This window comes from Molothrus aeneus, unplaced genomic scaffold (genome assembly GCF_037042795.1).
Source record: "Molothrus aeneus isolate 106 unplaced genomic scaffold, BPBGC_Maene_1.0 scaffold_198, whole genome shotgun sequence".
Lineage (NCBI taxonomy): Eukaryota > Metazoa > Chordata > Aves > Passeriformes > Icteridae > Molothrus > Molothrus aeneus.
The window spans coordinates 58,650-183,584 of NW_027098861.1; the positions used below are offsets into that span (position 1 = coordinate 58,650).

The following is a 124,935-nucleotide window of genomic DNA, read 5'->3' on the forward strand; positions in this document are numbered from 1 at the left end:
GGGGGATTTTATTCCCCTAGGATAAAAATTTGGGGGGGAATTTGATTTTTGGGGGGAAAAAATGAGAATTTTGGGGGGTTTTTGGTGGTTTTTAATGGGGAAAAAAAGAGAATTTTGGACAAATCTGAGGGAAAAAATTTGAATTTGGGGGGGGAATTTTGGGTCCTTGTGAGGGGGAAAAAATGGAGAATTTTAGGGGAAAAAAAGGAGAAATTTGGGTCTTTCTGAGGGGAAAAAAAGGAAAATTTGGGGGGGATTTTGGGCTTTTCTGGAAGAAAAAAAAATTGAGAATTTTGGGAGGAAAAATGAAGAATTTTAGGGGCAAAATCTGAGAATTTTGAAGGATTTCTGGGTTGAAATTTTCACCCCGAGGCTTTTCCAACCCTTTTTTTCCTCAGAAGGACCCAAAAAATGCCCCCAAAATTCTCCTTTTTCTCCCCCCAAAATTCTCCTTTTTTTCCCTCAGAAGGGCCCAAAATCCCCCAAAATTTCTCTTTTTTTTCCCTCAGAAGGGCCCAAAATCCCCCAAAAATTCTCTTTCTTTCCCCTCCAGAAACATCCAAAATTCTCCTTTTTTGCCCCCAAAAATTCTCTTTTTTTTCCCTCAGAAGGGCCCAAAATCCCTCAAAAATTCTCTTTTTTCTTCCCTTAGAAGAGCCAAAAATCCTCAAAAATTCTCTTTTTTTTTCTCAGAAGAGCCAAAATTCCTCCAAAAATTCTTTTATTTCCTCAGAAAGGCCCAAAATCCCCCAAAAATTCTCTTTTTTTCCCTCAGAAAGGCCCAAAATCCCCCAAAAATTCTCTTTTTTTCCCCCAGAAATAGCCAAAATTCTCCTTTCTTTCTCCTAAAATTCTCCTTTCTTTCCACCAAAATTCTCCTTTTTTGCCCCCCCAAAATTCTCTTTTTTTCCCTCAGAAAGGCCCAAAATCCTCCAAAAATTCTCCTTTTTTTCCTTCAAAAGGGCCCAAAATCCCTCAAATATTCTCTTTTTTTTTCTCAGAAGAGCCAAAAATCCTCCAAAAATTCTTTTTTTTCCTCAGAAAGGCCCAAAATCCCCCCAAAATTCTCTTTTTTTTTCCTCAGAAAGGCCCAAAATCCCCCAAAAATTCTCTTTTTTTCCCCTCAGAAAGGCCCAAAATCCCCCAAAAATTCTCTTTCCCCCCCAGAAACAGCCAAAATTCTCCTTCCATTCCCCCAAAATTCTCCTTTTTTGCCCCCCAAAAGTCTCTTTTTTTTCCCTCAGAAAGGCCCAAAATCCCCCAAAAATTCTCTTTCCCCCCCAGAAATAGCCAAAATTCTCCTTTCTTTCCCCCAAAATTCTCCTTTTTTTCCCCTCAGTGAGGGGATTTTGAGTTCCTGTGAGGGGTCTGAGGGTCAGAAAGCCCCAAAATAAAAATTTAAACAATCCTGAGGGGATTTTGAGCTTCTGTGAGGGGTTTGAGGTTCAGAAAGGCCCAAAGTAAAAATTTTAACACTCGTCAGGGGATTTTGAGTTCCTGTGAGGGGATTGAGGGATTAAAAAGCCTCAAAATAAAAATTTCAACACTCGTGAGGGGATTTTGAGCTCCTGTGAGGGGTTTGAGGATTGAAAAGCCCCAAAATAAAAATTTAAACAATCGTGAGGGGATTTCGAGCTTCTGTGAGGGGTTTGAGGGATTAAAAAGCCCCAAAATAAAAATTTCAACAATCGTGAGGGGATTTCGAGCTTCTGTGAGGGGTTTGAGGATTGAAAAGCCCCAAAATAAAAATTAAAACAATCATGAGGGGATTTTGAGTTCCTGTGAGGGGTTTGAGGGATTGAAAAGCCTCAAAATAAAAATTTAAACAATCATTAAAGGATTTTGAGCTTCTGTGAGGGGTTTGAGTTTTAGAAAGGCCCAAAGTAAAAAATTTAACACTCGTCAGGGGATTTTGAGTTCCTGTGAGGGGATTGAAGGATTAAAAAGCTCCAAAATAAAAATTTCAACACTCGTGAGGGGATTTTGAGCTCCTGTGAGGGGTTTGAGGGATTAAAAAGCTCCAAAATAAAAATTAAAACAATCCTGAGGGGATTTTGAGCTCCTGTGAGGGGTCTGAGGGTCAGAAAAGCCCCAAAATAAAAATTAAAACAATCACGAGGGGATTTTGAGCTTCTATGAGGGGTTTGAGGGATTGAAAAGCCCCAAAATAAAAATTTAAACAACCGTGAGGGGATTTTGAGTTCCTGTGAGGGGTTTGAGGGATTAAAAAGCCCCAAAATAAAAATTTCAACAATCGTGAGGGGATTTTGAGTTCCTGAGAGGGGTCTGAGGGTCAGAAAGGCCCAAAATAAAAATTTAAACATTCCTGAAGGGATTTTGAGCTTCTGTGAGGGGTTTGAGGGACAGAAAGGCCCCAAAATAAAAATTAAAACAATCATGAGGGGATTTTGAGTTCCTGTGAGGGATTTGAGGATTGAAAAGCCTCAAAATAAAAACTAAAACAATCACGAGGGGATTTTGAGCTTCTGTGAGGGGTTTGATGTTCAGAAAGGCCCAAAGTAAAAATTTTAACACTCGTCAGGGGATTTTGAGTTCCTGTGAGGGGATTGAGGGATTAAAAAGCCTCAAAATAAAAATTTAAACACTCGTGAAGGGATTTTGAGTTCCTGTGAGGGGTTTGAGGATTAAAAAGCCCCAAAATAAAAATTTCAACAATCGTGAGGGGATTTTGAGTTCCTGTGAGGGGATTGAGGGATTGAAAAGCCCCAAAATAAAAATTTCAACAATCGTGAGGGGATTTTGAGTTCCTGTGAGGGGATTGAGGGATTGAAAAGCCCCAAAATATAAATTTAAACACTTCTGAAGGGATTTCAAGCTTCTGTGAGGGGTTTGAGGGTTAGAAAAGCCCCAAAATAAAAATTTAAACACTTCTGAAGGGATTTCAAGCTTCTGTGAGGGGTTTGAGGGTTAGAAAAGCCCCAAAATAAAAATTCAAACACTCGTGAGGGGATTTTTAGCTTCTGTGAGGGGTTTGAGGTTCAGAAAGGCCCAAAGTAAAAATTTAAAAACTCGTGACAGGATTTGAAGCTCCTGTGAGGGGGTTGATGTGGTGAAAAGCCCCAAAATAAAAATTTAAACACTTGTGAGGGGAACTGAGCTCCTGCTAGGGGTTTGAATGATTGAGAAGCCCAAAAGTAAAAATTTTAAACTCTCCTGAGCACCTGTGAGGGGTTTGAGGGATTGAAAAGCTCCGAGGTGAAGGTTTGAACCCCGTGAGGGGATTTTGAGCTCCTGTGAGGAGTTTGAGGGTTAGAAAAGCCCCAAAATAAAAATTAAAACCCCTGTGAGGGGTTTGGAGCTCCTGTGAGGGGTTTGAGGGATTAAAAAGCCTCAAAATAAAAATTTAAACCCCCGTAAGGGGATTTGGAGGTCACGGCGGCCTGAGGGGGGGAATCCTGAGGAGACCGCGGGGCCGCCCGAGGAGGCTCCGGCTCGGGAGTCACTGAGGGTGCCCGTGCCCCCTTCCAGCCCTCCTTAGAGTCCTTTCAGTGCCATTTAAACCGCGTTCAGCGCCATGAAAACCCCAACTCACGGCGGATCTCCCGCGCCGCCTCAGCGCTCAGCTCGCCCGCCATTCCCGCCGCTCGCCGAGACCACGCCTCCCTCGCGTTCTGATTGGCTGAGCGCCGCCGTTTTGACCAATCAAAGCCAAGCGAGGCGGGAACGGGCGCTCCTATTGGTCCGTAGAGGCCAAGTCCCGCCCCTTCTGTGAGGCGGGAAAAGGCGCTTCCGCCCGGCCCTCAGCGGCGGCTTGGGTGGGGGGGGGCGCCCCCGGTGGTTCCCAGTAACTCCCAGTAACTCCCAGTAACTCCCAGTAACTCCCAGTGACTCCCGGTGAATCCCAGTGAATCCCAGTAACTCCCAGTTCACCCCCAGTAACTCCCAGTGAATCCCAGTTCCCTCCCAGTTTGCTCCCAGAATTCCCAGTATCCCCAGTATCCCCATCCCACTTAATCCCAGTAACTCCCAGTTTGCTTCCAGTGCTCCCAGTACCCCCATTCCAGTAACTCCCAGTTCATTCCCAGTAACCCCTCCCAGTACTGCCCAGTTATTCCCAGTAAACCCCAGTTTGCTCCCAGTAACTCCCAGTTTGCTCCCAGTATTCCCAGTATTCCCATCCCAGTAGCTCCCAGTAGCTCCCAGCTCATTCCCAGTGTCTCCCAGTACCTCCCAGTACCTCCCAGTAACTCCCAGTTCACTCCCAGTGCTCCCAGTATCCCCAGTATCGCCTCCCAGTGCTCCCAGTATTCCCAGTAGCCCCATCCCAGTAACTCCCAAGGCTCCCAGTAGCTTCCAGTAGCTCCCAGTTCACTCCCAGTAACTCCCAGTTCACTCCCAGTTCATTTCTAGTTCACTCCCAGTATCCCCATCCCAGTAGCTCCCAGTATATCCCAGTTCACTCCCAGTCACTCCCAGTTCACTCCCAGTATCCCCAGTTTCTGCCTCCCAGTGCTCCCAGTATTCCCAGTATCTCCATCCCAGTAACTCCCAGGGCTCCCAGTAACTTCCAGTAGCTCCCAGTTCACTTCCAGTAACTCCCAGTGCATTCCCAGTGACTCCCAGCAAATCCCAGTTCACTCCCAGCATCTCCCAGTATATCCCAGTGCCTTCCCAGTAGCTCCCAGTAACTCCCAATTCACTCCCAGTAAATCCCAGTTCACTCCCAGTTCGCTCCCAGTTTGCTCCCAGTACCTCCCAGTTATTCCCAGTACCTCCCAGTTCGCTCCCAGTATCCCCAGTAACTCCCAGTTCACTCCCAGTTTGCTCCCAGTATATCCCAGTGCATTCCCAGTCACTCCCAGTTCGCTCCCAGCCAATCCCAGTTCGCTCCCAGTTCGCTCCCAGTTCACTCCCAGTATCCCCAGTTTCTGCCTCCCAGTGCTCCCAGTATCCCCAGTATCTCCATCCCAGTGCTCCCAGTGGCTCCAAGTTCATTCCCAGTCAATCCCAGTGCTCCCAGTTCACTCCCAATAATTCCCAGTGCTCCCAGTAACTCCCAATATATCCCAGTGCATTCCCAGTCAATCCCAGTTCACTCCCAGTGCTCCCAGTATCCCTGTCCCAGTTCGCTCCCAGTGCTCCCAGTGCCTCCCAGTTCACTCCCAGTTCCCTCCCAGTAACTCCCAGTTCGCTCCCACCATTCCCAGTCTCCCCAGTAGCTCCCAGTTCCCTCCCAGTAACTCCCAGTATCCCCAGTGTCCCCATCCCAGTTCATTCCCAGTAACTCCCAGTTTGCTCCCAGTAACCGCAGGGTCACTCCCAGTGTGTCCCAGTAACTCCCAGTTCGCTCCCAGTATCCCCAGTAACTCCCAGTTCACTCCCGGTGCTCCCAGTGCTCCCAGTAACTCCCAGTTCACTCCCAGTTCATTTCTCGTTCACTCCCAGTAACTCCCAGTATCCCCATCCCAGTGCTCCCAGTGACTCCCAGTAACCCCCAGTTCACCCCCAGTAACACCCAGTTCGCCCCCAGTTCACTCCCAGTAGATCCCAGTAACTCCCAGTGCTCCCAGTATCCCATCCCAGTGCTCCCAGTGCTCCCAGTGCTTCCATCCCAGTAACTCCCAGCAACCTCCAGTTCGCTCCAGTGCTCCCAGTGGCTCCCAGTTCACTCCCAGTAACTCCCAGTAACTCCCAGTTCACTCCCAGTAACTCCCAGTAACTCCCAGTGCATTCCCAGTCAATCCCAGTGCATTCCCAGTCAATCCCAGTAGCTCCCAGTTCACTCCCAGTCACTCCCAGTTCACTCCCAGTATCCCGTTTCTGCCTCCCAGTGCTCCCAGTATTCCCAGTATCTCCATCCCAGTGCTCCCAATGGCTCCCAGTTCATTCCCAGTCAATCCCAGTGCTCCCAGTATCCTCATCCCAGTGCTCCCAGTCAATCCCAGTTCACTCCCAGTTCACTCCCAGTTCACTCCCAGTTTCCTCCCAGTAACTCCCAGTTCACTCCCACTATTCCCAGTCTCCCCAGTAGCTCCCAGTGTCCCCATCCCAACAACTCCCAGTTCACTCCCAGTGCTCCCAGTAACTCCCAGTGGCTCCCAATTCACTCCCAGTTAATTTCTCGTTCACTCCCAGTGACTCCCAGTTCACTCCCAGTGCTCCCAGTATCCCCAGTTTCTGCCTCCCAGTGCTCCCAGTATCCCCAGTATCTCCATCCCAGTGCTCCCAGTTATTCCCAGTTCACTCCCAGTTCACTCCCAGTGCTCCCAGTGTCCCCATCCCAGTTCACTCCCAGTCAATCCCAGTTCACTCCCAGTCAATCCCAGTTCACTCCCAGTTCACTCCCAGTGCATTCCCAGTAACTCCCAGTTCGCTCCCACTATTCCCAGTCTCCCCAGTAGCTCCCAGTGTCCCCATCCCAACAACTCCCAGTTCACTCCCAGTTCACTCCCAGTAACTCCCAGTGGCTCCCAGTTGACTCCCAGTAAATCCCAGTTATTCCCAGTCACTCCCAGTTCACTCCCAGTTCATTTCTCGTTCACTCCCAGTGACTCCCAGTATCCCCATCCCAGTGCTCCCAGTGACTCCCAGTAACTCCCAGTGCATTCCCAGTAACACCCAGTTCGCTCCCAGTAACTCCCAGTTCACTCCCAGTGTCTCCCAGTTCACTCCCAGTTCATTTCTCGTTCACTCCCAGTAACTCCCAGTATCCCCATCCCAGTTCACTCCCAGTTCGCCCCCAGTGACTCCCAGTGCTCCCAGTATCCCATCCCAGTGCTCCCAGTGCTCCCAGTGCCCCCATCCCAGTAACTCCCAGTAACCTCCTGTTCGCTCCCAGTGCTCCCAGTGGCTCCCAGTTCATTCCCAGTAACTCCCAGTAACTCCCAGTTCACTCCCAGTGCATTCCAGTCAATCCCAGTAGCTCCCAGTTCACTCCCAGTTCATTCCCAGTTCACTCCCAGTTATTCCCAGTTCACTCCCAGTTCATTCCCAGTAGCTCCCAGTCAATCCCAGTTCAATCCCAGTTCACTCCCAGTGGCTCCCAGTAAATCCCAGTTCACTCCCAGTTCACTCCCAGTCACTCCCAGTCTCCCCATCCCAGTCATTCTCCCTTCTCTATTTTGGCCAAACGCTGCAAATTTGGGTCAAAATCGGCAAATTTTGGTCAAATTCACCCCGAGAACCTCAAACTTCCATCAGAACTGACCCAAAACCACCCCGAGAATCCCAAAATTTGGTCAAAACCACCCCAGATTCTACAGTTTTGGACAAACGCAGCAAATTCGGGTCAAAATCAGCAAATTTTGGTCAAATTCACCCCCAGAACCTCAAATTTTCATCAAAACCAACCCAAAACTTCCAATTTTGGTCCAAAGAACTCCAAAACCTTCAAATTTTCACCAAAACTCCCCAAATTTTCACCCAAACCACCCCAAACCTCTCCAATTTTGGGTCAAACCTCAACAATTTCCATCAAAACCACCCAAAATCTTCAAATTTGGACCTAAACCACCCCAAATCCTCAAATTTTGGTAAAACTTAGCAAATTTGGGTCAAAATCACCAAATTTTGGTCCAAACCACCCCAAGAACCTCAAACTTTCACCAAAACCACCCCAAAGCATCAAAAAATTTGAAATTTGGGTCAAAACTTCCCAAATCCCTCAAAATTTGGGGCAAAATCAGCAAATTTTGGTCAAAACCACCCCAAGAATCTCAAATTTTCATCAAAACCACCCAAAACTCCTAAATTTTGGTCAAAACCACCCAAAATTTCCAATTTTGGCCCAAAAAACTCCAAGAACTTCAAATTTTCACCAAAATCCCCAAATTTTCACCCAAACCACCCCAAGCCTCTCCAATTCTGGGTCAAATCTCAACAATTTCCATCAAAACCACCCAAAATCTTCAAATTTGAACCTAAACCACCCCAAATCCCCAAATTTGGTAAAAATCGGCAAATTTTGGTCCAAACCACTCCAAAATTTCCGATTTTGGTCCAAACCATCCCAAATTCTCAAATTTTGGTTAAAACACAGTCAATTTTATCAAAACCAGCCCAAATCCCAAAAATTTGCACCAAAATGAGCAAGATTGGGTCAAAATCAGCAAATTTTGCTCAAATTCACCCCAAGAACCTCAAATCTTTATCAAAACCAACCCAAAACTCCTAAATTTTGGCCAAAACCCCAAATTTTGACCAAATACACCCCAAACCTCCCCAATTTTAGGTCAAAATCCTCTGATTTTGTTGAAACCGCCCCCGAAAATTGGAAAACTCCCCAAATTTTTATTCTCGAACAAAACGAGGGCGGCCGCGCCGCCCCTGACCCCAAAATCCGCCCCAAAACCCCCAAAATTCCCCAAAATTGCCCAAAATTGCCCCAAATCCTCTCGGGAGCCGCCGGCGCCGCCGATTCTGCCGAATTTCCGTCGTTTCCGGGATTTTTTCCGTCGTTTCCGGGATTTTTTCCGTCGTTCCCGAGGTTTCGCCGTCGATTTTTGGGGATTTGGGGTTGGGGTGGGGGTCGGGACCTTTCGGGTGGGTTTGGAGCCGTTTTGGGTGGGATTCGCTCATTTTTGGTGGTTTCAACCCATTTTTGGTGGGTTTGGGTCAATTTTTGGTGGTTTCAAGACCTCTCTGTGGAGTTTTGACCGATTTTGGATGCTTTCAAACCATTTTTGGTGATTTCAAGCGATTATGGATGGTTTCAGGACCTTTCCATTGAGTTTTGACCGATTTTTGATGGTTTCAAACCATTTTTGGTGGTTTCAACCAATTTTCGATGGTTTCAAGCCCTTTCTGTTGGGTTTTGACCAAATTTTGGGGGTTTCAAACCATTTTTGGTGGGTTTAGGTCAGTTTTCGATGGTTTCAAGCCCTTTCCGTTGAGTTTTGACCATTTTTGGTGGTTTCAACCAATTTTTGATGCTTTCAAGACCTTTCCACCAGGTTTACACCAATTGTTGCCATTTTCAAACCATTTTGGGTGGTTTCGACCAATTTTTAACGTTTCAAGACCTTTCTGTTGGGTTTTGACCAAATTTTGGTGGTTTCAAACCATTTTTGGTGGGTTTGGGTCAATTTTTTGTGGTTTCAAGCCCTTTCCATTGAGTTTTGACCATTTTTGGTGGTTTCAACCCATTTTTGGTGGTTCCAAGACCTGTCCACCAGGTTTACACCAATTGTTGCCATTTTCAAACCATTTTTGGTGATTTCAACCCATTTTTGATGTTTCCAGACTTTTCTGTTGGGTTTGGACCAAATATTGATGGTTTCAAACCAATTTTTGGTGGTTTCAAGACCTTTCCATTGAGTTTTGACCGATTTTGGATGGTTTCAAACCATTTTTGGTGGTTTGCACGATCTGTCTGTTGAGTTTTGACCAATTCTTGATGGTTTCAAACCATTTTTGGTGATTTCAACCAATTTTTGGTGGTTTCAAGACCTTTCTGTTGGGTTTGGACCAAATTTTGGTGGTTTCAAACCATTTTTGGTGGGTTTGGGTCAATTTTTGATGCTTTCAACTCCATTCCATTGAGTTTGACCATTTCTTGATGGTTTCAAACCATTTTTGGTGGTTTCAAGACCTCTCTGTTGAGTTTTGACCAATTTTTGGTGGTTTCAGGACCTTTCTGTTGGGTTTTGACCAAATTTTGGTGGTTTCAAACCATTTTTGGTGGATTTGGGTCAATTTTTGATGGTTTCAAGAACTTTCCGTTGAGTTTTGACCATTTTTGATGGTGTCAAACCATTTTTGGTGATTTCAACCAATTTTTGGTGGTTTCCAGACCTTTCTGTTGGGTTTTGACCAAATTTTGATGGTTTCAAACCATTTTTGGTGGTTTTAGGTCAGTTTTCGATGGTTTCAAGCCCTTTCCGTTGAGTTTTGACCATTTTTGGTGGTTTCAACCAATTTTTGATGCTTTCAAGACCTTTCCACCAGGTTTACACCAATTGTTGCCATTTTCAAACCATTTTTGGTGGGTTTCGACCAATTTTTGATGTTTCCAGACTTTTCTGTTGGGTTTGGACCAAATATTGATGGTTTCAAACCAATTTTTGGTGGTTTCAAGACCTTTCCATTGAGTTTTGACTGATTTTGGATGGTTTCAAACCATTTTTGGTGGTTTGCACGATCTGTCTGTTGAGTTTTGACCAATTCTTGATGGTTTCAAACCATTTTTGGTGATTTCAACCAAGTTTTGGTGGTTTCAAGACCTTTCTGTTGGGTTTTGACCAAATTTTGATGGTTTCAAACCATTTTTGGTGGGTTTAGGTCAATTTTTGATGCTTTCAACTCCATTCCATTGAGTTTTGACCAATTTTTGGTGGTTTCAACCAATTTTTGGTGGTTTCAAGACCTTTCCACCAGGTTTACACCAATTGTTGCCATTTTCAAACCATTTTTGGTGGGTTTCGACCAATTTTTGATGTTTCAGGACCTCTCTGTTGGGTTTGGACCAAATTTTGGTGGTTTCAAACCATTTTTGGTGGATTTGGGTCAATTTTTGGTGGTTTCAAGCCCTTTCTGTTGAGTTTTGACCAATTCTTGATGGTTTCAAACCTTTTTGGGTGGTTTCAAGACCTTTCTGTTGGGTTTGGGTCAATTTTTGATGCTTTACACCAATTTTTGACGGTTTCAAGACGTTTCTGTCAGGTTTAGCCCAAATTTTGGTGGTTTCAAACCATTTTTGGTGGTTTACGCCAATTTTTGATGGTTTCAAGACCCTTCTGCTGAGTTTTCACCAATTCTTGACGGTTCCAAACCATTTTTGGTGGCCTCAATCCATTTTTGATGCTTTCCAGACCTTTCCATTGGGTTTACACCAATTTCGGGCGTTTTGAAGCCATTTTTGACAGTTTCAAGCCAATTTTGGTGGCTTTGGTCCCATTTTTACGATTTCCAGGCCTTTCTTTTGGATTTGCACCATTTTTGGATGGTTTTAAACCATTTCTGGTGCTTTCAGACCAATTTTGGATGGGTTTAAGCCCCTTCTCTTGGCTTTTCACCAAGTCTGGGTGGTTTCAACAACTTTCTGTTGGATTTGGGTCAATTTTTGCTGCTTTACACCAATTTTTGATGTTTCAAGACCCTTCTGTTGAGTTTTGACCAAATTTTGCTGGTTTCAAACCAGTTTTCGATGGTTTCAAGACCTTTCCATTGAGTTTGACCATTTCTTGATGATTTCAAACCATTTTTTGTGGGTTTAGGTCAATTTTTGATGTTTCAAGACCTTTCTGTTGAGTTTTGACCAGTTTTTGATGGTTTCAAACCATTTTTGGTGGGTTTTGACCAATTATTGATGTTTTAAGACCTTTCTGCTTTTGATGCTTTCAACTCCATTCCATTGAGTTTTGACCAATTTTTGATGCTTTCAAGACCTGTCCACCCAGTTTACACCAATTGTTGCCATTTTCAAACCATTTTTGGTGGTTTCAAACCAATTTTTGATGCTTCCAGACTTTTCTGTTGGGTTTGGACCAAATATTGATGGTTTCAAACCAGTTTTGGTGGTTTCAAACCAATTTTTGGTGGTTTGCACAACCTCTCTGTTGAGTTTTGACCAATTCTTGATGGTTTCAAACCATTTTTGGTGATTTCAACCAATTTTTGGTGGTTTCAAGACCTTTCTGTTGGGTTTGGACCAAATTTTGGTGGTTTCAAACCATTTTTTGTGGGTTTGGGTCAATTTTTGATGGTTTCAAGACCCTTCCATTGAGTTTGACCATTTCTTGATGGTTTCAAACCATTTTTGATGGTTTCAAGACCTCTCTGTTGAGTTTTGACCATTTTTGGTGGTTTCAGGACCTTTCTGTTGGGTTTGGACCAAATTTTGGTGGTTTCAAACCATTATTGGTGGGTTTGGGTCAATTTTCGATGGTTTCAAGACCTTTCCGTTGAGTTTTGACCGATTTTTGGTGGTTTCAAACCATTTTTGGTGGTTTCAAACCCATTTTGGTGGGTTCAAGGCCTTTCTTTTGGGTTTGGACCAATTTCTGGTGGTTTCAAGACTCTTTTTCCCCCATTCCAACCCATTTTTACCAATTTCAACCCGTTTCTGATGGTTCCAAGGCAATTCCATTCCCTCACCACCAACTTTTATCACTTTTGACCCATTTTCGCCAGTTTCAACCCATTTTCGACGGTTTCAACCCATTTTCGACGGGTTCAACCCAACCTCTGATGACCTCACGACCTTTCTGGGGTGTTTTGACCGATTCCTGAAGGTTTCACCCATTTTTTGATGATTTCAGGACGTTTCTGTTGGGTTTTGAGATATTTTTGGTGGTTTCCCCCCATTTCGGACGATTTCCAAACCTTTTTCTTGAGTTTTGACCGATTTTTGTTGGTTTCACCCATTTTTGGATGATTTCAAAACTTTTCTGTTGAGTTTTGACCAAATTTCAGTGCTTTCAAACCATTTTTGGTGCTTTCAAACCCTTTTGATCGCTTTTCCACCAACTTTTGTCTCTTCCAACCCGTTTTTACCAATTCCAGCCCATTTTTAGCTGTTCCAAGCCAACTCCATTCACTCACCTCCAATTTTTTCCACTTTAAACCAATTTCTGTGACTTCCAACCCATTTTTGACAGTTCCCACCATTTTTTCTCTCTTCCAACCCATTTTTGTCACTTTTCACCAATTCCAACCCATTTTTGTCACTTCCAACCCATTTCCACCATTTTGAACCCATTTTTGATGGTCCCAAGCCAATTCCATTCTCTCACCACCAATTTTTTCCACTTTAAACCAATTTTTGTCACTTCCAACCCATTTTTGATGGTTCCAAACCAATTTCATTTGCTCACCACCAATTTCTGCTGCTTTCCCACCAACTTTTGTCGCTTTCCAACCATTTTTTCTCTCTTCCAACCCATTTTTACCCATTTCCACCCATTTCTGTCTCTTCCAACCCATTTTTACCAATTCCAGCCCATTTTTGGTGGTCCCAAGCCAATTCCATTCGCTCACCACCAACTTTTGTCACTTCCAACCCATTTTTGGATGTTTTAAGGTAATTTCATTCACTCACCACCAAGTTTTGGTGCTTCCAACCCATTTTTGACTCTTCCAACCCATTTTTGATGGTTCCCAGGCAGTTCCATTCACTCAGCACCAATTTTTCTCTTTTCCAACCCATTTTCACCACCTCAGCGCCATTTTTGATGGTCCCAAGCCAACTCCGTTTGCTCAGCAACAATTTTTGACTCTTCCAACCCATTTTCACCAATTTCCACCCATTTTTGTCCTTTCCAACCCATTTTTACCAATTTCAACCCAGTTTTGACGGTCCCAACCCAACTCCATTCTCTCACCACCAATTTTTTCCACTTTAAACCCATTTTTGGCACTTCCAACCCATTTTTGATGGTTCCAAACCAATTTCATTCGCTCACCACCAACTTTTGCCGCTTTAAACCAATTTTTGTCACTTCCAACCCATTTTTTGATGTTTTAAGGCAATTCCATTCACTCACCACCAATTTTTGGTGCTTCCAACCCATTTTTACCAATTTCCACCCATTTTTGATGGTCCCAAGCCAACTCCATTCACTCACCACCAACTTTTGCTGCTTTCCCACCAATTTTTGTCGCTCTCCCGCCATTTTTTCTCCCTTCCAACCCAATTTCACCAATTTCAACCCATTTTTTGGTGGTTCCAACGTTATTCCATTTGCTCACCACCAATTTTTGTCTTTTCCAACCCATTTTTCTCCTTTCCAACCCATTTTTACCAATTCCAACCCATTTTTGACGGTTCCAAGCCAATTCCATTCTCTCACCACCAATTTTTTCCACTTTAAACCAGTTTTTGTCACTTCTCAACCCATTTTTGATGCTTCCAAACCAATTTCATCTGCTCACCACCAACTTTTGTGTTTTCCAACCCATTTTTTGTCTTTTCCAACCCATTTTCACCAATTTCCACCCATTTTTGTCTTTTCCAACCCATTTTTACCAATTTCCACCCATTTTTGATGGTCCCAATCCAATTCCATTCACTCACCACCAATTTTTGCCACTTTAAACCAATTTTGTCGCTTCTCAACCCATTTTTTGATGGTTCCAACGTAATTTCATTCACTCACCAACGATTTTTGGTGCTTCCAACCCATTTTTCCCTCTTCCAACCCATTCTCACCAATTTCAACCCAGTTTTTGATGGTCCCAAGCCAATTTCATTCACTCAGCACCAATTTTTGTCTTTTCCAACCATTTTTGTCACTTCCAACAATTTTTTCTCTCTTCCAACCCATTTTCACCCATTTCCACCAATTTTTGTCACTTTAAACCCATTCCCACCAATTCCAACCCATTTTTGATGGTTCCAACGTAATTCCATTCCCTCACCCCCAACTTTTGTCACTTCCAACCATTTTTTCTCCTTTCCAACCCATCCTCACCAATTTCCACCCATTTTTGTCACTTCCAACCCATTCTTTTGATGTTTTAAGCCAATTTCATTCGCTCACCACCAATTTTTGGTGCTTCCAACCCATTTTCACCACCTCAACGCCATTTTTGACGGTTCCAAGCCGACTCCATTCACTCACCACCAGTTTTTGCCATTTTAAACCAATTTTGTTACTTCCAACCCATTTTTGTTGGTTCCAAGCCAATTTCATTCACTCACCACCAATTTTTGCCACTTTAAACCAATTTTGTCGCTTCCAACCCATTTTTGATGGTTCCAACCTAATTTCATTCACTCACCACCAATTTTTGGTGCTTCCAACCCATTTTTTCTCTCTTCCAACCCAATTTCACCAATTCCAACCCATTTTTGACGGTTCCAAGCCAACTCCATTCACTCACCACCAACTTTTCTCTTTTCCAACCCAATTTCACCACCTCAGCGCCATTTTTGATGGTCCCAAGCCAACTCTGTTTTCTCACCACCAATTTTTGGTGCTTCCAACCCATTTTCACCAATTTCCACCCATTTTTGATGGTCCCAAGCCAATTCCATTCGCTCACCACCAATTTTTGCCTTTTCGAACCCATTTTCACCAATTCCCACCCATTTTTGATGGTTCCAAGCCAATTCCATTTGCTCACCACCAACTTTTGTCTTTTTGAACCCATTTTCACCAATTTCCACCGACTTTTGTCACTTTAAAGCCATTTTCACCAATTTCAACCCATTTTTGATGGTTCCAATGTAATTCCATTCACTCACCCCCAACTTTTGTCACTTCCAACCCATTTTTTCTCTCTCCCAACCCATTTCCACCAATTTCCACCCATTTTTGTCTCTTCCAACCCATTTTTGACGGTCCCAAGCCAACTCCGTTTTCTCACCACCAATTTTTGTTGCTTTAAAGCCACTTTTACCAATTCCAGCCCACTTTTTGCTGTTTCAAGCAAGTTCCATTCCCTCACCACCCATTTTTGTCTCTTCCAACCCATTTCCACCAATTTCCACCCATTTTTGATGGTCCCAAGCCAATTCCATTCGCTCACCACCAACTTTTGCAGCCTTAAAACCATTTTTGTCTTTTCCAACCCACTTTTGATGGTTCCAATGTAATTTCATTCCCTCACCACCAATTTTTGCCTTTTCCAACCCAATTTCACCGATTTCAACCCACTTTTGATGGTTCCAAGCCAATTCCATTCGCTCACCACCAACTTTTGTCTCTTCCAACCCATTTTCATCACTTCCAACCCATTTTTGTCTCTTCCAACCCATTCTTTTGATGTTTTAAGGCCGTTCCATTCGCTCACCACCAATTTTTGCTGCTTCCAACCCATTTTTGTCACTTCCAACCCATTTTTGACGGTTCCAAGGCAATCCCATTCGCTCACCCACCATTTTTTCTCTTTTTCAACCCATTCCCACCCATTTCCAACCCCTTTTTTCCCTCTCCCAACCCACTCTCAACCACGTCAACTCCGCTTCCTTTAATGCTTCCGCCGCCTTCCCCGCCGCGTCCGACGCCATCAACGCCGACAACGCCGACGCCGCAGCCAAAACTCCTCCTCATCATCACCATCATCATCACCATCACCATCACCGCCTCCTCCTCCTCCTCTCCCCGCCCTCACCCCCCCCCCAAAAAAAAAACCCCAAAAAAACCCAAAAAAACCCCCCAAAAAAACAGAAAAAAAACCAAAAACCGAACCCCGCCCGCCCAGTCCCCGGAAAAAAGGCCGAAGTCACGCGGGCGCTTTATTTTTGGATCTGGAATATAAAAAGCCGCAGGTTGATGTTCTTGGCCGCCAGCAGTTTGTTGCACTCCACCGAGTCGACGATGGGCAGCGCCATGTAGTCGGTCTCGTTGCTCTCGTTGCTGAAGACGAAGTGGTAGATGACGGGGCGGATCTTGACGTCGTCGTAGGGCCCCTCGAGGAGCAGGAAGGAGCACTCCATGGGCGAGTTGACCTTGCTCTTGAGGATCAGCTGGAAGCTCAGCGTGCGCTTGCACGACAGGTTGGGGTTGCGCTCCGAGTCGTTGACGCGCGCCTTCAGCACCCACGTCTGGTTGAGCACGGTCAGGCGCGGCGTCTCGTAGTAGAGGCGCGTGATGAAGTCGTCCGTGCGGTACGGGCGGAACTGCACCTCTGGGGGAAAGGGGGAAAAACGGGGATGAATCGGGGAAAAAATCGGGGGAAAATCGGGGAAAAATCGGGGGAAAATCGGGGAAAAATTGGGGAAAAATCGGGGGAAAAATCGGGGAAAAAAATCGGGGAAAAATCGGGGGAAAATCGGGAAAAAATCAGGGAAAATAGGGAAAAAATTGGGGGAAAATCGGGAAAAAATTGGGGGAAAATCGGGGGAAAATCGGGAAAAAATCAAGGAAAAATATCAGGAAAAAAATCGGGGAAAAATCGGGAAAAAATCGGGGAAAATTGGGACAAAATCGGGAAAAAATTGGGGGAAAATCGGGAAAAAATTGGGAAAAAATTGGGGGAAAATCGGGGGGAAATCGGGAAAAAAATCGGGAAAAAATCGGGGAAAAATCGGGAAAAAATCGGGAAAAAATCGGGGAAAATCGGGACAAAATCAGGAAAAAATTGGGGGAAAATCGGGAAAAAATTGGGAAAAAATTGGGGGAAAATCGGGGGAAAATCGGGAAAAAAATCGGGGAAAAATCGGGGAAAAATCAAGGAAAAATATCAGGAAAAAAATCGGGGAAAAATCGGGAAAAAATCGGGGAAAATCGGGACAAAATCGGAAAAAAATTGGGGGAAAAAGGGGAAAAAATTGGGAAAAAATTGGGGGAAAATCGGGGGAAAATTGGGAAAAAAATCGGGAAAAAATAGGGGAAAAATCGGGAAAAAATAGAGGAAAAATATCAGGAAAAAATCGGGAAAAAATCGGGGAAAATCGGGACAAAATCGGGAAAAAATTGGGGGAAAATCGGGAAAAAATTGGGAAAAAATTGGGGGAAAATCGGGGGAAAATCGAGGAAAAATATCAGGAAAAATTGGGAAAAAATCGGAGAAAAAATTGGGGGAAAATCGGGGAAAAATTGGGAAAAAAATCAGGAAAAAATCAGGGGAAAATCGGGGAAAAATCGGGAAAAAATTGGGGAAAAATCGAGGAAAAATCGGGAAAAAATCGGGGAAAAATATCAGGAAAAAAATTGGGAAAAATCGGAGAAAAAATCGGGAAAAAATCGGGGAAAAATCGGGAAAAAATCGGGAAAAAATTGGGGAAAAATAGGGAAAAAATCGGGGAAAAATCAGGGAAAAATTGGGGAAGAATTGGGAAAAAATCGGGAAAAAATTGGGAAAAAATCGGGAAAAAAATCGGGGAAAAAATTGGGGAAAATCGGGGAAAAATCGGGAAAAATCGGGACAAAATTGGGAAAAAAATCAGGAAAAAATCGGGAAAAATCAGGGAAAAATCAGGAAAAAATTGGGGAAAAATAGGGAAAAAATCGGGGAAAAATCAGGGAAAAATTGGGGAAGAATTGGGAAAAAATCGGGAAAAAATTGGGAAAAAATCGGGAAAAAAATCGGGGGAAAAATCGGGAAAAAATTGGGGAAAATCGGGGAAAAATCGGGAAAAATCGGGACAAAATTGGGAAAAAAATCAGGAAAAAATCGGGAAAAATCAGGGAAAAATCAGGAAAAAATCGGGAAAAATCGGGACAAAAACGGGGAAAAATCAGGGAAAAATCGGGAAAAAATCGGGAAAAATTGGGAAAATATCAGGAAAAATCGAGGAAAAATCGAGGAAAAATATCAGGGAAAAAATCAGGAAAAAATCGGAGAAAAAATTGGGGGAAAATCGGGGGGAAATCGGGAAAAAATCAGGAAAAAATAGGGGAAAAATCGAGGAAAAATATCAGGAAAAAAATTGGGAGAAATCGGAGAAAAAATTGCGAAAAATCGAGGAAAAAATTGGGAAAAAGTCGGGAAAAAATTGGGGAAAAATGGGAAAAAATTGGGAAAAAATCGGGGGAAAATATCAGGAAAAAAATCGGGGAAAAATCAAGGAAAAATTGGGCAAAAATCGGGAAAAAATCGGCGAAAAATCGGGAAAAAAATCGGGAAAAAATCGGGGAAAAAATCGGGGAAAAAATCGGGGAAAAATCAGGAAAAAATTGGGGAAAAATTGGGAAAAATCGGGAAAAAATTGGGGGAAAATCGGGAAAAAATTGGGAAAAAAATCGGGAAAAATTGGGAAAAAAAGAGGGGAAAAATTGGAGAAAAATCGGGAAAAAATCGAGGAAAAATCGGGAAAAAACATGGGAAAAATCGGGGAAAAATCAGGAGAAAAATTGGGGGAAAATCGTGAAAAAATTGGGGGAAAATCGGGGGAAAATCGGGAAAAAAATCGGGGAAAAATCAGGGAAAAATCAGGAAAAAATCGGGGAATAATCGGGAAAAATTGGGGAAAAATTGGAAAAAAATCGGGGAGAAATCGGGGAAAAATCGGGGAAAAATGGGGGAAAAATTGGGAAAAAATTGGGGAAAAATCGGGAAAAAATCAGGAAAAAATTAGGGAAAATTGGGAAAAAAAAGGGGAAAAATCGGGGGAAAATCGGGAAAAAATTGGGGAAAAATCGGGAAAATTTTGGGAAAAATTTGGAGAAAAGCGGTGGGAGAAGGAGGGGTTGGGGTCCCAGGGAGAATGGGGTGGGAGGGGTCAGGGAGGGGTCAGGGAGGGGTCAGGGAGGGGTCAGGGAGGGGTCAGGGAGGGGTCAGGGAGGGGTCAGGGAGTGTGTGCGGGGTCACAGGGGCGGGGACGGGTCCAGGAGTTGTCACCGGGGGCTACAGGGATTCACCAGGATCCCACAAAATTCCCAAAATTCCGATCAGATCCTACAAGGATTCCACCAGGATCCTACAAAATTCCCAACATTTTCACCAGATCCTACAAGGATTCAGCGTTATCCCGCAAAATTCCCAGAATGATCCCAGGTTTCCAAGTGGTTCCACCAGGATCCCACAGAATTCCCAAAATTCTGATCAGATCCCAAAAGGGTTCACCGGGATCCTACACAATTCCCGGAATTTTCATTGGATGCCACAAGGATTTGTCAAGATCCTACAAAATTCCTCCTCAGATCCTACAAAATTCCAGGAATTGTCAACGGATCCCAGAAGGATTCACCAGGATCCTACAAAATTCCCAAGATTTTCACCAGATCCTACAAGGATTCATCGTTATCCCACAAAATTCCCCAAAATGATCCCAGGTTTCCAAGTGGTTCCACCAGGATCCTACAAAATTCCCAAAATTCTGATCAGATCCCACAGGGATTCACCAGGATCCTACAAAATTCCCAAAATGATCCCAAGTTTCCAAGGGGCTTCACCAGGATCCCACAAAATTCCCAAAATTCTGATCAGATCCTAAAAGGGTTCACCAGGATCCTACAAAATTCCCGGAATTCTGATCAGATCCCAAAGGGATTCCCCAGGATCCCACAAAATTCCAGAATTTTCATTGGATGCCACAAGGATTTGTCAAGATCCTACAAAATTCCCAAATTTCTCCTCAGATCCCACAAAATTCCCAAAATTCCGATCAGATCCCAAAAGAAACCACCAGGATCCTACAAAATTCCCGGAATCGTCACCAGGATCCCAGAAAATTCCCAAATTTCCTCCCCCAAGCCCGAACTCTCCTGGAATTGCAGCAGAAATCCCCAAATTTCCTTTGCGCGGCCGATGAAAAGTGGGAAAAATTTGGGGGAAATGGTGGAAAATCCACGACCCCGAAAAAGAAAAATTGTCGGGAAATTCTGGAAAATCCTGGAAAAGTCCTTGGAGAACCCATGGAACCTTCTGGAAACCATGGAGAACCCATGGAACCTTCTGGAAACCATGGACAACGCATGGAACCTTCTGGAAACCTTCTTCCATGGAGAACCCCATGGAACCTTCTGGAAACCTTCTAGAAACCCTTGGAGAACCCTTGGAGAACCCATGGAACCTTCTGGAAGCCATGGAGAACCCTTGGAGGACTCCATAGAACCTTCTAGAAACTCCTGGAGAACCCGCAGAACCTTCTGGAAACCATGCAGAACCCTTGGAGAACCCATAGAACCTCCTGAGAACCTCCTGAGAACCCTTGAGGGACTCCATAGAACCTTCTGGAAACCTTCTGGGAACCCTTGGAGACCCCATAGAACCTTCTGGAAACTCATGGAGAACCCTTGAGGGACTCCATAGAACCTTCTGGAAACCTTCTAGGAACCCTTGGAGACCCCATAGGACCTTCTGGAAACCATGGGAAACCCTTGGAGACCCCATAGAACCTTCTGGAAACCATGGAGAACCCTTGGAGAGCCACTAAAAACCTTCTAGGAACCCTTGGAGACCCCTTGGAGACCCCATAGAACCTTCTGGGAACCATGGAAAACCCTTGGAGAACCCCATAAAACCTCCTGGGAACTCTTGGAGAACCCTTGGAGAACCCTTGGAGAACCCACAGAACCTTCTGGAAACCATGGAGAACCCTTGGGGAAACAATAGAACCTTCTGGAAACAATGGGAAAACCCTTGGAGGACTCCATAGAACCTTCTGGAAACCCATGGAGAACTCCATAAAAGTTTCTGGAAACCCATGGAGAACCCTTGGAGAACCCTGAGAACCTTCTAGGAACCTTTGGAGAACTCCATAGAACCTTCTGGAAACCATGGGAAACCCTTGGAGAACCCATAGAACCTCCTGAGAACCTTCTAGGAACCCATGGAGAACCCTTGGAGAACCCATAGAACCTTCTGGAAACCTTCTGAGAACCCTTGGAGAACTCCATAAAACCTTCTGAGAACGTTCTGAGAACCCTTGGAGAACCCATTGAACCTTCTGGAAACCATGGAGAACCCTTGGGCAACCACTAAAAACCTTCTGAGAACCCTTGGAGAACCCATGGAACCTTCTGGAAGCCATGGAGAACCCTTGGAGGACTCCATAGAACCTTCTGGAAACCTTCTGGGAACCCTTGAAGAACTCATAGGACCTTCTGGGAACCATGGGAAACCCTTGGAGAGCCACTAAAAACCTTCTGAGACCCCTTGGAGAACCCACAGAACCTTCTGGAAACCATGGAGAACCCTTGAGGGACTCCATAGAACCTTCTGGAAACCTTCTAGGAACCCTTGGAGAACCCATAGGACCTTCTGGGAACCATGGGAAACCCTTGGGCAACCACTAAAAACCTTCTGGGAACCTTCTAGGAACCCTTGGAGAACCCATAGGACCTTCTGGAAACCCTTGGAGAACCCTTGGAGAAGCAATACAACCTTCTGGAAACAATAGGAAACCCTTGGAGGACTCCATAGAACCTTCTGGAAACCCTTGGAGAACTCCATAAAAGCTTCTGGAAACCCATGGAGAACCCTGAGAACCTTCTAGGAACCTTTGGAGAACTCCATAGAACCTTCTGGAAACCATGGGAAACCCTTGGAGAACCCATAGAACCTCCTGAGAACCTCCTGAGAACCCTTGAGGGACTCCATAGAACCTTCTGGAAACCTTCTGGGAACCCTTGGAGACCCCATAGAACCTTCTGGAAACCATGGGAAACCCTTGGAGAGCCACTAAAAACCTTCTGGGAACCTTCTGGAAACCATTGGAGAACCCATAGAACCTTCTAGAAACCCTTTGAGGACTCCATAAAAGCTTCTGGAAACCATGGAGAACCCTTTGAGGACACCATAAAACCTCCTGAGAACCTTCTGAGAACCCTTGGACAACCCATAGAACCTTCTGGAAACTCTTGGAGAACCCATGGAACCTTCTGAAAACCATGGAGAACCCTTGAGGCACTTCATAAAACCTTCTGGGAACCTTCTGAGAACCCTTGGAGAACCCATAGGACCTTCTGGGAACAATTGGAGAACCCTTGGGAACTCCATAGAACCTTCTGGAAACTCCCAGAGAACCCATAGAACCTTCTGGGAACCCTTGGAGATCCCATAGGACCTTCTAGAAACCATGGAGAACCCTTGGAGAACCACTAAAAACCTTCTGAGAACCCTTGGAGAACGCTTGGAGAACCCATAGAACCTTCTGGAAACCCTTGGACAACCACTAAAGACCTTCTGAGAACCCTTGGAGAACCCATAGAACCTTCTGGAAACCATGGAGAACCCTTGGACAACCACTAAAAACCTTCTGAGAACCCTTGGAGCACCCATAGGACCTTCTGTGAACCTTGTGAGAACCATGGAGAACTCCATAAAACCTTCTGGAAACCTTCTGGGAACCCTTGGAGAACTCCATAGAACCTTCTGGAAACCATGGGAAACCCTTGGAGACCCCATAGAACCTTCTGGCAACCATAGGAAACCATTGAAGAACCCCATAAAACCTTCTGGGAACTCTTGAAGAACCCATAGGACCTTCTGGAAACCACGGAAAACCCTTGGACAACCACTAAAAACCTTCTGAGAACCCTTGGAGACCCCTTGGAGACCCCTTGGAGACCCCATAGAACCTTCTGGAAACCATGGAGAACCCTCTGAGACCCCATAGAACTTTCTGGAAACCACGGAAAACCCTTGGACAACCACTAAAAACCTTCTGAGAACCCTTGGAGAACCCATAGGACCTTCTAGGAACCTTCTGAGAACCATGGAGACCCCTTGGAGAACCCATAGAACCTTCTGGAAACCTTCTGGGAACCCTTGGAGAACCCCATAAAACCTTCTGAGAACGTTCTGAGAACCCTTGGAGAACCCATAGAACCTCCTAAAAACCTTCTAGGAACCCATGGAGAACCCATAGAACCTTCTGGGAACCTTCTGGGACCCTTGGAGAACCCTTGGGCAACCACTAAAAACCTTCTGGGAACCTTCTGAGACCCCTTGGAGACCCCTTGGAGACCCCATAGGACCTTCTGGAAACCATGGAGAACACTTGGAGAAACAATAGAACCTTCTGGAAACAATGGGAAACCCTTAGAGGACTCCATAGAACCTTCTGGAAACCCTTGGAGAACTCCATAAAAGCTTCTGGAAACCCATGGAGAACCCTTGGAGAACCCTGAGAACCTTCTAGGAACCTTTGGAGAACTCCATAGAACCTTCTGGAAACCATGGGAAACCCTTGGAGAACCCATAGAACCTCCTGAGAACCTCCTGAGAACCCTTGAGGGACTCCATAGAACCTTCTGGAAACCTTCTGGGAACCCTTGGAGACCCCATAGAACCTTCTGGGAACTCTTGAAGAACCCATAAAACCTTCTGGAAACCATGGGAAACCCTTGGACAACCACTAAAAACCTTCTAAGAACCCTTGGAGAACCCATAGGACCTTCTGGAAACCACGGAAAACCCTTGGACAACCCCATAAAACTTTCTGAAAACCGTCTGGAAACCCTTGAAGAACCCATAGAACCTTCTGGAAACCACGGAAAACCCTTGGGCAACCACTAAAAACCTTCTGAGAACCCTTGGAGAACCCTTGGAGAAACCATGGAAAACCCTTGGACAACCACTAAAAACCTTCTGAGAACCCTTGGAGAACCCATAGAACCTTCTGGAAACCATGGAGAACCCTTGGAGAACCACTAAAAACCTTCTGAAAACCTTCTGGAAACCCTTGAAGAACCCATAGAACCTTCTGGAAACCACGGAAAACCCTTGGACAACCACTAAAAACCTTCTGAGAACCCTTGGAGAACCCTTGGAGAACCCATAGAACCTTCTGGAAACCATGGAAAACCCTTGGACAACCACTAAAAACCTTCTGAGAACCCTTGGAGAACCCTTGGAGAACCCATAGGACCTTCTGGAAACCTTCTGAGAACCCTTGGAGAACTCCATAAAACCTTCTGGAAACCATGGAGAACCCTTGAGGGACTCCATAGAACCTTCTGGAAACCATGGGAAACCCTTGGAGAACCCATAGAACCTTCTGGAAAGGCCCAGAACGTGTGGACTTTGGTGGACCGCTGGTGGTCCTCCATACCGGTGTAGCCGATCTTCTCGAAGCTGAGCAGGCTGAAGATGCTGTTGTAGAGCTGCATCTCCTTCTTGCGCGTTTGGTCCATCTCGTCCAGGATGTCCATGAGCTCGTTGCCCGTCTTGGTGGGGTGGGAGCACTCGGCCTCGTGCACCGAGAGCTCGTGGAAGGGGCCCTGCCAGGGACACCCGATGCGTTTGTACTTGCACTGGGTCACCCTGGAGAGACGGGGACAAAAATGGGGACAGTTTGGGGACAATTCCAGTTTGGGGACAATTCCAGTTTGGGGACAATTCTGGAGGTTCTGGAGAAATTGAGGAGAAAAATGGCCCAAAAATTCCCATAAATTGGTAAAAATCCCAGCCAGGATCGTGCCCAGGGCTCAGATGTCCTCATGTTTCTTCTGGTGGTGGACCAAGGAAGATCTCGAGAACTTTGAGGTGTCCCACCAGCCCAAAAGCACCAAAAATGAACCCAAAAGCCCCAAAAAATGCCCCAAAAATCCAATAAATCCCCCCAAAAATCACCAACAAATCCCCAACATCCTTCTGGTGCTGCTCCAAGGAAGATCTCAAGAACTTTGAGGTGTCCCACCACCCCAAAACCACCCCAAACCATCTCCAAACCACCCCAAAGCACCAGGAATCCACCAAAACCCCTAAGAAATCCCATAAAATCCTTCACCCATCCTGACACTCGTTCTGCTGTGGATCCAATGAAGATCTCGAGATGTTCCTGCTGTCCCACCACCCAAAACCACCCCAAACCACCTTAAAACCACCCCAAACCACCTGGACTCCACCAAACAACACCTGCAGACTCCATAAAACCTCCAAAAAACCCAATCCCAAATTCCACCGGACCTGTCCTGGCACTCGTCCTTCTGGTGGAGCTCCAAAGATCTCAAGAACTTTGAGGTGTCCCACCAACCCAAAACCACCAAAACCGCCCTGAATAGACCCAAAACCACCCCAGGACCACCAAAAATCCTTCAAAAACCCCAAAAATTCTTTCAGCTTTCCTCACACTCATTCTGCTGCTGATCCAATGAAGATCTCGAGATGTTCCTGCTGTCCCACCACCCAAAACCACCCCAAACCATCTCCAAACCACCCCAAAGAACCAGGAATCCACCAAAACCCTTTAGAAACCCCATAAAATCCTTCACCCATCCTGACACTCGTTCTGCTCTGGACCCAATGAAGATCTCGAGATGTTCTGGGTGTCCCACCACCCAAAACCACCCCAAACCACCTTAAAACCACCCCAAACCACCAGGACTCCACCAAACAACACCTGCAGACTCCATAAAACCTCCAAAAAACCCAATCCCAAATTCCCCCGGACCTGTCCTGGCACTCGTCCTTCTGGTGGCGCTCGAGGAGGGAGCGGGGGAACTGGCGGGTGCAGAAGCCGCACTCGGCCGGCAGCTCGCTGACCGCCTTCTCCACGGCCACATCCCACCAGCACCAAACCGGCCCCAAAATCCCCAAAAATCCCCCCAAAAATGGGAGAATTCCCAGCCAGGACCATTCCCATCCATCGGCCACCTTGATGGTCCTTCTGGTGCTGCTCCAATGAAGATCTCAAGAACTTTGAGGTGTCCCACCACCCCAAACCACCCCAAACCACCCCAGATTCACCCCAAAGCACCAGGAATCCACCAAAACTCCTTAGAAACCCCATAAAATCTTTCGCCTCTCCTCACACTCCTTCTGCGTCTGATCCAATGAAGATCTCGAGATGTTCCTGCTGTCCCACCACCCGGAACCGCCCCAAACCACCACGGAACCACCCCAAACCACCTGGACTCCACCAAACAACACCTGCAGACTCCATAAAACCTCCAAAAAACCCAATCCCAAATTCCCCCGGACCTGTCCTGGCACTCGTCCTTCTGGTGGAGCTCCAAAGATCTCAAGGACTTTGAGGTGTCCCACCACCCAAAACCACCAACACTGCCCTGAATAGACCCAAAACCACCCCAGGACCACCAAAAATCCTTCAAAAACCCCAAAAATTCTTTCAGCTTTCCTCACACTCGTTCTGCTGTGGATCCAATGAAGATCTCGAGATGTTCCTGCTGTCCCACCACCCGAAACCACCCCAAACCACCACGGAACCACCCCAAAGAACCAGGAATCCACCAAAACCCTTTAGAAACCCCATAAAATCCTTCATCCATCCTGACACTGGTTCTGCTGTGGATCCAATGAAGATCTCGAGATGCTCCTGCTGTCCCACCACCCAAAACCACCCCAAACCACCTCGAATAGACCCAAAACCACCTCAGGACCACAAAAAATCCTTCAAAAACCCCAAAAATCTTTCAGCTTTCCTCACACTCCTTCTGCGTCTGACCCAATGAAGATCTCGAGATGTTCTTGGTGTCCCACCACCCCAAACCACCAAAAACCACCTTAAAACCACCCCAAACCACCAGGACTCCACCAAACAACACCTGCAGACTCCATAAAACCTCCAAAAATCCAAATCCCGAAATTCCCAAATTCCCCCGGACCTGTCCTGGCACTCGTCCTTCTGGTGGCGCTCAAGGAGGGAGCGGGGGAACTGGCGGGCGCAGAAGCCGCACTCGGCCGGCAGCTCGCTGACCGCCTTCTCCACGGCCACATCCCACCAGCACCAAACTGGCCCCAAAATCCCCAAAAATCCCCCCAAAAAATGGGAGAATTCCCAGCCAGGACCATTCCCATCCATCAGTCACCTTGATGGTCCTTCTGGTGGAGCTCCAATGAAGATCTCAAGAACTTTGAGGTCTCCCACCACCCCAAACCACCAACACTGCCCTGAATAGACCCAAAACCACCCCAGGACCACCAAAAATCCTTCAAAAACCCCAAAAATTCTTTCAGCTTTCCTCACACTCCTTCTGCTGCTGATCCAATGAAGATCTCGAGATGTTCCTGCTGTCCCACCACCCAAAACCACCCCAAACCACCTCGGAACCGCCCCAAACCACCTGGACTCCACCAAACAACACCTGCAGACTCCATAAAACCTCCAAAAAACCCAATCCCAAATTCCCCCGGACCTGTCCTGGCACTCGTCCTTCTGGTGGCGCTCGAGGAGGGAGCGGGGGAACTGGCGGGCGCAGAAGCCGCACTCGGCCGGCAGCTCGCTGACCGCCTTCTCCACGGCCACATCCCACCAGCACCAAACTGGCCCCAAAATCCCCAAAAATCCCCCCAAAAAATGGGAGAATTCCCAGCCAGGACCATTCCCATCCATCAGCCACCTTGATGGTCCTTCTGGTGCTGCTCCAATGAAGATCTCAAGAACTTTGAGGTGTCCCACCACCCCGAAACCACCCCAAACCACCCCAGATTCACCCCAAACCACCAGGAATCCACCAAAACCCCTTAAAAACCCCAAAAATTCTTTCAGCTTTCCTCACACTCGTTCTGCTGCTGATCCAATGAAGATCTCGAGATGTTCCTGCTGTCCCACCACCCAAAACCACCAAAAACCACCTTGAAACCACCCCAAAGCACCAGGAATCCACCAAAACCCTTTAGAAACCCCATAAAATCCTTCACCCATCCTGACACTCGTTCTGCTCTGGACCCAATGAAGATCTCGAGATGTTCTGGGTGTCCCACCACCCAAAACCACCAAAAACCACCTCAGAACCACCCCAAACCACCTGGACTCCACCAAACAACACCTGGAGACTCCAGAACACCTCCAAAAAAACCCAAAAAAATTTCCCAAAATTCCCAAAATCCCGGACCTGTCCTGGCACTCGTCCTTCTGGTAGAGCTCCAAAGATCTTAAGGACTTTGAGGTGTCCCACCATCCAAAACCACCAAAAACCACCCTAAAACCACCAAAAATCCTTTTAAAAACCCCATAAAATCTTTCCTGTCTCCTGACACTCGTTCTGCTGTGGATCCAATGAAGATCTCAAGAACTTTGAGGTGTCCCAACACCAAAAACCACCCAAAACCATCTCCAAACCACCCCAAACCACCAGGAATCCACCAAAACTCCTTAGAAACCCCATAAAATCTTGTGCCTTTACTGACACTCGTTCTGCTGTGGATCCAATGAAGATCTCGAGATGTTCCTGCTGTCCCACCACCCAAAACCACCCCAAACCACCTCAGAACCACCCCAAACCACCTGGAGTCCACCAAACAACACCTGCAGACTCCATAAAACCTCCAAAAAAATTCCCAAAATTCCCAAAATCCCAGACCTGTCCTGGCACTCGTCCTTCTGGTGGAGCTCCAAAGATCTCAAGAACTTTGAGGTGTCCCACCATCCAAAACCACCAAAAACCACCACGGAACCGCCCCAAACCACCTGGACTCCACCAAACAACACCTGCAGACTCCATAAAACCTCCAAAAATCCAAATCCCAAATTCCCCCGGACCTGTCCTGGCACTCGTCCTTCTGGTGGCGCTCGAGGAGGGACCGGGGGAACTGGCGGGCGCAGAAGCCGCACTCGGCCGGCAGCTCGCTGACCGCCTTCTCCACGGCCACATCCCACCAGCACCAAACCGGCCCCAAAATCCCCAAAAATCCCCCAAAAAAATGGGAGAATTCCCAGCCAGGACCATTCCCATCCATCGGCCACCTTGATGGTCCTTCTGGTGCTGCTCCAATGAAGATCTCAAGAACTTTGAGGTGTCCCACCACCAAAAACCACCCAAAACCACCCCAGATTCACCCCAAAGCACCAGGAATCCACCAAAACCCCTTAAAAACCCCATAAAATCCTTCACCCACCCTCACACTCGTTCTGCTGTGGATCCAATGAAGATCTCGAGATGTTCCTGCTGTCCCACCACCCAAAACCACCCCAAACCACCACGGAACCACCCCAAACCACCTGGACTCCACCAAACAACACCTGCAGACTCCATAAAACCTCCAAAAAACCCAATCCCAAATTCCGCCGGACCTGTCCTGGCACTCGTCCTTCTGGTGGAGCTCCAAAGATCTCAAGGACTTTGAGGTGTCCCACCACCCAAAACCACCAACACTGCCCTGAATAGACCCAAAACCACCCCAGGACCACCAAAAATCCTTCAAAAACCCCATAAAATCCTTCACCCATCCTCACACTCGTTCTGCTGTGGATCCAATGAAGATCTCGAGATGTTCCTGCTGTCCCACCACCCAAAACCACCAAAAACCACCTTAAAACCACCCCAAACCACCTGGACTCCACCAAACAACACCTGCAGACTCCATAAAACCTCCAAAAATCCCAATCCCAAATTCCCCCGGACCTGTCCTGGCACTCGTCCTTCTGGTGGCGCTCGAGGAGGGACCGGGGGAACTGGCGGGCGCAGAAGCCGCACTCGGCCGGCAGCTCGCTGACCGTCTTCTCCACGGCCACATCCCACCAGCACCAAACCGGCCCCAAAATCCCCAAAAATCCCCCCAAAAAATGGGAGAATTCCCAGCCAGGACCATTCCCATCCATCAGCCACCTTGATGGTCCTTCTGGTGCTGCTCCAATGAAGATCTCAAGAACTTTGAGGTCTCCCACCACCCAAAACCGCCCTGAATAGACCCAAAACCACCCCAGGACCACCAAAAATCCTTCAAAAACCCCAAAAATTCTTTCAGCTTTCCTCACAGTCCTGCTGCTGTGGATCCAATGAAGATCTCGAGATGTTCCTGCTGTCCCACCACCCAAAACCACCCCAAACCACCTCGGAACCGCCCCAAACCACCAGGACTCCACCAAACAACACCTGCAGACTCCATAAAACCTCCAAAAATCCCAATCCCAAATTCCCCCGGACCTGTCCTGGCACTCGTCCTTCTGGTGGCGCTCGAGGAGGGAGCGGGGGAACTGGCGGGCGCAGAAGCCGCACTCGGCCGGCAGCTCGCTGACCGCCTTCTCCACGGCCAGGTTGCGGCAGCAGAGGCTCTTGGAGATCTCGCAGCGGCAGTTGGGACACGTGGCCTGCTCCTCCTTGAGGCGCGAGTCGGCCAGCAGGTGGATGAAGCAGCCGGCGCACATCAGGTGCCCGTTGGTGCACTGAGGACGTCCAAAAAAAAATGGAGTTTTTGAGCATTTTAATGGGAATTTTTATCTGGTTGGAAATTTTGGTTTTTTGGTGAGTTTTGGGGTTTTTAAGGGTTTTTCATTTGAATTTTGTCCCATTTTTTATTGGATTTTTTCCCATTTAATTTCGAATTTTTTCCACATTTGAATTGAAATTTTTCCCACTGAATTTCTCATTTTCCCACTTTTTTAATCATAATTTTTTCCTATTTTTGTTCTTATTTTTCTGTACAATTTCTCATTTTTTCACCATTTCAATTCCAATTTTTTCCCATTTTTTTGGTATTTTTCCATTCAATTTTTCATTTTTCCGCCATTTTAATTGCAATTTTTTCCAATTTTTGTCCTATTTTTATTCTCATTTTCCCACCTTTTTAATTGCAATTTTTTCCCATTTTTTGTTGGATTTTTTCCATTTAATTTCTCATTTTCCCGCCATTTTAATTCCAATTTTTTCCAATTTTTGTCCTATTTTTATTCTCATTTTCCCACCTTTTTAATCTCAATTTCTCCCATTTTTTATTCTTATTTTTCTATTTAATTTCTTATTTTTCCACGTTTTTAATTCCATTATTTTCCCATTTTTTGTTGGATTTTTTCCATTTAATTTCTCATTTTTCCGCCATTTTAATTCCAATTTTTTCCCATTTTTGTCCCATTTTTATTCTCCTTTTTTCACATTTTAATTCCAATTTTTCCCCATTTTTATTGAAATTTTTCCCACTGAATTTCTCATTTTTTCGCCATTTTCATTCCAATTTTTTCCCATATTTTATTCTTATTTTTCCACCTTTTTAATTCCAATTTTTTCCTATTTTTAAATTTTGGTTTTCTGGTGAATTTTGGGGTTTTTTAAGGGTTTTTCATTTGAATTTTTCCCCATTTTTATTGGAATTTTTCCCATTCAAATTCTCATTTTTCACCTTTTTTAATTCCAATTTTTTCCCATTTTTTATTGGAATTTTTCCCATTCAAATTCTCATTTTTCACCTTTTTAATTCCAATTTTTTCCCATTTTTGTCCTATTTTTATTCTCATTTTCCCACCTTTTTAATCTCAATTTTTCCCATTTTTTATTCTTATTTTTCCATTTAATTTCTTATTTTTCCACCTTTTTAATTCCAATTTTTTCCCATTTTTTATTTTAATTTTTCCCATTCAAATTCTCATTTTTCACCATTTTAATTCCAATTTTTTCCCATTTTTTATTTTAATTTTTCCCATTCAAATTCTCATTTTTCACCTTTTTAATTCCATTTTTTCCCATTTTTTTTGGATTTTTTCCATTTAATTTCTCATTTTTCCGCCATTTTAATTCCAATTTTTTCCTCTTTTTGTCCTATTTTTATTCTCATTTTCCCACCATTTTAATTCCAATTTTTTCCCATTTTTTATTCTTATTTTTCCATTTAATTTCTCATTTTCCCACCTTTTTAATTCCATTTTTTCCCCATTTTTGTTGGATTTTTTCCATTTAATTTCTCATTTTTCCGCCATTTTAATTCCAATTTTTCCCATTTTTTATTCTTATTTTCCACCTTTTTAATTGCAATTTTTTCCTATTTTTTATTCTTATTTTTCCATTTAATTTCTCATTTTTCCACCTTTTTAATTCCATTTTTCCCATTTTTTATTTTTATTTTTCCATCCTTTTAATTGCAATTTTTTCCCATTTTTTATTCTTATTTTTCCATTTAATTTCTCATTTTTCACCTTTTTAATTCAAATTTTCCCATTTTTTATTCTTATTTTTCCATTCCATTCCGAATTTTTTAAACATTTTTAATTCCAATTTTTTATTCTTATTTTTTCACCTTTTTAATTCCAATTTTTCCCCATTTTTTATTTTTGTTTTTCCATTTAATTTCGAATTTTTCCACCTTTTTAATTCCAATTTTTATCCATTTTTGTTCTTATTTTTCTATTTAATTTCTCATTTTTTAAATATTTTGAATTCCAATTTTTTCCCATTTTTATTGAAATTTTTCCATTTAATTTCTCATTTTTTCACCTTTTTAATTCCAATTTTTTCCTATTTTCAATCCTTATTTTTCCATTTAATTTCAAATATTTTACATGTTTTAATTGCAATTTTTCCCCAATTTTTATTTTTATTTTTCCATTTAATTTCTCATTTTTCCGCCATTTTAATTCCAATTTTTTTCCCATATTTTATTCTTATTTTTCCACCGTTTTAATTCCAATTTTTTCCTATTTTTAAATTTTGTTTTTCTGGTGAATTTGGGGTTTTTTAAGGGTTTTTCATTTGAATTTTTTCCCATTTTTATTGGAATTTTTCCCATTCAAATTCTCATTTTTCACCTTTTTAATTCCAATTTTTTCCCATTTTTTATTGGATTTTTTCCCATTCAAATTCTCATTTTTCCGCCAGTTTAATTCCAATTTTTTCCCATTTTTTATTTTAATTTTTCCCATTCAAATTCTCATTTTTCCGCCATTTTAATTCCAATTTTTTCCCCTTTTTTATTGGAATTTTTCCCATTCAAATTCTCATTTTTCACCTTTTTAATTCCAATTTTTTCCCATTTTTGTCCTATTTTTATTCTCATTTTCCCACCTTTTTAATCTCAATTTTTCCCATTTTTTATTCTTATTTTTCTATTTAATTTCTCATTTTCCCACCTTTTTAATTGCAATTTTTCCCATTTTTTATTCTTATTTTTCCATTTAATTTCTTATTTTTCCACCTTTTTAATTCCATTATTTTCCCATTTTTTGTTGGATTTTTTCCATTTAATTTCTCATTTTCCCGCCATTTTAATTGCAATTTTTTCCCATTTTTTATTCTTATTTTTCCAGTCTTTTAATCCAATTTTCCCCATTTTTTATTCTTCTTTTTCCATTTAATTTCTCATTTTTCCACCTTTTTAATTCCAATTTTTTCCTATTTTTAATCCTTATTTTTCCATTTAATTTCAAATATTTTACATGTTTGTAATTGCAATTTTTTCCCATTTTTGTTGAATTTTTCCATCTAATTTCTCATTTTTTCACCTTTTTAATTCCAATTTTCCCCATTTTTTATTCTTATTTTTCCACCTTTTTAATTCCAATTTTTCCTATTTTTAAATTTTATTTTTCCACTAAATTTCGAATTTTTTAAACATTTTTTATTCAATTTTTTCCATATTTTTAATTGGATTTTTTCCCATTTAATTTCGAATTTTTCTGCCATTTTAATTCCATTTTTCCCATTTTTTATTCTTATTTTCCCATTCAAATTCTCATTTTTCACCTTTTTAATTCCAATTTTTTCCCATTTTTGTCCTATTTTTATTCTCATTTTCCCACCTTTTTAATCTCAATTTTTCCCATTTTTTATTCTTATTTTTCTACCTTTATAATTCCATTATTTTCCCATTTTTTGTTGGATTTTTTCCATTTAATTTCTCATTTTTCCACATTTTAATTCCAATTTTTTCCCATTTTTTATTTTTATTTTTCCATCTAATTTCTCATTTTTTCACCTTTTTAATTCCATTTTTTTCCCCATTTTTATTGAAATTTTTCCCACTGAATTTCTCATTTTTTCGCCATTTTCATTCCAATTTTTTCCCATATTTTATTCTTATTTTTCCACCTTTTTAATTCCAATTTTTTCCTATTTTTAAATTTTGTTTTTCTGGTGAATTTGGGTTTTTTTAAGGGTTTTTCATTTGAATTTTTTCCCCATTTTTTATTGGATTTTTTCCCATTTAATTTCGAATTTTTTCCACATTTTTATTGAAATTTTTCCCACTGAATTTCTCATTTTCCCACTTTTTTAATCATAATTTTTTCCTATTTTTGTTCTTATTTTTCCATTTAATTTCTCATTTTTCCACCTTTTTAATTCCATTTTTTCCCATTTTTTATTCTTATTTTTCCATTTAATTTCTTATTTTTCCACCTTTTTAATTCCAATTTTTTCCCATTTTTATTGGATTTTTTCCCATTCAAATTCTCATTTTTCCACCTTTTTTATTCCAATTTTTTCCCATTTTTTATTTTAATTTTTCCATTTAATTTCTCATTTTCCCACCTTTTTAATTCCATTTATTCCCCATTTTTGTTGGATTTTTCCCATTCAAATTCTCATTTTCCCGCCATTTTAATTCCAATTTTTCCCATTTTTGTCCCATTTTTATTCTCCTTTTTCCACATTTTAATTCCAATTTTTACCTATTTTTAATCCTTATTTTTCCATTTAATTTCTCATTTTTTCACCTTTTTAATTCCAATTTTCCCCATTTTTTATTCTTATTTTTCCACCTTTTTAATTGCAATTTTTTCCTATTTTTAAATTTTATTTTTCCACTAAATTTCGAATTTTTTAAACATTTTTTATTCAATTTTTTCCATATTTTTAATTGGATTTTTTCCCATTTAATTTCGAATTTTTCCGCCATTTTAATTCCAATTTTTCCCATTTTTTATTTTTATTTTTCCATCCTTTTAATTGCAATTTTTTCCCATTTTTTATTCTTATTTTTCCATTTAATTTCTCATTTTCCCACCCTTTTAATCTCAATTTTTCCCACTTTTTATTCTTATTTTTCCATTTAATTTCTTATTTTTCCACCTTTTTAATTCCATTTTTTCCCATTTTTGTTGGATTTTTTCCCATTCAAATTCTCATTTTTCACCTTTTTAATTCCAATTTTTTCCCTTTTTTTTTGGTATTTTTCTATTTAATTTCTCATTTTCCCACCATTTAAATTCCAATTTTTTCCAATTTTTGTCCTATTTTTATTCTCATTTTCCCACCTTTTTAATCTCAATTTTTCCCATTTTTTATTCTTATTTTTCTATTTAATTTCTTATTTTTCCACCTTTATAATTCCATTATTTTCCCATTTTTTGTTGGATTTTTTCCATCTAATTTCTCATTTTTCCACATTTTAATTCCAATTTTTTCCCCATTTTTTCTTTTTATTTTTCCATCTAATTTCTCATTTTTTCACCTTTTTAATTCCAATTTTTTCCCCATTTTTATTGAAATTTTTCCCACTGAATTTCTCATTTTTTCGCCATTTTCATTCCTATTTTTTCCCATATTTTATTCTTATTTTTCCACCTTTTTAATTCCAATTTTTTCCTATTTTTAAATTTTGTTTTTCTGGTGAATTTGGGTTTTTTTAAGGGTTTTTCATTTGAATTTTTCCCCATTTTTTATTGGATTTTTTCCCATTTAATTTCGATTTTTTTCCACATTTGAATTGAAATTTTTCCCACTGAATTTCTCATTTTCCCACTTTTTTAATCATAATTTTTTCCCATTTTTTATTGGTATTTTTCCAATAATTTGTCATTTTTTCACCTTTTTAATTCCAATTTTTCCCATTTTTTATTCTTATTTTTCCATTTAATTTCTTATTTTTCCACCTTTTTAATTCCATTTTTTTCCCATTTTTGTTGGATTTTTTCCATTTAATTTCTCATTTTTCCGCCATTTTAATTCCAATTTTTTCCCATTTTTGTCCCATTTTTATTCTCCTTTTTCCACATTTTAATTCCAATTTTTTCCCATTTTTTATTTTTATTTTTCCATCTAATTTCTCATTTTTCACCTTTTTAATTCCAATTTTCCCCATTTTTTATTCTTATTTTTCCACCTTTTTAATTCCAATTTTTTCCTATTTTTAAATTTTATTTTTCCACTAAATTTCGAATTTTTTAAACATTTTTTATTCAATTTTTTCCATATTTTTAATTGGATTTTTTCCCATTTAATTTCAAATTTTTCCGCCATTTTAATTCCATTTTTCCCATTTTTTATTTTTATTTTTCCATCCTTTTAATTGCAATTTTTTCCCATTTTTTATTCTTATTTTTCTATTTAATTTCTCATTTTTCCACCTTTTTAATTCCAATTTTTCCCATTTTTATTCTTATTTTTCTATTTAATTTCTCATTTTTCACCTTTTTAATTCCAATTTTTTCCCTTTTTTTTTGGTATTTTTCCATTCAATTTTTCATTTTTCCGCCATTTTAATTGCAATTTTTTCCAATTTTTGTCCTATTTTTATTCTCATTTTCCCACCTTTTTAATCTCAATTTTTCCCATTTTTTATTCTTATTTTTCCGCCATTTTAATTCCAATTTTTTCCCATTTTTTATTTTAATTTTTCCCATTCAAATTCTCATTTTTCACCTTTTTAATTCCAATTTTTTCCCGTTTTTTATTGGAATTTTTCCCATTCAAATTCTCATTTTTCACCTTTTTAATTCCAATTTTTCCCTTTTTTGTCCTATTTTTTATTCTCATTTTCCCACCTTTTTAATTCCAATTTTTTCCCATTTTTTATTCTTATTTTTCCATTAAATTTCGAATTTTTTAAACATTCTAATTCAATTTTTTCCATATTTTTATTGGATTTTTCCCATTTAATTTCGAATTTTTTCCACATTTTTAATTGAAATTTTTCCATTTAATTTCTCATTTTTTCACCTTTTTAATTCCAATTTTTTCCTATTTTAAATCCTTATTTTTCCAATTAATTTCAAATATTTTAAATGGTTTTTAATTCCAATTTTTTTCCCATTTTTTGTTGAATTTTTCCCATTTTTGTTGAATTAATTTCTCATTTTTCACCTTTTTAATTCCAATTTCCCCATTTTTTATTCTTATTTTTCCACCTTTTTAATTCCAATTTTTCCTATTTTTAAATTTTATTTTTCCACTTAATTTCGAATTTTTTAAACATTTTTTATTCAATTTTTTCCATATTTTTAATTGGATTTTTTCCCATTTAATTTCGAATTTTTCTGCCATTTTAATTCCATTTTTCCCATTTTTTATTCTTATTTTCCCATTCAAATTCTCATTTTTCACCTTTTTAATTCCAATTTTTTCCCTTTTTTTTTGGTATTTTTCCATTCAATTTTTCATTTTTCCGCCATTTTAATTCCAATTTTTTCCAATTTTTGTCCTATTTTTATTCTCATTTTCCCACCTTTTAATCTCAATTTTTCCCATTTTTTATTCTTATTTTTCTATTTAATTTCTTATTTTTCCACCTTTATAATTCCATTATTTTCCCATTTTTTGTTGGATTTTTTCCATTTAATTTCTCATTTTTCCGCCATTTTAATTCCAATTTTTTCCCATTTTTTGTTTGATTTTTCCCATTCAAATTCTCATTTTTCCGCCATTTTAATTCCAATTTTTTCCCATTTTTTATTCTTATTTTTCCAGTCTTTTAATCCAATTTTCCCCATTTTTTATTCTTCTTTTTCCATTTAATTTCTCATTTTTCCACCTTTTTAATTCCAATTTTTTCCTATTTTTAATCCTTATTTTTCCATTTAATTTCAAATATTTTACATGTTTGTAATTGCAATTTTTCCCCATTTTTATTTTTATTTTTCCATCTAATTTCTCATTTTTTCACCTTTTTAATTCCAATTTTCCCATTTTTTATTCTTATTTTTCCACCTTTTTAATTGCAATTTTTTCCTATTTTTTATTTTTATTTTTCCACTAAATTTCTTATTTTTTAAACATTTTTTATTCAATTTTTTCCATATTTTTAATTGGATTTTTCCCATTTAATTTCTCATTTTTCCGCCATTTTAATTCCAATTTTTCCCATTTTTTATTTTTATTTTTCCATCCTTTTAATTGCAATTTTTTCCCATTTTTTATTCTTATTTTTCCATTTAATTTCTCATTTTTCCACCCTTTTAATCTCAATTTTTCCCACTTTTTATTCTTATTTTTCTATTTTTATTCTCATTTTTCCACCTTTTTAATTCCATTTTTTCCCATTTTTTATTGAAATTTTTCCCATTCAAATTCTCATTTTTCACCTTTTTAATTCCAATTTTTTCCCTTTTTTTTTTGGTATTTTTCCATTCAATTTTTCATTTTTCCGCCATTTTAATTGCAATTTTTTCCAATTTTTGTCCTATTTTTATTCTCATTTTCCCACCTTTTTAATCTCAATTTTTCCCATTTTTTATTCTTATTTTTCCATTTAATTTCTCATTTTCCCACCTTTTTAATTCCATTTTTTCCCCATTTTTGTTGGATTTTTTCCATTTAATTTCTCATTTTTCCGCCATTTTAATTCCATTTTTCCCATTTTTTATTTTTATTTTTCCATCCTTTTAATTGCAATTTTTTCCCATTTTTTATTCTTATTTTTCCATTTAATTTCTCATTTTTCACCTTTTTAATTCAAATTTTCCCATTTTTTATTCTTATTTTTCCATTCCATTCCGAATTTTTTAAACATTTTTAATTCCAATTTTTTATTCTTATTTTTTCACCTTTTTAATTCCAATTTTTCCCCATTTTTTATTTTTGTTTTTCCATTTAATTTCGAATTTTTCCACCTTTTTAATTCCAATTTTTATCCATTTTTGTTCTTATTTTTCTATTTAATTTCTCATTTTTTAAATATTTTGAATTCCAATTTTTTCCCATTTTTATTGAAATTTTTCCATTTAATTTCTCATTTTCCCACCTTTTTAATTTCAATTTTTCCCATTTTTTATTCTTATTTTCCCATTTAATTTCAAATATTTTAAATATTTTTAATTTCAATTTTTTCCCATTTTTTATTGGATTTTTTCCAATTATTTTGTCATTTTTCCACCTTTTAATTGCATTTTTTCCCATTTTTTCACCTTTTTAATTCCATTTTTTTCCTATTTTTAATCCTTATTTTTCCATTTAATTTCAAATATTTTACATGTTTTAATTGCAATTTTCCCCCAATTTTTATTTTTATTTTTCCATCTAATTTCTCATTTTTCCGCCATTTTAATTCCAATTTTCCCCATTTTTTTATTCTTATTTTTCCACCTTTTTAATTCCAATTTTTACCTATTTTTAATCCTTATTTTTCCATTTAATTTCTCATTTTTCCACCTTTTTAATTCCAATATTTTCCTATTTTTAAATTTTATTTTTCTGGTGAATTTTGGGTTTTTTAAGCATTTTTAATTTCAATTTTTTTCCATTTTTTATTGGATTTTTTCCATTTAATTTCGAATTTTTTCCACCGTTTTCATTCCATTTTTCCACATTTTTATGGATTTTTTTTCCATTTAATTTCTCATTTTTCCACCTTTTTAATTCCAATTTTTTCCTATTTTTAATCCTTATTTTTCCATTTAATTTCTCATTTTTTCACCTTTCAAATTCCAATTTTTTCCCCATTTTTTATTTTATTTTTCCACTCAATTTCTCATTTTTCCACCTTTTTTAATTCCAATTTTCCCCATTTTTTATTCTTATTTTTCCATTTAATTTCAAATATTTTAAATGTTTTTAATTGCAATTTTTCCCCTTTTTTAATTATTATTTTTCTGTTGAATTTTGGGTTTTTTAAGCATTTTTAATTTTGATTTTTCCCCATTTTTTTATTGGTGTTTTTCCATTTAATTTCTCATTTTTCCACCCTTTAAATTCCAATTTTTTCCATTTCTTAATTCTTATTTTTACCATTTCATTCCTCATTTGCCCAACTTTATTAATCAATATTTCCCCATTATTAATTCCAATATTCCCCATTTATTAATCAATATTTCCCCATTAATTAATCCCAATATTCCCCATTTATTAATCAATATTTCCCCATTATTAATTCCCAATATTCCCCATTTATTAATCAATATTTCCCCATTAATTAATTTCCAATATTCCCTATTTATTAATCAATATTTCCCCATTAATTACTCCCAATATTCCCAATTTATTAATCAATATTTCCCCATTATTAATTCCCAATATTCCCCATTTATTAATCAATATTTCCCCATTATTAATTCCCAATATTCCCAAATTATTATTCAATATTTCCCCCATTATTAATTTCCAATATTCCCCATTTATTAATCAATATTTACCACATTAATTATTCCAAATATTCCCCATTTATTAATCAATATTTACTACATTAATTATTCCAAATATTCCCAATTTATTAATCAATATTCGCCCATTAATTATTCCCAATATTCCCAATTTATTAATCGATATTTCCCCCATTATTAATTCCCAATATTCCCCATTTATTAATCGATATTTCCCCCATTATTAATTCCCAATATTCCCAATTTATTAATCAATATTTCCCCATTAATTATTCCCAATATTCCCCATTTATTAATCAATATTTACTGCATTAAGTATTCCAAATATTCCCAATTTATTAATCAAATTTCCCCCATTATTTATTCCCAATTTATTAATCAATATTTCCCCATTAATTACTCCCAATATTCCCCATTTATTAATCAATATTTCCCCATTATTAGTTCCCAATATTCCCAATTTATTAATCAATATTTCCCCATTATTAATTCCCAATATTCCCCATTAATTAATCAATATTTCCCCATTAATTACTCCCAATATTCCCCATTTATTAATCAATATTTCCCCATTATTAGTTCCCAATATTCCCAATTTATTAATCAATATTTCCCCATTATTAATTCCCAATATTCCCCATTAATTAATCAATATTTCCCCATTAATTACTCCCAATATTCCCAAATTATTAATCAATATTTCCCCATTATTTATTCCCAATATTCCCCATTTATTAATCAATATTTCCCCGTTATTAATTCCCAATATTCCCAATTTATTATCAGTATTTATTAATTTATATTCCCAATATTCCCCATTTATTAATCAATATTTCCCCATTAATTACTCCCAATATTCCCCATTTATTAATCATTATTTCCCCATTATTAGTTCCCAATATTCCCCATTTATTAATCAATATTTCCCCATTAATTACTCCCAATATTGCCCATTTATTAATCATTATTTCCCCATTATTAGTTCCCAATATTCCCCATTTATTAATCAATATTTCCCCCATTAATTACTCCCAATATTCCCAATTTATTAATCATTATTTCCCCACTATTAATTCCCAATATTCCCTATTTATTAATCGATATTCCCCCATTAATTATTGCCAATATTCCCCATTTATTAATCAATATTTCCCCATTATTTATTCCCAATATTCCCAATTTATTAATCAATATTTCCCCATTAATTATTCCCAATATTCCCAATTTATTAATCAATATTTCCCCCTTATTAATTCCCAATATTCCCAAATTATTATTCAATATTTCCCCCATTATTAATTTCCAATATTCCCCATTTATTAATCAATATTTACTGCATTAATTATTCCAAATATTCCCTATTTATTAATCAATATTTCCCCCATTAATTATTCCCAATATTCCCAATTTATTAATCATTATTTCCCATTATTAATTCCCAACATTCCCAATTTATTAATCGATATTTCCCCATTAGAAATTCCCAATATTCCCCATTTATTAATCGATATTCCCCCATTAATTAATCCCAACATTTCCAATCTATTAATCAATATTTCCCCATTATTTATTCCCAATTTATTAATCAATATTTCCCCCATTATTAATTCCCAATATTCCCAATTTATTAATCAATATTTCCCCATTATTAATTCCCAATATTCCCCATTTATTAATCGATATTTCCCCCATTATTTATTCCCAATTTATTAATCAATATTTCCCCGTTATTAATTCCTAATATTCCCAATTTATTATCAGTATTTATTAATTTATATTCCCAATATTCCCTATTTATTAATCAATATTTCCCCATTATTAATTCCCAATATTCCCCATTTATTAATCGATATTTCCCCCATTATTAATTCCCAATATTCCCCATTAATTAATCAATATTTCCCCATTAATTATTCCCAATATTCCCAAATTATTAATCAATATTTCCCCATTATTTATTCCCAATATTCCCCATTTATTAATCAATATTTCCCCGTTATTAATTCCCAATATTCCCAATTTATTATCAGTATTTATTAATTTATATTCCCAATATTCCCAATTTATTAATCAATATTTCCCCATTATTTATTCCCAATATTCCCAATTTATTATTCAATATTTCCCCCATTATTAATTTCCAATATTCCCCATTTATTAATCAATATTTACTGCATTAATTATTCCAAATATTCCCAACTTATTAACTAATATTTCCCCCATTAATTATTCCCAATATTCCCCATTTATTAATCATTATTTCCCCATTCTTATTAATTCCCAACATTCCCAATTTATTAATCAATATTTCCCGATTAATTATTCCCAATATTCCCCATTTATTAATCAATATTTCCCGATTAATTATTCCCAATATTCCCAATTTATTAATCAATATTTCCCGATTAATTATTCCCAATATTCCCCATTTATTAATCAATATTCCCCCATTAATTAATCCCAACATTTCCAATTTATTAATCAAATTTCCCCCATTATTTATTCCCCATTTATTAATCAATATTTCCCCCATTAATTACTCCCAATATTCCCAATTTATTAATCATTATTTCCCCATTATTAATTCCCAAATATTCCCAATTTATTAATTAATATTTATTAATTATTTATTCCAAATATTCCCAATTTATTAATCAATTAATTAATCAATTAATCAGTTAATTTGATCTGATTCTTGGATTGATAGATCCCAGATTGAGTTAATAGATCAGTCAATCAATTAAGAATCAATTAATAATCAATTAATTAATTAATTAGTTCATTAATCCCATATTAAATTAATCCCAGATTGAGTTTAAAAATCAGCAATCAATTAAGAATCAATTAATAATTAATCAATTAATTAATCTATCAAGGACTAATTCATTGGATCCCATCCTGGCATTAATTAACCCCAGAATTAATTCCTTAATCAATCAATTAATCAATTAATCAATTAATCAATTAATTTCTCCATTAAATAATCAATCCCCAATTGATTGGATCCCACCCTGGCATTAATTAACCCCAGATTTAATTAATCCCTGAATTAATTAATTAATCAATCAATCCATGTATCAATCAATCAATTAATTAATCCATTAATCAATCAATCTCCAATTCATTAATTAATCCCAGATTTAATTAATCCCACAATTAATCCCTCAATCAATCCCTGAATTAGTCAATTAATTAATCAATCTATTAATCAATTAATCAATGAAGTGATCAATTGATTAATCAGTTATTTAAATCCAATCCTGCCATTAATTAATCCCAGATTTAATTAATTAATCCTAGAATTTATTCATCAATCAATCCCTGGATTAATCAACCAATTAATCAATTAATTAGCCAATTAAATAATCAACCAATCCCCAATTCATTGGAGCCCACCCTGGCATTAATTAACCCCAGATTTAATTAACCCCACAATTAATTCCTCAATTAATCAATTAGTCAATCAATTATTCAACCAATTAATCAATCAATTAATAACAGATTTATTGGAGCCCATCCTGGCATTAATTAACTCCAGATTTAATTAATCCCACAATTAATCAATCAATCAATCAATCCATCCATCCATCCATCGCTGAATTAATCAATCAATTAATCAAATAATTAATCAACTAATTAATTGATCAATTAATCAACCAATTAATTAAATAGTTGACTAATTATTCAATCAATCAATTAATCAATCAATCAATCCCCAATTAATTGGATCCCATCCTGGCATTAATTAACCCCAGATTTAATTAATGCCACAATTAATTCATCAATAAACCCCTGAATTAATCAATCAATTAATCAATCAATTAATCCATTTCTCAATTAAGTAATCAATCAATCAATTAATCAATGCATGGGATCCCACGCTGGTATTAATTAACCCGAATTAATTAATCCTAGAATCAGTTCCAAAATCAATTAATTCATTAATCAATCAATCAATCAATCCCCAATTAATTGGATCCTATCCTGGCATTAATTAACCCCAGATTTAATTAACCCAGAATTAATCAATCAATCGATCAATCAATCCCTGAATTAATCAATTAATTAATCAATCAATTAACCAATTAAATAGATCCCACCCTGGCATTAATTAACCCCAGATTTAATTAACCCAGAATCAATCAATCCCTGAATTAATCAATTAATTAATCAATTAATCAATCAATCCCCAATTCATTGGATCCCACCCTGGCATTAATTAACCCCAGATTTAATTAATCCCACAAATAATCAATCAATCAATCAATCTATCAATCCCTGAATTAATCAATTCATCAACCAACTAATCAATTAATTAATCAATCAATTAACCAATTAAATAGATCCCACCCTGGCATTAATTAACCCCAGATTTAATTAATCCCAGAATTAATCAATCCATCCCTCTATTAATCAATTAATCAATTAATTAACCAATCATTCAATCAATTAATCAATCAATTAATCAATCCCCAATTAATTGGATCGCACCCTGGCATTAATTAACCCCAGATTTAATTAATCCCACAATTAATTAATTCATCAATCCCTGAATTAATTAATGCCTCAGTCAAGCCCTCAATTAATCAATTAATTAATCAATTAAATAACGACTCAACCAATTAATCAATCAATTAAATAACTAATCAAACAATTAATCAATCAATTAATTAATCAATTAAATAACTAATCAAACAATTAATCAATTAAATAACTGATTTAATAATCAACCAATCAATCAATCAATTAATTAATTGATTTAATTATTGATTTAATTAATTAACTGATTTAATAATCAGCCAATTAATCAATCAATCAATCAATCAATCAATCAATACCAATTACATAGATCCCACCCTGGCATTAATTACCCACATTAATTAACTCCTCATTAATTACCCCCATTAATTACCCCCCCTTAATTAACCCCATTATTTATCCCCCATTAATTACCCCCCACATTAATTACCCCACATTAATTACCCCACATTAATTACCCACATTAATTAACTTCTCATTAATTACCCCCATTAATTACTCACATTAATTACCCCACATTAATTAACCCCTCATTAATTACCCCACATTAATTAACTCCCCTTTAATTACCCCCCATTAATTACCCTCATTAATTACCCACATTAATTACCCCCCATTAATTACCGCACATTAATTACCCCCATTAATTAACTCCCCATTAATTACCCCCATTAATTAACCCCACATTAATTACCCCCCATTAATTACCCCTCATTAATTACCCCCCATTAATTAACCCCTCATTAATTAACGCCTCCATTCAGCCCGGCCTTGGTGGCCCAGGGGGAGCCTCTGGTGGCCCCAGGCCTTGGTGGCCCTGAGGGGACCTTGGTGGCCCTGAGGGGACAGGGACACCCTGAGGGACAGGGACACCCTGGGGGGACAGGGACACCCTGAGGGACAGGGACACCCTGAGGGGACCTTGGTGACCCTGAGGGGACAGGGACACCCTGAGGGACAGGGACACCCTGAGGGGACAGGGACACCCTGGGGGGACAGGGACACCCTGAGGGACAGGGACATCCTGAGGGACAGGGACACCCTGGGGGGACCTTGGTGACCCTGAGGGGACCTTGGTGACCCTGGGGGGACAGGGACACCCTGAGGGGACAGGGACACCCTGGGGGGACAGGGACACCCTGAGGGGACAGGGACATCCTGAGGGACAGGGACACCCTGGGGGGACCTTGGTGACCCTGAGGGGACAGGGACACCCTGGGGGGACAGGGACACCCTGGGGGGACAGGGACACCCTGAGGGGACCTTGGTGACCCTGAGGGACAGGGACATCCTGAGGGACAGGGACACCCTGGGGGGACAGGGACACCCTGAGGGGACCTTGGTGACCCTGAGGGACAGGGACACCCTGAGGGACAGGGACATCCTGAGGGACAGGGACACCCTGGGGGGACACTTTGGTGGCCCTTGAGGGGACCTTGGTGGCCCTGGCAGGGTTTGGTGGCCCCTGGGGACACTTTGGTGGCCCTGGGGTGGATTGGTGGCCCATGGATTTGGTGGCCCTGAGGGGACCTTGGTGGCCCTTGAGGAAGTTTGGTGGCCCTGAGGTGACGCTGGTGGCCCTGGGACACTTTGGTGGCCTTGGAGGGGACAGGGACACCCTGGGTGGGTTTGGTGGCCCTGAGGGGACCTTGGTGGCCCTGGGGAGGTTTGGTGGCCCCTGGGGACACTTTGGTGGCCTTGGAGGGGACAGGGACACCCTGGGACACTTTGGTGGCCCGTGAGGGGACCTTGGTGACCCTGGGACACCTTGGTGGCCCTGGCAGGGTTTGGTGGCCCCTGGGGACACTTTGGTGGCCCTGAGGGGACAGGGACACCCTGAGGGGTCAGGGACACCCTGAGGGGACACTTTGGTGGCCCTGAGGGGACAGAGACACCCTGGGACACTTTGGTGGCCCGTGAGGGGACTCTGGTGGCCCTGAGACACTTTGGTGGCCCTTGAGGGGACCTTGGTGGCCCTGGGACACTTTGGTGGCCCCTGGGGACACTTTGGTGGCCCTGGGGTGGATTGGTGGCCCATGGATTTGGTGGCCCTGAGGGGACCTTGGTGGCCCTTGGCAGGGTTTGGTGGCCCTGGGACGGTTTGGTGGCCCTGGAGGGGACAGGGACACCCGGGGATGGTTTTGGTGGCCCTGAGGGGACCCTGGTGGCCCTGGGAAGGTTTGGTGGCACCTGGGACACTTTGGTGGTCCTGGCAGGGGTTTGGTGACCCCTGGGACACTTTGGCGGCCCTGAGGGGACTTTGGTGGCCCTGGGGAGGATTCAATGGCCCAGGAGGGGACAAAGTGAGGCCTTGGTGGCCCCTGGAGGCTTTGGTGGCCCCTGGGGACACTTTGGTGGCCCTGAGGGGACAGAGACACCCTGGGACACTTTGGTGGCTCCTGGAGGCTTTGGTGGCCCCAGGACTTTGGAGGCTCTGGAGGGGACAGGGACACCCTGGGATGGGTTTGGTGGCCCTGAGGGGACCTTGGTGGCCCCTGAGGAAGTTTGGTGGCCCTGAGGTGACGCTGGTGGCCCTGGGAAGGTTTGGTGGCCCTGGAGGGGACAGGGACACCCTGAGACACTTTGGTGGCCCTTGAGGGGACCTTGGTGGCCCTGGGACACTTTGGTGACCCCTGGGGGGGACAGGGACACTCCAGGGGCATTCGGAGGCCCTGAGGGGACCTTGGTGGCCCTGGCAGGGGTTTGGTGGCCCTGGGACACTTTGGTGGCCCTGAGGGGACTTTGGTGGCCCCTGAGGGGACAGGGACACTCTGGGACATTTTTGGTGGCCCCTGAGGTCACTTTGGTGGCCCCTGGGATGCTTTGGTGGCCCTGGGGAGGATTCAGTGGCCCTGGAGGGGACAGGGCCACTCTGGGATGGTTTTGGTGGCCCTGGGGGACTTTGGTGACTCCTGGGGACACTTTGGTGGCCCTGAGGGGACAGGGACACCCCAGGGGCATTTGGTGGCCCTGGGACAGTTTGAGGGGGCCTTGAGGGGACCTTGGTGGCCCTGGGGAGGTTTGGTGACCCCTGAGGAGAATTTGGTGGCCCAGAAGGTGACAGGGACACCCTGGGGGGGGGTTGGTGGCCCTGAGGGGACTTTGGTGGCCCCTGGGGACACTTTGGTGGCCCTGGAGGGGACAGGGCCATCCTGAGGGGAGGTTTGGTGGCCCTGAGGAGGTTTGGTGGCCCTGGGGGCGTTTGGTGGCCACCAGGACGGTTCGGTGGCCCTGGAGGGGACAGGAACACCCTGGGTGGGTTTGGTGGCCCTGGGGACACTTTGGTGGCCCTGGAGGCTTTGGTGGCCCTGGGATGGTTTGGTGGCCCAGGAGGGGACAGGGACACCCTGAGGGGACTCTGGTGGCCCCTGGGACACTTTGGTGGCCCTGGGGGGGTTTGGTGGCCCATGGGGACACTTTGGTGGCCCTGGGGTGGATTGGTGGCCCATGGATTTGGTGGCCCTGAGGGGACCTTGGTGGCCCTGGGATGAATTGGTGGCCCATGGGGACACTTTGGTGGCCCTGGAGGGGACAGGGACACCCCAGGGGGGTTTGGTGGCCCTGAGGTGACGCTGGTGGCCCTTGGCAGGGTTTGGTGGCCCTGGAGGGGACAAGGACACCCTGGGGACACTTTGGTGGCCCTGAGGGGACTTTGGTGGCCCTGGGAAGGTTTGGTGGCCCAGGAGGGGACAGGGCCACCCTTAGGGGACTCTGATGGCCCCTGGTGGCCCTGAGAAAGGTTTGGTGGCCCTGGCAAGGATTCAGTGGCCCAGGAGGGGACAGGGCCACTCTGGGACACTTTTGGTGGCCCCTGGGGGACATTTAGTGGCCCATAAAGGGACAGGGACACCTTGGGGGGGTTTGGTGGCCCAGGAGGGGACAGAGAGGTCCCAGACAACGGTTTGGTGGCCCCTGAGGGGACTTTGGTGGCCCTGGGACACTTTGGTGGCCCCTGAGGGGACTTTGGTGGCCCAGGGAAGCATTTGGTGGCCCCAGGCCTTGGTGGCACCTGGGGGGACTTTGGTGGCCCAGGAGGGGACAGGGCCACCCTGGGCAGGTTTGGTGGCCCCTGGGGGGGGTTTGGTGGCCCCTGAGGGGACAGGGCCACCCTGGGAAGAGTTTGGTGGCTCCTGAGGTCACTTTGGTGGCCCTTGGGACACTTTGGTGGCCCCTTCAAGGGCTTTGGTGGCCCAGGGGGTGACAAAGGAGCCCTTGGTGGCCCAGGGGAGCCTTTGGTGGCCCCAGGCCTTGGTGGCCCTGAGGGGACTTTGGTGGCCCAGGAGGGGACAGGGACACCCTGGGGTGGTTTGGTGGCCCCTGGGACACTTTGGTGGCCCTGGAGGGGACTTTGGTGGCCCCTGGGACAGTTTGGTGGCCCAGGAGGGGACAAGGCCACTCTGGGATGGTTTTGGTGGCCCAGGAGAGGACATTGGTGGCCCTGAGGGGACTTTGGTGGCCCCTGGGACGGTTTGGTGGCCCTGGAGGGGACAGGGCCACCCTGAGGGGACCTTGGTGGCCCTTGATGAGCCCTGAAGGGACTGGGGGTGACAAAAACCCTGGAGGTGACACCGGCTGTCCCCAAGGCGGGGGTGACAGGGCCAGCAGGGGGGTGACAATGCCACAAGGGGGGGTGACAGTGCCACAAGGGGGGGTGGCAGGGCCACCAGGGGGGTGACAGGGCCACCATGGGGGTTGACAGTGCCACCATAGGGTGACAGGGCCACCAGGGGGGTGACAGGGCCACCAGGGCTTGTCCCCATGTCCCTAAGGGGGTGTCCCTGTGTCCCCAAGGGGTGTCCCTGTCCCCAAGGGGTGTCCCCAAGAGAGTGCCCCTGTGTCCCCAAGGGGGTGTCCCCAAGGGGGTGGCGCTGTCCCCTGAGGGTGTCCCCAAGGGGGTGTCCCTGTCCCCAAGAGGGTGTCCCTGTCCCCTGAGAGTGTCCCCAAGGGGGTGCCCATGTGTCCCCAAGGGGGTGTCCCTGTGTCCCCAAGGGCTGTCCCCAAGGCAGTGTCCCTGTCCCCAAGGGGGTGTCCCTGTCCCCTAGGGGTGTCCCCAAGGGGGTGGCGCTGTCCCCTGAGGGTGTCCCCAAAGGGGTGTCCCTGTGTCCCCAAGGGGGTGTCCCTGTCCCCTGAGGGTGTCCCCAAAGGGGTGTCCCTGTGTCCCCAAGGGGGTGGCGCTGTCCCCTGAGGGTGTCCCCTGGGGGTGTCCCTGTCCCCAAGGGGGTGTCCCTGTCCCCAATCTCCTCACGACCCCTCCCGCTGCCCCCTCAGCCTCATCCCGGTGTCACCGGGGGATGTCCCGCTGCCAGCCCCGCTGTCCCCGTGTCCCCAAAGTGTCGCCTGACCTGGTAGACGGAAGCCTTGGGCAGGTCGAGGCACACGGTGCAGCAGAGCACGGAGTAGAGGCGCTCCTCCAGCTTCACGCTGCCCGCCGCCCCCTCCGCGCCGCCGCCGCCGCTCCCGGCCGCCCTCAGCCGCTTCTTGGGCGGCGCGTCGGGATCGGCGCCCGCCTCCAACAGCAGCGCCGCCGCCGCCGCCGCTTCTTCCGCGCCGCCGCTTTCGCCTCCTCCCAAAGCGGCCGCGGCTGCGGCACCGGGAGCGGCCGCGGAAGGAGCGGAGGGAGCGGCGGGGCCGCCGCCGCCGGCATCGCGCTCCTCCGGCCCGGACATCGCCGCCATCGCCGCCGCCTCACCCCGCCGCCATCTTGGCCGCCCTCACGGCTTCCCCTCAGGGGTGGAGCCAATGGGAGGGAGGGAGAGGCGGGGCGGGAAATGAGAGAGCCAATGGGAGGGCGAGGAGGGAGGAGCGAAGGGTGAGGCGGCCAATGGAAGGGCGAGGTTTGGGGTCGGGGGCGGGGATTTCAACGGTAGGGTCGGCGGCTGCCGGTAGAGGGGCGGGGTTTTGTGACGTCATTAGGAGTGGGCCAATGGGAGAGGGGAGTGGGGAGAAGGCGGGGTTTGGGGGCGGGGCTTGTGGCGGGAGCGCGCGGGGGGGGGGCGCGCTGGAGGCCACCAGTATGGACCAGTATGGACCAGTATGGATCAGTGTGGATGAGTGTGGATCATCATAAACCAGTATGGACCAGTATGGACCAGTATAAACCAGTATGGACCAGTATAATCCAGTGTAAACCAGTATGGACCAGTGTGGATCATTATAAACCAGTATGGACCAGTATGGACCAGTATAAACCAGTCTGGACCAGTGTGGATCATCATAAACCAGTATGGACCAGTATAATCCAGTATGGACCAGTATGGATCAGTGTGGATGAGTGTGGATCATCATAAACCAGTATGGACCACTATGGACCAGTATAAACCAGTATGGACCAGTATAAACCAGTATGGACCAGTATAATCCAGTGTAAACCAGTATGGACCAGTGTGGATCATTATAAACCAGTATGGACCAGTATGGACCAGTATAAACCAGTCTGGACCAGTGTGGATCATCATAAACCAGTATGGACCAGTATGGACCAGTATAATCCAGTGTAAACCAGTCTGGATCAGTGTGGATCATTATAAACCAGTAAGGACCAGTATGGACCAGTCTGGACAAGTCTGGACCAGTATGGGCTGCTATGGACCAGTATGGATCAGTTTGAAGCAGTATAAACCAGTATGGACCAGTAAGGACCAGTCTGGACAAGTCTGGACCAGTATGGACCAGTATAAACCAGTATGGACCACTATGGACCAGTATGGGATGAGTATGGGACCAGTTTGAACCAGTATACACCAGTATAATCCAGTATAGACCAGTATGGGACCAGTAAGGATCAGTATGGACCAGTATAAACCAGTATGGATGAGAATGGACCAGTATAAACCAGTATACACCATATGGGACCAGTATAGACCAGTATGGACCAATATGGACCAGTATAGACCAGTATGAACCAGTTTTGACTAGTTTGAACCAGTATGGACCAGTATGGACCAGTATAAACCAGCTTGGACCATTATGAACCAGTATGGGACCAGTATAGACCAGTATGAACCAGTATGGACTGGTGTGGACCGGTACGGACCAGTAAGGACCAGTATAAACCAGTATAGACCAGTATGGGACCAGTACAGACCAGTATGGGACCAGTATGGACCAGTTTGAACCACTACAGACCAGTATGGACCAGTAAGGACCAGTATGGGACCAGTGTAATCCAGTATAGACCAGTATAAACCAGTAAGGACCAGTTTGGAGCAGCATAGACCAGTATGGACCGGTATGGGACCAGTATAAACCAGTCCGGACCAGTATGGATGGGCATGGACCAGTATAAACCAGTATGGACCAGTAAGGACAGTATAGACCCGTCTGGACCAGTATAAACCAGTATGGGACCAGTCTGGACCAGTCTGGACCAGTATGGATGAGCATGGACCAGTACAAACCAGTCTGGGCCAGTATAAACCAGTCTGGACCAGTACAAACCAGTCTGGGCCAGTATAAACCAGTATGGGACCAGTCTGGACCAGTCTGGATGGGCATGGACCAGTATGGGACCAGTCTGGGCCAGGTCTGGACCAGTACAAACCAGTCTGGGCCAGCATAAACCAGTCTGGGACCAGTCTGGACCAGTTTAGCCCAGTCTGGACCAGTATAAGCCAGTACAAACCAGTCTGGGCCAGTACAAACCAGTCTGGGCCAGTACAAACCAGTCTGGGCCAGCATAAACCAGTCTGGGACCAGTCTGGACCAGTTTAGCCCAGTCTGGACCAGTACAAACCAGTCTGGGCCAGTCTGGGGCCTGTCCCCAGCCCCGACTGTCACCGCAGGGACCCCAAAGTGTCACCTCAGGGTGCCCTGCCCAGAGCCACCAATGGTGCCACCAGGGCCACCACCACCGGTGTCACCCCAGAGCCATCTCAGTGCCACCATGGCAGTGCCACCCCAGTGCCACCAGTGCCACCCCAGTGCCACCAATGGTGCCACCAGGGCCACCACCACCGGTGTCACCCCAGAGCCACCACCACTGGTGTCACCCCAGAGCCACCACCCCAGTGCCACCACCCCAGTGCCACCCCAGAGCCATCTCAGTGCCACCATGGTAGTGCCACCAGTGCCACCCCAGAGCCACCAATGGTGCCACCAGGGCCACCACCCCAGTGCCACCCCAGAGCCATCTCAGTGCCACCACCCCAGTGCCACCAGTGCCACCCCAGTGTCACCCCAGTGCCACCGGTGCCACCCCAGTGTCACCACCCCAGTGCCACAACCCCAGTGCCACCCCAGTGCCACCCCAGTGCCACCAATGGTGCCACCGGTGCCACCCCAGTGCCACCCCAGTGCCACCAGTGCCACCACCGCAGTGCCACCCCAGTGCCACCAATGTGCCACCAGTGCCACCCCAGTGCCACCCCAGTGCCACCAATGGTGCCACCGGCGCCACCCCAGTGTCACCCCAGTGTCACCTCAGGGTGCTGGGACAGAGCCCTGCCCAGAGCCACCAACGGTGTCACCAGCAGTGCCACTGTCAGTGCCACCCCAGTGCCACCACCCCAGTGCCACCCCAGTGTCACCCAATGCCACCACAGTGCCACCAGCAGTGCCACCCTGCCTTTAATGGTGTCCCAACAATGCCACCCCATTGGCACCCCAGTGCCACCACCTCCAACACCATTGTGACCCCAGTGCCACCACCCCAGTGTCACCCAAAGCCACCCCAGTGCCACCAGCTGGGTGCCACCCCAATGCTACCACCGATGTTCCACCAGTGCCACCACTACTGTCACCCCAGTGCCAGCCCAGTGCCACCACCACTGTCACCCCAGTGCCACCACCCCAGTGCCACCCAAAGCCACCACAGTGTCTGTCACCACCTCACTGTCACCACAGTGCCACCACCCCAGTGCCACCACCCCAGTGCCACCACCCCAGTGCCACCCAAAGCCACCCCAGTGCCACCAGCTAGGTGCCAACCCAGCCTTTAATGGTGTCCCTGCAGTGCCACCATCCAGTGTCACCACCAGCAGTGCCACCCCAGTGTGACCCCAGTGCCACCACCTCCACCACCACTGCCACCCCAGGGCCACCAGCACTGTCCCACCAGTGCCACCAGCACTGTCACCCCTGTGCCACCACTGTCATCTCAGTGCCACCACCCCAGTGCCACCACCTGGGTGCCACCCAAAGCCACCCCACTGCCACCAGCTGGGTGCCACCCTGCCTTTAACGGTGTCCCCACAGTGTCACCACCCCACTGTCATCTCAGTGCCACCACCCCAGTGCCACCACCCCAGTGCCACCACCTGGATGCCACCCCAGTGTCACCACCCCAGTGTCACCCAAAGCCACCACAGTGCCACCAGCTGGGTGCCACCCTGCCTTTAATGGTGTCCCCGCTGCAGTGCCCCCGCCCCGGTGCCCCTCGGGTGTCCCCTCAGTGCTGTCCCCAGTGTCCCCTGCCCCGCTCCCGCAGTGTCCCTGCAGTGTCCCCTCAGGGCTGTCCCCAGTGTCCCCTGCCCCGCTCCCACAGTGTCCCTGCAGTGTCCCCTCAGTGCTGTCCCCAGTGTCCCCTGCCCCGCTCCCGCAGTGTCCCTGCAGTGTCCCCTCAGGGCTGTCCCCAGTGTCCCCTGCCCCGCTCCCACAGTGTCCCTGCAGTGTCCCCTCAGTGCTGTCCCCAGTGTCCCCTGCCCCGCTCCCGCAGTGTCCCTCTGTTGTCCCCTCACTGCTGTCCCGTGTCCCCTGCCCTGCCCTCTGTTGTCCCCTCAGTGCTGTCCCCAGTGTCCCCTGCCCCGCTCCCGCAGTGTCCCCAGCAGTGCCACGCTGGCGGCCGCCCTGACCCAGGGCACGGCCCCCGGTGCCACCGCGTCCCCGAGCGCCACCAGCGCCGCGGCCGCCGCCCCGGGGACGCTCCCGGTGAGCAGCGCCAGCGCCAGCAGCGAGGCCGCCGTCAGCGCGGTGACAAAGTGACCCGCGGGGACAAAGTGGCCCTCGGTGACGAAGCGTGGCCACCCCGCGGCCAGCGCGGCCACCGCGGTGCCCGAGGCCAGCAGGAGCCCGGCGGTGGCGCCGTCGCCGCTCAGGCGGTGGCACCCGAAGGCCACCAAGGGCTGGGACAGCACCGAGCAGATCCAGGAGCCCGGCGGGGACGGCGGCGGCGCCTCGGGGACAGCGCGGTGGGGACACGGAGGGGACAGCGCGGAGCTGGCGGCCACCAGGGCCTGCAGCAGGAAACCGGCGGCCGGGCCAGGGGTCACCTGCGGGGACAGCAGGGGGACATCACAGGGACAGCAGGGGACATCATAAAGGGACATCAGGGGACATCACAGGGGGGACATGGGGGTGTCATGGGGACACAGGGGACAGCAGGGGACATCACATGGGGGACATGGTGGGGACATGGTGGGGATGTCATGGGGACATCAGGGGGACATGGTGGGGACATTACAGAGGGGACATGGGGGTGTCATGGGGACAGCAGGGGACAGCAGGGGGGACATGGTGGGGACATCACAGGGACGTCCCAGGGTGCCACCCCAATGCTACCACCAACGTCCCACCAGTGCCACCATCACTGTCACCCCAGTGCCACCATCAGCACCAGCAGTGCCACCACCACCACTGTCATCGCAGGGCATGGGGACGTCATGGGGACAGCAGGGGACAGCACAGGGGGGACATGGTGGGGACATGGTGGGGATGTCATGGGGACATTGTGGGGACATTGTGGGGACATGGTGGGGACATTGTGGGGATGTCATGGGGACATGGAGGGGACATCGTTGGGACATGGTGGGGACGTTATGGAGACATCATGGGGACATTGAAGGGACATTGTGGGGACAGGGGTGGTGGCCAGGGCACCTGTCACCCGTAGGGACATCAGGGGGACATCGAGGGGACATGGTGGGGACACTGAGGGGACATGGTGGGGACATGGTGGGGACAGGGGTGGTGGCCGGGCCTGTCACCTGTGGGGACATCACAGGGGGGACATGGTGGGGATGTCATGGGGACATTGAGGGGACATTGAGGGGACATCAGGGGGGCATTGTGGGCACAGGGGTGGGGACAGCTGGGGGACATGGTGGGGACATGGTGAGGGCATTGTGGGGACTTCAGGGACATCGAGGGGACATCATGGGGATGTCATGGGGATGTCATGGGGACATTGTGGGGACATGGCGGGGACATTGTGGGGACATCATGGGGATGGGGTGGTGGCCGGGCCTGTCACCTCTGGGGACATCATGGGGACATCATGGGGACATTGAGGGGACATCGTGGGGACATCATGGGGACATTGAGGGGACATCGCTGGGGACATGGGGACATCATGAGGACATTATGGGGATGTCATGGGGACATCGTGGGGACCTTGTGGGGACATGGTGGGGCCAGGGGTCAGGGCACGGCACGGGTGGCACAGGTGGCACAGGTGGCACAGGTGGCACGGGTGGCACAGGTGACACTATCCCCCCTGCCCCTGCCGTCCCCACTCCCCCTGTCCCTGGTGTCCCCAGGGTGTCCCCAGGGTGTCCCCAGGGTGTCCCCGGTGTCCCCAACCTGTCTGGCGGTGAGGGCGCAGCCCAGGCTGGTGACACAGAGCAGGGCGTGTGACAAGGCCACCCCGGTGTCCCCCATGGCTCCAGGGGGACCTGCGGGGACAGCGGGAGGTCACAGGGTCCCCTCCCCTCCCCCACACTGCCACCTCCCCCCGGTGTCCCCTCCATGTCCCCAAGGTGTCCCCACACCCTCCCCAGTGTCCCCTCCATGTCCTCAAGGTGTCCCCAACCCCCCCTGTGTCCCCAACCCCCACAGTGTCCCCTCCATGTCCCCAAGGTGTCCCCAAGCCCCCCCAGTGTCCCCTCCATGTCCCCGAGGTGTCCCCAACCCCCCCAGTGTCCCCTCCATGTCCCCGAGGTGTCCCCAAGCCCCCCCAGTGTCCCCTCCATGTCCCCGAGGTGTCCCCAAGCCCCCGCTGTGTCCCCTCCATGTCCTCAAGGTGTCCCCAACCCCCCCAGTGTCCCCTCCATGTCCCTGAGGTGTCCCCAATCTCCCCCGGTGTCCCCTCCCATGGCCCCAAGGTGTCCCCAACCCCCCCAGTGTCCCCTCCATGTCCCCAAGGTGTCCCCAAGCCCCCCCGGTGTCCCCGTGTCCCTCCCCGGTCTCCCACTCCTGTCCCGGTGTCCCCAAATCCTCCAGGTGTCCCCAAGCCCCCCCTGTGTCCCCTCCCAGTGTCCCCCAGCCCCCCCCAGGTGTCACCAAGTCCCCCCATGTGTCCCTGTGTCCCCAGTGTCCCCAAGCCCCCCCAGGTGTCCTCATCCCCCCCCCCACGCTGTCCCCAAGCCCTCCCAGGTGTCCCCATGTCCCTCTGTCCGCGTGTCCCGCTCTTGTCCTGCTGTCCCCAAGCCCCCCCCATCCCCCTGTCCCTGTGTCACCCCTGTCCCAGTGTCCCCAAGCCCCCCCAGTGTCCCCAAATCCCCCCAGTGTCCCCCTGTCCTGATGTCCCCCTGTCCCAGTGTCCCCAAGCCCCCCCAGTGTCCCCCTGTCCCCTCCCCTTTCCCGCTTTCCCCGGTGTCCCCAAATCCCCCTTGGTGTCCCCAGGACCGCCAGATGTCCCCAAGCCCCCCGTGTCCCCGTGTCCCCACCCCTGTCCCGGTGTCCCCACGTCCCCCAAATGTCCCCAATCCCCCCCTGTCCCCCCCTGTCCCGCTGTCCCCCAAATGTCCCCAGTCCCCCCCCAATCCCCCCCTGTCCCCCCCTGTCCCGCTGTCCCCCAAATGTCCCCAGTCCCCCCCCAATCTCCCCCTGTCCCCCCCCTGTCCCGCTGTCCCCCAAATGTCCCCAATCCCCCCCTGTCCCCCCCTGTCCCGGTGTCCCCCAAATGTCCCCAGTCCCCCCCCAATCCCCCCCGTGTCCCCACCCCTGTCCCGCTGTCCCCCAAATGTCCCCAATCCCCCCCTGTCCCCCCTGTCCCCCCCTCCGTCCCCGTGTCCCCCGCCGGTACCGCCACTTCCGGCAGCGGCCGCGAGCCCGGAGCGCGCGCGGGGCCGGGGGCGTGGCCGAGCGCGCTGATTGGCTGAGAGCCCTACGGGGGCGCGACCGAGCGCTCTGATTGGCTGAGAGCCCTACGGGGGCGCGACCGAGCGCTCTGATTGGCTGAGAGCCCTAAAGGGGCGTTGCCAATTTCTGATTGGATGAGAGCTCTGCTGGGCGGGGCTGACGAGCCATATACGGGCATCGAGCCGCGGTGGGCGGGGCTAGGGGCTGTGGGAACACCGGTGGTGGGCGTGGCTCTGTGTGGGCGTGGCTAATTAGGGCAGAGAGGGCTGGGGATTGGCTGGGTTATGGGTGGGCGTGGCTAATAGGGCAGAGAGGGCTGGAATTGGCTGGGTTATGGGTGGGCGGGGCTAATTAGGGCAGAGAGGGCTGGGGATGGGATAGTGGGTGTGGCTTGATGTGGGCGGGGCTAATTAGGGTAATTAGACCTGGGCGATTGGATTGAGGGCGTGGTTATGAGTGGGCGGGGCTAATTAGGGTAATTAGGGCTCCGGATGGGATACCGGGTGTAGATTGATGTGGGGTTTTGGGTGCTGAGCGCTGGAATTTTGGGGTGTTGGGATTTTGGGATTTGGGATGTTGGGATTTTGGGATTTGAGATATTGGGATTTGGGATTTTGGGTGCTGGAATTTGGGGATGTTGGGATTTTTGGATGTCGGGAATGTTGGATTTGGGATGTTGGATTTTGGGATTTTGAGATTTGGGGATTTTGGGATGTTGAGATTTTGGGATTTTGGGATGTTGAGTACTGGAATTTTGGGATTGTGGGGTTTTGGGGATGTTGAGTGCTGGAATTTTGGGATGCTGGGATTTTTGGATGTTGAGAATGTTGGATTTGGAATGTTGGATTTTGAGATTTGGGGATTTGGGGATTTTGGGATGTTGAGTGCTGGAATTCTGGGATGTTGGATTTTGGGATTTTGGGGTGTTGGGTTGTGTTTGAATTTTGGGATTTTGGGGTGTTGGGATTTGGGGTTTTGGGATGATGGGATTTTGGGATTTTGGGATTTGGGGATTTGGGATGTTGGGTGCTGGAATTTGGGGATGTTGGGATTTTTGGACGTTGGGGATGTTGGATTTGGAAGTTTGGATTTTGGGATTTTGGGATGTTGAGTGCTGGAATTTTGGGATGTTGTATTTTGGGTTTTTGGGGTGCTGGGATTTTGGGGATTTTGGGATGTTGAGTGCTGGAATTTTGGGGATGTTGGGATTTTTGGATGTTGGGGATGTTGGATGTTGGGATTTGGGGACTTTGGGATTTGGGGATTTTGGGGACTTTGGGATTTGGATATTTGGGGATTTGGATCTTTGGGGATTTGGGGATTTCAGGATACGCTGAGATTTTGGAATGCTGGGATTTGGGGTTTCAGGATTTGGGATTTCGGGAATTCAGGACCCTGGGTTTTCAGGATATTCTTGTATTTGGGGATTTGGGATTTGGAGATTTGGGGTTTCGGGATTTGGGATTTCAGAATTTGGGGATTTTGGGACTTTGGGATTTGGAGATTTGGGGATTTCAGGACCCTGGGATTTCAGGATACTCTTGAATTTGGGGATGCTGGGATTTGGGGATTTGGGATTTGGAAGATTTGGAGTTTCGGGATTTGGGATTTCAGGATTTGGGGATTTCAGGATTTGGGGATTTGGGATTTCAGAATTTGGGGATTTTGGGATTTCAGAATTTGGGGATTTTGGGACTTTGGGATTTGGAGATTTGGGGATTTCAAGATATTCTTGAATTTGGGGATGCTGGGATTTGGGAATTTGGAGATTTGGGGTTTCGGGATTTGGGATTTCAGGATTTGGGGATTTCGGGATTTGGGGATTTGGAGATTTCCGGTCTCGGGATTTCAGGATTAGGGGATTTCAGGATTTAGGGGTTTGGGGATTTGGGATTTCAGAATTTGGGGATTTCAGGATTTAGGGATTTGGGGATTTGGGCATTTCAGGACCCTGGGATTTCAGGATACCCTTGATTTTGGGGATACTGGGATTTGGGGATTTGGGATTTGGAAGATTTGGGGTTTCAGGATGCAGGGATTTCAGGATTTGGGGATTTCAGGATTTCAGGATTTGGGGATTTTGGATTTCAGGATTTGGGGATTTTGGGACTTTGGGATTTGGAGATTTGGGGATTTCCGGACACTGGGATTTCAGGATCCTCTTGGATTTGGGGATGCTGGGATTTGGGGATTTGGGATTTGGGGTTTCAGGATTTGGGATTTCAGGATTTGGGGATGCTGGGATTTGGAAGATTTGGGAATTGGGGATTTGGGATTTCAGGATTTGGGGATTTTGGGACTTGGGGATTTGGAGATTTGGGCACTTCAGGACCCTGGGATTTCAGGATCCTCTTGGATTTGGGACTTTGGGATTTGGAAGATTTGGGATTTCCGGATTTGGGATTTCAGGATTTGGAATTTCAGGATTTGGGATTTCAGGATTTGGGGATTTTGGGACTTTGGGGATTTCAGGACCCTGGGATTTCAGGATCCTCTTGGATTTGGGACTTTGGGATTCCAGGATTTGGGCTTTACTCCCAGGCTGTCCCCGCTGCTGCTCCACGCCCAACTCCCGCGGGAATTCTCCCCCCCCCCCTCCAAATTCCCAAATTCCCACAAAACTCCCCAAAATCCCCCCAAAAACCGCCACCCCACCCCCCCCGCCGCCCCCCTCGGGTGCCACCACCGCCGGTCACTGTCCTTTATTTGGGGACACGGGAGGGGCGGGGGACCTGCCCCGCAATTCCCAAAAAACAGAGAGAGGCACCCGAGACACCTCGAGACCACCCAGGGGACAGGAGGGGACAGGAGGGGACAGGAGGGGACAAAGGGGGCGTGGCCACCCCCCTGGTTAAGAGAATTCCTGGACGAACTTGGTGTAGAAGGAGCTGAGCTTTTCCAGAAGGATCTTCAGCTTCTCCGTGGGCGGCAGGATGGTCATCCTGGAGAGGGGCGGGGGGGGGGACGATGGTGGAAAACAAATGAAAATTTGGGAAAATTTGGGGAAATTTGGGAAAATTTGGGGAAACGAATCACAAAATTCCCGCCCTCGAAAATTCCGGCGGGAGGCAAAAAAAAAAAAAAAAAAAAAAAAAAAAAATCCAAAACAAAAATTCAAATTTTTTTTCTCCCCCACCCGCCCCCGGTTTTGCACAGGAAGCGCCAGAAGTTGGGGCCGAGGAAAAGGGTGGGGTGGGGATTGGGGGGTTTGGGAATTTGGGAATTTAAAAATTTGGGGATTTGGGGATTTGGGAATTTAAAAATTTGGAGATTTGGGATGGGGGGTTTGGGATGGGGGATTTGGGGATTTGGGATGGGGGATTTGGAGATTTGGGGATTTGGAGATTTGGGATTTTGGGATGGGGGGATTTGGGAATTGGGAAATTTAAAAATTTGGGGATTTGGGATGAGGGATTTGGGGATTTGGGATGGGAGATTTGAGGATTTGGGAATTTGGAAATTTAAAAATTTGGGGATTTGGGATGGGAGATTTGGGGATTTGGGAATTGGGGGATTTGGGGATTTGGGGTGGAGGAACAGGGAATTTGGGATTTGGGATGGGGATTTGGAAATTTGGGATGGGGGGATTTGGGAATTTGGAAATTTAAAAATTTGGGGATTTGGGAATTTGGGATGGGGGGATTTGGGAATTGGGAAATTTAAAAATTTGGGGATTTGGGATGGGGGATTTGGGATGGGAGATTTGGGGATTTGGAAATGTAAAAATTTGGGGATTTGGGGATTTGGGATGGGGGGATTTGGGAATTGGGAAATTTAAAAATTTGAGGATTTGGGATGGGGGATTTGGAGATTTGGGAATTGGGAAATTTAAAAATTTGGGCATTTGGGATGGGGGATTTGGGGATTTGGGGGATTTGGGGGATTTGGGGGATTTGGGGGTTTGGTGTGGGAGGATTTGGGGATTTGGGAATTTGAGGATTTGGGGTATGGGGATTTGGGGGTTTGGGAGGGGAGGAGTTGGGGATTTGGGATTTTGGGGTGGGGGGATTTGGGATGGGGGAACAGGGAATTCGGGGTGGGATCCCCCACAAATGGGGAATTTGGGATGAGGGATCTGCCAGGAACAGGGAATTTGGGGTGGGATCTCCCACAAATGGGGATTTTGGGGTGGTGGTCTCAGGAACAGGGAATTTAGGATGGGATCTCCCGGGAACAGGGAATTTGGGATGAGGGATCTGCCAGGAACAGGGAATTTGGGGTGGGATCTGCCGGGAACAGGGAATTTGGGGTGGGATCTCCCACAAATGGGGAATTTGGGGTGGGGATCTCTCAAGAACAGGGAATTTGGGGTGGGATCTGCCAGGAACAGGGAATTCGGGGTGGGATTTGCCGGGAACAGGGAATTTGGGATGAGGGATCTGCCGGGAACCCACCGGAAGTGGTAGGTGCCCTCCTTCTGTCCGAAGCCGCTCCCGGGGACGACGCAGATTCCGGTTTCCTCCAGGAGCCTCATGCAGAAGAACATGTCCGGGCTCTGCTTCTTCTCCTGGGAATTCGGGATGCAATCCCAGGGTCGGAAAAACGGGGATCCAATCCCGCAGGGCTCATCCCACACACCCCACGTGGATTGGGATCCATCCCCACGAGCCCCACATGGATCAGGATTGATCCCAGTGAGTCCCACAACTCCTGGGATTGATCCCAATGAGTCCCACATGGATCGGGATTGATCCCAACGAGTCCCACATGGATCGGGATTGATCCCAGTGAGTCCCACAACTCCTGGGATTGATCCCAATGAGTCCCACATGGATCGGGATTGATCCCAGTGAATCTCACATGGATCAGGATTGATCCCAATGAGTCCCACATGGATCGGGATCCATCCCCAATGAGTCCCACATGGATCGGGATTGATCCCCAACGAGTCCCACATGGATCGGGATTGATCCCAGTGAGTCCCACAACTCCTGGGATTGATCCCAATGAGTCCCACATGGATCGGGATCCATCCCCAACAAGTCCCACATGGATCGGGATTGATCCCAGTGAATCTCACATGGATTGGGATCCATCCCCATGAGCCCCACATGGATCAGGATTGATCCCAACAAGTCCCACAGGGATCGGGATTGATCCCAACGAGTCCCACAACTCCTGGGATTGATCCCCACGAGTCCCACATGGATCGGGATTGATCCCAATGAGTCCCACATGGATCGGGATTGATCCCAATGAGTCCCACATGGATCAGGATTGATCCCAGTGAGTCCCACATGGATCGGGATTGATCCCAGTGAGTCCCACATGGATCGGGATTGATCCCCACGGGTCCCACATGGATCGGGATTGATCCCAATGAGTCCCACAACTCCTGGGATTGATCCCAATGAATCCCAACATTTCCCAGTTGGGATTCCGTCCATCCCAGTTTGGATCCCACCCATCCCCAACATCTCCCAGTTTGGATCCCATCCATCCCCACATCTCCCAGTTGGGATCTCATCCATCCCAGTTTGGATCCCGCCCTTTCCCGTGTTCCTGGTTGGGATCCCGTCCATCCCAGTTGGGATCTCGCCCATTCCCACATCTCCCAGTCTGGATCCCATCCATCCCAACATCTCCTGGTTGAGATCCCGTCCATCCCAGTTGGGATTTTGTCCATCCCAGTTGGGATCCCATCCATCCCAACATCTCCCAGTTGGGATCCTGTCCATCACAGGATGGATCCCATCCATCCTCTTTGGGATTCTGTCCATTCCCACATCTCCTGGTTGCGATCCCGTCCATCCCAACATCTCCCACTCCCAGTTTGGATCAAGCCCATCCCCAACATCTCCCAGTCTGGATCCCGTCCATCCCAACATCTCCCAGTTGGGATCCCGTCCATCCCAACATCTCCCAGTTGGGATCCCGTCCATTCCCACATCTCCCAGTTGGGATCCCGTCCATCCCAGTCTGGATCCCGTCCATCCCAACATCTCCCAGTTGGGATCCCGTCCATTCCCACATCTCCCAGTTGGGATCCCGTCCATCCCAGTCTGGATCCCGTCCATCCCAACATCTCCCAGTTGGGATCCCGTCCATTCCCACATCTCCCAGTTTGTATCATGTCCGTTCCCACATCTCCAGGTTGGGATCCCGTCCATCCCAGTGGGGATCCCTCCCATCCCCTCATCTCCCAGTTGTGATCCCGTCCATCCCAACATCTCCCGCTGTGTCTCCCGCCCATTCCCACATTCCCGCTGTATCTCCCTCCTGTTCCCACATTCCCGCTGTATCTCCCTCCTGTTCCTGCTGTGTCTCCCTCCCGTTCCCTCATTCCCGGGGTGTCTCCCTCCCGTTCCCTCATTCCCGGGGTGTCTCCCTGCCGTTCCCGGGGTGTCTCCCTCCCATTCCCTCATTCCCGGGGTGTCTCCCTGCCATTCCCTCATTCCCGGGGTGTCTCCCGCCCGTTCCCTCATTCCCAGGGTGTCTCCCTCCCGTTCCCTCATTCCCGGGGTGTCTCCCTGCCGTTCCCTCATTCCCGGGGTGTCTCCCTGCTGTTCCCGGTGTGCCTCCCTCCCATTCCCTCATTCCCGGGGTGTCTCCGTCCTGTTCCCTCATTCCCGGGGTGTCTCCTGCCCGTTCCCGGGGTGTTTCCCTCCCGTTCCCCCGTTCCCGCTGTGTCTCCTGCCCATTCCCGCTGTGTCTCCCTCCCGTTCCCTCATTCCTGGTCTGCCTCCCTCCCATTCCTGCTGTGTCTCCCACCCATCCCCGTGTTCCTGCTGTGCCTCCCTCCCATTCCCGCATTCCCGGTATGTCTCCTGCCCGTTCCCTCATTCCCACTGTGTCTCCCTCCCATTCCCTCATTCCCGGGGTGTCTCCCTGCCGTTCCCTCATTCCCGGGGTGTCTCCCTGCCGTTCCCGGGGTGTCTCCCTCCCGTTCCCTCATTCCCGGGGTGTCTCCCTGCTGTTCCCGGGGTGTCTCCCTCCCGTTCCCTCATTCCCGGGGTGTCTCCCTGCTGTTCCCGGGGTGTCTCCCTCCCGTTCCCTCATTCCCGGGGTGTCTCCCTCCCGTTCCCTCATTCCCGGGGTGTCTCCCTCCCATTCCTGCATTCCCGGGGTGTCTCCCTCCCATTCCCTCATTCCCGGGGTGTCTCCCTGCCGTTCCCTCATTCCCGGGGTGTCTCCCTGCTGTTCCCGGGGTGTCTCCCGCCCGTTCCCTCATTCCCGGGGTGTCTCCCTCCCGTTCCCTCATTCCCGGGGTGTCTCCCTGCTGTTCCCGGGGTGTCTCCCTGCTGTTCCCGGGGTGTCTCCCTCCCGTTCCCTCATTCCCAGGGTGTCTCCCTCCCGTTCCCTCATTCCCGGGGTGTCTCCCTGCTGTTCCCGGGGTGTCTCCCGCCCGTTCCCTCATTCCCGGGGTGTCTCCCTCCCGTTCCCTCATTCCCAGGGTGTCTCCCTCCCGTTCCCTCATTCCCGGGGTGTCTCCCTGCTGTTCCCGGGGTGTCTCCCTCCCGTTCCCTCATTCCCGGGGTGTCTCCCTCCCGTTCCCTCATTCCCGGGGTGTCTCCCTGCCATTCCCGGGGTGTCTCCCTGCCGTTCCCGGGGTGCGTCCCGGCGCGGTTCCCGGACCTTGGCGGCGGCCACGGCGCGGGGCGGCAGGTCGATGCGGGGGAAGGAGTACATGGCGCCCTGCACGGGGTTGCAGTGGATCCCGGGCGTGCGGTTGAAGATCTCCTCCGTCATCCGCGCCTTCTCCGCCAGCGCGCTCAGCACCGCCTCCTTCTCCTGCAGCCGGAAAAACGCACCCGGGTCTGATCCAGGACATCCCATTGTCCCGTTGTCCCATTGTCCCATTGTCCCATTGTCCCATTATCCCATTGTCCCATTATCCCATTATCTCATTATCTCATCCCATCCCATCCCATTATCCCATCTCATATTATCCCATCTCATCCCATCCCAATTCCATTATCCTATTATCCCATCCCATTACCCCATTACCCCATTACCCCATTATCCCATCCCATTATCCCATCCCATCCCAATTCCATTATCCCATCCCATTGTCCCATTATCACATTACTCCATTATTCCATTATTCCATTACCCCATTATCCCATTATCTCACCCCATCCCATCCCATCCCATTTTCCCATCTCATCCCATCCCAATTCCATTATCCCATCGTCCCATTATCCCATTGTCCCATTATCCCATTATCTCATCCCATCCCATTATCCCATCCCATCCCAATTCCATTATCCCATTATCCCATCCCATTGTTGCATTATCCCATCACCCATTATCCCATTATCCCATCCCATTGTTGCATTATCCCATCACCCCATTACCCCATTATCTCATCCCATCCCATCCCAATTCCATTATCCCATGCAATTACCCCACTACCCCATTACCTCTTTATCCTGTTATCTCATCCCATCCCAATTCTGTTACCCCATCCCATTACCCCATTCCCATCCCATTATCCCATTACCATATTATCTCATCATCCCATCATCCCATTATCCCACTATCCTATTCTCCCATTCTGCCATTATCTCATCATCCCATTATCCCATTATCCCATTACCACATTATCTCATTATTCCATTATCCCATCCCAATTCCATTCCATTCCATCCCTTCCCATCCCATTATCCCGTTATCCCATTATCCTGTTATCCCATTATCCCATTATCCCATTGTCCCAGTTCTAATCCAATCCCATCCCGCTGCTCCGTACCACCTGGAAGCGCTCACAGGACAGGTTTGGTTGGATCCCACGACCATGGATCCCACCCCATGGATCCCATCCCATCCCCAATCCCAACCCCAATCCCAATCCCATGGATTCCAATCCCAATCCCAATCCAATCCCATAGATCCTAATCCTAATCCCGCTGCCCCGTACCGCCTGGAAGCGCTTGTAGGACGGCTCTCTGGGCTTGGGCGGGTCCATGACCATGGATCCCATCCCATGGATCCCATCCCAACCCCAACCCCAATCCCAAGGATCCCAATCCCAAGGATCCCAAGGATCCCATCCCAATCTCATGGATCCCAGTCCCGCGGCCCTGTACCGCCTGGAAGCGCTCGTAGGACGGCTCCCATCCAATCCCATGGATCCCATCCCAACCCCAATCCCAAGGATCCCAATCCCAAGGATCCCAAGGATCCCATCCCAATCCCATGGATCCCAGTCCCGTGGCCCCGTACCGCCTGGAAGCGCTCGTAGGACGGCTCTCCGGGCTTGGGCGGGTCCATGATGGTGTCCAGGATCATCTGTCCGAGCACAGGCGGGCACAGACGGACGGACACGAGCTTGGACAGCTCGGCCTTCACCTCGGGGTGCAGGTTCACCACCTCCATGTAGCCGCCCCGCAGGCCGCACCTGCCCCACATGCCGGGATCAACCGGGAACGCCGGGAATGCCAGGAATGCCGGGAATGGGGACGGGGAACCGAGCGGTGGGAGATGGGGATGGGAGCCATGGATGGGGTTTGGGATGGGAATCCATGGATGGGAACCACTGGAGAGGCACCCATGGATGGGACCCATGGATGGGAACCTATGGAGAGGCACCCATGGATGGGATCCATGGATGGAGGTCTGGGATGGGGATCCATAGATGGGATCCATGGATGGGAACCTATGGAGAGGCACTCGTGGATGGGATCCATGGATGGGAACCTATGGAGAGGCACCCATGGATGGGATCCATGGATGGGATCCATGGATGGGAACCTATGGAGAGGGACCCATTGATGGGATCCATGGATGGAGGTTTGGGATGGGATCCATGGAGAAGGACCCATGGATGGGAGATGTCGGTGGGATCTATGGGTGAAGAGCCATGGATGGGGTTTGGGATGGGAATCCATGGATGGGAACCATTGGAGAGGCACCCATGGATGGGATCCATGGATGGGAACCACTGGAGAGGCACCCATGGATGGGATCCATGGATGGGAACCATTGGAGAGGCACCCATGGGTGGGAGATGTGGGGGGGATTCATGGGTGGGGTCCACGGATGGGGTTTGGGATGGGAATCCATGGATAGAAACCTATGGAGAGGCACCCATGGATGGGACCCATGGAGAGGAACCTTGGGAAAGGACCCATGGATGGGATCCATGGAGAGGAACCTATGGAGAAGGACCCATGGGTGAGAGATGTGGTTGGGATACACAGGTGGGGTCCGTGGATGGGATCCATGGGTGGGGATTTGGGGTGGGATCCATGGATGGGAACCTTTGGAGAGGCACCCATGGATGGGATCCATGGAGAGGAACCTTGGGAAAGGACCCATGGATGGGATCCATGGATGGGAACCATTGGAGAGGCACCCATGGGTGGGAGATGTGGGTGGGATCTGTGGATGAAGAGCCGTGGATGGGGGTTTGGGGTGGGAATCCATGGAGAAGCACCCATGGATGAAACCCATGGACAGGAATCTTTAGAGAGGCACCCATGGATGGGATCCATGGATGGGATCCATGGATGGGAAGCTATGGAGCAGGACCCACCCATGGATGGGGCTCTGGGATGGGAATCCATGGATCAAACGTGGCATCCATGGAATCTCAACATCTGCATCCAGTGCCACCCGCAACCCCAGTCCAGGGGATCCATGGGGTGGTGGCACTTCCGTCCTACATCGCCTCCATCCCTACCCCAGCAGATCCATGGGGTGGTGGTGGCAGCCCCAATCCCACCATCAGAAAATCCGTGGGGTGGTGGTGACATCTCCATCCCCAGTCCATGACATCCATCGCCAATCCATGACTCCACCCAGGAGATCCATGGGGTGGTGGCCTCTCCATCCCCAGTCCATGACCCCAAACCCAGGAGATCCATGGGGTGGTGGTGGCATCTCCATCCCCAATCCATGGCATCCATGGCAATCCATGACTCCAACCCCAACCCCAGCAGATCCATGGGGTGATGGTGGCCTCTCCATCCCCAATCCATGACCCCAGTCCCACCCCAGCAGATCCATGGGTTGGTGGCACCTCCATCCCCAATCCATGACAATCCATGACCCCAATCCCACCCCCAGCAGATCCATGGGGTGATGGTGGCACCTCCATCCCCAGTCCCACCCCAGCAGATCCATGGGGTGGTGGTGGCACCTCCATCCCCAGTCCCACCCCAGCAGATCCATGGGGTGATGGTGGCACCTCCATCCCCAGTCCCACCCCAGCAGATCCATGGGGTGATGGTGGCACCTCCATCCCCAGTCCCACCCCAGCAGATCCATGGGGTGGTGGTGGCACCTCCATCCCCAGTCCCACCCCAGCAGGTCCATGGGGTGATGGTGGCACCTCCATCCCCAGTCCCACCCCAGCAGGTCCATGGGGTGGTGGTGGCCTCTCCGTCCCATCCGGCCGGCGCTCCCCCCGGCGTTCCCAGGACTCACTCTCCCATGAATCCCTTGGAGATGGAGTGGAAGGAGGCCAGCTCCACCGAGTCCGCGTAGGGCGGCCCCAGCTCCATCAGGACCTTCTTGAAGGAGTGGAAGGCCGAGCCCTCGGCGTAGATGTTGTCCTGGTACACCTGGCATGGGGACATCCCGGGATGTCACCGGGAATTCCGGGCTTTTCCCAGGAATGGGGGACGCGCCCAGGTCACCTCGGCCCCGCCCACCTCATCGGCCAGCAGGAAGAGCTTCTCCTCGTAGGCGAACTTGATGACCTGCTCGATGCACTCGCGGCTCTGCACCTGGCCTGCGACAACCGCGATAAACCATGGGTGCCACCCGAGATACACCATGGGTGCCACCACATGGATCCCACCTGAGATACACCATGGGTGCCACCACAGGGATCCCACCCGAGATACACCATGGGTGCCACCCCATGGATCCCACCCGAGATACACCATGGGTTCCACCCCATGGATCCCACCTGAGATACACCATGGGTGCCAGACCATGGATCCCACCCCATGGATCCCATGGATCCCACCCGAGATACACCATGGGTTCCACCCCATGGATCCCACCTGAGATACACCATGGGTTCCACCACAGGGATCCCACCCGAGATACACCATGGGTTCCACCACAGGGATCCCACCCCATGGATCCCATGGATCCCACCCGAGATACACCATGGGTTCCACCCCATGGATCCCACCTGAGATACACCATGGGTCCCACCCCATGGGTGCCACCCCATGGATCCCACCTGAGATACACCATGGGTGCCAGACCATGGATCCCACCCCATGGATCCCATGGATCCCACCCAAGATACACCATGGATCCCACCCCATGGATCCCATCCGAGATACACCATGGGTGCCACCCCATGGATCCCACTCGAGATACACCATGGGTGCCACCCCATGGATCCCACTCGAGATACACCATGGGTCCCACCCCATGGGGGCCACCCCATGGATCCCACCCGAGATACACCATGGGTCCCACCCCATGGGGGCCACCCCATGGATCCCACCCGAGATACACCATGGGTGCCACCCCATGGATCCCACCCGAGATACACCATGGGTCCCACCCCATGGATCCCATGGATCCCACCCCACAGACCCCATGGATCCCACCCCATGGATCCCACCTGAGATAGCCCATGGGTGCCGTCCCACAGATCCCACCCCATGGATCCCACCCCACGGATCCCATCCCACAGATCCCACCCCATGGATCCTATCCCACAGACCCCATGGATTCCACTCCATGGATCCCATGGATCCCCCATCAGATATCCCACCCCACAGACTCCACAGACCCCACAGATCCCACCCCACAGACTCCATCCCATCCCATTGATCCCATCCCATGAATTCCACTCCCATGGATCCCACCTCATCCCATGGATCCCACCCCACAGCCCCACAGCCCCACAGCCCCACAGCCCCACAGCTCCACATCCCCACAGACCCCACAAACCCCAGAGCCCCACAGCCCCACAGCCCCACAGACCCCACCCCCCCGTGTCCCACAGCCCCACAGCCCCACAGCTCCACATCCCCACAGACCCCACAAACCCCAGAGCCCCAGAGCCCCAGAGCCCCACAGCCCCACAGACCCCACAGCCCCACAGACCGAACCCCCCGTGTCCCACAGCCCCACAGCGTCACAGCCCCACAAACCCCCCAGCCCCCACGGCCCCCACAGCCCCACAGACCCCAGAGCCCCACAGCTCCACATCCCCACAGACCCCACAAACCCCACAAACCCCACAGCCTCACAGCCCCACAGACCGAACCCCCCGTGTCCCACAGCCCCACGGCCCCACGGCCCCACGGCCCCCATAGCCCCCACATCCCCACAGCCCCACAGCCCCACAGCTGCACAGCCCCACACACCCCACACACCCCACAGCCCCAGAAACCCCACATCCCCACAGCCCCACACACCCCAGAGACCCCACAGCCCCACACACCCCACACACCCCACAGCCCCACAGCCCCACAGCCCCACAGACTCCATCCCCCGTGTCCAACCCCACAGCCCCAGAGCCCCACAGCCCCACATCCCCAGACCTCACAAACCCCACAGCCCCACAAACCCCACAGCCCCCACGGCCCCCACAGCCCCACAGACCCCAGAGCCCCACAGCTCCACATCCCCACAGACCCCACAAACCCCACAGCCTCACAGCCCCACAGACCGAACCCCCCGTGTCCCACAGCCCCACGGCCCCACGGCCCCCATAGCCCCCACATCCCCACATCCCCACAGCCCCCACAGCCCCACAGCCCCACAGCTGCACAGCCCCACACACCCCACACACCCCACAGCCCCAGAAACCCCACATCCCCACAGCCCCACATCCCCACAGCCCCACAGCCCCACAGCCCCACACACCCCACAGCCCCACAGCCCCACAGCCCCACAGACTCCATCCCCCGTGTCCAACCCCACAGCCCCACAGCCCCAGAGCCCCACAGCCCCACATCCCCAGACCTCACAAACCCCACAGCCCCCACGGCCCCCACAGCCCCACAGACCCCAGAGCCCCACAGCTCCACATCCCCACAGACCCCACAAACCCCACAGCCTCACAGCCCCACAGACCGAACCCCCCGTGTCCCACAGCCCCACGGCCCCACGGCCTCCATAGCCCCACAAACCCCACAGCCCCACATCCCCACAGCCCCACATCCCCAGGCTTCACAAACCCCACAGACCCCACAGCCCCACATCCCCACAGCCCCACATCCCCAGGCTTCACAAACCCCACAGCCTCACAGCCCCACAGACCGAACCCCCCGTGTCCCACAGCCTCACATCCCCACAGCCCCACAGCCCCATAAACCCCACAGCCCCACAGCCCCACAGCCTCACAGCCCCACAGTCCCACAGCCCCCACAGCCCCACAGCTCCACAGCCCCACAGCTGCACAGCCCCACAGCTGCACAGCCCCACACACCCCACAGCCCCACAGCCCCACAGACCCCACATCCCCACAGCCCCACATCCCCAGGCTTCACAAACCCCACAGACCCCACAGCCCCACATCCCCACAGCCCCCCAGCCCCACATCCCCACGGCCCCCCGGCCCCACGGCCCCGGCGTCCCCGCGGCGTTACCGGTGGGGTTGCCGGGGTTGATGATGCACAGCGCCCGGGGGTTGCAGCGCCGGCGGCCCTCGGTCAGCGCCCGCCGCAGCTCGGCCACGTCCAGCGCCCAGCAGCGCTCCTCGGCCAGGTAATAATTGACCTGCGCCGCCTCCAGCTCGGCCAGCGCCGCCGAGTACAGCGGGTACTGCGGGATCGGGATCAGCACCCCCGTGCGCGACGAGCCCGAGCCGCACACCAGCAGCTTCAGAATGTTCTGGAAGGGAGGGGACAGTCAGGGGCACAGCCAGGGCACAGCCAGGGGACAGTGGGGGGACAATCAGTGAGTGGGGATCGGGACATGGAGGGGACAGCCAGGGGACATCCAGGGGACAGTCAGGGGACAGCCAGGGGGTGGGATGGGGACATGGAGGGGACAATCAGGGGACAATCAGGGGACAATCAGGGGGTGGGGATCGGGACATGGAGGGGGACAGAGAAGGGAAAATCACGGGATGGGAATCGGGACATGGAGGGGACAATCAGGGGATGATCAGGGGGTGGGGATTGGGACATGGAGGGGACAGCCAGGGGACAGTCAGGGGGTGGTATGGGGACATGGAGGGGACAGAGATGGGACATTGAGGGGTCAGAGTGGGGTGGGAATCAGGACATGGAGGGGACAGAGAGAGGACAGTCACGGGATGGGGATCGGGACATGGAGGGGACAGTCACGGCGTTGGGATCGGGACATGGAGGGGACAGAGAGGGGACAATCACGGGATGGGAATCAGGACATGGTGGGGACAATCAGGGGACAGTCAGGGGGTGGGATGGGGACATGGAGGGGACAATCAGGGGACAGCCAGTGAGTGGGGATCAGGACATGGAGGGGACAGCGAGGGCACAGTCAGGGGACAGCCAGGGGACAGTCAGGGGGTGGGATGGGGACATGGAAGGGACAATCAGGGGGTGGGATGGGGGACAACGAGGGGATGGAGATGGGACATTGAGGGGTCAGAGTGGGGTGGGAATGAGGACATGGAGGGGACAGAGAGGGGACAATGAGGGGACACCATGGGGTGGGAATCAGGATATGGACGGGACAGAGAAGGGACAATCACGGGATGGGAATCAGGACATGGAGGGGACAATCAGGGGACAATCGGGGGTGGGATGGGGCACAGTGAGGGGGCAGCGCCGCCGAGTACAGCGGGCACAGCCAGGGGACAGTCAGAGGACAGCCAGGGGACAATCAGGGGGACAGCCAGGGCACAGCCAGGGGGTAAGGATGGGGACATGGAGGGGACATGGAGGGGACAGCCAGGGGACAGTCATGGGGTTGGGATCGGGACATGGAGGGGACGGAGAAGGGACATTGAGGGGTCAGAGTGGGGTGGGAATCAGGACATGGAAGGGGACAGAGAAGGGACAATCACGGGATGGGGATCGGGACATGGAGGGGACAATCAGGGGACAGTCAGGGGACAATCAGGGGACAATCAGGGGGTGGGGTGGAGGACAGCGAGGGGACAGTGAGGGGACAGCGAGGGGATGGCGAGTGGACAGAGTGGGGTGGGAATCAGGACATGGAGGGGACATTGAGGGGACATGGTTGGGGTGGAGATCAGGAGATTGAGGGGACAATCAGAGGACAGTGAGGGGACAGTGAGGGGACAGTGAGGGGATGGGTTGTGGTGGCAGTCATGACATTGAGGGGACATTGAGGGGACATGGCTGCGGTGGCGATCAGGACATTGTGGGGACATTGAGGGGACAGTGAGGGGACATGGGGTGGCATGGGAACAATGAGGGGACAGGATGGGGACAGGGTTGGGGTGACATGGGGACAATGAGGGGACAGGACAGTGAGCACAGGGGACAGCGGGGACAACGGACAGGATGGTGGGGACAATGAGGGGACAGAGGAGCTCGGGGGGCACAGCCCGGGGACAACCGGACGGTGGCACACGAGGGACAGGGAGGTGACACCGCCGCGCCACCATCGCCACGGCAACCACGCGGCCCCGGCGACACCGCGGGGAGCTGGCGCTGTCCCCGGGGCGGGCGTGGGGACACCAAGTGCCACCACCCCGAGCGCCACCACCCCCTCCTCCAGCCACACAAAGGTCCCTTTGTCACCGCCCGCCGTGGGAACGGCCCGGGGGTGGCACCGAGCCCGGGGGGTGGCACCGAGCCCGGTGTCCCCGGGATGGCGCGGGATGGGGGTGGTGGCACCGCGCTCCGTGTCCCCAGGATGGGGGTGGTGGCATTGGTGTCCCCGGGATGTCACGGGGGTGGTGGCACCGCTCAGTGTCCCCGGGACGTGGCGGGACAGGGCGGGTGGTGGCATCGGTGTCCCCAGGATGTCATGGGGGTGGCGGCCCCTGTCCCCTCGGTGTCCCCGGGGCGTGGCGGGGCGGGACAGGGCGGGTGGTGGCATCGGTGTCCCCAGGATGTCACAGGGGTGGTGGCACCGCGCTCGGTGTCCCCGGCATGTCACAGGGGTGGTGCCCCCACGCTCGGTGTCCCCGGCATGTCACAGGGGTGGTGGCACCGGTGTCCCCGGCATGTCACGGGGGTGGTGGCCCCACGCTGGGTGTCCCCGGCATGTCACGGGAGTGGTGGCCCCTGTCCCCTCGGTGTCCCCGGCATGTGACGGGGGTGGCGGCCCCTGTCCCCTCGGTGTCCCCGGGGCGTGGCGGGGCGGGGCAGGGGGTGGCGGCCGTGTCGCGGCCGTGTCGCGCCCGTGTCGCGGCCGTGTCGCCGCCGTACCACGATGGCGTCGCTGGCGCCCGTGGACAGGAAGATGTTGTCGGGCTGGGCGGGGACGCCGTCGCGACGCTCGATGTAACGCGCCACGTCCTCGCGGACCAGCTGCACCCCGGGGCTGGCGCTGTACGCGCCTGGGGACAAAGGGGACAGCGACACTGTCACCTCCCCCCGCGCGGGGGCACCTCGGCCGGCGCTGGGACAGCGGGGGGGGGGGACAGGGGACAGCGGGGGTGTTGGGGACACTGGGGGGCATTGGGGACATTGGGGGGCATTTGGGGGCATTGGGGACATTGGGGATGTTGGGGACACTGAGGGGCATTGGGGGACATTGGGGACATTGGGGGCCATCGGGGACATTGGGGACATTGGGGATGTTGGGGACATTGGGGGCATTGGGGGACATTGGGGATGTTGGGGACATTGGGGATATTGGGGACATTGGGGACATTGGGGACATCGGGGACATTGGGGACATTGGGGATGTTGGGGACATTGGGGGCATTGGGGGACATTGGGGACATTGGGGATGTTGGGGACATCGGGGACATTGGGGACATTGGGGATGTTGGGGACATTGGGGGCATTGGGGGACATTGGGGATGTTGGGGACATTGGGGATATTGGGAAATGGGGACATTGGGGACATTGGGGATATCGGGGGGATGTTGGGGACATCGGGGATGTTGGGGACATTTGGGACATTTGGGGACATTTGGGGACATTGGGGGACATTGGGGATATTGGGAAATGGGGACACTGGGGACATTGGGGACACTGGGGGGTATTGGGAGCACTGGGGACATTGGGGGGACATTGGGATATTGGGGGGATGTTGGGGACATGGGGGGGCATTGGGGGACATTTGGGGATGTTGGGGACATTGGGGACATCGGGGATGTTGGGAAATGGGGACACTGGGAGGCATTGGGAGCATTGGGGACATTGGGGGGACATTGGGGACACTGGAGATATTTGGGGACATTGCGGGGGACATTGGGATATTGGCGGGACATTGGGGACATTGGGGACATTGGGGACATTGGGGACAGCCACACTGTCACCTCCCCCCCGAGTGGTGGCACCTCAGCGGGTGGTGCGGACATTGTTGAGGGGACTTTGGGGACACTGGGGACATTGGGGACATTTGGGGACATTGGGGGGACATCGAGGACATCGGGGATATTTGGGGACATTGGGGGGACATTGGGGGACTTTGGGGACATTGGGGGGACATTGGGGGGACATTGGGGACACTGGGGACATTCCAGGGGTGGGGGACGGATGGAGTTGGGCGCTGGATTTGGGATTTTGGGGCTTGAGGGATTTTGGAATTTGGGGGTTTTGGGGCTTCTTGGATTTGGGGATTTGGTCCTTGGGGGATTTTGAGATTTGGGGTTTTGGGGATTTTGGGATTTGGGGATTTTGGGATTTGGGGTTTTGGGGTTTGTGGGATTTTGGGGTTTGGGATTTGGAGGCTTGTGGGATTTAGGGATTTGGGATTTTGGGGTTTGTTTGGTTTGGGATTTGGGATTTGGGGATTTTGGGGTTTGGGGTTTGGGATTTTGGGGTTTGTTTGGTTTGGGATTTGGGATTTGGGGATTTTGGGGTTTGGGGTTTGGGATTTTGGGGTTTGTTTGGTTTGGGATTTGGGATTTTGGGATTTTTGTGGGATTTTGGGGTTTGGGATTTTGGGGTTTGGGATTTTGAGATTTAGGGATTTTGAGATTTTGGGATTTTGGGGTTTTTTGGGATTTGGGATTTTGGGGTTTTTGGGTGCCACCCACCCACGCTCTGTCCCCCGCAGGCCCCCAGCAGGCGCCGGGCGCTCCTTGGGATTTTGGGATTTTTGTGGGGTTTTGGGGATTTTGGGGTTCGGGATTTTGGGATTTTGGGGTTTGGGATTTTGGGATTTGGGATTTTGGGATTTGGGTTTTTTTTGGGATTTCGGGGTTTTTCGGGTGCCACCCACCCACGCTCTGTCCCCCGCAGGCCCCCAGCAGGCGCTGGGCGCGCTCCTTGGGATTTTGGGATTTTTGTGGGGTTTTGGGGATTTTGGGGTTGGGGATTTTGGGATTTCGGGGGTTTTTTTGGGATTTTGGGGTTTTTCGGGTGCCACCCACCCACGCTCTGTCCCGCGCAGGCCCCCAGCAGGCGCTGGGCGCGCTCCTTGGCGTCGCTGGGCAGGGACTCGTCCTTCATCAGCTCCGGGCACAGGCACAGCGCCGCCACCTGCCCGGGGACACCGCGGTGACACCGGGGCCACGCTGGGGACACCGGGGCCGTGGCGGCGGCGGTGGCACCCCGGGGGCGGCAGCGGTGACCCCGCGGTGTCCCCGGGGCCGCACCTGGCGCAGGAAGGTGATTGGCTGCTGGCCCATGGCGTGGGCGTCACCGATGTTGGCCTTGATCACCTCCGAGAAGGGCTTGGGGACACCCTGGGGACAAAGGGACAGCGATGAGGGGACACAGGTGGGGACACCCTGGGGACAAAGGGATGGCGATGAGGGGATAGGGATGGGGACACCCTGGGGACAAAGGGACAGCGATGAGGGGACACAGGTGGGGACACCCTGGGGACAAAGGGATGGCGATGAGGGGATAGGGATGGGGACACCCTGGGGACAAAGGGACAGGGACAAGGAGGAGGGGACGGTGGGGACACCCTGGGGACAAAGGGACAGCGATGAGGGGACACAGGTGGGGACACCCTGGGGACAAAGGGACAGCAATGAGGGGACACAGGTGGGGACACCCTGGGGACAAAGGGACAGCGATGAAGGGACACAGGTGGGGACACCCTGGGGACAAAGGGACAGCGATGAGGGGACGGCAATGGGGACACCCTGGGGACAAAGGGACAGGGACAGCGATGAGGGGACACAGGTGGGGACACCCTGGGGACAAAGGGACAGGGACAGCGATGAGGGGACACAGGTGGGGACACCCTGGGGGCAAAGGGATGGCGATGAGGGGACACAGGTGGGGACAAAGGGACAGCAATGAGGGGACAGGGATGAGGACACAGGTGGGGACAAAGGGACAGCGATGAGGGGACGGTAATGGGGACACCCTGGGGACAAAGGGATGGCGATGAGGGGACAGGGATGAGGACACAGGTGGGGACAAAGGGACAGTGATGAGGGGACACAGGTGGGGACACAGGTGGGGACAAAGGGATGAGGGGACAGGTGGGGACAAGGGGACAGGGATGGGGATGGAGACAAGAGATGAGGGGACAGGGATGAGGGGACAGGGATGGAGACAGTGGGGACAAGGATGGGGAAAAGGGACAGGAACAGGGATGGGGACGGGGACGGGGTGGGGACAAGGGACAGGGACAGGGATGGGGACACAGGATCAGAACAGGGACAAAGGGGACAGGGCAGAGGACGGGGACAGCGATGGGGACAGGGATGGGGACAAGAGACGAGGATGAGGGCAGGGGACAGGGACAGGGAAGGAATGGGGACATTGGGGAATAGGGAACAGATGGCAGGGACAGGGATGGGGATGGGGGACAGGAACTGGGGACAGGGACAGCAGGGATGGGGATGGGGACAAGGGACAAGGACAGGAATGGGGACAGGGACAAGGGACAGGGATGGGGATGGGGGACAGGAACTGGGGACAGGGACAGCAGGGATGGGGATGGGGACAAGGGACAAGGGCAGGAATGGGGACAGGGACAAGGGACAGGGACAAGGGACAGGGACAAGGACAGGAATGGGGACAAAACCAGGTCAGGGCTCCTGTCCCCACCCAGGCCTGTCCCCACCCAGGGCCACCCCCGCTGTCACCGCCAGGGCGGTGGCGCCACCACCCCCGTAATGTCCCTTGTCCTGGGAGTGGCCGCGACCTCGGGGACCTCGGGGACCTCGGGGACCTCGGGGACCTTGGGGACCTTGGGGACACCGGGGACCTTGGGGACACCGGGGACCTTGGGGACACCGGGGACCTTGGGGACCTTGGGGACCTTGGGGACACCGGGGACACCGGGGACATTGGGGACCTCGGGGACACCGGGGACATTGGGGACCTTGGGGACACCGGGGACATTGGGGACACCGGGGACCTTGGGGACCTTGGGGACATTGGGGACACGGGGCAGGGCGGCAGCGACGTCCCCACCCCCGCTCGGGCCGGACTTTGGCCACCGCGGACTCTGCCCCGGGTGGCACCGCCCCGATTGTGTCACCCGTGTCACCTGCGGTGTCACCCGCGGTGTCCCCGGCTGACCCCAACACCCCCCCCGGCACCGCCCAGTGTCACCGGGGGGAGGAGGGGACAGAGGGGACAGTGGGGGACACTGAGGGGACACTGGGGGACACTGAGGGGACACTGAGGGGACACTGAGGGGACACTGGGGGGACATTGGGGGGACATTGAGGGGACACTGAGGGGACACTGAGGGGACACTGAGGGGACATTGGGGACACTGGGGGGACATTGAGGGGACACTGGGGGACACTGAGGGGACACTGGGGGGACATTGGGGACACTGAGGGGACACTGGGGGGACATTGAGGGGACATTGGGGACACTGGGGGGACATTGGGGGACATTGGGGGACATTGGGGACACTGGGGGGACATTGAGGGGACATTGGGGGACACTGAGGGGACACTGGGGGGGGTGGGGACACCCTGGTTTAGGGGAGTTCCGGGATTTTGGGGGTGCCCTGGGGGTAAAAAACTTTTCTAGCGGGAAAATTGGGGTTTTTTGGCGGGAAAAATCCTTTTCTTGGGGGAACAAAACCCTTTTTGGAGGCAGAAAATCCCCCTTTTTGGGGGGAAAAATTCCTTTTTTGGGGGGGATGAAACCCCATTTTTGGGGAGATAAAAATTCCCTTTTTTGGGGAAAAAAATCCCATTTTTGGGGGGGTGAAACCCCTTTTTTGGGGAGATAAAAATTCAATTTTTTGGGAAAAAAATCCCATTTTTTGGGGGAAAAAAATCCCTTTTTTGGGGAAAAAAAATCCCATTTTTGGGGGATAAAACCCCTTTATTGGGGAGATAAAAATTCCGTTTTTGGGGAAAAAAATCCCATTTTTGGGGGGAAAAAATTCCCTTTTTTGGGGAAAAAAATCCCATTTTTGGGGGGATAAAACCCCTTTATTGGGGAGATAAAAATTCCGTTTTTGGCGAAAAAAATCCCATTTTTGGGGGGAAAAAAATTCCCTTTTTTGGGGAAAAAAATCCCATTTTTGGGGGGATAAAACCCCTTTTTTGGGGAGATAAAAATTCCCTTTTTTGGGGAAAAAAAATCCCATTTTTGGGGAAAAAAATCCCTTTTTTGGGGAAAAAAATCCCATTTTTGGGGGGATAAAACCCCTTTTTTGGGGAGATAAAAATTCCCTTTTTTGGGGAAAAAAAATCCCATTTTTGGGGAAAAAAATCCCTTTTTTGGGAGAAAACTCCATTTTTTGGGGGAAAACTCCATTTTTAGGGGGGGATAAAATCCAATTTTTGGGGCTGAACCCCCCATTTTAGGGGCAGGAGGGGCCAAATTTGGGGCGCCCCATTTGGTGGGGGCGGGGGCAGGGAGGGAAACCCGGGATTGGGGGGTCCCGATTTTGGGGTTTGGGGGGGGGTCCCCATTTTGGGGGGTCCCGATTTTGGGGTTTGGAGGGGTCTCAATTTTGGGGGGGGGTCCCGATTTGGGGTTGGGGGGTCCCGATTTTGGGGTGTGGGGTCCCGATTTTGGGGGGTCCCGATTTTGGGGTGTGGGGTCCCGATTTTGGGGAATTTTCTCCATTTTGGGGAGAATTCCCGGGTTTGGGAAGGAGGTCCCGGTTTTGGGGGGGTTATCCCGGTTCCGGGGGGGTTATCCCGGTTCTGGGGGGGTTATCCCGGTTTTGGGGGGGTTATCCCGGTTCCGGGGGGGTTATCCCGGTTCTGGGGGGGTTATCCCGGTTTTGGGGGGGTTATCCCGGTTCCGGGGGGGTTATCCCGGTTCTGGGGGGGTTATCCCAGTTTGGGGTCGGGATATCCCGGTTCTGGGGGGGTTATCCCGGTCCAGTGGGGTTATCCCAGTTTAGGGGGGCTTATCCCGGTTTTGGGGGACTTATCCCGGTTCAGGGCCGGTTATCCCGTTTCTGGGGGGGTTATCCCGGTTCTGGGGGGCTTATCCCGGTTTGGGGTTGGGATATCCCGGTTCGGGGGGGGTTATCCCGGTTTTGGGTGGGGTTATCCCGGTTTAGGGGCGGGATGTCCCGGTCCGGGGGGTTGTTCCTGGTTCCTGGGGGGCATTTCCCGGTCTAGGACTGGCTGCCCCCGTTCTTGGGGACATTTCCCGGTCCAGCACGGGCTGTCCCGGTTCTTGGGGGCATTTCCCGGTCCAGCACGGGCTGTCCCGGTTCTTGGGGGCATTTCCCGGTCTAGGAGGGGCTGTCCCGGTTCTTGGGGGCATTTCCCGCTCCAGGAGGGGCTGTCCCGGTTTTTAGGGGCATTTCCCGCTCCGCTGTCCCGGTTTTTAGGGGCATTTCCCTCTCCGCTGTCCCCTTCTCCCGCTCCGCTCCGCTCGCTCCCGTTGCCCAGGCTCCGTCCCCATTTCCCCCCCGCCTTGTCCCGCTCCGCTCGGGTTTTTATCCCGCTCGGGTTTTGCCCCGCTCCGGTTTTGCCCCGCTCCGCTCGGGTTTTGCCCCGCTCGGGTTTTGTCCCGCCCCGCTCGGGTTTTGCCCCTCTCTGCTCGGGTTCTGCCCCGCTCCCCTCGGGTTTTGCCCCGCTCGGGTTTTGTCCCGCCCCGCTCAGGTTTTTTGCCCCGCTCCGCTCGGGCTTTGCCCCTCTCTGCTCGGTTTTTGCCCCTCTCCGCTCGGGTTTTGCCCCTCTCTGCTCGGTTTTTGCCCCGCTCCGCTCGGTTTTTGCCCCTCTCCGCTCGGGTTTTGCCCCTCTCCGCTCGGGTTTTATCCCGGGTTATTTTTGGGTACTTCTGGGGAGTTGTTTTTTCTTTGTCCCGGTACCTTGCGCAGCTCCTGCTCGATCTCCATGGCGCGGATGACGATGGGGCCGCGCACCGCGTACTCCACGCGCCGAACCGCGGGGTTCATGGACTCGGGGGTCAGCACCGGGCCCCGCCGCGCCCCCGCCGACCCCGCGGCCGCCGCCGCCGCCGCCGCCGCCATCGCCAGGAGCCTGCGGGGCCGCAGCGCCCTCAGCGCCCGCATCACCCCCGGCGACACCGCGGGACAACCGCGACACCGCCCCCGGGGCAGCGGGGAGGGACCGGGGGACAGCCCGGGACAATCGCGACACCGCCCCCGGGGCAGCGGGGAGGGACCGGGACAACCCGGGATAATCGGGGAGGGACCAGGACAACCCGGGATAATCGGGGAGGGACCGGGACAACCCGGGACAATCGCGACACCGCTCCTGGGGGCAGCGGGGAGGGATCAGGACAACCCGGGATAATCGGGGAGGGACCAGGACAACCCGGGATAATCGCGACACCGTCCCCGGGACAACGGGGAGGGACCGGGGGACACCCCGGTATAATCGGGGAGGGACCGGGGGACAGCGGGACAATCGCGACACCGCCCCCGGGGCAGCGGGGAGGGACCGGGACAACCCGGGACAATCGCGACACCGCCCCCGGGACAACGGGGAGGGACCGGGACACCCCGGGATAATCGCGACACCGTCCCCGGGACAACGGGGAGGGACCGGGACAACCCGGGACAATCGCGACACCGCCCCCGGGGCAATGGGGAGGGAGCGGGGGACAGCGGGACAATCGGGGAGGGAGCGGGGGACAGCGGGACAATCGCGACACCGCCCCCGGGGCAGCGGGGAGGGACGGGATGGGGGCGACACCGCCCCGGCACCCCCGGGGCCGCCCCCGGTAACCCCGAAAGTTCCCCCCGGGCGCTCCCTGGGCCGGGGCAGCGACGGCAACGGGCGGCAACGGCAACGGGCAAAGGGCAACGGGCACCGGGGCGGGACCGGGCACGGGACAGCGAGCGGCAACCGGCCCGGGGCAACAACGGGCACGGGGCAGCAACGGGCACCGGGCAGCAACGGGCACCGGGCAATGGGCACCGGGCAATGGGCACCGGGCAATGGGCACCGGGGGAGGGGACAGCGGGAACGCGGGGACAGCAGCGGAGCGGGGACAAACGGGGAAGGGGACACCGGGAATGGGACACCGGGAATGGGACACCGGGAATGGGACACTGGGAATGGGGACAAACAGGGAAGGGGACACCGGGAATGGGGACAAACAGGGAAGGGGACACCGGGAATGGGACACCGGGAACGGGAGTGGCACCGGCACCGGAGAACGGGGACAAACAGGGAAGGGGACACCGGGAATGGGACACTGGGAACGGGAGTGGCACAGGGAAGGGGACGCCGGGAACGGGACACCGGGAATGGGACACAGGGAATGGGACACCGGGAATGGGGACACCGGGAATGGGGACACCGGGAATGGGACACTGGGAACGGGACACTGGGAACGGGAGTGGCACAGGGAAGGGGACGCCGGGAACGGGACACCGGAATGGGGACAAACAGGGATGGGACACCGGGATGGGGACACCGGGAACGGGAGTGGCACCGGCACCAGCACCAGGGACAGATGGCACCGGGACCGGGCACGGGGATGGCACAGGGAAAGGGACACCGGGGATGGGGACAAACAGGGATGGGGACACCGGGAACGGGACTGGCACCGGCACCGGGGACAGGTGGCACGGGGGTGGCACAGGGAAGGGACATCGGGATGGGGACACCGGGGATGGGGACAAACAGGGATGGGGACATTGGGAACTGGACTGGCACCGGCACCGGGGACACCGGGAACGGGACACGGGGAAGGGGACGCCGGGATGGGGACACCGGGAATGGGACACAGGGAATGGGACACCGGGAATGGGGACACCGGGAATGGGGACACCGGGAATGGGACACTGGGAACGGGACACTGGGAACGGGAGTGGCACAGGGAAGGGGACGCCGGGAACGGGACACCGGAATGGGGACAAACAGGGATGGGACACCGGGATGGGGACACCGGGAACGGGAGTGGCACCGGCACCAGCACCAGGGACAGATGGCACCGGGACCGGGCACGGGGATGGCACAGGGAAAGGGACACCGGGGATGGGGACAAACAGGGATGGGGACACCGGGAACGGGACTGGCACCGGCACCGGGGACAGGTGGCACGGGGGTGGCACAGGGAAGGGACATCGGGATGGGGACACCGGGGATGGGGACAAACAGGGATGGGGACATTGGGAACTGGACTGGCACCGGCACCGGGGACACCGGGAACGGGACACGGGGAAGGGGACGCCGGGATGGGGACACCAGGAACGGGGCTGGCACCGGGATGGGGACACCGGGACCGGGACACCGGGGTGGGGACACCGGGAACGGGACACCGGGATGGGGACACCGGGACCGGGACACCGGGGTGGGGACACCGGGAACGGGACACCGGGATGGGGACACCGGGATGGGGACCCCGGGAAGGGGACACCGGGGTGGGGACACCGGGAACGGGGCTGGCACCTGGAAGGGGACACCTGGACCGGGCACGTGGCACAGCAGGGACAGGGGTGGCACCGGGACACAGGGACAGGGACACCGGGAACGGGGGTGGCACCGGCGATGGGCACGTGGCAGCGGGGACAGAGGGGACAGCGGGGACAGCGGGGACAGCGGGGACAGAGGGCACAGGGACAGGGGCGGCACCGGGAAGGGGCACGTGGCAGCGGGGACAGAGGGCACGGGGGTGGCACCGGGACACTGGGAATCGCGGGGTGGCACCGGGGACAGCGGGACAGGGGGTGGCACCGGGGACAGCGGGACAGGGGGTGGCACGGGGCAGGGGACAACTGGCACGGGGGTGGCACTGGTGACAACGGGCAGCGGGCAGGCGACAGCTGGCACGGGGGTGGCACCGGGCCAGCGCCACCGCCCGGGCTGGGGACAGGCGACACGCGGGTGGGGGGGGGATGCGGGAATTTGGGGACCCCAGACCCCCCCCGTCCCCAAATTGTCCCCAAATTGTCCCCAATTGTCCCCAATTCCCCGCTCACATCGCCCCCCAGCGGCTCCAACCGCCGCGCCCGCGCTGGCCACGCCCCCGCCAGCTGTCAATCAGGGGATGCCACGCCCACTCGGAGCTGATTGGATGAGGGCGAAGGGGGCGTGGCCGGGAGAGTCCAAAATGCGGCGGGGGGGGGGGTCGGTATGGGAACCCCCCCCCTTTTTTGGGGGGTCCGGATGGATTCGCCCGTTTGGGATCCAATGGGGGACCCCACAGGGAACCCCGAAATTCGGGATTCCGTAAAACCACAAAATCAGGGACCCCATAGAGACCCCCCTAGATTTAGGGGACCCCATAGAGACCCCCCCAGATTTAGGGGACCCCAAAGAACCCCCAAAATTAGGGACCCCATAGAGACCCCCCAAAATTAGGGACCCCATAGACCACCCCCAAATTTAGGGATCCTATGGACCCCATAATTGGGGGTCCCCATAGACCCCACCCCATTTGGGACCCCATAAATCCCCCATCAGAGACCCCATAAATCCCATTCCCCCCCAAATTCCCCATTTAGGATCCCCCAAAATGAGAAAACCCCAAACCCCATTTCCCCCTCAGTTCTCCCATTTAGGATCGCCCCAAATTCCCCATTTAGGATCCCCCAAATTCCCCCCAAATTCCCCATTTAGGATCCCCCCAAATTCCCCATTTAGGATCCCCCAATTTCCCCCATTTCCCCCCCAAATTCCCCATTTAGGATCCCCCAGAATAAGAAAACCCCAAATCCCATTTCCCCCTCAGTTCTCCCATTTAGGATCCCCCCAAATTCCCCCCCTAATTCCCCATTTAGGATCCCCCAAATTCCCCCATTTCTCCCCCAAATTCCCCATTTAGGATCCCCAAATTCCTCATTTAGGATCCCCCAAAATAAGAAAACCCCAAATCCCATTTCCCCCTCAGTTCCCCCATTTAGGATCCCCCAATTTCCCCCATTTCCCCCTCAGTTCCCCCATTTAGGATCCCCCAATTTCCCCCATTTCCCCCTCAGTTCCCCCATTTAGGATCCCCCAAATTCCCCCATTTCTCCCCCAAATTCCCCATTTAGGATCCCCCAATTCCTCATTTAGGATCCCCCAAAATAAGAAAACCCCAAATCCCATTTCCCCCTCAGTTCCCCCATTTAGGATCCCCCAATTTCCCCCATTTCCACCCCAAATTCCCCATTTAGGATCGCCCCAAATTCCCCCATTTCCCCCCCAAATTCCCCATTTAGGATCCCCCAATTTCCCCAAATTCCCCCATTCAACCCCCAAATTCCCCATTTTCCCCCCAAATTCCCCCAAATTCCCCATTTAGGATCCCCCAAATTCCCCTTTTAGGATCCCCAAATCCCCTCCCGGGGGCCCTTTTAGGGCCGCCCCACCCTTTATCAACCCCCGCCCCTTATCAGCCCCTTCCAGCACCCCAAAAAAACCCCAAAAAAACCCCAAAAAGGCCCCGCCCCTTCCCCTATAACCGCCCCCTTTCCCCGGGGGTTTTTTGGGGTTTTTTGGGGTTTTTTGGGGGTCGGGGGCGCCTTTTGGGGTCACCCTACGAGCTCTGACCTTTCCCTGCAGCTGCCGCGGCCCGAAATAGGATCGGGACCGGGGGGAGGAGGGGAGGATTTGGGATTTTGGGGTGCCCCGCCCCCATAAAGGGCCACCCCAAAACAAAAAAAAAAAAACCCCAAAAAAACCCCCCAAAAAACCCTAAAAAACCCCAAAAAACCCAAAAAACCCCCCAAATTTTAGGGGTGGATTTGGGGTTTTTGGGGGGGTTCCTAAAAGGGATTTGGGGTTTTTATTTAGGGGTGGGGGGGGGGATCCTAAAAGTTCCCAGTGGGGTTTGGGGGGGATCCTAAAATCCCCCAAAAAAGGATTTGGGGGATCCTAAAATGTTTCCTGTGGGATTTGGGGGGTTCCGAAACCCCAAATGTGGAATTTGGGGGGTCCTAAAAACCCCAAATGTGGATTTTGGGGATCCTAAAATGTTTCCTGTGGGATTTGGGGGGTTCCGAAACCCCAAATGTGGAATTTGGGGGGTCCTAAAAACCCCAAATGTGGATTTTGGGGATCCTAAAAAGTTCCCAGTGGGATTTGGGGGTACCCAAAACCCCAAATTTGGGATTTGGGGGTTCCTTAAATTTTCCGGTAGGATTTGGGGGGTCCCTAAAACTTCCATGTAGGATTTTGGGGCTCCCAAAACCCCAAATGTGGATTTAGGGGTCCCCAAAACTTCTCTGTAGGATTTAGGGGATCCCAAAACCCCATTTAGGATTTGGGGGATCCCAAAAATTCCCAGTGCGGGATTTGGGATCCCCAGATTTTCCCTATAGGATTTAGGGGTCCCCAAAACCTCGTACAGGATTTGGGGGTTCCTAAAACCCCAAATGTGGATTTGGGGGATCCTAAAAAGGTTCCTGTGGGATTTGGGGTCCCTAAAAGTTCCCAATGGGATTTGGGGGGTCCTGAAACCCCAAATGTGGATTTGGGGTCCCCAACAGTTTCCTGTAGGATTTGGGGGATCCCAAATCTTCCCTGTAGGATTTAGGGGTCCCCAAAACCCCAAATGTGGATTTAGGGGACCTCAAAAGCCCAAATATGGATTTGGGGTTCCCTGTGGGATTTAGGGGACCCCAATACCGCAAATGTGGAATTTGGAAGTTCCCAAAACCCCAAATGTGGATTTAGGGGTTCCCAAAACCCCAAATGTGGAATTTGGGGGGTCCTAAAAACCCCAAATGTGGATCTGGGGATCCCAAAACCCCAAATGTGGATTTAGGGCACCCCAAAAACCCCAAATGTGGATTTAGGGGCCCCCAAAACCCCAAATGTGGATTTAGGGGATCCCAAAAACCCCAAATGTGGATTTAGGGGATCCCAAAACCCCAAATGTGGATTTAGGGGATCCCAAAAACCCCAAATGTGGATTTAGGGGATCCTAAAAGCCCCAAATGTTGATTTGGGGTCCCCAACAGTTTCCTGTAGGATTTGGGGGATCCCAAAACTTCCCTGTAGGATTTAGGGGTTCCCAAAACCCCAAATGTGGATTTGGGATCCCAAAACCCCAAATGGGGAATTTGGGGGGTCTTAAAAACCCCATAAAAGATTTGGGGGTTCCTAAAGTTCCCAATGGGATTTGGGGCGTCCTGAAAATCCCAAATGTGGATTTGGGGGATTCTTAAATTTTCCTGTAGGATTTAGGGGATCCCAAAACCCCAAATGTTGATTTGGAGTCCCCAAATGTTCCCAGTGGGATTTGGGGGTTCCCAAAATCCCAAATGTGGATTTGGGGTTCCCTGCAGGATTTAGGGGATCCCAAAACCTCAAATATGGATCTGAGGATACCAAAACCCCAAATGTGGATCTGGGGGGGTCCCAAAACCCCAAATGTGAATTTCGGGGACCCCAAAACTTCCCTGTGTGATTTGGGGGTTCCAAAACCCCAAATTTGTGATTTGGGGGTTCCTTAAATTTTCCTGTGGGATTTGGGGGATCCTAAAATGTTCCCTGTAGGATTTTGGGGTTCCCAAAACCCCGAATGTGGATTTGGGATCCCAAAACCTCAAATGTGGAATTTGGGGTTCCCTGTGGGATTTAGGGGATGCCAAAACCTCAGTTGTGGATTTAGGGGTTCCCAAAACTTCCCTGTAGGATTTGGGGGATCCCAAAACCCCAAATGTGGATTTAGGGGTTCCCAAAACCCCAAATGTGGAATTTGGGGGGTCCTAAAAACCCCAAATGTGGATCTGGGGATCCCAAAACCCCAAATGTGGATTTAGGGCACCCCAAAAACCCCAAATGTGGATTTAGCGGATCCCAAAGCCCCAAATGTGGATTTGGGGTTCCCTGTGGGATTTAGGGGATCCCAAAACCCCAAATGTGGATCTGGGGCACCCAAAACCCCAAATCCAATTTTGGGGTCCCTGCCCTCCCCCAGTGCTGCTTTGGGGTCCCTGTCCCATCCTCCCCCACCCCAAATGTGACTTTTGGGGTCTCCCAACCCCAACCCAATTTTGGGGCCATTTCCCATTAAAACAAACCCCAAAACCCCCAAAATAACAAAACCCCAAAATAACAAAACCCCAAAACCCCCAAAACCCCCAAAACCCCCAAAATAACAAACCCCCAAAATAACAAAACCCCAAAACCCCCAAAAACCCCAAAATAACAAAACCCCAAAATAACAAAACCCCAAAAACCCCAAAAACCCCAAAAAACCAAAACCCCCAAAACCCCCAAAACCCCCAAAATAACAAAACCCCCAAACCCCAAAATAACAAAACCCCAAAAACCCCAAAAACCCCAAAATAACAAAACCCCAAAAACCCCAAAAACCCCAAAACCCCAAAATAACAAAACCCCAAAAACCCCAAAAACACAAAACCCAAAAAAACCAAAACCCCAAAATAAGAAAACCCCAAAATAACAAAACCCCAAAACCCCAAAATAACAAAACCCCAAAATAACCCCAAAAACCCCAAAATAACAAAACCCCAAAAACCCCAAAATAACCCCAAAAACCCCAAAACAACAAAACCCCAAAAACCCCAAAACAACAAAACCCCAAAATAACCCCAAAACCCCAAAACAACAAAACCCCAAAAACCCCAAAATAACAAAACCCCAAAATAACAAAACCCCAAAACCCCCAAAAACCCCAAAATAACAAAACCCCAAAACCCCCAAAACCCCCAAAAACCCCAAAACAACAAAATCCCCAAACCCCAAAATAACAAAACCCCAAAATAACAAAACCCCAAAACCCCCAAAAACCCCAAAATAACAAAACCCCAAAACCCCCAAAACCCCCAAAAACCCCAAAACAACAAAATCCCCAAACCCCAAAATAACAAAACCCCAAAATAACAAAACCCCAAAACCCCCAAAAACCCCAAAATAACAAAACCCCAAAACCCCCAAAACCCCCAAAAACCCCAAAACAACAAAATCCCCAAACCCCAAAATAACAAAACCCCAAAATAACAAAACCCCAAAAACCCCAAAAACCCCAAAATAACAAAACCCCAAAATAACAAATCCACGCCGACACCGCTGCTGCTGCCACCTCGCATTTGTTCCTCGTCCCCAAACGCTCGGGGACACAAAAAGGGACACAGAAAGTCCCTTTTGGGGCCACCGCGCACACACAGGGACAACGGGGCCACCCCGAAGGTTTCGGGGCGCCCCCAAAGGCCCCCAAAAGGCCCCCAAAGGCCCCCAAAGGCCCCAAAGGCCCCAAAAGGCCGCGCTCACAGGAGGCGGCAGCAGCGCCGCTGATCCTGCGCCGGGCCCTGCGGGGCCCTCAGCCGCAGCACGGGCGGCTCCCCGGCGGTGGCCCCAGTGTCCCCAATGTCCCCAATGTCCCCAGGGGTGTCCCCAATGTCCCCGAGGGTGTCCCCGGGGGGGTTTTCGGGGTTTTTTTGGGGGTTTTCGGGGGCGTTTCTGGGGTCGCTCTTTGGGGTTTTGGCGGCCGCTCGGAGCCGCTTGAGGTCGGCCAAGGTGTGGGGGTGGCCGCGGTCCCCCGAGGGCGCCGGGGGACAGCGAGGGGACCCTGGGGACATTGGGGACACGGCGGCGCCGTTGGGGTGAGGGCACGGCGAGGGTGGCGCCGAGGACGGGTCCTGAGGGGACAAAGAAAAGGGGGGAGGTGACAATGGGGACAGTGGGGACGATGGGGACGATGGGGACACTCGGGGCTGTCCCCAGCGGGGTCACCGTTGTCCCCTCCCCGGTGTCACCCTGAGCACGAGTGTCCTCCCCGCTGTTGTCACCGAGCCACTGGTGTCAGCCCATGTTGTCCCCAAGGTCCTCAACCCTCAATGTCCCCAAGGTCCCCAAGGTCCCCAATGTCCCTCACCCCAATGTCCCCCCATGTCCCCCAGTGTCCCCAAGGTCCTCAACCCTCAATGTCCCCAAGGTCCCACGATGTCCCCAAGGTCCCCTCACACTGTCGCCAGTGTCCCCAAAGTCCCATGTTGTCCCCAAGGTCCCTCACCCCCAATGTCCCCCAGTGTCCCCAAGGTCCTCAATCCTCAATGTCCCCAATGTCCCACATTGTCCCCAAGGTCCCCTCACATTGTCCCCAATGTCCCCCGATGTCCCCAAGGTCCTCAACCCTCAATGTCCCCAAGGCCCCACGATGTCCCCAAGGTCCCCTCACGTTGTCCCCAGTGTTCCTCAGCCCTGATGTCCCCCCACATTGTCCTCATTGTCCCCCCCATGTTGTCCCCAAGGTCCCCCAAGGTCCCCAAGGTCCTCAACCCTTGTTGTCCCCAAGGTCCCACGTTGTCCCCAGTGTCCCATGTTGTCCCCAAGGTCCCGCACCCCCAATGTCCCCCAGTGTCCCCAAGGTCCCACGTTGTCCCCAAGGTCCCCTCACATTGTCCCCAGTGTCCCCAATGTCCCACGTTGTCCCCAGTGTCCCTCACACCAGTGTCACCCCCAATGTCCCCAATCCCCCAACGTCCACCCCACATTGTCCCCAAGGTCCCCCATTGTCCCCAAGGTCCCTCACCCCCACATTGTCCCCAATGTCCTCCATGTTGTCCTCATTGTCCCCAATCCCACGATGTCCCCAAGGTCCCCAAGCCCCCATGATGTCCCCAGGGTCCCCCCAATGTCCCCAAGGTCCCTCACCCTAATGTCCCTCCACATTGTCCCCAGTGTCCCCAATGTCCCGAACCCCCAATCCCTCGATGTCCCTGATGTCCCCAATGTCCCCAGTGTCCCTCACCCCCAATGTCCTCAATGTCCCTCACCCCTGAGGTGTCCCCAGTGTCCCCAATGTCCCCAGTGTCCCCAATGTCTCCAGTGTCCCTGACTCCTGATGGCCTCAATGTCCCTGACATCTCCCATGTCCCCAACGTCCCCGATGTCCCCGCTGTCCCTCACCCCAGCCCCGCCCCCTTGGCCGTGCCCTCGGTGGTGGCAGTGGTGGTGGCCCTGTCCTCACCCTCGCTGTCCCCGATGTCCCCAATGTCCCCAGTGTCCCTCACCCCCACTGTTCTTACACCTGAGGTGTCCCCGATGCTCCCAGTCCCTCAATGTCCCTTGATGTCCCCAATGTCCCCAATCTCCCAATGTCCCCCATTGTCCTTGATGTCCCCAATAGCCCCAATGTCCCCTGATGTCCTTGATGTCCCCAATGTCCACAATGTCCCTGACGTCTACAATGTCCCCAATGTTCTTGATGTCCCCAATAGTCCCAATGTCCCCAATGTCCTTCATCCCCAATCTCCCAATGTCCCCAATGTCCCCCAACGGCCCTGATGTCCCCAATAGCCCCAATGTCCCCGATGTCTCCCAACATTCCTGATGTCCTCAATGTCCCCAATGTCCCCACTGTCCCTCACCCCTGAGGTGTCCCTGTTGTCCCCAATGTCCCTGATGTCCCCAATGTCCCTTATCCCCGACGTCCCCAGTGTCCCTGATGTCCCCAATGTCCCCAATGTCCCCGATGTCTCCAGTGTCCCTCACCCCTGAGGTGTCCCCAATGTCCCTGATGTCCCCACTGTCCCCTCTGTTCCTCACCCCAGCCCCTCTATGGTGGCCGCGTCTCAGTGGCCATGCCCTCGGTGGTGGCAGTGGTGGTGGCCCTGTCCTCGTCCTCACTGTCCCCAAGGTGTCCCCAATGTCCTTCACCCCCAACGTCCCCAACATCCCCAATGTCCCTCACCCCTGAGGTGTCCCCAATGTCCCCTATCTCTGACATCCCCAAAGTCCCCGATGTCCCTGATGTCCCCAATGTCCCTCAACCCCCCCTCTGTCCCCGCTGTCCCTCACCCCAGCCCCTCCACAGTGGCCGTGTCTCGCTGGCCGTGCCCTCAGTGGTGGCAGTGGTGGTGGCCCTGTCTTTGTCCTTGCTGTCCCCGAGGTGTCCCCAATGTTCTTCACCCTCAACATCCCCAATGTCCCCAATGTCCCCAATGTCCCTGATGTCCCTGATGTCCCTAATATCCCTTCTCCCCGACGTCCCCAGTGTCCCCAATGTCCTCAATGTTCCCGATGTCCCCCACCCCTGAGGCTTCCCCAATGTCCCAGACGTCCCCAGTGTCCCCAATCCGCCAATGTCCCCAATGTCTCCAGTGTCCCTCACCCCTGAGGTGTCCCCAATGTCCCCGACGTCCCCAGTGTCCCTGATGTCCCCAGTGTCTCCAGTGTCCCTCACCCCTGAGGTGTCCCCAATGTCCCCGTTGTCCCCAATGTCCCTTATCTCTGACATCCCCAACGTCTCCAGTGTCCCCAATCCCTCAAAGTCCCTGATGTCCCCAATGTCTCCAATGTCCCTCACCCCTGGGGTGTCCCTGTTGTCCCCAATGTCCCTGATGTCCCCAATGTCCCTTATCCCCGACGTCCCCAGTGTCCCTGATGTCCCCAATGTCCCCAATGTCTCCCATGTCCCCAAAGTCTCCAGTGTCCCTCACCCCTGAGGTGTCCCCCAATGTCCCTGACGTCCCCAGTGTCCCCAATGTCCCTGACGTCCCCAGTGTCCCCAATGTCCCTGATGTCCCCAATGTCCCCGATGTCCCCAATGTCTCCAATGTCCCCAGTGTCTCCAGCGTCCCTCACCCCTGAGGAGTCCCCGATGTCCCCGACATCCCCAATCCCTCAATGTCCCTGATGTCCTCAATGTCCCTGATGTCTCCAATGTCCCTCACCCCTGAGGTGTCCCCCAATGTCCCCAATGTCCCTTATCCCCGACATCCCCAACGTCCCCAGTGTCCCCAATCCCCCGATGTCCCCAATCCCTCAATGTCCTCAATGTCTCCAATGTCCTCGATGTCCCCAACGTCCCCAGTGTCCCCAATGTCCCTGATGTCTCCAATGTCCCTCACCCCTGAGGTGTCCCCACTGTCCCCTCTGATGTCCCCGCTGTCCCTCACCCCAGCCCCTCCGCCGGCCGCTGGCAGCGGTGGCCGTGTCTCGGAGGCCGCGCCCTCAGCGGTGGCAGCGGTGACAGTGACGGCAGCGGTGGCCCTGTCCTCGTCCTCGCTGTCCCCGAGGTGTCCCCAGACGATGGCCTCGCGCTGCAGCTCCCGGCGGTAGCGGCTGGAGCGCTCCGAGAGGCTGGCGCGGCGAACCACCTTCCTGGGATGGGGTTTGTGGGGTTTGTGGGGTTTGTGTGGGGTTTTGTGGGGTTTGTGTGGGGTTTGTGTGGGGTTTGTGTGGGGTTTGTGTGGGGTTTAGGGGGTTTGTGTGGGGTTTGTGTGGGGTTTGTGTGGGGTTTGTGTGGGGTTTGTGTGGGGTTTGTGTAGGGTTTGTGTGGGGTTTTGTGGGGTTTGTGTGGGGTTTGTGTGGGGTATTGTGGGGTTTATGTGGGGTTTTGTGGGGTTTGTGTGGGGTTTGTGTGGGGTATTGTGGGGTTTATGTGGGGTTTTGTGGGGTTTGTGTGGGGTTTGTGTGGGGTTTGTGTAGGGTTTGTGTGGGGTTGGTGTGGGGTTTGTGTGGGGTTTGTGTGGGGTTTGTGTGGGGTTTGTGGGGTTTGTGTGGGGTTTTGAGGGGTTTGTGTGGGGTTTTGAGGGGTTTGTGTGGGGTTTGTGTGGGGTTTGTGTGGGGGTTTGTGGGGTTTGTGTGGGGTTTGTGTGGGGTTTTGTGGGGTTTGTGTGGGGTTTGTGTGGGGTTTGTGTGGGGTTTGTGTGGGGTTTGTGTGGGGTTTGTGGGGTTTGTGTGGGGTTTGTGTGGGGTTTGTGGGGTTTGTGTGGGGTTTGTGTGGGGTTTGTGTGGGGTTTTGAGGGGTTTGTGTGGGGTTTGTGTGGGGTTTGTGTGGGGTTTATGGGGTTTGTGTGGGGTTTGTGTGGGGTTTGTGGGGTTTGTGTGGGGTTTGTGTGGGGTTTATGGGGTTTGTGTGGGGTTTTTGGGGGTTTTTTCAGGGGTTTAGAAGATTTAGGGCATTTGGGGTTTATGGGGTTTTGTGTAGTTTTCTGTGGTTTTATGGGATTTATGGGGGTTTTGGGGGGGTTTTGTGGGGTTTATGGGGTTTGTGTGGGGTTTGTGTGGGGTTTGTGTGGGGTTTCGTGGGGTTTGTGTGGGGTTTTGTGGGGTTTATGGGGGGATTTGTGGGGTTTGTGTGGGGTTTTTTTGTGGGATTTGTGGGGTTTGTGTGGGGTTTTGTGGGGTTTATGGTGTTTTTGTGGGGTTTTGTGGGTTTTTGTGGGGTTTCGTGGGGTTTTATGGGATTTAGGGGGGTTTTGTGGGGTTTTTGTGGGGTTTAGAAGATTGAGGGCATTTGGGGTTTATGTGGGGTTTATGGGGTTTTGAGGGGTTTATGGGAGTTTTTGTGGGGTTTATGGGGGTTTATGGGAATTCAGGATTGCAAGAGATCGGGGTTTGTGGGGTTCTGGGGATTTAGGGGTTTGTGTGGGGTTTGTGTGGGGTTTGTGTGGGGTTTATGTGGGGTTTTATGGGGGTTTATGGGGTTTTCTGTGGTTTTCTGTGGTTATATGGGATTTATGGGGTTTTTGGGGGGGTTTTGTGGGGTTTATGGGGTTTTATGGGGTATTGTGGGGTTTGTGTGGGGTTTGTGTGGGGTTTATGGGGGGATTTGTGGGGTTTGTGTGGGGTGTTTTTGTGGGATTTGTGGGGTTTTTGGGGGGTTTCGTGGGGTTTATGGGATTTAGGGGGGTTTTGTGGGGTTTTTGTGGGGTTTAGAAGATTTAGGGTATTTGGGGTTTATGGGGTTTGTGTGGCGTTTATGGGGGTTTATGGGAATTCAGGATTGCAAGGGATCGGGGTTTGTGGGGTTCTGGGGATTTAGGGGTTTTGTGGGGTTTTATGGGGTTTGTGTGGGGTTTTTGTGGGGTTTTATGGGGTTTTGTGGGGTTTTCTGTGGTTTTATGGGATTTATGGGGTTTTATGGGATTTATGCGGTTTGTGTGGGGTTTTGTGGGGTTTTTGTGGGGTTTAGAAGATTTAGGGCATTGGGGGTTTATGGGGGTTTATGGGGGTTTATGGGGTTTGTGTGGGGTTTGTGTGGGGTTTGTGTGGGGTTTGTGTGGGGTTTGTGTGGGGTTTGTGTGGGGTTTTTTCAGGGGTTTAGAAGATTTAGGGCATTTGGGGTTTATGGGGTTTTTTGTGGGGTTTTTGTGGGGTATGGGGTTTATGGGAATGCAGGATTGCAAGGGATCGGGGTTTGTGGGGGTTTTGTGGGGTTTATGGGGGTTTTGTGTGGTTTTCTGTGGTTTTATGGGATTTATGGGGTTTTTGTGGGAGGTTTGTGGGGTTTTTGTGGGGTTTGTGTGGGGTTTATGGGAATTTTTGTGTGGTTTTATGGGATTTAGGGGGTTTTTGGGGTGTCTTGTGGGGTTTATGGGGGTTTTTGTGGGTTATGGTGTTTATGGGAATTCAGGATTGCAAGGGATTGGGGTTTATGGGGGTTTTGTGGGGTTTTCTGTGGTTTTATGGGATTTAAGGGGTTTTTTTTGGGTTTTATGGGATTTATGGGGTTTTTTGGGGGGTTTTTGTGGGTTTTATGGGGTTTTTGTGGGTTTTTTGTGGGGTTTTGTGGGAGTTTATGGGGTTTTTCTGGGATTTTATGGAGTTTTGTGGGGTTTTTGTGGGGTTTTCTGTGGTTTTATGGGATTTAGGGGGGTTTTGTGGGGTTTTTATGAGGTTTTGTGGGGTTTTATGGGATTTAGGGCATTTGGGGCTTATGGGGCTTTGGGGCTATGGGGTTTATGGGAATTCAGCATTACAGGGGATCGGGGTTTGTGGGGTTTGGGGTTTGTGGGCGTTTTGGGGATTTGTGTGGATTTGGGGAATTACAGGGGTTTCGGATTTATGGGATTTGGGGATTTTGGGGTTTTGGGGATTTAAGCATTTGGGATTTGTGTGGTTTTGGGGGTTTGTGGGGTTCTGGCATTTGGGATTATGGGGGTTTATGGGGTTTATTGGAATTATGGGGGGGATTTATGGGGGTTTTGGGGTTTCAGAGATTATGGGGGTTTTGGGATTTCGGGGTTTATGGGGTTTTGGGGAACGATGTGGGTGGGGTTCAGGGTCTGTGGGGTTTCGGGGTTCGGGATTATGAACTTTGGGGGATGTGTGGGGGTTTGGGGAATTGTGGGGTTTCGGGGATTTCACCCTGAGCACCTCCCAGCGTCAGCCTGATCCCTCCAGTGTCCCCAGTGCCACCCCTGTGTGTCACCCAATGCCATCCCTGTGGTGTCCTCAGTGCCATCCCTGTGTGTCACCCAATGCCACCCCTGTGGTGTCCCCAGTGCCACCCCTGTGGTGTCCCCAGTGTCACCCCAGTGCCACCCCTGTGGTGTCCCCAGTGCCACCCCTGTGGTGTTCCCAATGTCACCCCTGTGCTGTCCCCTGTGGTGTCCCCAGTGTCACCCCTGTGGTGATCCCAGTGTCACCCCAGTGCCATCCCTGTGGTGTCCCCAGTGCCACCCCTGTGGTGTCCCCAGTGTCACCCCAGTGCCATCCCTGTGGTGTCCCCAGTGCCACCCCTGTGGTGTCCCCTGTGGTGTCCCCAAGGCAAGGTGGTGACAATCCTCACACTCGGCTGCCGGCGCTGGATGTTCTCCTCTGGAGCAGGGATTTGTGACCCTGCGTGTCACCCCAATGCCACCCCTGTGGTGTCCCCTGTGTCACCCCAGTGCCACCCCTGTGGTGTCCCCTGTGGTGTCCCCATTTGTGTCCCCAAGGCGGTGACAATCCTCACCCCCGGCTGCCGGCGCTGGACGTTCTCCTCTGGAGCAGGGATTTGTGACCCTGTGTGTCCCCAATGTCACCCCAGTGCCACCCCTGTGTGTCCCCAATGCCACCCCTGTGGTGTCCCCTCCAATCCTCACCCTCGGCTGCCGGCGCTGGACGTTCTCCTCTGGAGCAGGGATTTGTGCCTCTCCTGGCATTTCAGCACCGCCGCCCGCTTGTGCTTCAGCTCCAGCAGCTTGGCCCGGACCTCCTCGTCCCCGCACACGTCTGTGACAACACCCCTGTCACCAGAGTGCCACCAGAGTGCCACCAAAGTGCCACCAAAGTGCCACCAGAGTGCCACCAGAGTGCCGTCCCCAAACCCACCCAGGGGCGTCTCCTCCAGCAGCGATTTGGCGCCCAGCTCGGCGCCGTGAGCCACCAGCAGCTCCGCCAGCTGCACCTGCAGAAAGGAGGGGACGAGAAACGGGTGGAAAAAGGGGAAAAACGGGAAAATCATCGGGGACGCGGGGCGGGGGGATGTCCCCGAGGGCGCGGGTGCCACACCTGTCCCCAGCAGGCGGCGGCGTGCAGGGGCTGCCAGCCGTCGGCGTCGCGCGCCGCGGGGCCCGCGCCGTGCGCCAGCAGCAGCTCGGCCGCCTCCAGGTACCCGTTGGCGGCCGCCACGTGCAGCTGGCAGGGGACAGCGGCGGGGACAGCGGTGGTGGCACCGGGGTGGCGCCCTGAGCCTCGCCCGGCGACACCACCAGTGTCACCCTGACCCTCCCAGTGTCACCCTGATCCTCACCCAGTGACCTCCAGTGTCACCCAGTGACCCCCATTGTCACCCTGATCCTCACCCAGTGACACCCAGTGACTCCCAGTGTCACCCTGATTGTCATCCAGTGACCCCCAGTGTCACCCAGTGACCCCCAGTGTCACCCTGAGCCTCACCCAGCGACACCCCCAGTGTCACCCAGTGACCCCCAGTGTCACCCTGAGCCTCGCCCAGCGACACCACCAGTGACACCCAGTGTCACCCTGAGCCTCACCCAGTGACACCCAGTGACTCCCAGTGTCACCCTGATTGTCATCCAGTGACCCCCAGTGTCACCCAGTGACCCCCAGTGACACCCAGTGTCACCCTGAGCCTCATCCAGTGACACCACCAGTGACACCCTGACCCTCCCAGTGTCACCCAGTGTCACCCTGATCCTCACCCAGTGACACCACCAGTGCCACCCAGTGTCACCCTGATCGTCACACAGTGAACCCCAGTGTCACCCTGAGCCTCACCCAGTGTCACCCAGTGCCACCCTGATCCTCACCCAGTGACACCCCCAGTGTCACCCTGACCCTCCCAGTGTCACCCTGATTGTCATCCAGTGACCCCCAGTGTCACCCAGTGACCCCCAGTGTCACCCTGATCCTCACCCAGTGAACCCCAGTGTCACCCAGTGTCACCCTGACCCTCACCCAGTGACACCACCAGTGTCACCCAGTGTCACCCTGATTGTCATCCAGTGACCCCCCGTGTCACCCAGTGACCCCCAGTGTCACCCTGATCCTCACCCAGTGACCCCCAGTGTCACCCAGTGTCACCCTGACCCTGCCAGTGTCACCCTCATCCCCTGCAGTGTCACCCAATGTCACCCTGACCCTCCCAGTGACCCCCCAGTGCCACCCTGATCCTCACCCAGTGCCACCAGGGCCATGGGGACCCTGACCCAGTGACCCCCAGTGCCACCCAGTGTCACCCTGACCCAGTGACCCCCAGTGTCACCCTGCTCCCCATCCAGTGACCTACAGTGTCACCCAGTGACCTCCAGTGTCACCCTGACCCTCCCAGTGACCCCAGTGTTACCCTAATCCTCTCCCAGGGTCACCCTGACCCTCCCAGTGACCCCCAGTGTCACCCTGATCTTCATCCAGTGACACCCAGTGTCACCCAGTGTCACCCTCATCCCCTCCCAGTGCCACCCAGTGTCACCCTGACCCAGTGACACCCAGTGTCACCCAGTGTCACCCTCATCCCCTCCCAGTGCCACCCAGTGTCACCCTGACCCAGTGACACCCAGTGTCACCCAGTGTCACCCTCATCCCCTCCCAGTGCCACCCAGTGTCACCCTGACCCAGTGACCCCCAGTGACACCCAGTGTCACCCTCATCCCCTCCCAGTGCCACCAGTGTCACCCTGACCCAGTGACGCCCAGTGACCCCAGTGTCACCCTGCCCCTCCCAGTGACCCCAGTGTCACCCTGACCCAGTGACGCCCAGTGACCCCAGTGTCACCCTGATCCCCACTCAGTGACCCCAGTGCCACCCTGCCCCTCCCAGTGCCACCCCCACCCCCCATCAGTGACCCCAGTGCCACCCTGACCCAGTGACCCCCAGTGAGCCCAGTGCCACCCCAGTGTCACTCTGATCCCCTCCCAGTGACCCCAGTGCCACCCTGCTCCTCTCCCAATGCCACCATGGCCATGAGGACCCCCCCCAGTGACCCCCAGTGCCACCCTGATCCCTCCCAGTGTCACCAGGGCCATGGGGACCCTCCTCCAGTGACCCCCAGTGTCACCCAATGACCCCAGTGTCACCCTGATGCTCTCCCAGTGTCACCCTCATCCGCTCACAGTGACCCCCAGTGCCACCCAGTGACCCCCAGTGTCACCCTGATCCCTCCCAGTGTCACCCTCATCCCCTCAATGACCCCGGTGCCACCTCAATGACCCCGGTGCCACCTCAATCCCCCCTCAATGCCCCCTCAATGACCCCAGTGCCCCCTCAATGCCCCCTCAATGACCCCGGTGTCACCTCAATGCCCCCTCAATGACCCCAGTGCCACCTCAATGACCCCTCAATCCCCCCTCAATGACCCCGGTGCCCCCTCAATGACCCCAGTGTCACCTCCATCCCCCCTCAATGACCCCGGTGTCACCTCAATGCCCCTCAATGACCCCTCCATGACCCTGGTGTCACCTCAATGACCCCAGTGTCACCTCAATGACCCCGGTGCCACCTCCATCCCCCCTCAATGACCCCAGTGCCACCTCAATGACCCCAGTGTCACCTCAATGCCCCCTCAATGACCCCAGTGTCACCTCAATGCCCCCTCAATGACCCCAGTGTCCCCTCAATCCGCCCTCCATGACCCCGGTGCCACCTCAATGCCCCCTCAATGACCTCAATCCCCCCTCAATGACCCCTCAATGACCCCGGTGCCACCTCAATGACCCCGGTGCCACCTCAATGCCCCCTCAATGACCCCGGTGCTGCCCCCGCTGTCCCCTCGGTGCCGCCCCCGCTGTCCCCTCGGTGCCACCCCCGCGCACCAGGGTGCCCCCGTGCTGTCCCCTGGCTGTCTCCTCGGTGCCACCCCCGCGCACCAGGGTGCCCCCGTGCTGTCCCCGGGGCGCGTCCAGCTCCTTTCCCTGCCGGACGAGCTCGCGGATCTCGGCCACCATGGCGCGCTCCGTGGCCGCCCGCGCCTCCTCGATGCGCTCCTGCGTGATCCCTGCCACGAGGGGGTGACATTACTGGTGACATTACTGGTGACATTACTGGCGCCACCCCGCCCCGGGCCCGGCGGCGCCGCCCGCGCCCACCCTGCCGCGCCATGGCGCTCTCCAGGCAGTCCAGCGTGGCCTCGTCCTCGCACAGGTCGTAGGGCATGTTCCCGTCGGAATTCAGCGCCAGCAGGTCGGCGCCGCTGCGGGGACAGCGCCGGCGTCACCGGGGGCGTCCCCGGGGGTGTCCCCGGGGGTGTCCCCAAGGGTGTCCCCAGGTACCGCTGGAGCAGCAGCTGCACCAGGCGCAGGTGGCCGCAGGTGGCGGCGGCGTGGAGCGGGGTCCAGAGCTCGGCGTCGCGGGCGTTGGCGTCGGCGCCGGAGTCCAGGAGCAGCCGGACCAGGGGCAGGGAATCGTCGATGCAGCTCTGGGGATGGAATGGGAATGGCGGGAATGGGAATGGTGGGAATGGGATTGGGAATGGGAATGGGATGGGAATGGGAATGGTGGGAATGGGATTGAGAATGGGAATGGAATGGGAATGGTCCAGGAGCAGACGGACCAGGGGCAGGGAATCGTCGATGCAGCTCTGGGGATGGAATGGGAATGGCGGGAATGGGAATGGAATGGGATTGGGAATGCTGGGAATGGGAATGGGAATGGTGGGAATGGGATGGGATTGGGAATGGAATGGTGGGAATGGGAATGGGAATGGGATTGGGAATGGGATGGGAATGGTGGGAATGGGATTGGGATTGGGAATGGGAATGGGATTGGGAATGGGATTGGGAATGGGATGGGAATGGGAATGGGAATGGGAATGGGAATGGGAATGGGAATGGGATTGGGAATGGGATGGGAATGGGATTGGGAATGGGATGGGAATGGGAATGGGAATGGGATTGGGAATGGGATTGGGAATGGGATGGGAATGGAATGGGAATGGGAATGGGAATGGTCCAGGAGCAGCCGGACCAGGGGCAGGGAATTGTCGATGCAGCTCTGGGGATGGAATGGGAATGGGAATGGTGGGAATGGGATTGGGATTGGGAATGGGAATGGTGGGAATGGGATGGGATTGGGAATGGGAATGGAATGGGAATGGGAATGGTGGGAATGGGATGGGATTGGGAATGGGAATGGAATGGGAATGGGAATGGTGGGAATGGGATGGGAATGGGAATGGTCCAGGAGCAGCCGGACCAGGGGCAGGGAATCGTCGATGCAGCTCTGGGAATGGAATGGGATTGGGAATGGGAATGGAATGGTGGGAATGGGATGGGATTGGGAATGGGAATGGAATGGGAATGGGAATGGTGGGAATGGGATTGGGAATGGAATGGGAATGGGAATGGTGGGAAGGGGATTGGGAATGGGAATGGAATGGGATTGGGAATGGTGGGAATGGGATTGGGAATGGGAATGGAATGGGATTGGGAATGGTGGGAATGGGATTGGGAATGGAATGGGAATGGTCCAGGAGCAGACGGACCAGGGGCAGGGAATCGTCGATGCAGCTCTGGGAATGGTGGCGGGAATGATGGGAATGGGAATGGGAATGGGAATGGGATGGGATTGGGAATGGGAATGGTGGGAATGGGATTGGGAATGGGAATGGTGGGATTGGGAATGGGAATGGGGGGAATGGTCCAGGAGGAGACGCACCAGGGGCAGGGAATCGTCGATGCAGCTCTGGGAATGGCGGGAATGGGAATGGAATGGGAATGGGAATGGGATTGGGATGGAATGGGAATGGTGGGATTTGGAATGGTGGGAATGATGGGATTGGGATTGGGAATGGAATGGGAATGGTGGGAATGATGGGAATGGGAATGGTGGGAATGGTCCAGGAGGAGACGGAACAGGGGCAGGGAATCGTCGATGCAGCTCTGGGAATGGCGGGAATGATGGGAATGGGAATGGAATGGGAATGGTGGGAATGATGGGATTGGGAATTATGGGAATGGGAATGGCATTGGCAATTACGGGAATGATGGCATTGGGAATGATGGCATTGAGAATGGTGGGAATGGAATGGGAATGGGAATGGGATTGGGATTGGGAATGGTGGGAATGGGATTGGGAATGATGGGAATGATGGGAATGATGGGAATGGGAATGGAATGATGGGAATGGTGGGAATGATGGGACTGGGAATGGTGGAAATGGGATTGGGAATTATGGGATTGGGATTGGGAATGGTAATGGTGGAAATGGTCCAGGAGCAGCTGGACCACTGGGATGGAGTCATTGATGCAGCTCTGGGAATGGTGAGAATGATGGGAATGATGGGAAGAATGGGATTGGGAATTGGATTGGGAATGATGGGAATGATGGGAATATTGGGAATGGGAATAAAGGGATTTCATGGTCCAGGAGGAGACGGACCAGGGGCAGGGAATCGTCGATGCAGCTCTGGGGATGGGAATGGGAATGGGTTTGGGAATGGTGGGATTGCGATGGGACTGGGAATGGGAATTATGGGATTGGGAATAGTGGGATTGGGAATGATGGGATTGGGAATGATGGGATTGGGAACGATGGGATTGGGAATGGTCCAGGAGCAGCGGGACGGAGCTGCCAACGCAGTTCTGGGAATGGTGGGATTGGGAATAATGGGATTGGCAATAATGGGATTGGGAATAATGGGATTGGGATTGGGAATGGTGGGGTTGGGAATGGTGGGATTGGGAATGGTGGGGTTGGGAACGGGGTGCGATTCGTGGTCCTGGGATGCTGGAGGTCAATGGGATGGGAAGGATGTGGAAAAGGGGACACCGGGATTTGGGATCAGCAGGGGGAGAGGGGAAGGGAAGGACCTGGAGCGGGGATGGAAAAGATTTGGGGTTACCGGGATAAGGAAGGATTTGGGATCACCGGAAACGGGGGACGTGTGGGAAAAACACGGATTTGGGAAACCAGGGTTCAGGATCAGCAGTTAACGGGATGGGAAGGGCCTGGATTTGGGAATGATGGGATTTGGGATCAATGGATGGAGCTCGGATGGGAGGGGGCTGGATTTGGGAATGATGGGATTTGGGATCAGCAGGATTTGGGATGGGATGGGAAGGGCCTGGATTTGGGATGGGAAGGGCCTGGATTTGGGAATGATGGGATTTGGGATCAATGGATGGAGCTGGGAAGGGGTTGGATTTGGGATCACTGGGATCTGGGATCACCGGGATCTGGGATCAATGGATGGATCTGGGATGGGAATGACCTGGATTTGGGATCACTGGGATTTGGGATCACTGGGACCACCAGGATTTGGGATCAATGGATGGATCTGGGATGGCAATGGCCTGGATTTGGGATCAATGGATGGATCTGGGATTTGGGATCACTGGGATTTGGGATCAATGGATGGATCTGGGATTTGGGATCACTGGGATTTGGGATCAATGGATGGAGCTGGGATGGAAAAGCCCCAATCCGGGATACCAGGATCAGCTCAGGGGACGGGAAGGACCCGGATCCTCCCGTGGGATCCCGGGAAGGCCCCGGCCCCGGAGCTGCGGGGATGTTTCCGGGGATGTTTCCGGGGATGTTCCCGGGGATGTTTCCGGGGATGTTTCCGGGCAGTACCTGGTGCAGCGCCGTCAGCCCGTCCTCGTTGCACAGGTCGGGGCTGATCCCGCTCTCCAGGAACTGCTGGACTGCGGGGGAACGGAATGCCGGGAATGCCGGGAATGCCGGGAATGCCGGCGCCACCGGGAACCCCGAGGGAAGCACGGAGGAGGATCCCAAGGGCAGATTCCAAGGAATCCAACGGAACCGCCAAGGATTCCAGTGGGACCTTGGAGCATCCCAAGGCAGATTCCAAGGATCCCAAGGCAGATTCCAAGGAATCCAACGGAACCGCCAAGGATTCCAGTGGGACCTTGGAGCATCCCAGCGGCGATTCCAAGGATCCCAAGGGCAATTCCAAGGAATCCAATGGAACCATCAACTATCCCAAACACATTCCCAAGGATCCCAGTGGAACCATGACCATCCCAACGGCAATTCCAAGGATTCCAACGGCAACTCCAAGGAATCCGATAGCAAATTCCAAGGAATCCAATGGCAAATTCCAAGGAATCCAATGGAACCACCAAGGAATCCAATGGATCTGCTGAGTATCCCAAACACATTCCCAAGGATCCCAATGGAACCGTGACCATCCCAACGGCAATTCCAAGGAATCCAATGGAACAACCAAGGATCCCAATGGAACCGTGACCATGCACACGGAATCCAAGGATTCCGATGGCGATTCCAAGAATTCCGATGGCGATTCCAAGGATCCTCAACGCTAACTCCAAGCATTCCAAAGGCAATTCCAAGGGTTCCATTGGAACCACCACATATCCCAAGGACATTCCCAAGGATCCCAAAGGAACCATGACCATCCCAACGGCAATTCCAAGGATCCCAATGGCAATTCCAAGGATCCCAAGGCAGATTCCAAGGATCCCAATGGCGATTCCAAGGAATCCAATGGCAAATTCCAAGGAATCCAATTGAACCACCAAGGATTCCAATGGATCTGCTGAGTATCCCAAAGACATTCCCAAGGATCCCAGCGGAACCATGACCATCCCAACGGCTTTTCCAAGGATTCCAATGGCAATTCCAAGGAATCCAATGGAACCACCAAAGATCCCAAAGACATTCCCGAGGATCCCAAAGGAGCCGTGACCAGCCCAACAACCCTTCCAAAGATTCCAGAGGCGATTCCAATGATTCCAACGACTCTTCCAAGGATTCCGATGGCGCTTCCAAGGATTCCGATGGCGCTTCCAAGGATCCCAAAGGAACCACAACCACCCCAACAACCCCTCCAAGGATCCCAATGGAAATTCCAAATATTCCAAAGGCAATTCCAAGGATCTCCACAGAGCCATGACCATCCCCAACAACCCCTCCCAAGGATCCCAGTGCCCATTCCAAGGATCCCAAAGGAACCGTGACCAATCCCAACAACCCCTCCAAGGATCCCAGTGCCAATTCCAAGGATCCCAACAACCCCTCCAAGGATCCCAGTGCCAATTCCAAGGATCCCAAAGGAACCACAACCACCCCAACAACCCCGCCAAGGATCCCAATGGAAATCCCAAATATTCCAAAGGCAATTCCAAGGATCCCAAAGGAACCGTGACCAATCCCAACAACCCCTCCAAGGATTCTGATGGAAATCCCAAGGATCCCGGTGGCGCTTCCAAGGATCCCAATGGAACCGTGACCAATCCCAATGACCCTTGCAATGATCCCGGTGCCAATTCCAAGGATCCCAGTGGCAATTCCAAATATTCCAAAGGCAATTCCAAAGATCCCAAAGGAACCACGCCAATCCCAGCCACCCTTCCAAGGATCCCAGTGGCAATTCCAAGGATCCCAAAGGAACCGTGGCCAATCCCAGCAACCCCTCCAAGGATCCCGATGGAATCACAACCACCCCAACAACCCCTCCAGGGATCCCAGTGGCAATTCCAGGGATCCCAAAGGAACCACACCAATCCCAGCAACCCTTCCAATGATCCCAGTGCCAATTCCAAGGATCCCAGTGGCAATTCCAAGGATCCCAAAGGAACCGTGGCCAATCCCAGCAACCCCTCCAAGGATCCCACCAGATCCCCCCCCCCCCCACCATCCCTTCCCGTCCCATCTCCGTCCCCTCCCCTCGATCCCACCAATCCAAACCATCCCCAACGGAATTCCCGCTTTTCCCCCCACCTTCCTCGGCGTCGTGCCGCGCCGCCGCCTCCAGGAGCCGCACGCTGGCCGGGAACGTCACCGTCTTCCTCCTCCTCCTCCTCTTCCTCTCCCCTCCTCCTGCTGCTCCTGCTCCCTCCTCCCTGGGAACGGCCGGGCTGTCCCTCTGGGCCTGCGCCCACTGTTTCAGCTGCTGGGCCCGGCGCCTCTGGGCGTGCCGCAGCCGCTCGGGCGTGCTGAGCCGCGCCACCGCCGCCATCTCGGCCAGCAGCTCCCGGTGCTCCGCCATGGCCGCCCCCGATTCCCCGGGAAAAGCTCGGGAACGGGGCCCGGCAGAGGCACCATGGGCGTGGGGTTTATCCCTCCGTCCTCGCGGCTCTGCCCGGATCCGGCGACCGGCAAAGCTTGGGAAGCATCTCCCGATTTTCCCGAAAATTCGCCCGAAGTTTTTTGGGTTTTTCTGGTGAATTATCCCGGTTTTCCCCGCGTTCTGCGGCGGGTCCGGAGGAGCCCAGAGTTTCGGGGAGAGGCCGCGGGGTGAGTGCTAAGGAGAGGGAAAAGCAAAACAGGGAGCGGTAAATCCCAACCCACGGCGTCAAATCCCGGCCCGGAGCCGGCGCTCCCGGTTTGGCCGGTTTGCCTAAGCCGGGATTGACCTCGAATCCAAACAGAATTCCAAATAAAAACTGGAATTGTTTGGTTTTGGTTTCCCTAAGCTAGGATTGACCTCGAAACCAAACAGAATTCCAAAAAAAAAATTGGAATTTTTTTGTTTGGTTTGGTTTTTTTAAGTTGGGATTGGCCTCAAATCCAAACAGAATTAAAAAAAAAAAAAAAATTGGAATTTTTTTGTTTGGTTTTGGTTTTCCTAAGTTGGAATTGACCTCAAATCCACCCAGAATTCCAAAAAAAAATTTGGAATTAAAAAAAATTTTTGGTTTTGGTTTTCCCAAGTCGGGATTGACCTCGAATCCAAACAGAATTCCTAAAAAATTTTGGAATTTTTGAATTTGTTTGGTTTGGTTTTCCTAAGCTGGGATTGGCCTCAAATCCAAACAGAATTCCTAAAAAAATTTGGAATTTAAAAAAATTTTTTGTTTGGTTTTCCTAAGTTGGGATTGACCTCGAATCCAACCAGAATTCCTAAAAAAATTTGGAATTTTTGAATTTTTTGGTTTTGGTTTTCCTATGTTGAGATTGGCCTCAAATCCAAACAGAATTCCAAAAAAAAATTGGAATTTTTTGGTTTGGTTTTGGTTTTCTTAAACTGGGATTGGCCTCAAATCCACCCAGAATTCCTAAAAAAAAATTGGAATTTTAAAATTTTTTTGGTTTTGGTTTTCCTAAGCTGGGATTGACCTAAAATCTAAACAGAATTCCAAAAAAAAAATTGGAATTTTAAAATTTTTTTGGTTTGGTTTTCTTATATTGAGATTGGCCTCAAATCCAACCAGAATTCCTAAAAAAATTGGAATTTTTTGGTTTTGGTTTTCCTAAATTGGGATTGACCCAGAATTCCTAAAAAAATTTGGAATTTTTGAATTTTTTGGTTTGGTTTTCCTAAGCTGGGATTGGCCACAAATCCAACCAGAATTCCTAAAAAAATTTGGAATTTTTGAATTTTTTTGGTTTGGTTTTCCTAAACTGGGATTGGCCTCGAATCCAACCAGAATTCCTAAAAAATTTTGGAATTTTTGAATGTTTTGGTTTTCCTAAATTGGGATTGACCTCGAATCCACCCAGAATTCCTAAAAAAAAAACCAAAAAAAAGTGGAAATTTTTGGAAAACCAAACCAAACCAAACCAAATCCAGTTTTTGTTGGAAATTCTGAAATTCTTTGGAAAAGCCCCAAAATTCCAGGAAAAAAACCCCAAAATTCCACGAAACGGCTGCAAAAAAAGCCCCAAAATTGCTCCAAAAAAGCCCCAAAATTGTTCAAAAAAAGCCCCAAAATTCCCAGAAATATCCCCAAAACAGCCCCAAAATAGCCTAAAATTCCTAAAAAACTCCCCAAAACTCCCAAAATTCCCTGAAATATCCCCAACATAGCCCCAAATTTCCACAAAATATCCCCAAAATATCCCCAAAATTCCTTAAAACAGCCCCAAAATCCCCCAAAACTGCCCCAAAATAGCCCAAAAATTCCTTAAACCAGCCCCAAAATTCCCAAAAATTCCCCAAAACTGCCCCAAAATTGCCCAAAACAGCCCCAAAACTCCTCGGAAAAGCCCCAAAATTGCACAAAATAGCCCCAAAATTCCCTGAAATATCCCCAAAACAGCCCCAAAATTCCACAAAATAGCCCCAAAACTCCTCAGAAAAGCCCCAAAATTCCTCAAAACAGCCCCAAAATTCCACAAAAGAGCCCGAAAATTCTCCGAAAAATCCACAAAATTCCTTCAAAAGCCCCAAAACTCCTCAGAAAAGACCGAAAATTCCACAAAATTGCCCCAAAATTCCACAAAATTGCCCCAAAATTCCCTGAAATATCCCAAAACTGCCCCAAAATCCCCCAAAATAGCCCCAAAACTGCCCCAAAATTCCTCAAAACAGCCCCAAAATTGCCCCAAATTCCTCAAAAACCCCCAAAATTCCACAAAACAGCCCCAAAATTCCCTGAAATGTCCCCAAAGCTGCCCCAAAATTGCCCCAAAATCCCCCCAAACAGCCCCAAAACTCCTCAGAAAAGACCCAAAATTCCCCAAAACTGCCCCAAAACACCTCAAAACTGCCCCAAAATTCCACAAAACCGCCCAAAAATTCCATAAAACAGCCCCAAAATTCTCTGAAATATCCACAAAATTCCCCAAAACAGCCCCAAAACTCCTCAGAAAAGGCCCAAAATTCCACAAAATATCCCAAAATTCCCTGAAATATCCCAAAAATTCCTTAAAACAGCACCAAATTCCTAAAAACAGCCCCAAAATTCCTCAAAAATCCCCAAACTCCTCGGAAAAGTCCCAAAATTCCACAAAATAGACCCAAAATCCCCTGAAATATCCCCACAACAGCCCCAAAATCCCCCAAAACTGCCCCAAAACACCTGAAAAAGCCCCCAAATCCCCCAAAATTCCACAAGAGCCCGAAAATTCTCCGAAAAATCCACAAAATTCTTCAGCACAGCCCCAAAATTGCTCAAAAAGCTCCAAAATTCCACAAAATAGCCCCAAAATTCCCTGAAATATCCCAAAAATTGCCCAAAACAGCCCCAAAATTCCCTGAAATATCCCCAAAACTGCCCCAAAATTCCACAAAATATCCCAAAAATTCCCCAAAACAGCCCCAAAACTGCCCAAAACTGTCCCAAAATTCCTCGAAACAGCCCCAAAATTGCCCAAAACAGCCCCAACATTGCCCCAAAATTCCTCAAAAACGCCCAAAATTCCTACAAAAGCCCCACAACTCCTCAGAAAAGCCCCAAAATTCCACAAAACAGCCCCAAAATTCCCTGAAATATCCCAAAAATTCCTTAAAACAGCCCCAAATTCCTCAAAACAGCCCTAAAATCCCCAAAACAGCCCCAAAACTCCTCAGAAAAGCCCCAAAATCCCCCAAAATAGCCCCAAAATTCCCTGAGATATCCCCAAAACTGCCCCAAAATTCCACAAAACTGCCCCAAAATCCCCCAAAACTGCCTCAAAATTCCACAAAACTGCCCCAAAATCCCCCAAAACTGCCCCAAAATTCCACAAAACTGCCCCAAAATTGCCCAAAACAGTCCCAAAATTCCACAAAATAGCCCCAAAATCCCCTGAAATATCCCCAAAATGGCCCAAAACAGCCCCAAAATTCCCTGAAATATCCCAAAAACTGCCCCAAAATTCCTACAAAAGCCCCAAAACTCCTCAGAAAAGCCCCAAAATTCCACAAAATTGCCCCAAAATTGCCCAAAACAGCCCCAAAATCCCTGAGGGGACCCTCAATGTCCCCAGGGCCACCCCAAATGTCCCCAAGATCCCCACAAGCGCCTGAACTTGTCCCCAAGGTCCCCTCAATGTCCCCAAGCCACCCCAAACCTGGAACCTGTCCCCAGCCCTGTCCCCAAACCCGCTCTGGGTCCCCAAAGTCCCCAAAATCCCCTCACGGTCCCCTTCATGTCCCCAAAGTCCCCAAAATCCCCTCACGGTCCCCAAAGTCCCCTCACGGTCCCCAGAGTCCCCTCACGGTCCCCGCCATGTCCCCAAACCCCCTCTGTGTCCCCAAAGTCCCCTCATGGTCCCCAAGGTCCCCTCAATGTCCCCAACCCACCCCAAACCTGGAACCTGTCCCCAGCTCTGTCCCCAAACCACCTCTGTGTCCCCAAAGTCCCCTCACGGTCCCCAAATTCCCCTCACGGTCCCTAAAGTCCCCTCACGGTCCCCGCCATGTCCCCAAAGTCCCCAAAGTCTCCAAAGTCCCCTCACGGTCCCCTCCATGTCCCCCAAGTCCCCCCTGTGTCCCCAAACCGCTCTGTGTCCCTAAAGTCCCCTCACGGTCCCCAAAGTCCCCTCCCGGTCCCCGCCATGTCCCCGAAGTCTCCCAAGTCCCCGCCATGTCCCCAAAGTCCCCTCTGTGTCTCCAAACCCCCTTGTGTCCCCAAAGTCCCCTCACGGTCCCCGCCATGTCCCCAAAGTTCCCTCACGGTCCCCAAAGTCCCCTCACGGTCCCCGCCATGTCCCCAAAGTCCCCTCTGTGTCTCCAAACCCCCCTGTGTCCCCAAAGTCCCCTCACGGTCCCCGCCATGTCCCCAAAGTTCCCTCACGGTCCCTAAAGTCCCCTCACGGTCCCCGCCATGTCCCCAAACCGCTCTGTGTCCCCAAAGTCCCCTCACGGTCCCCGCCATGTCCCCAAAGTCCCCTCTGTGTCTCCAAACCGCTCTGTGTCCCCAAAGTCCCCTCACGGTCCCCAAATTCCCCTCACGGTCCCCGCCATGTCCCCAAAGTCTCCAAAGTCCCCTCACGGTCCCCTTCATGTCCCCAAAGTCCCCTCACGGTCCCCAAAGTCCCCTCACGGTCCTCTCCATGTCCCCAAACCCCCCTGTGTCCCCAAAGTCTCCCAAGTCCCCGCCATGTCCCCAAAGTCCCCTCACGGTCCCCAAACCCCCCCAGTGTCCCCAAGGTCCCCTCACGGTGCCCGCCATGTCCCCAAAGTCCCCTCACGGTCCCCAAATTCCCCTCACGGTCCCCGCCATGTCCCCAAAGTCCCCTCTGTGTCCCCCAACCCCCTCTGTGTCCCCAAAGTCCCCTCACGGTCCCCTTCATGTCCCCAAAGTCCCCTCACGGTCCCCAAAGTCCCCTCACGGTCCCCGCCATGTCCCCAAAGTCCCCTCTGTGTCTCCAAACCCCCCTGTGTCCCCAAAGTCCCCTCACGGTCCCCGCCATGTCCCCAAAGTTCCCTCACGGTCCCTAAAGTCCCCTCACGGTCCCCGCCATGTCCCCAAAGTCCCCAAAGTTTCCAAAGTCCCCTCACGGTCCCCTCCATGTCCCCAAAGTCCCCTCTGTGTCTCCAAACCCCCCTGTGTCCCCAAGGTCCCCTCACGGTCCCCAAAGTCCCCTCCCGGTCCCCTCCCGGTTCCCGCCATGTCCCCGCGCCCCCCTCAGGCCGCCCCTCACGTCGCCGCCATTTTGTCCGGCCCCTTCCCGCTCCCCCCCCCTTTCACCGGCTCCCCCTCACCCCCAGCTCCCCCCGCGCTGTCCCCGCGGTGTCGCCGCTCCCGTTACCGGCGCTGTCCCCCCCGTTGTCCCCTCGTTGTCCCCTCGCTGTCCCCGCCGCGCCCTCGGGCCGCGCCCGCCGCTGCCACAGGCGGGGCCGTCGCCATGGCGACCCCGCCACTTCCGGTGACGCCGGAAGTGAGTGACGGCAAACCCGGAAGTGAGTGACGACCAACCCGGAAGTGCTGCGCCACACTCAAGATGGCGGACGGGGAGAGAAGCGGCTCCCCCTGGCGGACAGCGAGGGAATGACAACGCAAAATTTTGGGGGGTTTTTTGGGGTCGCAAAGTTTGGGGTCCACCCTGAGGGATTTGGGGTCTCCACTCCGGTGTGGTTGTGTCCTCCCCAAGACATTTGAAGGCTCTCAAGAGGGGAAAATTCCTTTAGGGTATGAATGGGAGACACCTGAGCCTCAATTCCCAATCCCAAATCCCTGCAGCCCCCCCCAAGAATGGGAACCTCAGAATCCCAATCCCTGAAACCCCCAAATCCCAATCCCTGAAAGCTCCAAAATCTCAATCCTTGAAAGACCCAAATCCCAATCCCTGAAAGCTCCAAAATCCCAACCCCTGAACTCCCCAATCCCAAATCCCTCAACCTCCCAAAGTTCCTGAATTCCCCCAAACCCCAAATCCCTGAATTTCCTCAATCTCATCCCCCAAATCCCAACCCCAAACCGCTGAATTCTCCCAAATCCCAATCTCAAATCCCAAACCCCAAATCCCAAATCCCAAACCCTTGAATTCCCCCAAACTCCAAACCCCAAACCCCAAATCCCTGAATTCCCCTCAATCCCAATCCCTGAAACCCTCAAAATCTAAAATCCCTGAATTCCCCCAAATCCCAACCCCAAACCCCAAATCCCTGGATTCCCCCAATCCTAACTCTAAATCCCAATCCCAAATCCCAGAATTACCCCAAACCCCAATCCCAAATCCCTGAACCCCAAATCCCAACCCCAGACCCCTGAATTCCCTCAAATCCCAAACCCCGGAACCCCCCAACCCCAATCCCCCAAATCCCAAACCCCCAAAATCCCAAATCCCAAACCCCCAAAATCCCAAAATCCCAAATCCCTGAACCCCCCAAATCCCAAACCCCAAATCCCTGAATTCCCCCAAACCCCAAATCCAGATCCCAAATCCCTGAATCCTCCAACCCCAACCAACCAAATCCCTGAATTCCCCCAAATTCCAGCCCCCAAATCCCAAACCCCAAAATCTCAAACTCTGAACCCCTCAAATCCCAAACCCCTGGATACCCCAAATCCCAAATCCCCCAAATCCCAAATCCCCCAAATCCCTGATTTCCCCCAATACCAAATCCCAAATCCCTGAATTCCCCCAAATCCCAAACCCCAAATCCCAAATCCCTGAATTCCCTCAAATCCCAAACTCCAAATCCCAAACCCCAAACCCCAAATCCCAAATCCCAAACCCCAAATGCCAAATTCCTGAATTCCCTCAAACCCCAAATCCCAAATCTCAAACCCCAAATCCTTGATCCCTGAATTCCCTCAAATCCCAAATCCCGAATCCCTGAATTCCCTCAAATCCCAAACCCCAAACCCCAAATGCCTGAAATCCCTTAAATCCCAAACCCCAAATCCCAAATCTCAAACCCCAAATACCAAATGCCTGAAATCCCTTATCTCCCACATCCCAAATCCCAAATCCCAAACCACTGAATTCCCCCAAATCCCAAACCTCAAATCCCGAATCCCTGAATTCCCTCAAACCCCAAATCCCAAACCCCAAATTCCAAACCCAAATCCCAAACCCCTGAATTCCCCCAAATCCCAAACCCCAAACCCCAAAATCCCAAATCCCAAATCCCAACCCCCAAACCCCTGAATTGCCTCAAACCCCAAATCCCAAACCCCAAATCCCAAATCTCTGAATTCCCTCAAATCCCAAACCCCAAATCCCAAACCCCAAATCCCAAACCCCAAACCTCAAATCCCAAATCCCTGAATTCCCTCAAATCCCAAATTCCAAACCCCGAATCCCAAATGCCTGAAATCCCTTAAATCACACATCCCAAATCCCAAATCCCTGAATTCCCTCAAATCCCAAACCTCAAACCCCAAATTCCAAACCCCTGAATTCCCTCAAACCCCAAATCCCAATCAATGAACTGGGAGCAAACTGGGAATGGCTGGGGCCAAACTGGGATAAACTGGGATGGACTGGGAGCAAACTGGGATGGATTTGGACTAAACTGGGACAGACTGACACAAACTGGGAGGGACTGGGATGGACTGGGGCCAAACTGGGACAAACTGGGACAAACTGGGAGGGACTGGGAGTGGCTGGGATGGACTGGGGCCAAACTGGGATTAAACTGGGACAAACTGGGAGGGACTGGGAACAAACTGGGAGGGACTGGTTCCAAACAGGTCCAAACTGGGATCAAGCTGGGAGGGACTGGGGCCAAACTGGGACAAACTGGGACAAACTGGGAGGGACTGGGAGTGGCTGGGATGGACTGGGGCCAAACTGGGATTAAACTGGGAGGGACTGGGATCAAACTGGGACAGAGTGGGAGTGACCGGGCACAGCTGGGACTAAACTGGGAGGGACTGGGACAAACTGGAACTAAACTGGGACAGACTGGGGCCAAACTGGGATGAACTGGGAGCAACTGGGATCAAACTGGGACAGACTGGGAGGGACTGGGATGGACTGGGAGGGACTGGGACAAACTGGGACGAAACTGGGGCCGAACTGGTCCAAACTGGGACCAAACTGGGAGGGACTGGGACCAAAGTGGGGCAGACTGGGAGCACCTGGGACCAAACTGGGAGGGACTGGGAGGGACTGGGATGGACTGGGGCCAAACTGGGATTGAACTGGGAGGGACTGGGACAGACTGGGAGCAACTGGGACCAAACTGGGAGGGACTGGGATCAAACTGGTCCAAACTGGGATCAAGCTGAGAGGGACTGGGAGCAACTGGGGCCAAACTGGGACAGACTGGGATGGACTGGGAGGGACTGGGACAGACTGGGATGGACTGGGAGGGACTGGGATGAACTGGGACAGACTGGGATGGACTGGGAGGGACTGGGACAGACTGGGATGGACTGGGATCAAACTGGGGCCAAACTGGGGCCAAACTGGTTCCAAAGTGGGAGGGACTGGGAAGAACTGGGAGCGAACTGGGAGCAACTGGGACAAACTGGGAGAGACTGGGAGGGACTGGGAACAAACTGGGACAGACTGGGATTAAACTGGGAGGGACTGGGAGGGACTGGGACAAACTGGAAGGGACTGGGGCCAAACTGGTCCAAACTGGGAGGGACAAGAACCAAACTGGGACAGACTGGGGCCAAACTGGGATTGAACTGGGATAAACTGGGATGGACTGGGAGGTGCTGGGATGGACTGGGATCAAACTGGGGCCAAACTGGGAGGGACAAGAACCAAACTGGGACAGACTGGGGCCAAACTGGGACAAATTGGGATCAAACTGGTCCAAACTGGGAGGGACTGGGAGTGGCTGGGATGGACTGGGGCCAAACTGGGATTAAACTGGGAGGGACTGGGAACAAACTGGGACTAAACTGGGAGGGACTGGGAGGGACTGGGACCAAACTGGGGCCAAACTGGGACCGACCGAGAGCAAACTGGGACAGACTGGGATGGACTGGGACCAACTGGGAGGGACTGGGAGGGACTGGAACGAGCTGGGAGGGACTGGGATGGACTGGGATGGACTGGGATAAACTGGGAGGGACTGAGACCAAACTGGTCCAAACTGGGAGGGACTGGAACCAAACTGGGACAAACTGGGGCCAAACTGGGATAAACTGGGAGGGACTGGGATCAAACTGGGGCCAAACTGGGACTGACCGGGAGCAAACTGGGACAGACTGGGAGCACCTGGGACCAAACTGGGAGGGACCGGTTCCAAACTGGTCCAAACTGGGGGCAAAATGGGATCAAGCTGGGACAAACTGGGACAGACTGGGATGGACTGGGACCAAACTGGGATAGACTGGGACAAACTGGGAGGGACTGGGACCAAACTGGGATAGACTGGGACAAACTGGGATTAAACTGGGATAGACTGGGACAGACTGGGATAGACTGGGACAAACTGGGATTAAACTGGGAGGGACTGGGATTAAACTGGGAGGGACTGGGAGGGACTGGGACCAAACTGGGACAGACTGGGACAAACTGGGACCAAACTGGGATAGACTGGGACAAACTGGGAGGGACTGGGATCAAACTGGGACGAACTGGGATCAACTGGGACCAAACTGGGAGGGACTGGGATCAAACTGGGACCAAACTGGTTCCAAAGTGGGAGGGACTGGGAAGAACTGGGAGCAAACTGGGAGCAACTGGGACAAACTGGGAGTGACTGGGGCCAAACTGGTCCAAACTGGGAGGGACAAGAACCAAACTGGGACAGACTGGGGCCAAACTGGGATAAACTGGGAGGGACTGGGAGGGACTGGGACAGACTGGGACCAAACTGGGAGGGACTGGGACAGACTGGGATGAACTGGGATTGACTGGGATGGACTGGGATCAAACTGGGAGGGACTGGGAGCAAACTGGGACAGACTGGGAGCAAACTGGTCCAAACTGGTTCAAACTGGGCCCAAACTTCTCCAAACTGGTCCAAACTGGTCCAAACAGGTCGATCCTTTATTGAGGGGAGGGGAAACATGGGACGGGGCGGGGCCACGCCGATGACATCACCATGCCCATATATGGAGCGGGGAAACCCGATGACGTCACCGCTTCCATATTTGGGGCGGGGAAACCCCGATGACGTCACCGCTTCCATATTTGGGGCGGGGAACCCCCGATGACGTCAGCGCCTCCTTCAGCCCCGGATTTTGGGGCGGTTCCGGGCGATTTTGGGGCGATTGACCCCAAAATTTTGGGGGTTTCGACTCAATTTGAGGGGGGGACCCCACAAAAGTTTGGGGTGCTCCTATGACGTCATCACCCAAAATTTGGGGGGTTCCGAGCGCGATTTCGGGGGCGACACCCCCAAATTTGGGCTCAGTTTTGGGGGCATTTCATTTGGGGGGTGCCCCTATGACGTCATCACCCCTTGATGACCTCAGGCACCCCCAAATTTTGGGGGCATTTGGACCAAATTTGGGGGTGAAACGCCCTAAAATGGAGTCTGAACACCCCAAAATTTTGGGGGTGCCCCCCCCCAAATCGTGTTCGACCCCCCCCAAATTTGGGGGTGATGACGTCATAGGGGAACCCCCAAAATTTCGGGGGTGTCACCCCCTCAAAATGTCCAAATTTGGGGGTGTTTCCCCTCCAAATTGAGTCCAAACGCCCCCCAAAATTTCTTCCAACCCCCCCAAATTCGGGGGTGTATGACGTCATTGGCGGTGATGACGTCATCGAGATTTCGGGGCGCTCCTATGACGTCATCACCCCCAAATTCGATGGTTTGGACGCAATTTTGGGGCTGTTTCGGCTCCGTTTTGGGGCGTTTCACCCCCAAATTTTGCCATTTTTTGGATGCCGACACCCCCAAATTTTTTGTCACAGATTTTGGGGGTGACCCCCCAAAAATTTAGGGGCGCCCCTGATGACGTCATCACCCCCAAATTTGGGGGATTTTGGCACAAATTTGGGGCATTTTAAAGCATTTTTTGGGGCATTTCACCCCAAAATTTTGGACATTTCGCGGCGGTGACCCCCAAAGTTTTGGGGTGCCCCGATGACGTCATCGCCCCTTGATGACCTCAGGCACCCCCAAATTTTAAGGGGAGGATTTGGACCAAATTTGGGTGGGGGAAATGCCCCAAAATTGAGTTGAAACGCCCCAAAATTGGGGTCAAAACCCCCAAAATTTGGGGGTGCATGACGTCATTGGGCGGTGATGACGTCATCGAGATTTAGGGGCGCCCCCGATGACGTCATCACCCCAAATTCGATGGTTTGGATGCAATTTTGGGGCTGTTTTGGCTCCGTTTTGGGGCGTTTCAGCCCCAAATTTTGCTATTTTTTGGACGCCGACACCCCCAAAATTTTTGTCACAGATTTTGGGGGCGACCCCCCCAAAAATTTAGGGGCGCAGACGATGACGTCACCACCCCCGAATTTGGGGGATTTTGGCACAAATTTGGGGCATTTTAAAGCATTTTTTGGGGCATTTAACCCCAAAATTCGGACATTTTGAGGGGGTGTCCCCCCGAAATTTTGGGGTGCCCCGATGACGTCATCGTCCCCGATGATCTCATGCACCCCCAAATTTTTAGGGGGGGATTTGGACAAAATTTAGGGGGGAATATGCTCTAAAATTGAGCTGAAACACCCCAAAATTGGGGTCAAAACCCCCCAAAATTTGGGAGTGTGTGACGTCATTGGGCGGTGATGACGTCATCGAGATTTAGGGGCGTCCCGATGACGTCATCACCCCCAAATTCGATGGTTTGGACGCAATTTTGGGGCTGTTTCGGCTCCGTTTTGAGCCGTTTCACCCCCAGATTTTGCCATTTTTTGGACGCCGACACCCCCAAAATTTTGGTCACGGATTCGGGGGTGTCCCCCAGAATTTGGGGGCGCCCCGTGACGTCATCACCCCCAAATTCGACGGTTTGGACGCAATTTCGGGGCTGTTTCGGCTCCGTTTTGAGCCGTTTCACCCCCAAATTTTGCCAATTTTTGGACGCCGACACCCCCAAAATTTTGGTCACGGATTCGGGGGTGCCCCCCAGAATTTGGGGGCGCCCCTGATGACGTCATCACCCCCAAAATCGACGGTTTGGATGCAATTTTGGGGCTGTTTCGGCTCCGTTTTGAGCCGTTTCACCCCCAAATTTTGCCATTTTTTGGACGCCGACACCCCCAAAATTTTGCTCACGGATTCGGGGGTGCCCCGCAGAGTTTGGGGGCGCCCCCGTGACGCCGTCACCCCCTGATGGCGATGTCCCCGGGGTGGCTGAGCCAGACGTCGAAGACGCTTTTGTTGGGCGGCGCGAGGGCCCCGAAATCCCCCTCGGGGTTCGGGCTCCCCCTCCCCCCCCCCCCCAAATTTCGGGGCTCCAGCCCGGGCGGGCCCCCCCAGCTCCCGCCCAGAACCGGGGTCCCCCCGCTCCCGTCGGGGGCCACGGCGTTGGGGGCGCCCCCGGAGCTGTGGGACGAGGGCAGCGGCGCCCAGAGGAGCCGGGGGGGCCCCGCGGGGGTTTTGGGGGGGCTCTGCCGCAGCAGGGCCTCGATGGAGAACGGGGAGTTGGGGGGCGCGGGCAGGGCCGGGTAGGGGCAGCCCCGCAGCACGAAGGGCGCCAGGTCGGGCGCGAAGGCGGCGCCGCGCGCCACGGGCGTGTTCTGGAGGCGCAGCGCCGCCGGCGGGATCCGCGCCACGTCCACCGTCCAGAAATTGCCCTTGGAGTGCGGCTTGGAGGGGTCCTTCAGCACCTGGGCACGGGGGGGAATGGGAAAAGAACAGAGAAAGGGGGAAAAAGGGGATGCGGGACCCCAAAATCACCAAAACAACCCCAAAAATCTCAGTGAGAAAGGCCAGGAATGGCGGCCAAGAGAGGCTGCCCTGGAGTGGGGCTGGGAGGGGCCCTGGAGCACCTGGGCAGGGGAATGGGAAAATAACAGAGAAAGGGTGAAAAAGGGGATGGGGGACCCCAAAATCACCAAAACAACCCCAAAAAACCCCAAAGAAAAAAAAAACCATGAAAACCCCAAAAAACCCCAGAGAGAAACCCCAAAAAAACCCCAAAAAACTCAGTGAGAAACCCCAAAAAACCCCATTAAAAAAACCCAAAAAACCTGAGAGAAACCCCAAAAAAATCCCAATAAGAAACCATCAAAAACCCCAGAAAAAAACCCTAAAAAACCCCAAAAAACCCCAGGAGAAACCCCAAAAAAACCCCAAATAAACCCAGTGAGAAACCCCAAAAAAATCCCAAAAAACCCCAAAGAAAAAAAAAACCATGAAAACCCCAAAAAACCCCAAAACCCCCAAATGGGAACCCCAAAATCCCCTGAATGTGACCCCAAAAATCCCCTCAATCCCACAAAAACCCAAAATCCCCAAATTGAAAACCCAAATCCCCAAAACCTCCAAATCTGGACCCAAAACCCCCAAATCAGGATCCCAAAATCCCCTAAATGTGACCCCAAAACCCTCAAAATTCAAACCCCAAAACCCCCAAATCGCAGCCCCAAAAATCCCCAAATTGGGACCCCAAAACCCCCAAAATCAGATCCCAAAATCCCCAAATCAGGACCCCAAAAATCCCCTCAATGGGACCCTAAAATCCCTCAAATCAAAATCCCAAAACCTCCCAGGATCAGGACCCCAAAATCCCCGAAATGTGACCCCAAAACCCCCAAATGGGAACCCCAAAATCTCCTGAATGTGACCCCAAAAATCCCCTAAATCAGGACCCCAAAATCCCTAAATTGGAACCCCAAAAAACCCTAAATGTGACCCCAAAATCCCCAAACTGGGACCCCAAAATCCCCAAAATCAGAGCCCCAAAATCCCCTAAATGGGACCCCAAAACCCCCAAATTCAGACCCCAAAATCCCCAAATTCAGAACCCCAAAACCCCCAAATTCAGGATCCCAAAATCCTCTAAATGTGACCCTAAACCCCATAGAATGGGACCCCAAAATCCCCAAATTGAGAACCTCAAAATCCCCTGAATGTGACCCCAAAATCCCCAAATTGCAGCCCCAAAAATCCCCAGATTGGGACCCCAAAACCCCCAAATTGGGACCCCAAAATCTCCCAAATTCAGACCCCAAAACCCCCAAATTGGGACCTAAAAGCCCCAAAATCAGAGCCTCAAAAACCCCCAAATTCAGAACCCCAAAACCCCCAAATTCAGGATCCCAAAATCCTCTAAATGTGACCCTAAACCCCACAAGAATGGGACCCCAAAATCCCCAAATTGAGAACCTCAAAATCCCCTAAATGGGACCCCAAAACCCCGAAATTCCGAGCCCCAAAATCCCCTAAATGTGACCCCAAAAATCCCCAAATTGCAGCCCCAAAATCCCCAGATTGGGACCCCAAAACCCCCAAATTGGGACCCCAAAATCTCCCAAATTCAGAACCCCAAAACCTCCCAGGATCAGGACCCCAAAATCCCCGAAATGTGACCCCAAAACCCCCAAATGGGAGCCCCAAATCCCCAAAATCCGCACCCAAATAATCCCCTAAATGGGACCCCAAAATCCCCAAATTCAGACCCCAAAACCCCCAAACCGCAGCCCCAAAAATCCCAAATTGGGACCCCAAAACCCCCAAATTCAGACCCCAAAATCCCCTAAATGTGACCCCAAAAATCCCCTAAATCAGGACCCCAAAATCCCTAAATTGGAACCCCAAAAAACCCTAAATGTGACCCCAAAATCCCCAAACTGGGACCCCAAAATCCCCAAACTGGGACCTCAAAACCCCAAATTGGGACCCCAAAATCCCTCAAATCAGAGCCCCGAAATCCCCAAACTGGGACCCCAAAACCCCCAAATTCAGACCCCAAAACCCCCAAACCGCAGCCCCAAAAATCCCAAATTGGGACCCCAAAATCCCCAAATTGGGACCTCAAATCCCCAAAATCAGAGCCTCAAAATCCCCTAAATGGGATCCCAAAACCCCCAAATTCAGACCCCCAAAAACCCCAAACTGAGACCCCAACCCTCAATTACAACCCCAAATCCACCCCAAATCCACCCCAAATCCACCCCAAAAACCCCAAAAACCCCCCATATTCAGAGCCCCAAAATCCCCAAATTGGGACCTAAAAACCCCAAATTCCGAGCCCCAAAATCCCCTAAAAGGGACCCCAAACCCCACAGGAATGGGACCCCAAAATCCCTCAAATGAAGACCCCAAAACCCCCAAAATCAGATCCCAAAATCCCCAAATCAGGACCCCAAAAATCCCCTCAATGGGACCCTAAAATCCCTCAAATCAAAACCCCAAAACCTCCCAGGATCAGGACCCCAAAATCCCCGAAATGTGACCCCAAAAATCCCCTAAATCAGGACCCCAAAATCCCTAAATTGGAACCCCAAAAAAACCCTAAATATGAACCCCAAAATCCCCAAATTGGGACCCCAAAACCCCAAATTGGGACCCAAATAATCCCCTAAATGGGACCCCAAAACCTCCAAAATGGGACCCCAAAATCTCCAAATTGTGACCCCAAAATCCCCAAATTCAGACCCCAAACCCCCCAAATTCAGGATCCCAAAACTCCTCTAAATGTGACCCTAAACCCCACAAGAATGGGACCCCAAAATCCCCAAACTGAGAACCTCAAAATCCCCTAAATGTGACCCCAAAACCCCCAAATTCAGAGCCCCAAAATCCCCTAAATGGGACCCCAAAATCTCCAAGTTCAGACCCCAAAATCCCCAAATCAGGACCCCAAAATCCCCAAGTCAGGACCCTAAAAATCCCCTAAATGGGACCTCAAAACCCCCAAATTCAGAGCCCCAAAATCCCCAAATTGTGACCCCAAAATCCCTAAATTGGAACCCCAAAAAACCCTAAATATGAACCCCAAAATCCCCAAACTGGGACCCCAAAATCCCCAAATTCAGACCCCAAAACCCCCAAACTGCAGCCCCAAAAATCCCAAATTGGGACCCCAAAATCCCCAAATTGGGACCTCAACACCCCAAATTGGGACCCCAAAATCTCCAAATTCACCCCCCAAAATCCCCCAAACTGTGACCCCAACCCCCAAATCCACCCCCAAATCCCACCCCAAACCCCCCAAAACCCCCCAAAAATGTAAATGTGACCCCAAAATCCTCACACTCAGAGCCCCCAAAGCCCCAAATTGGGACCTAAAAACCCCAAATCAGGACCCCAAAATCCCCCAAATCACAGCCCCCAAAATCCCCAAATTGGGACCCCAAAATCCCCCCAAACTGCAGCCCCAAAATCCCCTAAATGGGACCCCAAAATCCCCAAATCCAGACCCTAAAAATCCCAAATTGGGACCCCAAAATCCCCAAATTGGGACTCCAAAATCTCCAAATTCACCCCCCAAAATCCCCCAAACTGTGACCCCAACCCCCAAATCCACCCCCAAATCCCACCCCAAACCCCCCAAAACCCCCCAAAAATGTAAATGTGACCCCAAAATCCTCACACTCAGAGCCCCCAAAGCCCCAAATTGGGACCTAAAAACCCCAAATCAGGACCCCAAAATCCCCCAAATCACAGCCCCCAAAATCCCCAAATTGGGACCCCAAAATCCCCCCAAACTGCAGCCCCAAAATCCCCTAAATGGGACCCCAAAATCCCCAAATGCAGACCCTAAAAATCCCAAATTGGGACCCCAAAATCCCCAAATTGGGACTCCAAAATCTCCAAATTCACCCCCCAAAATGCCCCAAACTGTGACCCCAACCCCCAAATCCCCCCCAAATCCACCCCAAATCCCACCCCAAACCCCCCAAAAACCCCCAAAAATGTAAATGTGACCCCAAAACCCCCCATATTCAGACCCCAAAATCCCCAAATTGTGACCCCAAAATCCCCAAACTGGGACCTCAAAACCCCCAAATTCAGACCCCAAAATCCCCAAATTCAGAGCCCCAAAACCCCAAATCAGGACCCCAAAACCCCAAATCTGGGCCCCAAAATCTCCAAATTGTGACCCCGAAATCTCCCAAATTCAGACCCCATACTCCCCAAATTGGGACCCCACAATCCCCTAAATGGGACCCCAAAACCCCAAATCCAGACCCTAAAAATCCCCAAAAAGGGAAACCAAAGCCCCCCAAATCAGGACCCCAAAATCCCCTAAATGTGACCCAAAAAATCCCCTAAATCAGGACCCCAAAATCCCCAAATTCAGAGCCCCAAAACCCCCAAATTGGGACCCCAAAACCCCCAAATTGGGACCCCAAAACCCCAAATTGGGACCTCAAAACCCCAAATTGGGACCCCAAAATCTCCAAATTCACCCCCCAAAATCCCCCAAACTGTGACCCCAACCCCCAAATCCACCCCAAATCCCCCCCAAACCCCCAAAAATGTAAAGGTGACCCCAAAATCCCCACACTCAGAGCCCCCAAAGCCCCAAATTGTGATCCCAAAACCCCAAATCAGGACCCCAAAATCCCCTAAATGTGACCCCAAAAATCCCCAAATCAGGACCCCAAAATCCCCAAATCCAGACCCAAAAATCCCTAAATATGACTCCAAAACCCCCAAACTGGGACCCCAAAATCCCCTAAATGGGACCCCAAAACCCCCAAATTCAGAACCCCAAAACCCCCAAACCGCAGCCCCAAAAATCCCAAATTGGGACCTCAAAACCTCAAATTGGGACCCCAAAATCTCCAAATTCACCCCCCAAAATCCCCCAAACTGTGACCCCAACCC

At 51.1% G+C, this 124,935-nt stretch overlaps 5 protein-coding genes and 1 pseudogene across 10 annotated transcripts; all 6 read right to left on the bottom strand.

The window, feature by feature from the left end:
- Window positions 1-16,125: 16,125 nt before the first annotated feature.
- On the bottom strand, window positions 16,126-50,448 carry ZFTRAF1 (zinc finger TRAF-type containing 1). 2 transcript variants are annotated; one of them, XM_066570040.1, is made up of 4 exons: window positions 50,092-50,448; window positions 30,120-30,358; window positions 24,344-24,555; window positions 16,126-16,530 (listed from the first exon to the last, which is right to left on the bottom strand). In XM_066570040.1, exons 1-4 carry the CDS (start codon window positions 50,422-50,424, stop codon window positions 16,139-16,141), a joined length of 1,176 nt encoding a protein of 391 aa, XP_066426137.1. In that variant the 5' UTR covers window positions 50,425-50,448; the 3' UTR covers window positions 16,126-16,138. The 2 variants fall into 2 exon arrangements, with proteins under 2 accessions (XP_066426137.1, XP_066426136.1); XM_066570039.1 differs by lacking the exons at window positions 16,126-16,530; window positions 24,344-24,555 and having other exon boundaries at window positions 28,946-30,358.
- Window positions 50,449-53,299: 2,851 nt separating this feature from the next.
- TMEM276 (transmembrane protein 276) lies at window positions 53,300-57,741 on the bottom strand. Its single transcript, XM_066570038.1, has 3 exons — window positions 57,708-57,741; window positions 56,264-56,355; window positions 53,300-54,954 (listed from the first exon to the last, which is right to left on the bottom strand). The coding sequence occupies exons 2-3, from the start codon at window positions 56,339-56,341 to the stop codon at window positions 54,463-54,465; spliced, it is 570 nt and encodes a 189-aa protein (XP_066426135.1). The 5' UTR covers window positions 56,342-56,355; window positions 57,708-57,741; the 3' UTR covers window positions 53,300-54,462.
- A 2,709-nt stretch (window positions 57,742-60,450) lies between these two features.
- Window positions 60,451-82,177, bottom strand: GPT (glutamic--pyruvic transaminase). Its single transcript, XM_066570036.1, has 11 exons — window positions 81,974-82,177; window positions 77,361-77,450; window positions 77,136-77,244; window positions 75,016-75,146; window positions 72,274-72,517; window positions 69,361-69,440; window positions 69,134-69,270; window positions 66,929-67,103; window positions 65,339-65,494; window positions 62,158-62,270; window positions 60,451-60,705 (listed from the first exon to the last, which is right to left on the bottom strand). Exons 1-11 carry the CDS (start codon window positions 82,175-82,177, stop codon window positions 60,615-60,617), a joined length of 1,530 nt encoding a protein of 509 aa, XP_066426133.1. The 3' UTR covers window positions 60,451-60,614.
- An 8,081-nt stretch (window positions 82,178-90,258) lies between these two features.
- PPP1R16A (protein phosphatase 1 regulatory subunit 16A) lies at window positions 90,259-112,696 on the bottom strand. Of its 5 annotated transcripts, none has more exons than XM_066570041.1 (11): window positions 112,587-112,696; window positions 106,908-107,430; window positions 104,778-104,848; window positions 101,474-101,619; window positions 101,291-101,394; window positions 101,072-101,199; window positions 98,256-98,381; window positions 98,076-98,151; window positions 97,847-97,976; window positions 93,932-94,136; window positions 90,259-90,670 (listed from the first exon to the last, which is right to left on the bottom strand). In XM_066570041.1, the coding sequence occupies exons 2-11, from the start codon at window positions 107,173-107,175 to the stop codon at window positions 90,299-90,301; spliced, it is 1,626 nt and encodes a 541-aa protein (XP_066426138.1). In that variant the 5' UTR covers window positions 107,176-107,430; window positions 112,587-112,696; the 3' UTR covers window positions 90,259-90,298. The 5 variants fall into 5 exon arrangements, with proteins under 5 accessions (XP_066426138.1, XP_066426139.1, XP_066426140.1 ...); XM_066570042.1 differs by lacking the exon at window positions 112,587-112,696 and adding an exon at window positions 112,540-112,558; XM_066570043.1 differs by lacking the exon at window positions 93,932-94,136 and having other exon boundaries at window positions 104,778-104,843.
- A 3,442-nt stretch (window positions 112,697-116,138) lies between these two features.
- On the bottom strand, window positions 116,139-118,294 carry LOC136569672 (uncharacterized; annotated as a pseudogene).
- Window positions 118,295-119,477: 1,183 nt separating this feature from the next.
- Window positions 119,478-119,984, bottom strand: FOXH1 (forkhead box H1; the record flags this gene model as incomplete). The annotated part of the gene is made up of 1 exon (XM_066570037.1): window positions 119,478-119,984. A coding segment is annotated over one exon (507 nt), but the record flags the coding sequence as incomplete, so codon positions are not given.
- Window positions 119,985-124,935: the final 4,951 nt, after the last annotated feature.

What these genes read in the sequence shown, in the direction of transcription:
- ZFTRAF1 (XM_066570039.1), bottom strand. Translation starts at nt 50,424, where the DNA reads ATGGCGGCGATGTCCGGGCCGGAGGAGCGCGATGCCGGCGGCGGCGGC. An exon ending in CCAAGGCTTCCGTCTACCAG is followed by an intron (nt 30,359 to 50,091) that starts GTCAGGCGACAC and finishes GGACGTCCTCAG; the next exon opens with TGCACCAACGGGCACCTGAT.
- TMEM276 (XM_066570038.1), bottom strand. Translation starts at nt 56,341, where the DNA reads ATGGGGGACACCGGGGTGGCCTTGTCACACGCCCTGCTCTGTGTCACC. An exon ending in GCGCCCTCACCGCCAGACAG is followed by an intron (nt 54,955 to 56,263) that starts GTTGGGGACACC and finishes CTGTCCCCGCAG; the next exon opens with GTGACCCCTGGCCCGGCCGC.
- GPT (XM_066570036.1), bottom strand. Translation starts at nt 82,177, where the DNA reads ATGCGGGCGCTGAGGGCGCTGCGGCCCCGCAGGCTCCTGGCGATGGCG. An exon ending in TCCAAGGGATTCATGGGAGA is followed by an intron (nt 67,104 to 69,133) that starts GTGAGTCCTGGG and finishes CATGTGGGGCAG; the next exon opens with GTGCGGCCTGCGGGGCGGCT. An exon ending in CCTACGAGCGCTTCCAGGCG is followed by an intron (nt 65,495 to 66,928) that starts GTACGGGGCCAC and finishes TTCCGGCTGCAG; the next exon opens with GAGAAGGAGGCGGTGCTGAG.
- PPP1R16A (XM_066570041.1), bottom strand. Translation starts at nt 107,175, where the DNA reads ATGGCGGAGCACCGGGAGCTGCTGGCCGAGATGGCGGCGGTGGCGCGG. An exon ending in GAGCGCCATGGCGCGGCAGG is followed by an intron (nt 101,200 to 101,290) that starts GTGGGCGCGGGC and finishes CCCTCGTGGCAG; the next exon opens with GGATCACGCAGGAGCGCATC. An exon ending in CGGCCGGCGGAGGGGCTGGG is followed by an intron (nt 90,671 to 93,931) that starts GTGAGGGACAGC and finishes TTGTCCCCTCAG; the next exon opens with GACCCGTCCTCGGCGCCACC.